Source organism: Conger conger, chromosome 16, assembly GCF_963514075.1.
Source record: "Conger conger chromosome 16, fConCon1.1, whole genome shotgun sequence".
NCBI classification, from domain to species: domain Eukaryota; kingdom Metazoa; phylum Chordata; class Actinopteri; order Anguilliformes; family Congridae; genus Conger; species Conger conger.
In genome coordinates this window covers 35,296,236-35,440,414 of record NC_083775.1, presented here as the reverse complement: position 1 = coordinate 35,440,414, position 144,179 = coordinate 35,296,236, and the positions used below count along the sequence as shown (strand labels likewise).

At 43.1% G+C, this 144,179-nt stretch overlaps 3 protein-coding genes across 5 annotated transcripts; 1 reads left to right on the top strand and 2 right to left on the bottom strand.

The window, feature by feature from the left end:
• The first annotated feature begins 53,973 nt into the window (after positions 1-53,973).
• On the top strand, positions 53,974-61,675 carry nme3 (NME/NM23 nucleoside diphosphate kinase 3). Of its 2 annotated transcripts, none has more exons than XM_061224370.1 (5): positions 53,974-54,105; positions 56,213-56,343; positions 56,638-56,739; positions 57,016-57,128; positions 57,529-61,675. In XM_061224370.1, exons 1-5 carry the CDS (start codon positions 54,060-54,062, stop codon positions 57,644-57,646), a joined length of 510 nt encoding a protein of 169 aa, XP_061080354.1. In that variant the 5' UTR covers positions 53,974-54,059; the 3' UTR covers positions 57,647-61,675. The 2 variants fall into 2 exon arrangements, with proteins under 2 accessions (XP_061080354.1, XP_061080353.1); XM_061224369.1 differs by lacking the exon at positions 53,974-54,105 and adding an exon at positions 54,728-54,919.
• A 1,053-nt stretch (positions 61,676-62,728) lies between these two features.
• LOC133114494 (C-Jun-amino-terminal kinase-interacting protein 3-like) lies at positions 62,729-117,326 on the bottom strand. The gene is made up of 34 exons (XM_061223955.1): positions 116,386-117,326; positions 112,176-112,296; positions 108,752-108,822; positions 107,867-107,958; positions 107,201-107,224; positions 103,588-103,642; positions 101,168-101,399; positions 98,753-98,846; positions 97,439-97,557; positions 96,993-97,004; positions 92,442-92,459; positions 90,956-91,013; positions 90,040-90,192; positions 87,931-87,988; positions 86,311-86,459; positions 85,455-85,511; positions 84,866-85,036; positions 80,650-80,776; positions 78,874-78,925; positions 78,210-78,295; positions 77,592-77,759; positions 75,603-75,768; positions 74,003-74,191; positions 73,361-73,544; positions 72,685-72,807; positions 72,141-72,221; positions 71,588-71,655; positions 71,023-71,171; positions 70,712-70,883; positions 69,737-69,850; positions 68,987-69,025; positions 67,407-67,571; positions 65,951-66,097; positions 62,729-63,960 (listed from the first exon to the last, which is right to left on the bottom strand). Exons 1-34 carry the CDS (start codon positions 116,689-116,691, stop codon positions 63,839-63,841), a joined length of 3,942 nt encoding a protein of 1,313 aa, XP_061079939.1. The 5' UTR covers positions 116,692-117,326; the 3' UTR covers positions 62,729-63,838.
• A 4,006-nt stretch (positions 117,327-121,332) lies between these two features.
• Positions 121,333-126,757, bottom strand: LOC133114683 (jupiter microtubule associated homolog 2-like). 2 transcript variants are annotated; one of them, XR_009705569.1, is made up of 6 exons: positions 126,598-126,757; positions 125,149-125,297; positions 123,904-124,055; positions 123,681-123,717; positions 122,212-122,948; positions 121,333-122,038 (listed from the first exon to the last, which is right to left on the bottom strand). XR_009705569.1 is itself a non-coding variant. In XM_061224246.1 (5 exons), exons 1-5 carry the CDS (start codon positions 126,651-126,653, stop codon positions 122,731-122,733), a joined length of 612 nt encoding a protein of 203 aa, XP_061080230.1. In that variant the 5' UTR covers positions 126,654-126,757; the 3' UTR covers positions 121,333-122,730. The 2 variants fall into 2 exon arrangements, 1 of the variants encoding a protein (XP_061080230.1); XM_061224246.1 differs by having other exon boundaries at positions 121,333-122,948.
• Between the last annotated feature and the right edge of the window lie 17,422 nt (positions 126,758-144,179).

Sequence of the window (144,179 nt, the reverse complement as noted above, 5' to 3'; positions counted from 1 at the left end):
CGTACCTCGTTTTTTAAATTTGGCAAAAAGCTACAAACTTACAGGCAAAAATGTACCTCCATCTTTGACCCATTGGTGGCGCAAAAGCGCTCAAGGTGGAGTCCTGAGTCATATACCAAGTGCGATGTCAATACATCAAAGAGTTGCTGAAAAATGAGATCACTCCCTGTTTGGCGACTTCAGCGCTGATTTCAATTGCCAGTACTGAACAGATGATTTTCAAAATCAAAAATCCATCTGAGTACTACTGTGAGGCTTGGTCAGCCCATTATTTAGGTAAAATTTGGTGAAGATTGGAAAACAATTGTGGCCAGTCAGAAAATGTGAATCTTCTTCAGAAAATCCAATGTACCTGAAAATCCAATACAGCAGAAAATGACCTCAATAAGTGCCAGGAACTTCGCTTGATCCAAGGAATCCAACCGTACCTCGTTTTTTTAAATGGGGCTAATAGCTTCAAACTTACACGCAAAAATGTACCTCCATCTTTGACCCATTGGTGGCGCAAAAGCGCTCAAGGTGGAGTCCTGAGTCATATACCAAGTGCGATGTCAATAAATCAAAGAGTTGCTGAAAAATTAGATCACTCCCTGTTTGGCGACTTCATCGCTGATTTCCATTGCCAGTACTGAACAGATGATTTTCAAAATCAAAAATCCATCTGAGTACTACTGTGAGGCTTGGTCAGCCCATTATTTAGGTAAAATTTGGTGAAGATTGGAAAACAATTGTGGCCAGTCAGAAAATGTGAATCTTCTTCAGAAAATCCAATGTACCTGAAAATCCAATACAGCAGAAAATGACATCAATGAGTGCCTTGAACTTCGTTTGATCCAAGGAATCCAACCGTACCTCGTTTTTTAAATTGGGCAAATAGCTTCAAACTTACACGCAAAAATGTACCTCCATCTTTGACCCATTGGTGGCGCAAAAGCGCTCAAGGTGGAGTCCTGAGTCATATACCAAGTGTGATGTCAATACATCAAAGAGTTGCTGAAAAATGAGATCACTCCCTGTTTGACGACTTCAGCGCTGATTTCAATTGCCAGGACTGTACAGATGATTTTGAAAATCAAAAATCCATTTGAGTCCTACTGTGAGGCTTGGTTAGCCCATTGTTTAGGTCATATTTGCTGAAGATTGGAAAACAATTGTGGCCAGTCAGAAAATGTGAATCTTCTTCAGAAAATCCAATGTACCTGAAAATTCAATACAGCAGGAAATGACATCAATGAGTGCCTTGAACTTTGGTTGATGCAAGGAATCCAACCGTACCTCGTTTCTTAAATTGGTCAAATAGCTTCAGACTTACAGGCAAAAATGAACCTCCATCTTTGACCCATTGGTGGCGCAAAAGCGCTCAAGGTGGAGTCCTGAGTCATATACCAAGTGCGATGTCAATACATCAAAGAGTTGCTGAAAAATGAGATCACTCCCTGTTTGGCGACTTCAGCGCTGATTTCAATTGCCAGTACTGAAGAGATGATTTTGAAAATCAAAAATCCATCTGAGTACTACTGTGAGGCTTGGTCAACCCATTATTTTGGTCGAATTTGGTGAAGATTGGAAAACAATTGGGGCCAGTCAGAAAATGTGAATCTTCTTCAGAAAATCCAATGTACCTGAAAATCCAATACAGCAGAAAATGACATCAATGAGTGCCTTGAACTTCGCTTGATCCAAGGAATCCAACCGTACCTCGTTTTTTAAATTTGGCAAAAAGCTACAAACTTACAGGCAAAAATGTACCTCCATCTTTGACCCATTGGTGGCGCAAAAGCGCTCAAGGTGGAGTCCTGAGTCACATACCAAGTGCGATGTCAATACATCAAAGTGTTGCTGAAAAATGAGATCACTCCCTGTTTGGCGACTTCAGCGCTGATTTCAATTGCCAGTACTGAACAGATGATTTTGAAAATCAGAAATCCATCTGAGTACTACTGTGAGGCTTGGTCAGCCCATTATTTTGGTCAGATTTGGTGAAGATTGGAAAACAATTGTGGCCAGTAAGAAAATGTGAATCTTCTCCAGAAAATCCAATGTACCTGAAAATCCAATACAGCAGAAAATGACATCAATGAGTGCCTTGAACTTCACTTGATCCAAGGAATCCAACCGTACCTCGTTTCTTAAATTGGTCAAAAAGCTTCAAACTTACACGCAAAAATGTACCTCCATCTTTGACCCATTGGTGGCGCAAAAGCGCTCAATGTGGAGTCCTGAGTCATATACCAAGTGCGATGTCAATACATCAAAGAGTTGCTGAAAAATGAGATCACTCCCTGTTTGGCGACTTCAGCGCTGATTTCAATTGCCAGTACTGAACAGATGATTTTGAAAATCAGAAATCCATCTGAGTACTACTGTGAGGCTTGGTCAGCCCATTATTTTGGTCAGATTTGGTGAAGATTGGAAAACAATTGTGGCCAGTCAGAAAATGTGAATCTTCTTCAGAAAATCCAATGTACCTGAAAATCCAATACAGCAGAAAATGACATCAATGAGTGCCTTGAACTTCGCTTGATCCAAGGAATCCAACCGTACCTCGTTTTTTAAATTTGGTAAATAGCTTCAAACTTACCCGCAAAAATGTACCTCCATTTTTGACCCATTGGTGGCGCAAAAGCGCTCAAGGTGGAGTCCTGAGTCATATACCAAGTGCGATGTCAATACATCAAAGAGTTGCTGAAAAATGAGATCACTCCCTGTTTGGCGACTTCAGCGCTGATTTCAATTGCCAGTACTGAACAGATGATTTTGAAAATCAAAAATCCATCTGAGTACTACTGTGAGGCTTGGTCAGCCCATTATTTAGGTCAAATTTGGTGAAGATTGGAAAACAATTGTGGCCAGTCAGAAAATGTGAATCTTCTTCAGAAAATCCAATGTACCTGAAAATCCAATACAGCAGAAAATGACATCAATGAGTGCCTTGAACTTCGCTTGATCCAAGGAATCCAAACGTACCTTGTTTTTTAAATTGGGCAAATAGCTTCAAACTTACACGCAAAAATGTACCTCCATCTTTGACCCATTGGTGGCGCAAAAGCGCTCAAGGTGGAGTCCTGAGTCATATACCAAGTGTGATGTCAATACATCAAAGAGTTGCTGAAAAATGAGATCACTCCCTGTTTGGCGACTTCAGCGCTGATTTCAATTGCCAGTACTGAACAGATGATTTTGAAAATCAGAAATCCATCTGAGTACTACTGTGAGGCTTGGTCAGCCCATTATTTTGGTCAAATTTGGTGAAGATTGGAAACAATTGTGGCCAGTCAGAAAATGTGAATCTTCTCCAGAAAATCCAATGTACCTGAAAATCCAATACAGCAGAAAATGACATCAATGAGTGCCTTGAACTTCGCTTGATCCAAGGAATCCAACCGTACCTCGTTTTTTAAATTGGACAAATAGCTTCAAACTTACACGCAAAAATGTACCTCCATCTTTGACCCATTGGTGGCGCAAAAGCGCTCAAGGTGGAGTCCTGAGTCATATACCAAGTGCGATGTCAATACATCAAAGAGTTGCTGAAAAATGAGATCACTCCCTGTTTGGCGACTTCAGCGCTGATTTCAATTGCCAGTACTGAAGAGATGATTTTGAAAATCAAAAATCCATCTCAGTACTACTGTGAGGCTTGGTCAACCCATTATTTTGGTCGAATTTGGTGAAGATTGGAAAACAATTGTGGCCAGTCAGAAAATGTGAATCTTCTTCAGAAAATCCAATGTACCTGAAAATCCAATACAGCAGAAAATGACATCAATGAGTGCCTTGAACTTCGCTTGATCCAAGGAATCCAACCGTACCTCGTTTTTTAAATTTGGCAAAAAGCTACAAACTTACAGGCAAAAATGTACCTCCATCTTTGACCCATTGGTGGCGCAAAAGCGCTCAAGGTGGAGTCCTGAGTCATATACCAAGTGCGATGTCAATACATCAAAGAGTTGCTGAAAAATGAGATCACTCCCTGTTTGGCGACTTCAGCGCTGATTTCAATTGCCAGTACTGAACAGATGATTTTCAAAATCAAAAATCCATCTGAGTACTACTGTGAGGCTTGGTCAGCCCATTATTTAGGTAAAATTTGGTGAAGATTGGAAAACAATTGTGGCCAGTCAGAAAATGTGAATCTTCTTCAGAAAATCCAATGTACCTGCAAATCCAATACAGCAGAAAATGACATCAATGAGTGCCTTGAACTTCACTTGATCCAAGGAATCCAACCATACCTCGTTTCTTAAATTGGTCAAATAGCTTCAAACTTACACGCAAAAATGTACCTCCATCTTTGACCCATTGGTGGCGCAAAAGCGCTCAAGGTGGAGTCCTGAGTCCAGATACCAAGTGTGATGTCAATACATCAAAGTGTTGCTGAAAAATGAGATCACTCCCTGTTTGGCGACTTCAGCGCTGATTTCAATTGCCAGTACTGAAGAGATGATTTTGAAAATCAAAAATCCATCTCAGTACAACTGTGAGGCTTAGTCAGCCCATTATTTTGGTCATATTTGTTGAAGATTGGAAAACAATTGTGGTCAGTCAGAAAATGTGAATCTTCTTCAGAAAATCCAATGTACCTGAAAATCCAATACAGCAGAAAATGACATCAATGAGTGCCTTGAACTTCACTTGATCCAAGGAATCCAACCGTACCTCGTTTCTTAAATTGGTCAAATAGCTTCAAACTTACACGCAAAAATGTACCTCCATCTTTGACCCATTGGTGGCGCAAAAGCGCTCAAGGTGGAGTCCTGAGTCATATACCAAGTGCGATGTCAATACATCAAAGAGTTGCTGAAAAATGAGATCACTCCCTGTTTGGCGACTTCAGCGCTGATTTCAATTGCCAGTACTGAACAGATGATTTTGAAAATCAGAAATCCATCTGAGTACTACTGTGAGGCTTGGTCAGCCCATTATTTTGGTCAGATTTGGTGAAGATTGGAAAACAATTGTGGCCAGTCAGAAAATGTGAATCTTCTTCAGAAAATCCAATGTACCTGAAAATCCAATACAGCAGAAAATGACATCAATGAGTGCCTTGAACTTCGCTTGATCCAAGGAATCCAACCGTACCTCGTTTTTTAAATTTGGCAAATAGCTTCAAACTTACCCGCAAAAATGTACCTCCATTTTTGACCCATTGGTGGCGCAAAAGCGCTCAAGGTGGAGTCCTGAGTCATATACCAAGTGCGATGTCAATACATCAAAGAGTTGCTGAAAAATGAGATCACTCCCTGTTTGGCGACTTCAGCGCTGATTTCAATTGCCAGTACTGAACAGATGATTTTGAAAATCAGAAATCCATCTGAGTACTACTGTGAGGCTTGGTCAGCCCATTATTTTGGTCAAATTTGGTGAAGATTGGAAAACAATTGTGGCCAGTAAGAAAATGTGAATCTTCTCCAGAAAATCCAATGTACCTGAAAATCCAATACAGCAGAAAATGACATCAATGAGTGCCTTGAACTTCACTTGATCCAAGGAATCCAACCGTACCTCGTTTCTTAAATTGGTCAAATAGCTTCAAACTTACACGCAAAAATGTACCTCCATCTTTGACCCATTGGTGGCGCAAAAGCGCTCAAGGTGGAGTCCTGAGTCATATACCAAGTGTGATGTCAATACATCAAAGAGTTGCTGAAAAATGAGATCACTCCCTATTTGGCGACTTCAGCGCTGATTTCAATTGCCAGTACTGAACAGATGATTTTGAAAATCAGAAATCCATCTGAGTACTACTGTGAGGCTTGGTCAGCCCATTATTTTGGTCAAATTTGGTGAAGATTGGAAACAATTGTGGCCAGTCAGAAAATGTGAATCTTCTCCAGAAAATCCAATGTACCTGAAAATCCAATACAGCAGAAAATGACATCAATGAGTGCCTTGAACTTCGCTTGATCCAAGGAATCCAACCGTACCTCGTTTTTTAAATTGGACAAATAGCTTCAAACTTACACGCAAAAATGTACCTCCATCTTTGACCCATTGGTGGCGCAAAAGCGCTCAAGGTGGAGTCCTGAGTCATATACCAAGTGCGATGTCAATACATCAAAGAGTTGCTGAAAAATGAGATCACTCCCTGTTTGGCGACTTCAGCGCTGATTTCAATTGCCAGTACTGAAGAGATGATTTTGAAAATCAAAAATCCATCTCAGTACTACTGTGAGGCTTGGTCAACCCATTATTTTGGTCGAATTTGGTGAAGATTGGAAAACAATTGTGGCCAGTCAGAAAATGTGAATCTTCTTCAGAAAATCCAATGTACCTGAAAATCCAATACAGCAGAAAATGACATCAATGAGTGCCTTGAACTTCGCTTGATCCAAGGAATCCAACCGTACCTCGTTTTTTAAATTTGGCAAAAAGCTACAAACTTACAGGCAAAAATGTACCTCCATCTTTGACCCATTGGTGGCGCAAAAGCGCTCAAGGTGGAGTCCTGAGTCATATACCAAGTGCGATGTCAATACATCAAAGAGTTGCTGAAAAATGAGATCACTCCCTGTTTGGCGACTTCAGCGCTGATTTCAATTGCCAGTACTGAACAGATGATTTTCAAAATCAAAAATCCATCTGAGTACTACTGTGAGGCTTGGTCAGCCCATTATTTAGGTAAAATTTGGTGAAGATTGGAAAACAATTGTGGCCAGTCAGAAAATGTGAATCTTCTTCAGAAAATCCAATGTACCTGCAAATCCAATACAGCAGAAAATTACATCAATGAGTGCCTTGAACTTCACTTGATCCAAGGAATCCAACCATACCTCGTTTCTTAAATTGGTCAAATAGCTTCAAACTTACACGCAAAAATGTACCTCCATCTTTGACCCATTGGTGGCGCAAAAGCGCTCAAGGTGGAGTCCTGAGTCCAGATACCAAGTGTGATGTCAATACATCAAAGTGTTGCTGAAAAATGAGATCACTCCCTGTTTGGCGACTTCAGCGCTGATTTCAATTGCCAGTACTGAAGAGATGATTTTCAAAATCAAAAATCCATCTCAGTACAACTGTGAGGCTTGGTCAGCCCATTATTTTGGTCATATTTGTTGAAGATTGGAAAACAATTGTGGTCAGTCAGAAAATGTGAATCTTCTTCAGAAAATCCAATGTACCTGAAAATCCAATACAGCAGAAAATGACATTAATGAGTGCCTTGAACTTCACTTGATCCAAGGAATCCAACCGTACCTCGTTTCTTAAATTGGTCAAATAGCTTCAAACTTACACGCAAAAATGTACCTCCATCTTTGACCCATTGGTGGCGCAAAAGCGCTCAAGGTGGAGTCCTGAGTCATATACCAAGTGCGATGTCAATACATCAAAGAGTTGCTGAAAAATGAGATCACTCCCCGTTTGGCGACTTCAGCGCTGATTTCAATTGCCAGTACTGAACTGATGATTTTGAAAATCAGAAATCCATCTGAGTACTACTGTGAGGCTTGGTCAGCCCATTATTTTGGTCAGATTTGGTGAAGATTGGAAACAATTGTGGCCAGTCAGAAAATGTGAATCTTCTCCAGAAAATCCAATGTACCTGAAAATCCAATACAGCAGAAAATGACATCAATGAGTGCCTTGAACTTCGCTTGATCCAAGGAATCCAACCGTACCTCGTTTTTTAAATTGGACAAATAGCTTCAAACTTACACGCAAAAATGTACCTCCATCTTTGACCCATTGGTGGCGCAAAAGCGCTCAAGGTGGAGTCCTGAGTCATATACCAAGTGCGATGTCAATACATCAAAGAGTTGCTGAAAAATGAGATCACTCCCTGTTTGGCGACTTCAGCGCTGATTTCAATTGCCAGTACTGAAGAGATGATTTTGAAAATCAAAAATCCATCTCAGTACTACTGTGAGGCTTGGTCAACCCATTATTTTGGTCGAATTTGGTGAAGATTGGAAAACAATTGTGGCCAGTCAGAAAATGTGAATCTTCTTCAGAAAATCCAATGTACCTGAAAATCCAATACAGCAGAAAATGACATCAATGAGTGCCTTGAACTTCGCTTGATCCAAGGAATCCAACCGTACCTCGTTTTTTAAATTTGGCAAAAAGCTACAAACTTACAGGCAAAAATGTACCTCCATCTTTGACCCATTGGTGGCGCAAAAGCGCTCAAGGTGGAGTCCTGAGTCATATACCAAGTGCGATGTCAATACATCAAAGAGTTGCTGAAAAATGAGATCACTCCCTGTTTGGCGACTTCAGCGCTGATTTCAATTGCCAGTACTGAACAGATGATTTTCAAAATCAAAAATCCATCTGAGTACTACTGTGAGGCTTGGTCAGCCCATTATTTAGGTAAAATTTGGTGAAGATTGGAAAACAATTGTGGCCAGTCAGAAAATGTGAATCTTCTTCAGAAAATCCAATGTACCTGCAAATCCAATACAGCAGAAAATTACATCAATGAGTGCCTTGAACTTCACTTGATCCAAGGAATCCAACCATACCTCGTTTCTTAAATTGGTCAAATAGCTTCAAACTTACACGCAAAAATGTACCTCCATCTTTGACCCATTGGTGGCGCAAAAGCGCTCAAGGTGGAGTCCTGAGTCCAGATACCAAGTGTGATGTCAATACATCAAAGTGTTGCTGAAAAATGAGATCACTCCCTGTTTGGCGACTTCAGCGCTGATTTCAATTGCCAGTACTGAAGAGATGATTTTCAAAATCAAAAATCCATCTCAGTACAACTGTGAGGCTTGGTCAGCCCATTATTTTGGTCATATTTGTTGAAGATTGGAAAACAATTGTGGTCAGTCAGAAAATGTGAATCTTCTTCAGAAAATCCAATGTACCTGAAAATCCAATACAGCAGAAAATGACATCAATGAGTGCCTTGAACTTCACTTGATCCAAGGAATCCAAACGTACCTCGTTTCTTAAATTGGTCAAATAGCTTCAAACTTACACGCAAAAATGTACCTCCATCTTTGACCCATTGGTGGCGCAAAAGCGCTCAAGGTGGAGTCCTGAGTCATATACCAAGTGCGATGTCAATACATCAAAGAGTTGCTGAAAAATGAGATCACTCCCCGTTTGGCGACTTCAGCGCTGATTTCAATTGCCAGTACTGAACTGATGATTTTGAAAATCAGAAATCCATCTGAGTACTACTGTGAGGCTTGGTCAGCCCATTATTTTGGTCAGATTTGGTGAAGATTGGAAACAATTGTGGCCAGTCAGAAAATGTGAATCTTCTCCAGAAAATCCAATGTACCTGAAAATCCAATACAGCAGAAAATGACATCAATGAGTGCCTTGAACTTCGCTTGATCCAAGGAATCCAACCGTACCTCGTTTTTTAAATTTGGCAAATAGCTTCAAACTTACCCGCAAAAATGTACCTCCATTTTTGACCCATTGGTGGCGCAAAAGCGCTCAAGGTGGAGTCCTGAGTCATATACCAAGTGCGATGTCAATACATCAAAGAGTTGCTGAAAAATGAGATCACTCCCTGTTTGGCGACTTCAGCGCTGATTTCAATTGCCAGTACTGAACAGATGATTTTGAAAATCAAAAATCCATCTGAGTACTACTGTGAGGCTTGGTCAGCCCATTATTTAGGTCATATTTGCTGAAGATTGGAAAACAATTGTGGCCAGTCAGAAAATGTGAATCTTCTTCAGAAAATCCAATGTACCTGAAAATCCAATACAGCAGAAAATGACATCAATGAGTGCCTTGAACTTCGCTTGATCCAAGGAATCCAAACGTACCTCGTTTTTTAAATTGGGCAAATAGCTTCAAACTTACACGCAAAAATGTAACTCCATCTTTGACCCATTGGTGGCGCAAAAGCGCTCAAGGTGGAGTCCTGAGTCTTATACCAAGTGTGATGTCAATACATCAAAGAGTTGCTGAAAAATGAGATCACTCCCTGTTTGGCGACTTCAGCGCTGATTTCAATTGCCAGTACTGTACAGATGATTTTGAAAATCAAAAATCCATCTGAGTACTACTGTGAGGCTTGGTCAGCCCATTATTTTGGTCAAATTTGGTGAAGATTGGAAACAATTGTGGCCAGTCAGAAAATGTGAATCTTCTCCAGAAAATCCAATGTACCTGAAAATCCAATACAGCAGAAAATGACATCAATGAGTGCCTTGAACTTCGCTTGATCCAAGGAATCCAACCGTACCTCGTTTTTTAAATTGGACAAATAGCTTCAAACTTACACGCAAAAATGTACCTCCATCTTTGACCCATTGGTGGCGCAAAAGCGCTCAAGGTGGAGTCCTGAGTCATATACCAAGTGCGATGTCAATACATCAAAGAGTTGCTGAAAAATGAGATCACTCCCTGTTTGGCGACTTCAGCGCTGATTTCAATTGCCAGTACTGAAGAGATGATTTTGAAAATCAAAAATCCATCTCAGTACAACTGTGAGGCTTGGTCAGCCCATTATTTTGGTCATATTTGTTGAAGATTGGAAAACAATTGTGGTCAGTCAGAAAATGTGAATCTTCTTCAGAAAATCCAATGTACCTGAAAATCCAATACAGCAGAAAATGACATCAATGAGTGCCTTGAACTTCACTTGATCCAAGGAATCCAACCGTACCTCGTTTCTTAAATTGGTCAAATAGCTTCAAACTTACACACAAAAATGTACCTCCATCTTTGACCCATTGGTGGCGCAAAAGCGCTCAAGGTGGAGTCCTGAGTCATATACCAAGTGCGATGTCAATACATCAAAGAGTTGCTGAAAAATGAGATCACTCCCCGTTTGGCGACTTCAGCGCTGATTTCAATTGCCAGTACTGAACAGATGATTTTGAAAATCAGAAATCCATCTGAGTACTACTGTGAGGCTTGGTCAGCCCATTATTTTGGTCAGATTTGGTGAAGATTGGAAAACAATTGTGGCCAGTCAGAAAATGTGAATCTTCTTCAGAAAATCCAATGTACCTGAAAATCCAATACAGCAGAAAATGACATCAATGAGTGCCTTGAACTTCGCTTGATCCAAGGAATCCAACCGTACCTCGTTTTTTAAATTTGGCAAATAGCTTCAAACTTACCCGCAAAAATGTACCTCCATTTTTGACCCATTGGTGGCGCAAAAGCGCTCAAGGTGGAGTCCTGAGTCATATACCAAGTGCGATGTCAATACATCAAAGAGTTGCTGAAAAATGAGATCACTCCCTGTTTGGCGACTTCAGCGCTGATTTCAATTGCCAGTACTGAACAGATGATTTTGAAAATCAAAAATCCATCTGAGTACTACTGTGAGGCTTGGTCAGCCCATTATTTAGGTCATATTTGCTGAAGATTGGAAAACAATTGTGGCCAGTCAGAAAATGTGAATCTTCTTCAGAAAATCCAATGTACCTGAAAATCCAATACAGCAGAAAATGACATCAATGAGTGCCTTGAACTTCGCTTGATCCAAGGAATCCAAACGTACCTCGTTTTTTAAATTGGGCAAATAGCTTCAAACTTACACGCAAAAATGTACCTCCATCTTTGACCCATTGGTGGCGCAAAAGCGCTCAAGGTGGAGTCCTGAGTCATATACCAAGTGTGATGTCAATACATCAAAGAGTTGCTGAAAAATGAGATCACTCCCTGTTTGGCGACTTCAGCGCTGATTTCAATTGCCAGTACTGAAGAGATGATTTTGAAAATCAGAAATCCATCTGAGTACTACTGTGAGGCTTGGTCAGCCCATTATTTTGGTCAAATTTGGTGAAGATTGGAAACAATTGTGGCCAGTCAGAAAATGTGAATCTTCTCCAGAAAATCCAATGTACCTGAAAATCCAATACAGCAGAAAATGACATCAATGAGTGCCTTGAACTTCGCTTGATCCAAGGAATCCAACCGTACCTCGTTTTTTAAATTTGGCAAATAGCTTCAAACTTATCCGCAAAAATGTACCTCCATTTTTGACCCATTGGTGGCGCAAAAGCGCTCAAGGTGGAGTCCTGAGTCATATACCAAGTGCGATGTCAATACATCAAAGAGTTGCTGAAAAATGAGATCACTCCCTGTTTGGCGACTTCAGCGCTGATTTCAATTGCCAGTACTGAAGAGATGATTTTGAAAATCAAAAATCCATCTCAGTACTACTGTGAGGCTTGGTCAACCCATTATTTTGGTCGAATTTGGTGAAGATTGGAAAACAATTGTGGCCAGTCAGAAAATGTGAATCTTCTTCAGAAAATCCAATGTACCTGCAAATCCAATACAGCAGAAAATTACATCAATGAGTGCCTTGAACTTCACTTGATCCAAGGAATCCAACCATACCTCGTTTCTTAAATTGGTCAAATAGCTTCAAACTTACACGCAAAAATGTACCTCCATCTTTGACCCATTGGTGGCGCAAAAGCGCTCAAGGTGGAGTCCTGAGTCCAGATACCAAGTGTGATGTCAATACATCAAAGTGTTGCTGAAAAATGAGATCACTCCCTGTTTGGCGACTTCAGCGCTGATTTCAATTGCCAGTACTGAAGAGGTGATTTTGAAAATCAAAAATCCATCTCAGTACAACTGTGAGGCTTGGTCAGCCCATTATTTTGGTCATATTTGTTGAAGATTGGAAAACAATTGTGGTCAGTCAGAAAATGTGAATCTTCTTCAGAAAATCCAATGTACCTGAAAATCCAATACAGCAGAAAATGACATCAATGAGTGCCTTCAACTTCGGTTGATGCAAGGAATCCAACCGTACTTCGTTTCTTAAATTGGTCAAATAGCTTCAAACTTACAGGCAAAAATGTACCTCCATCTTTGACCCATTGGTGGCGCAAAAGCGCTCAAGGTGGAGTCCTGAGTCTTATACCAAGTGTGATGTCAATACATCAAAGAGTTGCTGAAAAATGAGATCACTCCCTGTTTGGCGACTTCAGCGCTGATTTCAATTGCCAGTACTGTACAGATGATTTTGAAAATCAAAAATCCATCTGAGTACTACTGTGAGGCTTGGTCAGCCCATTATTTTGGTCAAATTTGGTGAAGATTGGAAACAATTGTGGCCAGTCAGAAAATGTGAATCTTCTCCAGAAAATCCAATGTACCTGAAAATCCAATACAGCAGAAAATGACATCAATGAGTGCCTTCAACTTTGGTTGATGCAAGGAATCCAACCGTACTTCGTTTCTTAAATTGGACAAATAGCTTCAAACTTACACGCAAAAATGTACCTCCATCTTTGACCCATTGGTGGCGCAAAAGCGCTCAAGGTGGAGTCCTGAGTCATATACCAAGTGTGATGTCAATACATCAAAGAGTTGCTGAAAAATGAGATCACTCCCTGTTTGGCGACTTCAGCGCTGATTTCAATTGCCAGTACTGAAGAGATGATTTTGAAAATCAGAAATCCATCTGAGTACTACTGTGAGGCTTGGTCAGCCCATTATTTTGGTCAAATTTGGTGAAGATTGGAAACAATTGTGGCCAGTCAGAAAATGTGAATCTTCTCCAGAAAATCCAATGTACCTGAAAATCCAATACAGCAGAAAATGACATCAATGAGTGCCTTGAACTTCGCTTGATCCAAGGAATCCAACCGTACCTCGTTTTTTAAATTTGGCAAATAGCTTCAAACTTATCCGCAAAAATGTACCTCCATTTTTGACCCATTGGTGGCGCAAAAGTGCTCAAGGTGGAGTCCTGAGTCATATACCAAGTGCGATGTCAATACATCAAAGAGTTGCTGAAAAATGAGATCACTCCCTGTTTGGCGACTTCAGCGCTGATTTCAATTGCCAGTACTGAAGAGATGATTTTGAAAATCAAAAATCCATCTCAGTACTACTGTGAGGCTTGGTCAACCCATTATTTTGGTCGAATTTGGTGAAGATTGGAAAACAATTGTGGCCAGTCAGAAAATGTGAATCTTCTTCAGAAAATCCAATGTACCTGCAAATCCAATACAGCAGAAAATTACATCAATGAGTGCCTTGAACTTCACTTGATCCAAGGAATCCAACCATACCTCGTTTCTTAAATTGGTCAAATAGCTTCAAACTTACACGCAAAAATGTACCTCCATCTTTGACCCATTGGTGGCGCAAAAGCGCTCAAGGTGGAGTCCTGAGTCCAGATACCAAGTGTGATGTCAATACATCAAAGTGTTGCTGAAAAATGAGATCACTCCCTGTTTGGCGACTTCAGCGCTGATTTCAATTGCCAGTACTGAAGAGGTGATTTTGAAAATCAAAAATCCATCTCAGTACAACTGTGAGGCTTGGTCAGCCCATTATTTTGGTCATATTTGTTGAAGATTGGAAAACAATTGTGGTCAGTCAGAAAATGTGAATCTTCTTCAGAAAATCCAATGTACCTGAAAATCCAATACAGCAGAAAATGACATCAATGAGTGCCTTCAACTTCGGTTGATGCAAGGAATCCAACCGTACTTCGTTTCTTAAATTGGTCAAATAGCTTCAAACTTACAGGCAAAAATGTACCTCCATCTTTGACCCATTGGTGGCGCAAAAGCGCTCAAGGTGGAGTCCTGAGTCTTATACCAAGTGTGATGTCAATACATCAAAGAGTTGCTGAAAAATTAGATCACTCCCTGTTTGGCGACTTCAGCGCTGATTTCAATTGCCAGTACTGTACAGATGATTTTGAAAATCAAAAATCCATCTGAGTACTACTGTGAGGCTTGGTCAGCCCATTATTTTGGTCAAATTTGGTGAAGATTGGAAACAATTGTGGCCAGTCAGAAAATGTGAATCTTCTCCAGAAAATCCAATGTACCTGAAAATCCAATACAGCAGAAAATGACATCAATGAGTGCCTTGAACTTCGCTTGATCCAAGGAATCCAACCGTACCTCGTTTTTTAAATTTGGCAAATAGCTTCAAACTTATCCGCAAAAATGTACCTCCATTTTTGACCCATTGGTGGCGCAAAAGCGCTCAAGGTGGAGTCCTGAGTCATATACCAAGTGCGATGTCAATACATCAAAGAGTTGCTGAAAAATGAGATCACTCCCTGTTTGGCGACTTCAGCGCTGATTTCAATTGCCAGTACTGAAGAGATGATTTTGAAAATCAAAAATCCATCTCAGTACTACTGTGAGGCTTGGTCAACCCATTATTTTGGTCGAATTTGGTGAAGATTGGAAAACAATTGTGGCCAGTCAGAAAATGTGAATCTTCTTCAGAAAATCCAATGTACCTGCAAATCCAATACAGCAGAAAATTACATCAATGAGTGCCTTGAACTTCACTTGATCCAAGGAATCCAACCATACCTCGTTTCTTAAATTGGTCAAATAGCTTCAAACTTACACGCAAAAATGTACCTCCATCTTTGACCCATTGGTGGCGCAAAAGCGCTCAAGGTGGAGTCCTGAGTCCAGATACCAAGTGTGATGTCAATACATCAAAGTGTTGCTGAAAAATGAGATCACTCCCTGTTTGGCGACTTCAGCGCTGATTTCAATTGCCAGTACTGAAGAGGTGATTTTGAAAATCAAAAATCCATCTCAGTACAACTGTGAGGCTTGGTCAGCCCATTATTTTGGTCATATTTGTTGAAGATTGGAAAACAATTGTGGTCAGTCAGAAAATGTGAATCTTCTTCAGAAAATCCAATGTACCTGAAAATCCAATACAGCAGAAAATGACATCAATGAGTGCCTTCAACTTCGGTTGATGCAAGGAATCCAACCGTACTTCGTTTCTTAAATTGGTCAAATAGCTTCAAACTTACAGGCAAAAATGTACCTCCATTTTTGACCCATTGGTGGCGCAAAAGCGCTCAAGGTGGAGTCCTGAGTCATATACCAAGTGCGATGTCAATACATCAAAGAGTTGCTGAAAAATGAGATCACTCCCTGTTTGGCGACTTCAGCGCTGATTTCAATTGCCAGTACTGAAGAGATGATTTTGAAAATCAAAAATCCATCTCAGTACTACTGTGAGGCTTGGTCAACCCATTATTTTGGTCGAATTTGGTGAAGATTGGAAAACAATTGTGGCCAGTCAGAAAATGTGAATCTTCTTCAGAAAATCCAATGTACCTGCAAATCCAATACAGCAGAAAATTACATCAATGAGTGCCTTGAACTTCACTTGATCCAAGGAATCCAACCATACCTCGTTTCTTAAATTGGTCAAATAGCTTCAAACTTACACGCAAAAATGTACCTCCATCTTTGACCCATTGGTGGCGCAAAAGCGCTCAAGGTGGAGTCCTGAGTCCAGATACCAAGTGTGATGTCAATACATCAAAGTGTTGCTGAAAAATGAGATCACTCCCTGTTTGGCGACTTCAGCGCTGATTTCAATTGCCAGTACTGAAGAGGTGATTTTGAAAATCAAAAATCCATCTCAGTACAACTGTGAGGCTTGGTCAGCCCATTATTTTGGTCATATTTGTTGAAGATTGGAAAACAATTGTGGTCAGTCAGAAAATGTGAATCTTCTTCAGAAAATCCAATGTACCTGAAAATCCAATACAGCAGAAAATGACATCAATGAGTGCCTTCAACTTCGGTTGATGCAAGGAATCCAACCGTACTTCGTTTCTTAAATTGGTCAAATAGCTTCAAACTTACAGGCAAAAATGTACCTCCATCTTTGACCCATTGGTGGCGCAAAAGCGCTCAAGGTGGAGTCCTGAGTCTTATACCAAGTGTGATGTCAATACATCAAAGAGTTGCTGAAAAATGAGATCACTCCCTGTTTGGCGACTTCAGCGCTGATTTCAATTGCCAGTACTGTACAGATGATTTTGAAAATCAAAAATCCATCTGAGTACTACTGTGAGGCTTGGTCAGCCCATTATTTTGGTCAAATTTGGTGAAGATTGGAAACAATTGTGGCCAGTCAGAAAATGTGAATCTTCTCCAGAAAATCCAATGTACCTGAAAATCCAATACAGCAGAAAATGACATCAATGAGTGCCTTCAACTTCGGTTGATGCAAGGAATCCAACCGTACTTCGTTTCTTAAATTGGACAAATAGCTTCAAACTTACACGCAAAAATGTACCTCCATCTTTGACCCATTGGTGGCGCAAAAGCGCTCAAGGTGGAGTCCTGAGTCATATACCAAGTGTGATGTCAATACATCAAACAGTTGCTGAAAAATGAGATCACTCCCTGTTTGGCGACTTCAGCGCTGATTTCAATTGCCAGTACTGAAGAGATGATTTTGAAAATCAGAAATCCATCTGAGTACTACTGTGAGGCTTGGTCAGCCCATTATTTTGGTCAAATTTGGTGAAGATTGGAAACAATTGTGGCCAGTCAGAAAATGTGAATCTTCTCCAGAAAATCCAATGTACCTGAAAATCCAATACAGCAGAAAATGACATCAATGAGTGCCTTGAACTTCGCTTGATCCAAGGAATCCAACCGTACCTCGTTTTTTAAATTTGGCAAATAGCTTCAAACTTATCCGCAAAAATGTACCTCCATTTTTGACCCATTGGTGGCGCAAAAGTGCTCAAGGTGGAGTCCTGAGTCATATACCAAGTGCGATGTCAATACATCAAAGAGTTGCTGAAAAATGAGATCACTCCCTGTTTGGCGACTTCAGCGCTGATTTCAATTGCCAGTACTGAAGAGATGATTTTGAAAATCAAAAATCCATCTCAGTACTACTGTGAGGCTTGGTCAACCCATTATTTTGGTCGAATTTGGTGAAGATTGGAAAACAATTGTGGCCAGTCAGAAAATGTGAATCTTCTTCAGAAAATCCAATGTACCTGCAAATCCAATACAGCAGAAAATTACATCAATGAGTACCTTGAACTTCACTTGATCCAAGGAATCCAACCATACCTCGTTTCTTAAATTGGTCAAATAGCTTCAAACTTACACGCAAAAATGTACCTCCATCTTTGACCCATTGGTGGCGCAAAAGCGCTCAAGGTGGAGTCCTGAGTCCAGATACCAAGTGTGATGTCAATACATCAAAGTGTTGCTGAAAAATGAGATCACTCCCTGTTTGGCGACTTCAGCGCTGATTTCAATTGCCAGTACTGAAGAGATGATTTTGAAAATCAAAAATCCATCTGAGTACAACTGTGAGGCTTGGTCAGCCCATTATTTTGGTCATATTTGTTGAAGATTGGAAAACAATTGTGGTCAGTCAGAAAATGTGAATCTTCTTCAGAAAATCCAATGTACCTGAAAATCCAATACAGCAGAAAATGACATCAATGAGTGCCTTCAACTTCGGTTGATGCAAGGAATCCAACCGTACTTCGTTTCTTAAATTGGTCAAATAGCTTCAAACTTACAGGCAAAAATGTACCTCCATCTTTGACCCATTGGTGGCGCAAAAGCGCTCAAGGTGGAGTCCTGAGTCTTATACCAAGTGTGATGTCAATACATCAAAGAGTTGCTGAAAAATGAGATCACTCCCTGTTTGGCGACTTCAGCGCTGATTTCAATTGCCAGTACTGTACAGATGATTTTGAAAATCAAAAATCCATCTGAGTACTACTGTGAGGCTTGGTCAGCCCATTATTTTGGTCAAATTTGGTGAAGATTGGAAACAATTGTGGCCAGTCAGAAAATGTGAATCTTCTCCAGAAAATCCAATGTACCTGAAAATCCAATACAGCAGAAAATGACATCAATGAGTGCCTTGAACTTCGCTTGATCCAAGGAATCCAACCGTACCTCGTTTTTTAAATTGGACAAATAGCTTCAAACTTACACGCAAAAATGTACCTCCATCTTTGACCCATTGGTGGCGCAAAAGCGCTCAAGGTGGAGTCCTGAGTCATATACCAAGTGCGATGTCAATACATCAAAGAGTTGCTGAAAAATGAGATCACTCCCTGTTTGGCGACTTCAGCGCTGATTTCAATTGCCAGTACTGAAGAGATGATTTTGAAAATCAAAAATCCATCTCAGTACTACTGTGAGGCTTGGTCAACCCATTATTTTGGTCGAATTTGGTGAAGATTGGAAAACAATTGGGGCCAGTCAGAAAATGTGAATCTTCTTCAGAAAATCCAATGTACCTGAAAATCCAATACAGCAGAAAATGACATCAATGAGTGCCTTCAACTTCGGTTGATGCAAGGAATCCAACCGTACTTCGTTTCTTAAATTGGTCAAATAGCTTCAAAATTACAGGCAAAAATGTACCTCCATCTTTGACCCATTGGTGGCGCAAAAGCGCTCAAGGTGGAGTCCTGAGTCATATACCAAGTGTGATGTCAATACATCAAAGAGTTGCTGAAAAATGAGATCACTCCCTGTTTGGCGACTTCAGCGCTGATTTCAATTGCCAGTACTGAACAGATGATTTTGAAAATCAGAAATCCATCTGAGTACTACTGTGAGGCTTGGTCAGCCCATTATTTTGGTCAGATTTGGTGAAGATTGGAAAACAATTGTGGCCAGTCAGAAAATGTGAATCTTCTTCAGAAAATCCAATGTACCTGAAAATCCAATACAGCAGAAAATGACATCAATGAGTGCCTTGAACTTCGCTTGATCCAAGGAATCCAACCGTACCTCGTTTTTTAAATTTGGTAAATAGCTTCAAACTTACCCGCAAAAATGTACCTCCATTTTTGACCCATTGGTGGCGCAAAAGCGCTCAAGGTGGAGTCCTGAGTCATATACCAAGTGCGATGTCAATACATCAAAGAGTTGCTGAAAAATGAGATCACTCCCTGTTTGGCGACTTCAGCGCTGATTTCAATTGCCAGTACTGAACAGATGATTTTGAAAATCAAAAATCCATCTGAGTACTACTGTGAGGCTTGGTCAGCCCATTATTTAGGTCATATTTGCTGAAGATTGGAAAACAATTGTGGCCAGTCAGAAAATGTGAATCTTCTTCAGAAAATCCAATGTACCTGAAAATCCAATACAGCAGAAAATGACATCAATGAGTGCCTTGAACTTCGCTTGATCCAAGGAATCCAAACGTACCTTGTTTTTTAAATTGGGCAAATAGCTTCAAACTTACACGCAAAAATGTACCTCCATCTTTGACCCATTGGTGGCGCAAAAGCGCTCAAGGTGGAGTCCTGAGTCATATACCAAGTGTGATGTCAATACATCAAAGAGTTGCTGAAAAATGAGATCACTCCCTGTTTGGCGACTTCAGCGCTGATTTCAATTGCCAGTACTGAACAGATGATTTTGAAAATCAGAAATCCATCTGAGTACTACTGTGAGGCTTGGTCAGCCCATTATTTTGGTCAAATTTGGTGAAGATTGGAAACAATTGTGGCCAGTCAGAAAATGTGAATCTTCTCCAGAAAATCCAATGTACCTGAAAATCCAATACAGCAGAAAATGACATCAATGAGTGCCTTGAACTTCGCTTGATCCAAGGAATCCAACCGTACCTCGTTTTTTAAATTTGGCAAATAGCTTCAAACTTACCCGCAAAAATGTACCTCCATCTTTGACCCATTGGTGGCGCAAAAGCGCTCAAGGTGGAGTCCTGAGTCATATACCAAGTGTGATGTCAATACATCAAAGAGTTGCTGAAAAATGAGATCACTCCCTGTTTGGCGACTTCAGCGCTGATTTCAATTGCCAGTACTGAAGAGATGATTTTGAAAATCAGAAATCCATCTGAGTACTACTGTGAGGCTTGGTCAGCCCATTATTTTGGTCAAATTTGGTGAAGATTGGAAACAATTGTGGCCAGTCAGAAAATGTGAATCTTCTCCAGAAAATCCAATGTACCTGAAAATCCAATACAGCAGAAAATGACATCAATGAGTGCCTTGAACTTCGCTTGATCCAAGGAATCCAACCGTACCTCGTTTTTTAAATTTGGCAAATAGCTTCAAACTTACAGGCAAAAATGTACCTCCATCTTTGACCCATTGGTGGCGCAAAAGCGCTCAAGGTGGAGTCCTGAGTCTTATACCAAGTGTGATGTCAATACATCAAAGAGTTGCTGAAAAATGAGATCACTCCCTGTTTGGCGACTTCAGCGCTGATTTCAATTGCCAGTACTGTACAGATGATTTTGAAAATCAAAAATCCATCTCAGTACTACTGTGAGGCTTGGTCAGCCCATTATTTTGGTCAAATTTGGTGAAGATTGGAAACAATTGTGGCCAGTCAGAAAATGTGAATCTTCTCCAGAAAATCCAATGTACCTGAAAATCCAATACAGCAGAAAATGACATCAATGAGTGCCTTGAACTTCGCTTGATCCAAGGAATCCAACCGTACCTCGTTTTTTAAATTGGACAAATAGCTTCAAACTAACACGCAAAAATGTACCTCCATCTTTGACCCATTGGTGGCGCAAAAGCGCTCAAGGTGGAGTCCTGAGTCATATACCAAGTGCGATGTCAATACATCAAAGAGTTGCTGAAAAATGAGATCACTCCCTGTTTGGCGACTTCAGCGCTGATTTCAATTGCCAGTACTGAAGAGATGATTTTGAAAATCAAAAATCCATCTCAGTACTACTGTGAGGCTTGGTCAACCCATTATTTTGGTCGAATTTGGTGAAGATTGGAAAACAATTGGGGCCAGTCAGAAAATGTGAATCTTCTTCAGAAAATCCAATGTACCTGAAAATCCAATACAGCAGAAAATGACATCAATGAGTGCCTTCAACTTCGGTTGATGCAAGGAATCCAACCGTACTTCGTTTCTTAAATTGGTCAAATAGCTTCAAAATTACAGGCAAAAACGTACCTCCATCTTTGACCCATTGGTGGCGCAAAAGCGCTCAAGGTGGAGTCCTGAGTCTTATACCAAGTGTGATGTCAATACATCAAAGAGTTGCTGAAAAATGAGATCACTCCCTGTTTGGCGACTTCAGCGCTGATTTCAATTGCCAGGACTGTACAGATGATTTTGAAAATCAAAAATCCATCTGAGTACTACTGTGAGGCTTGGTCAGCCCATTATTTTGGTCAGATTTGGTGAAGATTGGAAAACAATTGTGGCCAGTAAGAAAATGTGAATCTTCTCCAGAAAATCCAATGTACCTGAAAATCCAATACAGCAGAAAATGACATCAATGAGTGCCTTGAACTTCACTTGATCCAAGGAATCCAACCGTACCTCGTTTCTTAAATTGGTCAAATAGCTTCAAACTTACACGCAAAAATGTACCTCCATCTTTGACCCATTGGTGGCGCAAAAGCGCTCAAGGTGGAGTCCTGAGTCATATACCAAGTGTGATGTCAATACATCAAAGAGTTGCTGAAAAATGAGATCACTCCCTGTTTGGCGACTTCAGCGCTGATTTCAATTGCCAGTACTGAACAGATGATTTTCAAAATCTAAAATCCATCTGAGTACTACTGTGAGGCTTGGTCAGCCCATTATTTTGGTCAGATTTGGTGAAGATTGGAAAACAATTGTGGCCAGTCAGAAAATGTGAATCTTCTTCAGAAAATCCAATGTACCTGAAAATCCAATACAGCAGAAAATGACATCAATGAGTGCCTTGAACTTCGCTTGATCCAAGGAATCCAAACGTACCTTGTTTTTTAAATTGGGAAATAGCTTCAAACTTACACGCAAAAATGTACCTCCATTTTTGACCCATTGGTGGCGCAAAAGCACTCAAGGTGGAGTCCTGAGTCATATACCAAGTGCGATGTCAATACATCAAAGAGTTGCTGAAAAATGAGATCACTCCCTGTTTGGCGACTTCAGCGCTGATTTCAATTGCCAGTACTGAACAGATGATTTTGAAAATCAGAAATCCATCTGAGTACTACTGTGAGGCTTGGTCAGCCCATTATTTAGGTCATATTTGCTGAAGATTGGAAAACAATTGTGGCCAGTCAGAAAATGTGAATCTTCTTCAGAAAATCCAATGTACCTGAAAATCCAATACAGCAGAAAATGACATCAATGAGTGCCTTGAACTTCGCTTGATCCAAGGAATCCAAACGTACCTTGTTTTTTAAATTGGGAAATAGCTTCAAACTTACACGCAAAAATGTACCTCCATCTTTGACCCATTGGTGGCGCAAAAGCGCTCAAGGTGGAGTCCTGAGTCATATACCAAGTGTGATGTCAATACATCAAAGAGTTGCTGAAAAATGAGATCACTCCCTGTTTGGCGACTTCAGCGCTGATTTCAATTGCCAGTACTGAACAGATGATTTTGAAAATCAGAAATCCATCTGAGTACTACTGTGAAGCTTGGTCAGCCCATTATTTTGGTCAAATTTGGTGAAGATTGGAAACAATTGTGGCCAGTCAGAAAATGTGAATCTTCCCCAGAAAATCCAATGTACCTGAAAATCCAATACAGCAGAAAATGACATCAATGAGTGCCTTGAACTTCGCTTGATCCAAGGAATCCAACCGTACCTCGTTTTTTAAATTGGACAAATAGCTTCAAACTTACACGCAAAAATGTACCTCCATCTTTGACCCATTGGTGGCGCAAAAGCGCTCAAGGTGGAGTCCTGAGTCATATACCAAGTGCGATGTCAATACATCAAAGAGTTGCTGAAAAATGAGATCACTCCCTGTTTGGCGACTTCAGCGCTGATTTCAATTGCCAGTACTGAAGAGATGATTTTGAAAATCAAAAATCCATCTCAGTATTACTGTGAGGCTTGGTCAACCCATTATTTTGGTCGAATTTGGTGAAGATTGGAAAACAATTGGGGCCAGTCAGAAAATGTGAATCTTCTTCAGAAAATCCAATGTACCTGAAAATCCAATACAGCAGAAAATGACATCAATGAGTGCCTTGAACTTCGCTTTATCCAAGGAATCCAACCGTACCTCGTTTTTTAAATTTGGCAAAAAGCTACAAACTTACAGGCAAAAATGTACCTCCATCTTTGACCCATTGGTGGCGCAAAAGCGCTCAAGGTGGAGTCCTGAGTCTTATACCAAGTGTGATGTCAATACATCAAAGAGTTGCTGAAAAATGAGATCACTCCCTGTTTGGCGACTTCAGCGCTGATTTCAATTGCCAGGACTGAACAGATGATTTTGAAAATCAAAAATCCATCTGAGTACTACTGTGAGGCTTGGTCAGCCCATTATTTTGGTCAGATTTGGTGAAGATTGGAAAACAATTGTGGCCAGTCAGAAAATGTGAATCTTCTCCAGAAAATCCAATGTACCTGAAAATCCAATACAGCAGAAAATGACATCAATGAGTGCCTTGAACTTCACTTGATCCAAGGAATCCAATCGTACCTCGTTTCTTAAATTGGTCAAATAGCTTCAAACTTACACGCAAAAATGTACCTCCATCTTTGACCCATTGGTGGCGCAAAAGCGCTCAAGGTGGAGTCCTGAGTCATATACCAAGTGCGATGTCAATACATCAAAGAGTTGCTGAAAAATGAGATCACTCCCCGTTTGGCGACTTCAGCGCTGATTTCAATTGCCAGTACTGAAGTGATGATTTTGAAAATCAGAAATCCATCTGAGTACTACTGTGAGGCTTGGTCAGCCCATTATTTTGGGCAAATTTGGTGAACATTGGAAACAATTGTGGCCAGTCAGAAAATGTGAATCTTCTCCAGAAAATCCAATGTACCTGAAAATCCAATACAGCAGAAAATGACATCAATGAGTGCCTTGAACTTCGCTTGATCCAAGGAATCCAACCGTACCTCGTTTTTTAAATTTGGCAAATAGCTTCAAACTTACCCGCAAAAATGTACCTCCATTTTTGACCCATTGGTGGCGCAAAAGCGCTCAAGGTGGAGTCCTGAGTCATATACCAAGTGCGATGTCAATACATCAAAGAGTTGCTGAAAAATGAGATCACTCCCTGTTTGGCGACTTCAGCGCTGATTTCAATTGCCAGTACTGAACAGATGATTTTGAAAATCAGAAATCCATCTGAGTACTACTGTGAGGCTTGGTCAGCCCATTATTTTGGTCAAATTTGGTGAAGATTGGAAACAATTGTGGCCAGTCAGAAAATGTGAATCTTCTCCAGAAAATCCAATGTACCTGAAAATCCAATAGAGCAGAAAATGACATCAATGAGTGCCTTGAACTTCGTTTGATCCAAGGAATCCAACCGTACCTCGTTTTTTAAATTGGGCAAATAGCTTCAAACTTACACGCAAAAATGTACCTCCATCTTTGACCCATTGGTGGCGCAAAAGCGCTCAAGGTGGAGTCCTGAGACATATACCAAGTGTGATGTCAATAAATCAAAGAGTTGCTGAAAAATGAGATCACTCCCTGTTTGGCGACTTCAGCGCTGATTTCAATTGCCAGGACTGTACAGATGATTTTGAAAATCAAAAATCCATCTGAGTACTACTGTGAGGCTTGGTCAGCCCATTATTTTGGTCAGATTTGGTGAAGATTGGAAAACAATTGTGGCCAGTCAGAAAATGTGAATCTTCTTCAGAAAATCCAATGTACCTGAAAATCCAATACAGCAGAAAATGACATCAATGAGTGCCTTGAACTTCACTTGATCCAAGGAATCCAACCGTACCTCGTTTCTTAAATTGGTCAAATAGCTTCAAACTTACACGCAAAAATGTACCTCCATCTTTGACCCATTGGTGGCGCAAAAGCGCTCAAGGTGGAGTCCTGAGTCATATACCAAGTGCGATGTCAATACATGAAAGAGTTGCTGAAAAATGAGATCACTCCCTGTTTGGCGACTCCATCGCTGATTTCAATTGCCAGTACTGAAGAGATGATTTTCAAAATCAAAAATCCATCTGAGTACTACTGTGAGGCTTGGTCAGCCCATTATTTAGGTAAAATTTGGTGAAGATTGGAAAACAATTGTGGCCAGTCAGAAAATGTGAATCTTCTTCAGAAAATCCAATGTACCTGCAAATCCAATACAGCAGAAAATTACATCAATGAGTGCCTTGAACTTCGCTTGATCCAAGGAATCCAACCGTACCTCGTTTTTTAAATTGGGCAAATAGCTTCAAACTTACACGCAAAAATGTACCTCCATCTTTGACCCATTGGTGGCGCAAAAGCGCTCAAGGTGGAGTCCTGAGTCATATACCAAGTGTGATGTCAATACATCAAAGAGTTGCTGAAAAATGAGATCACTCCCTGTTTGGCGACTTCAGCGCTGATTTCAATTGCCAGGAATGTACAGATGATTTTCAAAATAAAAAATCCATCTGAGTACTACTGTGAGGCTTGGTCAGCCCATTATTTAGGTAAAATTTGGTGAAGATTGGAAAACAATTGTGGCCAGTCAGAAAATGTGAATCTTATTCAGAAAATCCAATGTACCTGCAAATCCAAAACAGCAGAAAATGACATCAATGAGCGCCTTGAACTTCGCTTGATCCAAGGAATCCAACCGTACCTCGTTTTTTAAATTGGGAAAATAGCTTCAAACTTACACGCAAAAATGTACCTCCATCTTTGACCCATTGGTGGCGCAAAAGCGCTCAAGGTGGAGTCCTGAGTCATATACCAAGTGTGATGTCAATACATCAAAGAGTTGCTGAAAAATGAGATCACTCCCTGTTTGGCGACTTCAGCGCTGATTTCAATTGCCAGTACTGAACAGATGATTTTGAAAATCAGAAATCCATCTGAGTACTACTGTGAGGCTTGGTCAGCCCATTATTTAGGTCATATTTGGTGAAGATTGGAAAACAATTGTGGCCAGTCAGAAAATGTGAATCTTCTTCAGAAAATCCAATGTACCTGAAAATCCAATACAGCAGAAAATGACATCAATGAGTGCCTTGAACTTCGCTTGATCCAAGGAATCCAAACGTACCTCGTTTTTTAAATTTGGCAAATAGCTTCAAACTTACACGCAAAAATGTACCTCCATCTTTGACCCATTGGTGGCGCAAAAGCGCTCAAGGTGGAGTCCTGAGACATATACCAAGTGTGATGTCAATAAATCAAAGAGTTGCTGAAAAATGAGATCACTCCCTGTTTGGCGACTCCAGCGCTGATTTCAATTGCCAGGACTGTACAGATGATTTTGAAAATCAAAAATCCATCTGAGTACTACTGTGAGGCTTGGTCAGCCCATTATTTTGGTCAAATTTGGTGAAGATTGGAAACAATTGTGGCCAGTCAGAAAATGTGAATCTTCTCCAGAAAATCCAATGAACCTGAAAATCCAATACAGCAGAAAATGACATCAATGAGTGCCTTGAACTTCGTTTGATCCAAGGAATCCAACCTTACCTCGTTTTTTAAATTGGGCAAATAGCTTCAAACTTACACGCAAAAATGTACCTCCATCTTTGACCCATTGGTGGCGCAAAAGCGCTCAAGGTGGAGTCCTGAGACATATACCAAGTGTGATGTCAATAAATCAAAGAGTTGCTGAAAAATGAGATCACTCCCTGTTTGGCGACTCCAGCGCTGATTTCAATTGCCAGGACTGTACAGATGATTTTGAAAATCAAAAATCCATCTGAGTACTACTGTGAGGCTTGGTCAGCCCATTATTTTGGTCAGATTTGGTGAAGATTGGAAAACAATTGTGGCCAGTCAGAAAATGTGAATCTTCTTCAGAAAATCCAATGTACCTGAAAATGCAATACAGCAGAAAATGACATCAATGAGTGCCTTGAACTTCACTTGATCCAAGGAATCCAACCGTACCTCGTTTCTTAAATTGGTCAAATAGCTTCAAACTTACACGCAAAAATGTACCTCCATCTTTGACCCATTGGTGGCGCAAAAGCGCTCAAGGTGGAGTCCTGAGTCATATACCAAGTGCGATGTCAATACATGAAAGAGTTGCTGAAAAATGAGATCAATCCCTGTTTGGCGACTTCATCGCTGATTTCAATTGCCAGTACTGAACAGATGATTTTCAAAATCAAAAATCCATCTGAGTACTACTGTGAGGCTTGGTCAGCCCATTATTTAGGTAAAATTTGGTGAAGATTGGAAAACAATTGTGGCCAGTCAGAAAATGTGAATCTTCTTCAGAAAATCCAATGTACCTGAAAATCCAATACAGCAGAAAATTACATCAATGAGTGCCTTGAACTTCGTTTGATCCAAGGAATCCAACCGTACCTCGTTTTTTAAATTGGGAAAATAGCTTCAAACTTACACGCAAAAATGTACCTCCATCTTTGACCCATTGGTGGCGCAAAAGCGCTCAAGTTGGAGTCCTGAGTCATATACCAAGTGTGATGTCAATACATCAAAGAGTTGCTGAAAAATGAGATCACTCCCTGTTTGGCGACTTCAGCGCTGATTTCAATTGCCAGGAATGTACAGATGATTTTCAAAATAAAAAATCCATCTGAGTACTACTGTGAGGCTTGGTCAGCCCATTATTTAGGTAAAATTTGGTGAAGATTGGAAAACAATTGTGGCCAGTCAGAAAATGTGAATCTTATTCAGAAAATCCAATGTACCTGCAAATCCAAAACAGCAGAAAATGACATCAATGAGCGCCTTGAACTTCGCTTGATCCAAGGAATCCAACCGTACCTCGTTTTTTAAATTGGGCAAATAGCTTCAAACTTACACGCAAAAATGTACCTCCATCTTTGACCCATTGGTGGCGCAAAAGTGCTCAAGGTGGAGTCCTGAGTCATATACCAAGTGTGATGTCAATACATCAAAGAGTTGCTGAAAATGAGATCACTCCCTGTTTGGCGACTTCAGCGCTGATTTCAATTGCCAGTACTGAACAGATGATTTTGAAAATCCGAAATCCATCTGAGTACTACTGTGAGGCTTGGTCAGCCCATTATTTTGGTCAAATTTGGTGAACATTGGAAACAATTGTGGCCAGTCAGAAAATGTGAATCTTCTCCAGAAAATCCAATGTACCTGAAAATCCAATACAGCAGAAAATGACATCAATGAGTGCCTTGAACTTCGCTTGATCCAAGGAATCCAACCGTACCTCGTTTTTTAAATTAGGCAAATAGCTTCAAACTTACACGCAAAAATGTACCTCCATCTTTGACCCATTGGTGGCGCAAAAGCGCTCAAGGTGGAGTCCTAAGTCATATACCAAGTGTGATGTCAATACATCAAAGAGTTGCTGAAAAATGAGATCACTCCCTGTTTGGCGACTTCAGCGCTGATTTCAATTGCCAGTACTGAACAGATGATTTTCAAAATCAGAAATCCATCTGAGTACTACTGTGAGGCTTGGTCAGCCCATTATTTAGGTCAAATTTGGTGAAGATTGGAAACAATTGTGGCCAGTCAGAAAATGTGAATCTTCTCCAGAAAATCCAATGTACCTGAAAATCCAATACAGCAGAAAATGACATCAATGAGTGCCTTGAACTTCGCTTGATCCAAGGAATCCAACCGTACCTCGTTTTTTAAATTGGACAAATAGCTTCAAACTTACACGCAAAAATGTACCTCCATCTTTGACCCATTGGTGGCACAAAAGCGCTCAAGGTGGAGTCCTGAGTCCATATACCAAGTGTGATGTCAATACATCAAAGAGTTGCTGAAAAATGAGATCACTCCCTGTTTGGCGACTTCAGCGCTGATTTCAATTGCCAATACTGAACAGATGATTTTGAAAATCAAAAATCCATCTGAGTACTACTGTGAGGCTTGGTCAGCCCATTATTTAGGTAAAATTTGGTGAAGATTGGAAACAATTGTGGCCAGTCAGAAAATGTGAATCTTCTCCAGAAAATCCAATGTACCTGAAAATCCAATACAGCAGAAAATGACATCAATGAGTGCCTTGAACTTCGCTTGATCCAAGGAATCCAACCGTACCTCGTTTTTTAAATTTGGCAAATAGCTTCAAACTTACACACAAAAATGTATCTCCATTTTTGACCCATTGGTGGCGCAAAAGCGCTCAAGGTGGAGTCCTGAGTCATATACCAAGTGCGATGTCAATACATCAAAGAGTTGCTGAAAAATGAGATCACTCCCTGTTTGGCGACTTCAGCGCTGATTTCAATTGCCAGTACTGAACAGATGATTTTGAAAATCAAAAATCCATCTGAGTACTACTGTGAGGCTTGGTCAGCCCATTATTTTGGGCAAATTTGGTGAACATTGGAAACAATTGTGGCCAGTCAGAAAATGTGAATCTTCTCCAGAAAATCCAATGTACCTGAAAATCCAATACAGCAGAAAATGACATCAATGAGTGCCTTGAACTTCGCTTGATCCAAGGAATCCAACCGTACCTCGTTTTTTAAATTTGGCAAATAGCTTCAAACTTACCCGCAAAAATGTACCTCCATTTTTGACCCATTGGTGGCGCAAAAGCGCTCAAGGTGGAGTCCTGAGTCATATACCAAGTGCGATGTCAATACATCAAAGAGTTGCTGAAAAATGAGATCACTCCCTGTTTGGCGACTTCAGCGCTGATTTCAATTGCCAGTACTGAAGAGATGATTTTGAAAATCAGAAATCCATCTGAGTACTACTGTGAGGCTTGGTCAGCCCATTATTTTGGTCAAATTTGGTGAAGATTGGAAACAATTGTGGCCAGTCAGAAAATGTGAATCTTCTCCAGAAAATCCAATGTACCTGAAAATCCAATACAGCAGAAAATGACATCAATGAGTGCCTTGAACTTCGCTTGATCCAAGGAATCCAACCGTACCTCGTTTTTTAAATTGGGCAAATAGCTTCAAACTTACACACAAAAATGTATCTCCATTTTTGACCCATTGGTGGCGCAAAAGCGCTCAAGGTGGAGTCCTGAGTCATATACCAAGTGCGATGTCAATACATCAAAGAGTTGCTGAAAAATGAGATCACTCCCTGTTTGGCGACTTCAGCGCTGATTTCAATTGCCAGTACTGAACAGATGATTTTGAAAATCAAAAATCCATCTGAGTACTACTGTGAGGCTTGGTCAGCCCATTATTTTGGGCAAATTTGGTGAACATTGGAAACAATTGTGGCCAGTCAGAAAATGTGAATCTTCTCCAGAAAATCCAATGTACCTGAAAATCCAATACAGCAGAAAATGACATCAATGAGTGCCTTGAACTTCACTTGATCCAAGGAATCCAACCGTACCTCGTTTCTTAAATTGGTCAAATAGCTTCAAACTTACACGCAAAAATGTACCTCCATCTTTGACCCATTGGTGGCGCAAAAGCGCTCAAGGTGGAGTCCTGAGTCATATACCAAGTGCGATGTCAATACATCAAAGAGTTGCTGAAAAATGAGATCACTCCCTGTTTGGCGACTTCATCGCTGATTTCAATTGCCAGTACTGAAGAGATGATTTTGAAAATCAGAAATCCATCTGAGTACTACTGTGAGGCTTGGTCAGCCCATTATTTTGGTCAAATTTGGTGAAGATTGGAAACAATTGTGGCCAGTCAGAAAATGTGAATCTTCTCCAGAAAATCCAATGTACCTGCAAATCCAATACAGCAGAAAATGACATCAATGAGTGCCTTGAACTTCGTTTGATCCAAGGAATCCAACCGTACCTCGTTTTTTAAATTGGGCAAATAGCTTCAAACTTACACGCAAAAATGTACCTCCATCTTTGACCCATTGGTGGCGCAAAAGCGCTCAAGGTGGAGTCCTGAGACATATACCAAGTGTGATGTCAATAAATCAAAGAGTTGCTGAAAAATGAGATCACTCCCTGTTTGGCGACTTCAGCGCTGATTTCAATTGACAGGACTGTACAGATGATTTTGAAAATCAAAAATCCATCTGAGTACTACTGTGAGGCTTGGTCAGCCCATTATTTTGGTCAGATTTGGTGAAGATTGGAAAACAATTGTGGCCAGTCAGAAAATGTGAATCTTCTTCAGAAAATCCAATGTACCTGAAAATCCAATACAGCAGAAAATGACATCAATGAGTGCCTTGAACTTCACTTGATCCAAGGAATCCAACCGTACCTCGTTTCTTAAATTGGTCAAATAGCTTCAAACTTACACGCAAAAATGTACCTCCATCTTTGACCCATTGGTGGCGCAAAAGCGCTCAAGGTGGAGTCCTGAGTCATATACCAAGTGCGATGTCAATACATGAAAGAGTTGCTGAAAAATGAGATCACTCCCTGTTTGGCGACTTCATCGCTGATTTCAATTGCCAGTACTGAAGAGATGATTTTCAAAATCAAAAATCCATCTGAGTACTACTGTGAGGCTTGGTCAGCCCATTATTTAGGTAAAATTTGGTGAAGATTGGAAAACAATTGTGGCCAGTCAGAAAATGTGAATCTTCTTCAGAAAATCCAATGTACCTGCAAATCCAATACAGCAGAAAATTACATCAATGAGTGCCTTGAACTTCGCTTGATCCAAGGAATCCAACCGTACCTCGTTTTTTAAATTGGGCAAATAGCTTCAAACTTACACGCAAAAATGTACCTCCATCTTTGACCGATTGGTGGCGCAAAAGCGCTCAAGGTGGAGTCCTGAGTCATATACCAAGTGTGATGTCAATACATCAAAGAGTTGCTGAAAAATGAGATCACTCCCTGTTTGGCGACTTCAGCGCTGATTTCAATTGCCAGGAATGTACAGATGATTTTCAAAATAAAAAATCCATCTGAGTACTACTGTGAGGCTTGGTCAGCCCATTATTTAGGTAAAATTTGGTGAAGATTGGAAAACAATTGTGGCCAGTCAGAAAATGTGAATCTTATTCAGAAAATCCAATGTACCTGCAAATCCAAAACAGCAGAAAATGACATCAATGAGCGCCTTGAACTTCGCTTGATCCAAGGAATCCAACCGTACCTCGTTTTTTAAATTGGGAAAATAGCTTCAAACTTACACGCAAAAATGTACCTCCATCTTTGACCCATTGGTGGCGCAAAAGCGCTCAAGGTGGAGTCCTGAGTCATATACCAAGTGTGATGTCAATACATCAAAGAGTTGCTGAAAAATGAGATCACTCCCTGTTTGGCGACTTCAGCGCTGATTTCAATTGCCAATACTGAACAGATGATTTTGAAAATCAGAAATCCATCTGAGTACTACTGTGAGGCTTGGTCAGCCCATTATTTAGGTCATATTTGGTGAAGATTGGAAAACAATTGTGGCCAGTCAGAAAATGTGAATCTTCTCCAGAAAATCCAATGTACCTGAAAATCCAATACAGCAGAAAATGACATCAATGAGTGCCTTGAACTTCGCTTGATCCAAGGAATCCAACCGTACCTCGTTTTTTAAATTTGGCAAATAGCTTCAAACTTACACACAAAAATGTATCTCCATTTTTGACCCATTGGTGGCGCAAAAGCGCTCAAGGTGGAGTCCTGAGTCATATACCAAGTGCGATGTCAATACATCAAAGAGTTGCTGAAAAATGAGATCACTCCCTGTTTGGCGACTTCAGCGCTGATTTCAATTGCCAGGAATGTACAGATGATTTTCAAAATAAAAAATCCATCTGAGTACTACTGTGAGGCTTGGTCAGCCCATTATTTAGGTAAAATTTGGTGAAGATTGGAAAACAATTGTGGCCAGTCAGAAAATGTGAATCTTATTCAGAAAATCCAATGTACCTGCAAATCCAAAACAGCAGAAAATGACATCAATGAGCGCCTTGAACTTCGCTTGATCCAAGGAATCCAACCGTACCTCGTTTTTTAAATTGGGCAAATAGCTTCAAACTTACACGCAAAAATGTACCTCCATCTTTGACCCATTGGTGGCGCAAAAGTGCTCAAGGTGGAGTCCTGAGTCATATACCAAGTGTGATGTCAATACATCAAAGAGTTGCTGAAAATGAGATCACTCCCTGTTTGGCGACTTCAGCGCTGATTTCAATTGCCAGTACTGAACAGATGATTTTGAAAATCCGAAATCCATCTGAGTACTACTGTGAGGCTTGGTCAGCCCATTATTTTGGTCAAATTTGGTGAACATTGGAAACAATTGTGGCCAGTCAGAAAATGTGAATCTTCTCCAGAAAATCCAATGTACCTGAAAATCCAATACAGCAGAAAATGACATCAATGAGTGCCTTGAACTTCGCTTGATCCAAGGAATCCAACCGTACCTCGTTTTTTAAATTGGGCAAATAGCTTCAAACTTACACGCAAAAATGTACCTCCATCTTTGACCCATTGGTGGCGCAAAAGCGCTCAAGGTGGAGTCCTAAGTCATATACCAAGTGTGATGTCAATACATCAAAGAGTTGCTGAAAAATGAGATCACTCCCTGTTTGGCGACTTCAGCGCTGATTTCAATTGCCAGTACTGAACAGATGATTTTGAAAATCAGAAATCCATCTGAGTACTACTGTGAGGCTTGGTCAGCCCATTATTTAGGTCAAATTTGGTGAAGATTGGAAACAATTGTGGCCAGTCAGAAAATGTGAATCTTCTCCAGAAAATCCAATGTACCTGAAAATCCAATACAGCAGAAAATGACATCAATGAGTGCCTTAAACTTCACTTGATCCAAGGAATCCAACAGTACCTCATTTTTTAAATTGGGCAAATAGCTTCAAACTTACACGTAAAAATGTACCTCCTACTTTGACCCATTGGTGGCACAAAAGCGCTCAAGGTGGAGTCCTGAGTCCATATACCAAGTGTGATGTCAATACATCAAAGAGTTGCTGAAAAATGAGATCACTCCCTGTTTGGCGACTTCAGCGCTGATTTCAATTGCCAATACTGAACAGATGATTTTGAAAATCAAAAATCCATCTGAGTACTACTGTGAGGCTTGGTCAGCCCATTATTTAGGTCAAATTTGGTGAAGATTGGAAACAATTGTGGCCAGTCAGAAAATGTGAATCTTCTCCAGAAAATCCAATGTACCTGAAAATCCAATACAGCAGAAAATGACATCAATGAGTGCCTTGAACTTCGCTTGATCCAAGGAATCCAACCGTACCTCGTTTTTTAAATTTGGCAAATAGCTTCAAACTTACACACAAAAATGTATCTCCATTTTTGACCCATTGGTGGCGCAAAAGCGCTCAAGGTGGAGTCCTGAGTCATATACCAAGTGCGATGTCAATACATCAAAGAGTTGCTGAAAAATGAGATCACTCCCTGTTTGGCGACTTCAGCGCTGATTTCAATTGCCAGTACTGAACAGATGATTTTGAAAATCAAAAATCCATCTGAGAACTACTGTGACGCTTGGTCAGCCCATTATTTAGGTCATATTTGCTGAAGATTGGAAAACAATTGTGGCCAGTCAGAAAATGTGAATCTTCTCCAGAAAATCCAATGTACCTGCAAATCCAATACAGCAGAAAATGACATCAATGACTGCCTTGAACTTCACTTGATCCAAGGAATCCAACAGTACCTCATTTTTTAAATTGGGCAAATAGCTTCAAACTTACACGTAAAAATGTACCTCCTACTTTGACCCATTGGTGGCACAAAAGCGCTCAAGGTGGAGTCCTGAGTCCATATACCAAGTGTGATGTCAATACATCAAAGAGTTGCTGAAAAATGAGATCACTCCCTGTTTGGCGACTTCAGCGCTGATTTCAATTGCCAGTACTGAACAGATGATTTTGAAAATCAGAAATCCATCTGAGTACTACTGTGAGGCTTGGTCAGCCCATTATTTTGGTCAAATTTGGTGAAGATTGGAAACAATTGTGGCCAGTCAGAAAATGTGAATCTTCTCCAGAAAATCCAATGTACCTGAAAATCCAATACAGCAGAAAATGACATCAATGAGTGCCTTGAACTTCGCTTGATCCAAGGAATCCAACCGTACCTCGTTTTTTAAATTGGGCAAATAGCTTCAAACTTACACACAAAAATGTACCTCCATTTTTGACCCATTGGTGGCGCAAAAGCGCTCAAGGTGGAGTCCTGAGTCATATACCAAGTGCGATGTCAATACATCAAACAGTTGCTGAAAAATGAGATCACTCCCTGTTTGGCGAAGTCAGCGCTGATTTCATTAGCCAGTACTGAACAGATGATTTTGAAAATCTAAAATCCATCTGAGTACTACTGTGAGGCTTGGTCAGGCCATTATCTTGGTCATATTTGGTGAAGATTGGAAAACAATTGTGGCCAGTCAGAAAATGAGAATCTTCTTCAGAAAATCCAATGTACCTGAAAATCCAATACAGCAGAAAATGACATCAATGAGTGCCTTGAACTTCACTTGATCCAAGGAATCCAACCGTTCCTCGTTTCTTAAATTGGGCCAATAGCTTGCCAGTACTGAACAGATGATTTTGAAAATCAAAAATCCATCTGAGTACTACTGTGAGGCTTGGTCAGCCCATTATCTTGGTCATATTTGCTGAAGATTGGAAAACAATTGTGGCCAGTCAGAAAATGTGAATCTTCTTCAGAAAATCCAATGTACCTGCAAATCCAATACAGCAGAAAATGACATCAATGAGTGCCTTGAACTTCACTTGATCCAAGGAATCCAACAGCACCTCGTTTTTTAAATTGGGCAAATAGCTTCAAACTTACACGTAAAAATGTACCTCCTACTTTGACCCATTGGTGGCACAAAAGCGCTCAAGGTGGAGTCCTGAGTCCATATACCAAGTGTGATGTCAATACATCAAAGTGTTGCTGAAAAATGAGATCACTCCCTGTTTGGCGACTTCAGCGCTGATTTCATTGGCCAGTACTGAACAGATGATTTTGAAAATCAAAAATCCATCTGAGTACTACTGTGAGGCTTGGTCAGCCCATTATTTTGGTCATATTTGCTGAAGATTGGAAAACAATTGTGGCCAGTCAGAAAATGTGAATCTTCTTCAGAAAATCCAATGTACCTGAAAATCCAATACAGCAGAAAATGACATCAATGAGTGCCTGGAACTTCGCTTGATCCAAGGAATCCAACCGTACCTCGTTTTTTAAATTGGGCAAATAGCTTCAAACTTACATGCAAAAATGTACCTCCATCTTTGACCCATTGGTGGCGCAAAAGCGCTCAAGGTGGAGTCCTGAGTCATATACCAAGTGTGATGTCAATACATCAAAGAGTTGCTGAAAAATGAGCTCACTCCCTGTTTGGCGACTTCAGCGCTGATTTCAATTGCCAGTACTGAACAGATGATTTTGAAAATCAGAAATCCATCTGAGTACTACTGTGAGGCTTGATCAGCCCATTATTTAGGTCATATTTGCTGAAGATTGGAAAACAATTGTGGCCAGTCAGAAAATGTGAATCTTCTTCAGAAAATCCAATGTACCTGCAAATCCAATACAGCAGAAAATGACATCAATGAGTGCCTTGAACTTCACTTGATCCAAGGAATCCAACAGCACCTCGTTTGTTAAATTGGGCAAATAGCTTCAAACTTACACGTAAAAATGTACCTCCTACTTTGACCCATTGGTGGCACAAAAGCGCTCAAGGTGGAGTCCTGAGTCCATATACCAAGTGTGATGTCAATACATCAAAGTGTTGCTGAAAAATGAGATCACTCCCTGTTTGGCGACTTCAGCGCTGATTTCATTGGCCAGTACTGAACAGATGATTTTGAAAATCAAAAATCCATCTGAGTACTACTGTGAGGCTTGGTCAGCCCATTATTTTGGTCATATTTGGTGAAGATTGGAAAACAATTGTGGCCAGTCAGAAAATGTGAATCTTCTTCAGAAAATCCAATGTACCTGAAAATCCAATACAGCAGAAAATGACATCAATGAGTGCCTGGAACTTCGCTTGATCCAAGGAATCCAACCGTACCTCGTTTTTTAAATTGGGCAAATAGCTTCAAACTTACATGCAAAAATGTACCTCCATCTTTGACCCATTGGTGGCGCAAAAGCGCTCAAGGTGGAGTCCTGAGTCATATACCAAGTGTGATGTCAATACATCAAAGAGTTGCTGAAAAATGAGCTCACTCCCTGTTTGGCGACTTCAGCGCTGATTTCAATTGCCAGTACTGAACAGATGATTTTGAAAATCAGAAATCCATCTGAGTACTACTGTGAGGCTTGGTCAGCCCATTATTTAGGTCATATTTGCTGAAGATTGGAAAACAATTGTGGCCAGTCAGAAAATGTGAATCTTCTTCAGAAAATCCAATGTACCTGCAAATCCAATACAGCAGAAAATGACATCAATGAGTGCCTTGAACTTCACTTGATCCAAGGAATCCAACAGCACCTCGTTTGTTAAATTGGGCAAATAGCTTCAAACTTACACGTAAAAATGTACCTCCTACTTTGACCCATTGGTGGCACAAAAGCGCTCAAGGTGGAGTCCTGAGTCCATATACCAAGTGTGATGTCAATACATCAAAGTGTTGCTGAAAAATGAGATCACTCCCTGTTTGGCGACTTCAGCGCTGATTTCATTGGCCAGTACTGAACAGATGATTTTGAAAATCAAAAATCCATCTGAGTACTACTGTGAGGCTTGGTCAGCCCATTATTTTGGTCATATTTGGTGAAGATTGGAAAACAATTGTGGCCAGTAAGAAAATGTGAATCTTCTTCAGAAAATCCAATGTACCTGAAAATCCAATACAGCAGAAAATGACATCAATGAGTGCCTTGAACTTCACTTGATCCAAGGAATCCAACCGTTCCTCGTTTCTTAAATTGGGCCAATTGCTTGCCAGTACTGAACAGATGATTTTGAAAATCAAAAATCCATCTGAGTACTACTGTGAGGCTTGGTCACCCCATTATTTTGGTCATATTTGCTGAAGATTGGAAAACAATTGTGGCCAGTCAGAAAATGTGAATCTTCTTCAGAAAATCCAATGTACCTGCAAATCCAATACAGCAGAAAATGACATCAATGAGTGCCTTGAACTTCACTTGATCCAAGGAATCCAAAAGTACCTCATTTTTTAAATTGGGCAAATAGCTTCAAACTTACACGTAAAAATGTACCTCCTACTTTGACCCATTGGTGGCACAAAAGCGCTCAAGGTGGAGTCCTGAGTCCATATACCAAGTGTGATGTCAATACATCAAAGAGTTGCTGAAAAATGAGATCACTCCCTGTTTGGCGACTTCAGCGCTGATTTCAATTGCCAGTACTGAACAGATGATTTTGAAAATCAGAAATCCATCTGAGTACTACTGTGAGGCTTGGTCAGCCCATTATTTAGGTCAAATTTGGTGAAGATTGGAAAACAATTGTGGCCAGTCAGAAAATGTGAATCTTCTCCAGAAAATCCAATGTACCTGAAAATCCAATACAGCAGAAAATGACATCAATGAGTGCCTTGAACTTCGCTTGATCCAAGGAATCCAACCGTACCTCGTTTTTTAAATTGGGCAAATAGCTTCAAACTTACACGCGAAAATGTACCTCCATCTTTGACCCATTGGTGGGGCAAAAGCGCTCAAGGTGGAGTCCTGAGTCATATACCAAGTGTGATGTCAATACATCAAAGAGTTGCTGAAAAATGAGCTCAGTCCCTGTTTGGCGACTTCAGCGCTGATTTCAATTGCCAGTACTGAACAGATGATTTTCAAAATCAAAAATCCATCTGAGTACTACTGTGAGGCTTGGTCAGCCCATTATTTAGGTCATATTTGCTGAAGATTGGAAAACAATTGTGACCAGTCAGAAAATCTGAATCTTCTTCAGAAAATCCAATGTACCTGCAAATCCAATACAGCAGAAAATGACATCAATGAGTGCCTTGAACTTCACTTGATCCAAGGAATCCAACAGTACCTCATTTTTTAAATTGGGCAAATAGCTTCAAACTTACATGTAAAAATGTACCTCCTACTTTGACCCATTGGTGGCACAAAGGCGCTCAACGTGGAGTCCTGAGTCATATACCAAGTGCGATGTCAATACATCAAAGAGTTGCTGAAAAATGAGATCACTCCCTGTTTGGCGACGTCAGCGCTGACTTCATTGGCCAGTACTGAACAGATGATTTTGAAAATCTAAAATCCATCTGAGTACTACTGTGAGGCTTGGTCAGCCCATTATTTTGGTCATATTTGGTGAAGACTGGAAAACAATTGTGTGCAGTCAGAAAATGTGAATCTTCTTCAGAAAATCCAACGTACCTGAAAATCCAATACAGCAGAAAATGACATCAATGAGTGCCTTGAACTTCACTTGATCCAAGGAATCCAACCGTTCCTCGTTTCTTAAATTGGGCAAATAGCTTCAAAGTTACATGCAAAAATGTACCTCCATGTTTGACCCATTGGTGGCGCAAAAGCGCTCAAGGTGGAGTCCTGAGTCATATACCAAGTGTGATGTCAATACATCAAAGAGTTGCTGAAAAATGAGATCACTCCCTGTTTGGCGACTTCAGCGCTGATTTCAATTGCCAGTACTGAACAGATGATTTTCAAAATCAAAAATCCATCTGAGTACTACTGTGAGGCTTGGTCAGCCCATTATTTTGGTCATATTTGCTGAAGATTGGAAAACAATTGTGGCCAGTCAGAAAATGTGAATCTTCTTCAGAAAATCCAATGTACCTGCAAATCCAATACAGCAGAAAATGACATCAATGAGTGCCTTGAACTTCACTTGATCCAAGGAATCCAACAGTACCTCATTTTTTAAATTGGGCAAATAGCTTCAAACTTACACGTAAAAATGTACCTCCTACTTTGACCCATTGGTGGCGCAAAAGCGCTCAAGGTGGAGTCCTGAGTCCATATACCAAGTGTGATGTCAATACATCAAAGTGTTGCTGAAAAATGAGATCACTCCCTGTTTGGCGACTTCAGCGCTGATTTCATTGGCCAGTACTGAACAGATGATTTTGAAAATCAAAAATCCATCTGAGTACTACTGTGAGGCTTGGTCAGCCCATTATTTTGGTCATATTTGGTGAAGATTGGAAAACAATTGTGGCCAGTCAGAAAATGTGAATCTTCTTCAGAAAATCCAATGTACCTGAAAATCCAATACAGCAGAAAATGACATCACTGAGTGCCTTGAACTTCACTTGATCCAAGGCATCCAACCGTTCCTCGTTTCTTAAATTGGGCCAATAGCTTGCCAGTACTGAACAGATGATTTTCAAAATCAAAAATCCATCTGAGTACTACTGTGAGGCTTGGTCAGCCCATTATTTTGGTCATATTTGCTGAAGATTGGAAAACAATTGTGGCCAGTCAGAAAATGTGAATCTTCTTCAGAAAATCCAATGTACCTGCAAATCCAATACAGCAGAAAATGACATCAATGAGGGCCTTGAACTTCACTTGATCCAAGGAATCCAACCGTTCCTCGTTTCTTAAATTGGGCAAATAGCTTCAAAGTTACATGCAAAAATGTACCTCCATGTTTGACCCATTGGTGGCGCAAAAGCGCTCAAGGTGGAGTCCTGAGTCATATACCAAGTGTGATGTCAATACATCAAAGAGTTGCTGAAAAATGAGATCACTCCCTGTTTGGCGACTTCAGCGCTGATTTCAATTGCCAGTACTGAACAGATGATTTTGAAAATCAGAAATCCATCTGAGTACTACTGTGAGGCTTGGTCAGCCCATTATTTAGGTCAAATTTGGTGAAGATTGGAAACAATTGTGGCCAGTCAGAAAATGTGAATCTTCTCCAGAAAATCCAATGTACCTGAAAATCCAATACAGCAGAAAATGACATCAATGAGTGCCTTGAACTTCGCTTGATCCAAGGAATCCAACCGTACCTCGTTTTTTAAATTGGGCAAATAGCTTCAAAGTTACATGCAAAAATGTACCTCCATCTTTGACCCATTGGTGGCGCAAAAGCGCTCAAGGTGGAGTCCTGAGTCATATACCAAGTGTGATGTCAATACATCAAAGAGTTGCTGAAAAATTAGATCACTCCCTGTTTGGCGACTTCAGCGCTGATTTCAATTGCCAGTACTGAACAGATGATTTTCAAAATCAAAAATCCATCTGAGTACGACTGTGAGGCTTGGTCAGCCCATTATTTTGGTCATATTTGCTGAAGATTGGAAAACAATTGTGACCAGTCAGAAAATGTGAATCTTCTTCAGAAAATCCAATGTACCTGCAAATCCAATACAGCAGAAAATGACATCAATGAGTGCCTTGAACTTCACTTGATGCAAGGAATCCAACAGGACCTCATTTTTTAAATTGGGCAAATAGCTTCAAACTTACACGTAAAAATGTACCTCCTACTTTGACCCATTGGTGGCGCAAAAGCGCTCAAGGTGGAGTCCTGAGTCCATATACCAAGTGTGATGTCAATACATCAAAGAGTTGCTGAAAAATGAGATCACTCCCTGTTTGGCGACTTCAGCGCTGATTTCAATTGCCAGTACTGAACAGATGATTTTGAAAATCTAAAATCCATCTGAGTACTACTGTGAGGTTTGGTCAGCCCATTATTTTGGTCAAATTTGGTGAAGATTGGAAAACAATTGTGGCCAGTCAGAAAATGTGAATCTTCTCCAGAAAATCCAATGTACCTGAAAATCCAATACAGCAGAAAATGACATCAATGAGTGCCTTGAACTTCACTTGATCCAAGGCATCCAACCGTTCCTCGTTTCTTAAATTGGGCCAATAGCTTGCCAGTACTGAACAGATGATTTTGAAAATCAAAAATCCATCTGAGTACTACTGTGAGGCTTGGTCAGCCCATTATTTTGGTCATATTTGCTGAAGATTGGAAAACAATTGTGGCCAGTCAGAAAATGTGAATCTTCTTCAGAAAATCCAATGTACCTGCAAATCCAATACAGCAGAAAATGACATCAATGAGTGCCTTGAACTTCACTTGATCCAAGGAATCCAACAGTACCTCATTTTTTAAATTGGGCAAATAGCTTCAAACTTACACGCAAAAATGTACCTCCATCTTTGACCCATTGGTGGCACAAAAGCGCTCAAGGTGGAGTCCTGAGTCCATATACCAAGTGTGATGTCAATACATCAAAGTGTTGCTGAAAAATGAGATCACTCCCTGTTTGGCGACTTCAGCGCTGATTTCATTGGCCAGTACTGAACAGATGATTTTGAAAATCAAAAATCCATCTGAGTACTACTGTGAGGCTTGGTCAGCCCATTATTTTGGTCATATTTGGTGAAGATTGGAAAACAATTGTGGCCAGTCAGAAAATGTGAATCTTCTTCAGAAAATCCAATGTACCTGAAAATCCAATACAGCAGAAAATGACATCAATGAGTGCCTTGAATTTCACTTGATCCAAGGCATCCAACCGTTCCTCGTTTCTTAAATTGGGCCAATAGCTTGCCAGTACTGAACAGATGATTTTGAAAATCAAAAATCCATCTGAGTACTACTGTGAGGCTTGGTCAGCCCATTATTTTGGTCAAATTTGGTGAAGATTTGTTAACAATTGTGGCCAGTCAGAAAATGTGAATCTTCTCCAGAAAATCCAGTGTACCTGAAAATCCAATACAGCAGAAAATGACATCAATGAGTGCCTTGAACTTCGCTTGATCCAAGGAATCCAACCGTACCTCGTTTTTTAAATTGGGCAAATAGCTTCAAACTTACACGCAAAAATGTACCTCCATCTTTGACCCATTGGTGGCGCAAAAGCGCTCAAGGTGGAGTCCTGAGTCATATACCAAGTGTGATGTCAATACATCAAAGAGTTGCTGAAAAATGAGATCACTCCCTGTTTGGCAACTTCAGCGCTGATTTCAATTGCCAGTACTGAACAGATGATTTTGAAAATCAAAAATCCATCTGAGTACTACTGTGAGGCTTGGTCAGCCCATTATTTAGGTCAAATTTGGTGAAGATTGGAAACAATTGTGGCCAGTCAGAAAATGTGAATCTTCTCCAGAAAATCCAATGTACCTGAAAATCCAATACAGCAGAAAATGACATCAATGAGTGCCTTGAACTTCGCGTGATCCAAGGAATCCAACCGTACCTCGTTTTTTAAATTGGGCAAATAGCTTCAAACTTACACGCAAAAATGTACCTCCATCTTTGACCCATTGGTGGCGCAAAAGCGCTCAAGGTGGAGTCCTGAGTCATATACCAAGTGTGATGTCAATACATCAAAAAGTTGCTGAAAAATGAGCTCACTCCCTGTTTGGCGACTTCAGCGCTGATTTCAATTGCCAGTACTGAACAGATGATTTTCAAAATCAAAAATCCATCTGAGTACTACTGTGAGGCTTGGTCAGCCCATTATTTAGGTCATATTTGCTGAAGATTGGAAAACAATTGTGGCCAGTCAGAAAATGTGAATCTTCTTCAGAAAATCCAATGTACCTGAAAATCCAATACAGCAGAAAATGACATCAATGAGTGCCTTGAACTTCACTTGATCCAAGGAATCCAACAGTACCTCATTTTTTAAATTGGGCAAATAGCTTCAAACTTACACGTAAAAATGTACCTCCTACTTTGACCCATTGGTGGCACAAAAGCGCTCAAGGTGGAGTCCTGAGTCCATATGCTAAGTGTGATGTCAATATATCAAAGAGTTGCTGAAAAATGAGATCACTCCCTGTTTGGCGACTTCAGCGCTGATTTCATTGGCCAGTACTGAACAGATGATTTTGAAAATCAAAAATCCATCTGAGTACTACTGTGAGGCTTGGTCAGCCCATTATTTAGGTCATATTTGCTGAAGATTGGAAAACAATTGTGGCCAGTCAGAAAATGTGAATCTTCTTCAGAAAATCCAATGTCCCTGAAAATCCAATACAGCAGAAAATGACATCAATGAGTGCCTTGAACTTCACTTGATCCAAGGAATCCAACCGTACCTCGTTTTTTAAATTGGGCAAATAGCTTCAAACTTACACGCAATAATGAACCTCCATCTTTGACCCATTGGTGGCGCAAAAGTGCTCAAGGTGGAGTCCTGAGTCATATACCAAGTGCGATGTCAATACATCAGAGAGTTGCTGAAAAATGAGATCACTCCCTGTTTGGCGACTTCAGCGCTGATTTCAATTGCCAGTACTGAAGAGATGATTTTGAAAATCAAAAATCCATCTGAGTACTACTGTGAGGCTTGGTCAGCCCATTATTTTGGTCATATTTGGTAAAGATTGGAAAACAATTGTGGCCAGTCAGAAAATGTGAATCTTCTTCAGAAAATCCAATGTACCTGAAAATCCAATACAGCAGAAAATGACATCAATGAGTGCCTTGAACTTCGCTTGATCCAAGGAATCCAACCGTACCTCGTTTTTTAAATTTGGCAAATAGCTTCAAACTTACACGCAAAAATGTACCTCCATCTTTGACCCATTGGTGGCAAAAAAGCGCTCAGGGTGGAGTCCTGAGTCCATATACCAAGTGTGAAGTCAATACATCAAGGAGTTGCTGAAAAATGAGATCACTCCCTGTTTGGCGACGTCAGCGCTGATTTCATTGGCCAGTACTGAACAGATGATTTTGAAAATCTAAAATCCATCTGAGTACTACTGTGAGGCTTGGTCAGCCCATTATTTTGGTCAAATTTGGTGAAGATTGGAAAAAATTGTGGCCAGTCAGAAAATGTGAATCTTCTTCAGAAAATCCAATGTACCTGCAAATCCAATACAGCAGAAAATGACATCAATGAGTGCCTTGAACTTCGCTTGATCCAAGGAATCCAACCGTACCTCGTTTTTTAAATTGGGCAAATAGCTTCAAACTTACACGCAAAAATGTACTTCCATCTTTGACCCATTGGTGGCGCAAAAGCGCTCAAGGTGGAGTCCTGAGTCATATACCAAGTGTGATGTCAATACATCAAAGAGTTGCTGAAAAATGAGATCACTCCCTGTTTGGCGAAATTCAGCGCTGATTTCAATTGCCAGTACTGAACAGATGATTTTCAAAATCAAAAATCCATCTGAGTACTACTGTGAGGCTTGGTCAGCCCATTATTTTGGTCATATTTGCTGAAGATTGGAAAACAATTGTGGCCAGTCAGAAAATGTGAATCTTCTTTAGAAAATCCAATGTACCTGCAAATCCAATACAGCAGAAAATGACATCAATGAGTGCCTTGAACTTCGCTTGATCCAAGGAATCCAATCGTACCTCGTTTTTTAAATTTGGCAAATAGCTTCAAACTTACACGCAAAAATGTACCTCCATCTTTGACCCATTGGTGGCACAAAAGCGCTCAAGGTGGAGTCCTCAGTCATATACCAAGTGTGATGTCAATACATCAAAGAGTTGCTGAAAAATTAGATCACTCCCTGTTTGGCGACTTCAGCGCTGATTTCATTGGCCAGTACTGAACAGATGATTTTGAAAATCTAAAATCCATCTGAGTAGTACTGTGAGGCTTGGTCAGCCCATTATATTGGTCAAATTTGGTGAAGATTGGAAACAATTGTGGCCAGTCAGAAAATTTGAATCTTCTCCAGAAAATCCAATGTACCTGAAAATCCAATACAGCAGAAAATGACATCAATGAGTGCCTTGAACTTCGCTTGATCCAAGGAATCCAACCGTACCTCGTTTTTTAAATTGGGCAAATAGCTTCAAACTTACACGCAAAAATGTACCTCCATCTTTGACCCATTGGTGGCGCAAAAGCGCTCAAGGTGGAGTCCTGAGTCATATACCAAGTGTGATGTCAATACATCAAAGAGTTGCTGAAAAATGAGATCACTCCCTGTTTGGCGAAATTCAGCGCTGATTTCAATTGCCAGTACTGAACAGATGATTTTCAAAATCAAAAATCCATCTGAGTACTACTGTGAGGCTTGGTCAGCCCGTTATTTTGGTCATATTTGCTGAAGATTGGAAAACAATTGTGGCCAGTCAGAAAATGTGAATCTTCTTTAGAAAATCCAATGTACCTGCAAATCCAATACAGCAGAAAATGACATCAATGAGTGCCTTGAACTTCACTTGATCCAAGGAATCCAACAGTACCTCATTTTTTAAATTGGGCAAATAGCTTCAAACTTACACGTAAAAATGTACCTCCTACTTTTACCCATTGGTGGCACAAAAGCGCTCAAGGTAGAGTCCTGAGTCGATATACCAAGTGTGATGTCAATACATCAAAGAGTTGCTGAAAAATGAGATCACTCCCTGTTTGGCGACTTCAGCGCTGATTTCAATTGCCAGTACTGAACAGATGATTTTGAAAATCAAAAATCCATCTGAGTACTACTGTGAGGCATGGTCAGCCCATTATTTTGGTCAAATGTGGTGAAGATTGGAAACAATTGTGGCCAGTCAGAAAATGTGATTCTTCTTCAGAAAATCCAATGTCCCTGAAAATCCAATACAGCAGAAAATGACATCAATGAGTGCCTTGAACTTCGCTTGATCCAAGGAATCCAACCGTACCTCGTTTTTTAAATTGGGCAAATAGCTTCAAACTTACACGCAAAAATGTACCTCCATCTTTGACCCATTGGTGGCACAAAAGCGCTCAAGGTGGAGTCCTGAGTCATATACCAAGTGTGATGTCAATACATCAAAGAGTTGCTGAAAAATTAGATCACTCCCTGTTTGGCGACTTCAGCGCTGATTTCATTGGCCAGTACTGAACAGATGATTTTGAAAATCAAAAATCCATCTGAGTACTACTGTGAGGCTTGGTCAGCCCATTATTTTGGTCATAGTTGGTGAAGATTGGAAAACAATTGTGGCCAGTCAGAAAATGTGAATCTTCTCCAGAAAATCCAATGTACCTGAAAATCCAATACAGCAGAAAATGACATCAATGAGTGCCTTGAACTTCAATTGATCCAAGGAATCCAACAGTACCTCGTTTTTTAAATTTGGCAAATAGCTTCAAACTTACACGCAAAAATGTACCTCCATCCTTGACCCATTGGTGGCGCAAAAGCGCTCAAGGTGGAGTCCTGAGTCATATACCAAGTGTGATGTCAATACATCAAAGAGTTGCTGAAAAATGAGATCACTCCCTGTTTGGCGACTTCAGCGCTGATTTCAATTGCCAGTACTGAACAGATGATTTTCAAAATCAAAAATCCATCTGAGTACTACTGTGAGGCTTGGTCAGCCCATTATTTTGGTCATATTTGCTGAAGATTGGAAAACAATTGTGGCCAGTCAGAAAATGTGAATCTTCTTTAGAAAATCCAATGTACCTGCAAATCCAATACAGCAGAAAATGACATCAATGAGTGCCTTGAACTTCACTTGATCCAAGGAATCCAACAGTACCTCATTTTTTAAATTGGGCAAATAGCTTCAAACTTACACGTAAAAATGTACCTCCTACTTTTACCCATTGGTGGCACAAAAGCGCTCAAGGTAGAGTCCTGAGTCGATATACCAAGTGTGATGTCAATACATCAAAGAGTTGCTGAAAAATGAGATCACTCCCTGTTTGGCGACTTCAGCGCTGATTTCAATTGCCAGTACTGAACAGATGATTTTGAAAATCAGAAATCCATCTGAGTACTACTGTGAGGCTTGGTCAGCCCATTATTTAGGTCAAATTTGGTGAAGATTGGAAACAATTGTGGCCAGTCAGAAAATGTGAATCTTCTTCAGAAAATCCAATGTACCTGAAAATCCAATACAGCAGAAAATGACATCAATGAGTGCCTTGAACTTCGCTTGATCCAAGGAATCTAACCGTACCTCGTTTTTTAAATTGGGCAAATAGCTTCAAACTTACACGCAAAAATGTACCTCCATCTTTGACCCATTGGTGGCGCAAAAGCGCTCAAGGTGGAGTCCTGAGTCATATACCAAGTGCGATGTCAATACATCAAAGAGTTGCTGAAAAATGAGATCACTCCCTGTTTGGCGACTTCTGCGCTGATTTCATTGGCCAGTACTGAACAGATGATTTTCAAAATCAAAAATCCATCTGAGTACTACTGTGAGGCTTGGTCAGCCCATTATTTTGGTCAAATTTGGTGAAGATTGGAAACAATTGTGGCCAGTCAGAAAATGTGAATCTTCTTTAGAAAATCCAATGTACCTGCAAATCCAATACAGCAGAAAATGACATCAATGAGTGCCTTGAACTTCACTTGATCCAAGGAATCCAACAGTACCTCGTTTTTTAAATTGGGAAAATAGCTTCAAACTTACACGTAAAAATGTACCTCCTACTTTTACCCATTGGTGGCACAAAAGCGCTCAAGGTAGAGTCCTGAGTCGATATACCAAGTGTGATGTCAATACATCAAAGAGTTGCTGAAAAATGAGATCACTCCCTGTTTGGCGACTTCAGCGCTGATTTCAATTGCCAGTACTGAACAGATGATTTTGAAAATCAGAAATCCATCTGAGTACTACTGTGAGGCTTGGTCAGCCCATTATTTAGGTCAAATTTGGTGAAGATTGGAAACAATTGTGGCCAGTCAGAAAATGTGAATCTTCTTCAGAAAATCCAATGTACCTGAAAATCCAATACAGCAGAAAATGACATCAATGAGTGCCTTGAACTTCACTTGATCCAAGGAATCTAACCGTACCTCGTTTTTTAAATTGGGCAAATAGCTTCAAACTTACACGCAAAAATGTACCTCCATCTTTGACCCATTGGTGGCGCAAAAGCGCTCAAGGTGGAGTCCTGAGTCATATACCAAGTGCGATGTCAATACATCAAAGAGTTGCTGAAAAATGAGATCACTCCCTGTTTGGCGACTTCAGCGCTGATTTCAATTGCCAGTACTGAACAGATGATTTTCAAAATCAAAAATCCATCTGAGTACTACTGTGAGGCTTGGTCAGCCCATTATTTTGGTCATATTTGCTGAAGATTGGAAAACAATTGTGGCCAGTCAGAAAATGTGAATCTTCTTTAGAAAATCCAATGTACCTGCAAATCCAATACAGCAGAAAATGACATCAATGAGTGCCTTGAACTTCACTTGATCCAAGGAATCCAACAGTACCTCATTTTTTAAATTGGGCAAATAGCTTCAAACTTACACGTAAAAATGTACCTCCTACTTTGACCCATTGGTGGCGCAAAAGCGCTCAAGGTGGAGTCCTGAGTCATATACCAAGTGCGATGTCAATACATCAAAGAGTTGCTGAAAAATGAGATCACTCCCTGTTTGGCGACTTCAGCGCTGATTTCATTGGCCAGTACTGAACAGATGATTTTGAAAATCAAAAATCCATCTGAGTACTACTGTGAGGCTTGGTCAGCCCATTATTTTGGTCAAATTTGGTGAAGATTGGAAACAATTGTGGCCAGTCAGAAAATGTGATTCTTCTTCAGAAAATCCAATGTACCTGAAAATCCAATACAGCAGAAAATGACATCAATGAGTGCCTTGAACTTCGCTTGATCCAAGGAATCCAACCGTACCTCGTTTTTTAAATTGGGCAAATAGCTTCAAACTTACACGCAAAAATGTACCTCCATCTTTGACCCATTGGTGGCACAAAAGCGCTCAAGGTGGAGTCCTGAGTCATATACCAAGTGTGATGTCAATACATCAAAGAGTTGCTGAAAAATTAGATCACTCCCTGTTTGGCGATTTCAGCGCTGATTTCATTGGCCAGTACTGAACAGATGATTTTGAAAATCAAAAATCCATCTGAGTACTACTGTGAGGCTTGGTCAGCCCATTATTTTGGTCATATTTGGTGAAGATTGGAAAACAATTGTGGCCAGTCAGAAAATGTGAATCTTCTTCAGAAAATCCAATGTACCTGAAAATCCAATACAGCAGAAAATGACATCAATGAGTGCCTTGAACTTCACTTGATCCAAGGAATCCAACAGTACCTCGTTTTTTAAATTTGGCAAATAGCTTCAAACTTACAAGCAAAAATGTACCTCCATCTTTGACCCATTGGTGGCGCAAAAGCGCTCAAGGTGGAGTCCTGAGTCATATACCAAGTGCGATTTCAATACATCAAAGAGTTGCTGAAAAATGAGATCACTCCCTGTTTGGCGACTTCAGCGCTGATTTCATTGGCCAGTACTGAACAGATGATTTTGAAAATCAAAAATCCATCTGAGTACTACTGTGAGGCTTGGTCAGCCCATTATTTTGGTCATATTTGGTGAAGATTGGAAAACAATTGTGGCCAGTCAGAAAATGTGAATCTTCTTCAGAAAATCCAATGTACCTGAAAATCCAATACAGCAGAAAATGACATCAATGAGTGCCTTGAACTTCACTTGATCCAAGGAATCCAACAGTACCTCGTTTTTTAAATTCGGCAAATAGCTTCAAACTTACACGCAAAAATGTACCTCCATCTTTGACCCATTGGTGGCGCAAAAGCGCTCAAGGTGGAGTCCTGAGTCATATACCAAGTGCGATTTCAATACATCAAAGAGTTGCTGAAAAATGAGATCACTCCCTGTTTGGCGACTTTAGCGCTGATTTCAATTGCCAGTACTGAACAGATGATTTTCAAAATCAAAAATCCATCTGAGTACTACTGTGAGGCTTGGTCAGCCCATTATTTAGGTCATATTTGCTGAAGATTGGAAAACAATTGTGGCCAGTCAGAAAATGTGAATCTTCTTCAGAAAATCCAATGTCCCTGAAAATCCAATACAGCAGAAAATGACATCAATGAGTGCCTTGAACTTCACTTGATCCAAGGAATCCAACCGTACCTCGTTTTTTAAATTGGGCAAATAGCTTCAAACTTACACGCAATAATGTACCTCCATCTTTGACCCATTGGTGGCGCAAAAGTGCTCAAGGTGGAGTCCTGAGTCATATACCAAGTGCGATGTCAATACATCAGAGAGTTGCTGAAAAATGAGATCACTCCCTGTTTGGCGACTTCAGCGCTGATTTCAATTGCCAGTACTGAACAGATGATTTTGAAAATCAAAAATCCATCTGAGTACTACTGTGAGGCTTGGTCAGCCCATTATTTTGGTCAAATTTGCTGAAGAATGGAAAACAATTGTGGCCAGTCAGAAAATGTGAATCTTCTTCAGAAAATCCAATGTACCTGAAAATCCAATTTAGCAGAAAATGACATCAATAATTGCCTTGACCATAATAATAAGAAAAGGTAGAGACACAGTGTATGCCCACGCATCTTTGCTGCTTGGCCCCCAATTATATGTTTTTCATGAATATATTCACAATTTCTTTTAAATACTTCAGACCAGGCATATGACAGGATTGATTAAAAAATGAAGAGAACAGTTTTTCATTCAATCTGGAATCCAACACGGCTCCATTGCCCACCACCACTTACACTGATTACATTACATTAAGTGGCATTTAGCAAACGCTCTTATCCAGAGCGACGTACAACAAAGTGCTCACAAGAACAAACGCAAAAGTAGACCTGAGAGGACAGTACAGTTCTAGTCCTAGTGTAAACATACAGAAATTCAGAACCCTTAAAGAGTACAATCAACACTGATGCCTGTGCCACCTGCTAAATTATTATCCCTTTGTCTGTCACTAAACGAATCCACAACCATACATCCAACGGGTTTGATAACAATAGTTAATTAAAAAATAAAGTTATACAACATGACTTACCTGCTCAAGCAGTCTTCCAGGTGTTACCAGTCTTCCAGGTGTTACCAGTCTTCCAGGGGTTACCAGTCTTCCAGGTGTTACCAGTCTTCCAGGGGTTACCAGTCTTCCAGGTGTTACCAGTCTTCCAGGTGTTGTTTTTCTCCATCAAAAAGGATTGCCAGGTGTCATGTCACCACCATGTGAGAGATGTGAGGCGAATTAAAAGCACGACACAAATAAAACAGTTTAAATTTTCATCTCAAGTGAACAAAACTACATGCACTACATCAATTGTACTCATTTCAAATAAAATAAAATGCCATGTTTGTTGCTCTCCACAATGTAAGAGGAATAATATACTAGAAATCATGGAAAGACTAAAAGGTTAAAGAAGCTCAGTAAGCAGTTAAAAGAGCCCTTTCTGTTTCTTGGAGCTATTTTCTGTAAATGAGTGACATTGGCATTATGTAGCTACTACATATTCAGTCCCCTCCAAAAGTATTGGAATAGCAAGGTCAATTCCTTTTTTTTTTTTTGGTATACAGTGAAGACAATTGATTTTGAGGTCAAAAGACGTACATTACATTACATTAATGGCATTTATGTATATATCCAGGGCCTACATGAGACGGACAGGTGTTTCTTGCTGCTGAGATGTACCCTGTTAGATTGATTGGTTAAAAAATAAATAGTTCTGAACGTCTACTCTTGGTATTTGTCTTGGGTCTTGAAGACTGCATTTGTGTTGGAAGATATAAACCAACATGATGAGAGCTGTTTTTGGGAGAAAAGTAAGCCATTTTTGAAGCTTAGGAAAGAAGTAAAATCAATCACAGCTATTGCACAAGCATTGGGGATAGCTTTTACAGCAACTTTCAAGTGTCCTGAAAAAGAAAGAAACTGCTAGAGTATTGAGCAACAGACATCAAACAAGGAAAACAACAGCAGTGGATGACAGAAACATTGTGAGAGCTGTGAAGAAAAAACATTAGTGATATCCACAGGGCAGGAGAAGCTTGTTTTCAAAGCAAAGTAGAGCAGGCAATTATGGAGCCTCGCAAGTAGTTATCGAACAGAAAATCACTTTAAATCTTGTTATGGCAACTAGGCTACAGTCGTGCTTATACTTTTGAAAAACGTTGGCTAAAGCAAACGCAGCAATCTAATGCAAATATCATTTGATTTTTGTTCCTTATCAACATTACAAAGGCTACGTCTCACCTGTCTAGATGAATCCTCGTTGTGAGCCGCAAATGTTATAAACTGGCTGTTTAAATGATATGAATTCCTTTCACTGCTGTGACGTGATAATGTTATTTACGTTTGGTCGCGGGTGGAATATGGCCAGCCAATCATCACCGTAAAAATTATGAACAGTGGCTGTGACGTCACACATTGACCTTCCATGGCCTTGCGAAAAGCGCTCCCAACTTCCCACTGCAAAGCTATGGAGATGGTTGGCTAAATGTTTCGTAATTGTACATTGAGATGTGCTACCGTAAATTAAATTGTGAATGACAAATCAAATATTTTAACATAAATGTATTGAAACATAACTCAAATGAGTATGTGCACCATTACATACATGCGTTTTTGAAGTATGGTTCAACCGCTGAACCTACACCGACTTGTAACGGTAACATTTTTATTTTACAATATTTAGTTTTACACTCAATTGTGCAAACCGTGCGCTCGGTTTGCTATTTAGAACTGAGGGTAAGCTTCTCGTATTTCGTTTTTAAAAACTATTAGGCACATCAACTACGGAATGGCGTCTATTCCATTTCCCAGCCTACGTGTTTAATTTTGAAAATGCACATTACGGATCGGGCCATATAGCTACTGTCCTGCAGATGTTTCCACGTACCTAATACGCGCATGCGCTCCGGACAGAGACTTCCGTATTTGAGAGTTTCGAAGTCCCTCCCTAGCTACGCTTGCGTTAATGTGTATGTGGATCTGGTTCTGGTTCAGTTTACATCTCAGGGAAAATGATTTGTCTTGTCTTAACCATATTTGCAAACATCTTCCAGACAGGTAAGGGTAGTTTTTAATGCGATGATTTTACGTGTAAAATGTAATTGTTCATTTTCAAGAAAGAGAGAAAGCCAAGAGTAGCGCATCTTCTTGCCGGTATGTATGCCAAGTTAGGGCGAATAACCATTTTAGCTAGCTTGTAAATTTACTTACCGGAGGTAAATCAGTGGTTTTATAACGTTATCTAGCTAGCTAACGATTGAGGCTTTGCACAACCCACAACAAAGGCTGTACCGTGAAGACCACGTGTTTCAGAACTGTAATGAATCAGATTACAGCTAGACTTATTTGGGTAATGTATTAGAGCAAGATGGCTCTGCTAGTGTTGCAGAAGATGATCCCGAATAATACTGTCCTTGCTTATTTGAGGGTAAACTGGAGCGAGCCGATCTGTAGCTATAACTAACATTTCAGAGTAACTAATTTTATTAACGTGTACAAACAGCAGTTAGCACTGGCCTCAATGTAGGAAAAATCTTATGAACATGCGTAGCGTTACATCCACTTACACTGTAAAAAAACAACAGCTACATGTTAGCTACTTTATCATGCACACGAGTTATCTTAACTTTCAACTCGGAAGTGTCAAGTAACATTGCTACTTCGTCGAAAACGTCGACATCCTATTTATAGCTAAGTATTTGCTTGCATCCAGTCTTGTTGACTTAGAAGCCCTTCCATTATTGGTTTCTACGAATTCTCGTATACCAGGCTGCACGAGTAGTGGCACTTAACATGGGGCCAAAAAGGTCACTGCCTGACGAACAGGAGATTGAGAGGTCGGTCGCAAAACTCGCTAGAATTGAGGTGTGCGGTAAGTTGGACGATGCGAATAAGACGGTTACATTTATATATACACATGATGCGTGATACATAAGGGAACATGCATTTTATTGATCTTACACGTCGGTACAATGGGGACAATGTGTAATTTAATTTAGGCTTCTGCTCAAACAACTGGCAGACACTCTTAGACCTTTTCGAATTTAACGGGGCTTAAATCGGAACTGCAATGTTTTAAATTTAATAGTCAATGCAAGATATCACAGCCGTTAAAATGCAATAAACCTATATTATTAATATAATTAAATATAGTAAAATGCAAGTCAAAGCGCTCTGAAATTGCCCGAAATAGCCCTTAAGCTACAGCAGCTCGCTGCAGTCATTTTTGGCGGCTACTGATGACGTCAGAGGAATGTGTTCCTCTGCAGCTCCCACCTCGTGCCCTTTGTTTACATGCTGTCAGGCCACAGTGTGTCAGCTATGACAGTGTTCCTCAACTCCAGTCCTCAGGACCCACTTGCCAGAAGGTTTTTTTGTTTTAATCAGGAACTCCGTTTTAATGACTGAACTAATCAAACCACTAGAAATGCCCTTGATTGGTTAAATCAGGTGTGTGAGTCCCTGGTTACAACAAAAACCCTCCGGCAAGTGGGTCCCAAGGACTGGAGTTGAGAAACACTGAGCCATGACATCCGAAGGGCCAGCAAGCCAACCAGCCAGGAGGGTTTGGCATCTGTGTTTCCCTGCAGGATCCAATATGGCGGATCCTGATTGTGATTACTGTGGGACCGAGATGTGTTGCTGGCTTGCTGATAGTCAAATCTGCCCAAGAGTGTGTGACAGTGTGATGCATCCTGTTCTGTGCATGGGCCTCACGGACTAGTAAGCAGGCTTTTTTTCTGATGCTGATTTCCTGGTGTGTGATTTCCTGCCACTGTGGTTGGCTCCAGTGTAGGTCTCTCATACCCGTTTTCAATATGTGTTATTAGGAATACACAGCAATACTTTGATACGAATCAGGGACAGATTACGTCTCTCTCTCTCTCTCTCTCTCTCTCTCTCTCTCTCTCTCTCTCTCTCTCTCTCACACGCTTAGTGGAGGAGCCACATCAGCTTCCCTACTGCCCAGTCTCTGGCTCCAAATACAAAATGGCGGCCCCAGTAAACTTGACTTCCCAGGCTTCCAAGCGCTTTTCACGAGCCCAATGATAGTCAGTGGGTGACGTCACAGGCACTTAGCCCATATATTTCTATGAGCCGGACGCAATGTTACACGGCCGGTGGGAGGGTTGATCCGGTTGTTTCTCTGACCCCCCCCCGGCAGCCTGGACCGGGGTGAACGAGCGGACCTTCGTCGCGGTGAAGCCGGACGGGGTGCACCGGCGTCTGGTGGGCGAGATCATCCGCCGCTTCGAGCGAAAGGGCTTCCACCTGGTGGGGCTCAAACTGGTGCAGGTGAGGCCGTGTGCGCTGAAGGACAGCAACACACTTGCACTGGTGGCATTCGTCCTAAATCGGTATTAAAACAAAAGGTTGTCGCACACTATTATGCTCCCTGGTAATTTATTTCAATAACCAACATTTACATCCTGAAGAAGACGTTGTGAAATGTCGTTTTTTTTTTTTTTAAAACAATCATTTGGGAGCATAATAGAGCTCAAGCCGGTTTCTGCTGGAATTTTCCAGACATTTCTCGCATTCTGTGCCCTGTGTAGTGTGTAAAACGGTTCTCTGTTGTCGCGGCGACAGGCGTCGGAGAGTCTCCTGAAGGCGCATTACTGGGAGCTGAGGGACAAGCCCTTCTTCAACGGACTCATCCGCTACATGAGCTCTGGACCTGTCGTCGCCATGGTGAGACGTGCCTGCTGTCTTTCATAGAGTTAAATCCATATAAGAAGTCGGCGTACTAATTCCAATTTGTTGGGATGGTCAAAGAGCACCACTCCAAAAAACACCATATAAGATGACTCGGCAAGTGTCTTTGTGAAGGGAGGGACACACATACTGAAAACGGGTGTCAATAAATTCAGCAGCTTTTTGGATGAAACAAATATCTTTTTTCTAAGTAAATAAGAATATAATTAGACTTTTTGCATACGCTCTGGCCGTTGTGTGCGGTCTGTGCAGGTGTGGCAGGGTCTGGACGTGGTGAAGACTGCTCGCAGAATGCTGGGAGAGACCAACCCTGCAGACTCACTCCCAGGAACCATCCGAGGGGACTACTGCCTGGAAGTGGGCAGGTGTGTGTGTGTGTGTGTGTGTGTGTGTGTGTGTGTGTGGGTGTGTTTGATGCAAGAATATGAGGGTGTAGTGGTGACCAGTGTCACTTTCTGTGTTTGTGTCTGTGTGTGGACTGTGTGTGTACATGCATGTGTGTGTGTGTGTAGAAGTGACAGGTGTGTGTGCTTGTGTGCGAGTGAGAGGTTACCTGTGTGAATGTGACTGCGTGTGCGTATGTGTGTGTGTGTGTGTAGAGGTGACAGGTGTGTGTGCATGTGAGTCAGAGGGTAGAGGTGACCTGTGTGTGTGTGTGTGTGTGTGTGTGTGTGTGTGTATATATATATATATAGAGGTGACAGTGTGTGCGTGTGTGTATATGTGTGAGTGTAGAGGTGACCTGTGTGTGTTTCTCTGCTGTAGGAATGTGATCCATGGCAGTGACTCAGTGGAAAGTGCTCAGAGGGAGATCTCCCTCTGGTTCCAAAACCAGGAGCTCACGTGCTGGGAGGACAGCAGCCAGCACTGGATCTATGAGTGATGCAAGCACACGCACACACACACACGCACACACACACACGCACACACACGCACGTATGTACGCACACGCACACACACACACACACACGTACGTACGTACGCACACATTTAGGAACATAAGACCGCATAATAACAAATAGGTCATTTAGCTATTCTAGACTCACACATTTTTGGCAACTCTGCATAAAAATTACTAGTTTTTTTCCCACTTTTGGATTCCGTTTTGAGTCTTTTTGGACTACTTTATTAGAGTCTAAACCATTTGCATATTTAATTAATTCAGTAGTAATGTCCTTATCAAGATAATTAATGTAAGTATGGAAAACCACAGGTCACAACACAGATTCTTGTGGGACTCCACTTCCCACAATACCTTGCACAGACACGATCCTTCCGTACGCTTTGTGTTCAGCCCTGCAGTCAGTTTCAGATCCACTCTAAACTGCCTCGTAAATCTCTTTCATCAAATAGTTTTGTAAATCCAAATATCTAATATCACAAGCTTGATTTGAGTCTAGACACTTTGGAGCTTTCTACAGAAGTGCAAGAACATCGTTATTCGCGCGGCAACTTCTAACTTCACAAACGTATAGGGACACAAAGACTGGAGAGTCGTGGGAGATACGGTCCTCGAATCTGACACACTCCAGACACTGAAGATACGTCTGCCTTGCTTTTAGTAGCTCAGTTTTCTTAGCTTTGTAGGTGTTGGGGCTGTTCCTGGAGTAGGTTGGTATATGCCACACAGGGCAATTCCCACTGAACAGAGCCTGTATCCCTGCTGTATGCATACTTGTTCTAATAACTAATAACTAATATCCAAGCACACAATGACCAGAACTCGCCATTCAGCCTATTTTGGCTTGCCATTAACCTATCAGAAACGGAACACGGGGAAGCGGCCACTTCCACCAGAAGTGCCATTCCAAAGTTACTATCACTACCAGACATAATTTTCGATTAGTATTACTAAATAGCGAGAGAACAAGGAAATTGCTGCAAACTGTTTGTTGTGAGCGAGACAATGGCTGCTTCTAGGGAATGCAAACGCATTCCCCGGTCTTCCGGTTTCCATTTTTTGAAAGACAAATACAGACTACCGCCACCTGCTGGTGTGGAGAGTTATTACCTCTCACGCAGGCGCAGAACGTACGTGCAACTCGGCCGGCGGCGGACCATCGTTGCGGTGTGTTCGGCACAGCCAACATTAACGACGCGTATCGACGCGAGGCGATCTTTGTCGGCGCTCCGCAGCCGACCATCGGTTTGGTGTGTCTAGGCCTTTAGTCACTGTGGTCCGAACACCGCCGTATAAGCCTGCCCGGTTCATAGTCTCTCATTAGCAACAGCTTCCCCGCCACAATGTCACAGTGGAGAACTATTACCATGTCACTGTATGCTGAATTGAATCATGCATTTGACTAATAACCAAGTTTTTATGTCAACGGAAGGAATTATGCTTTACACACAAAAACCAAAGCTGATCTTGGAGTACTTTTTTAGTCATTAGTCATGAAAGTTGCACTGTTCGGAACATGGAGAGCTAACTTGGTTTTTGGAACACAGTGAGTTTACGTTACAAGCAGAAACACTAGGCGTTTTTCCAAGACCAGGATTGATGCAGTGCTAGATGCTGTTTAGATTTTAGGCAAACTAAGCAGTAGGTACAGTACACTTTAGTGGTAGGACAAGGCGAGCATTGCTGGGCTGAATGGCTTGTTCTCGTCATTGTTATGGAACACGATGTAGCTCACTGCCTCCAATGCATGACCTGATAGACTGCGGCACACAGGCAGCTCTCTGTAAGAAATACCAATATTCACACATAATTTACCTTCAGCTCATTTTCACGTCTGCCCCCTTTGTTTTGTTGAGAGAACTCAACCTGAAAAAAATAATTGTAAAAGTGTCTAGACCACGCCTTGCCTTAAAACAGATTAATAATGAAACCCTAAATGAAACTGGAAGTATAGGTGTTTTTTGGGATCTCTGGTTTGGCTTTGGCTCAGGGACTGGCATAAAGAACTGCAATAATCAAGCTGAGTGTCTGACGTAGGCCACTCTAACCGTAGGATGGAATCTCTCGATCTTATAATGGACTTTTTGCATCTATAGCACAATGTGACAACAATGAAAGACGGGATATTGTCGCGTAACAAACACGAAAGCGAAAGGCGATGCTCCTGTGCGTACCCAGCTTTAGGGCCGGTAAACACCCAGTGGGGGCGGGATCCAATTAGTGCTCAAACCCCTTATTAGGCAGCATTATAAGGCAGGAAGGAAGGCATCGAGTTTGAAAGTTTGCAAAAAAGTATGCCTTCTCAGGTGGCTTTGGCAGCATGCATGTATCATTCAGTATCCCGCAAGTCTTTGCGATTAACCTTCGACTTCCGTTAAATTAATGGCGGCTGAAAGCGGCGGTGCAAGTACACCGCAAGCTCGATATTTTGTTGTCGTCATATTTTTAAAAATACATTTTAATTACTTAACACAGGTTAAGCTTCTGTAGGCTTTCCATGAACTGGGCAGCTAAATTGCTTATAATTACGCATCATCACGTAATCATGTTACTTTGACTTTGTCAAAGCGGTAGTCTGCATGAGCTCCGCTGGCTTGTCTGCGCTCTCCTGAATTGAACAGAGCATGGTTGGTGAATACAGCCATTCCAAGGATATTCCATGTTTGGAGAGAGAGGGGTAAATAATGTCACTAATGAATAAAAAATATATATATTTAAAAAATAGGTGCTTGACATGCCCTGGAGCAATGCAAACCTTATACGTTATATGCACATGTACACATCTCGACACAAGTCTCCTCGCTCTTGGCTTTTTCGTTGCATGCTTCCTCCTGAAGGGGGCGAACAACCCAAAAAACTTTTTGCACTGGCCGCCAAGATGGTCCTTAGCACAGTTTACTCAAACTGACCTATACCGTAGAATGTACCAGAACCTCCATATTGATTCAGAATGTCATCATTCTCGGGTCAGAGTCTCTCCAATTTCCCCCAATTCTACACTGCAAAAAATGTCTGTCTTAACAAGTGTTTTTAGTTGTATAATAAGACTTAAGATCTTATTTTTATTTCTCAAGCAGAAAATAATAGCTTCTTTTAAATTGATGTTTGCTTGAAGTGAATTCTTCTCACCCCACTGGTCAAACTTTCTCACCTCATTGGCAGTTTTTTTGTCATTTAGCAAAAGAGTAATAGAAATGAGTTCAGGTCTAAATATAAGACTAAGATGCTTGTTAAGACTGACTTTTTTTTTTTTACAGTGTTTACTTGACACTACAGTACATCTTTACCACTCTTGTAGTATAAGATAACCATGCTAATACCTAGCACGAAAACATGGATAATCTTAAAAAGAGGTGGTTAACCAGCACAAGCCCTGAACATGCACTGCTACATTTTCAGAAAAAAGGTTGTAAAATAGGAGTATTTTTTATTTCTATGGAAATGTTTTTCTTGTTTGTATGCTTTGATAATGGTGTCTGTACTATGGTAGTGGTGCGACGCATCGGTTTGTCAAAGAGCGAATGCAAGAATTTCAAGTTTGAAATTCAATAGAGCAAAGTTACATGAATGTGAGTATGAACAGTTCATGCATTTTTAAAGGTTAAACCTGACAGAATTTTGTGATAAGACTAGTCTCATGCCTTCTCTGCCCAAATCTCCATAAACAGTTGTCAGTGCACCAGAACAATGTCATAATTTTAAGAAACTCGTCAGCTTAATATTGAATGTAATTCAGGGCAATCTTGGGCAGATAAAATAATGATATGTAATCTGTTATGCCTTCTCAAAACGAAAATCTATCATCACCCTTCCCTTCCATGTCTGAAGAGTGAATGTGTTTGAGTGAATGTATTTTATGTACAATGTAACCATATGCAATTTGTAAGCAATGGAGGGTAAAGTTACTTGAACACCTAATTTGCTGTGCTTTGTATTTCCTTGTGTGGAGGAACACTTGTTTCTTGTGACCAAATAATGTCCAAATTGAAATAAAGGTCCAAGTGAAGATTGCCTGTCGTTTCATTTTTGGATTATCTGAGAGAACTAAGCTTTTCGACATTTCCTGTGTACTTCCACATGACCTGAGCGATGTAAGCAACAAAACCAAAAAGAAAAAAAGCCTTTGGGTTTCATAGCACGAATATGTTTATTACATACATTTTCACATTTGATGGCTTAAATACATATCTGAGGATTGGAGGGGACGCTGATAATAAGGGAATGAATATCTTCACTGCAGATTTACAGATAAACCTTTCGAGGCCAGTAACAGGTTGGCAGCTGCTTTTCAATATACAGGGGAGTTTACATACAAAACAGCGCAATATTACAGGTGGGGTGGGGTTGGGTTGGGTTGGGTTGGGCCCTGAGCAGGCTCACACTGTACTAACACTAGCAGGATAGTGTATGGCGTGTGTGACCATCTGTTATGTGGCCGATCTGGAAAAAGATATACACGTAACGCTCCATTTTGAATATGTGCAGTTATTACATTAAAGGGGTTCATTGGTATAAGGGCATGGGCCGTGAATAGATTGTGTTAAACGTATGCGTGTGTTCTTGTCCTCTTCAAGTGTCTTTGTTTGATGAAGGCTCTTGCTGGATGTGGCCAGAAAGTGTGAGGATGCTGGTCTTTATTATCTGGTTTACTCTATGGGCATACTTTAGCAGACGGAGATGAAGCCCAGGCCCAGAGATTCTCCATACAAACCTCACTTTAGTCCAGGACTGGGCTTTTAATGAATGTCTGTGAAACCGACTCTGGCTCTTTGTGCTCTGTGATGAGTTCCCAACGGTGCGAAGACAACCGCTTGAAAGCAGGAAGTCTTGGTCCCATAAAAGTATGCGATTAAAAACAAAGATACACTTGCATCCGTTCGCACATATACTATATAAAGTGATGTGGGCGATGGGCCACAGCTCTCAGACGTGTTTGTTGTTGTAACGCAGGATTGCCAATTGGTGAGGGTTGCAGCACACCCCAAAAGGACATGCTAATATCCAGCACACTTTTTTTGTGACTAATTTTGTTTTGCTTTCAAATTATTCTGTGTCAAGTGGAGACTTTCCGACACAGACTGTGTTGAAAGTAACACAATGTGTTGTGTTAAATAGTCATGGAGGTGTGTTAAAAACATGACACATTACTTGTTTTTTTAACGCATCTGGGTGGGTGAGTGGGTAAAACATACAGCACGGTGTGAGAAGTGTATGCAACCTCAATCGGTTCTCGACGTTCTAACCGCAAAACCCCCTGAATGAACGACTGTTTTCTGTAACCCAGCACAAATGAAAATGTAGACGAAGATATGTCCAAGCGTGGAATTAAAACTTTATAAATGTGCGCGGTGTTGATTTAAATCTGATGTGAAAATGGTTGACCCAGTCCTCTCACAACCTACCAGTGGGGCATATCAAATGTTAGGATTTACCATGTTATGTTCAATTTAGGTGTTTATATATTTTAAAATTTTTATATATTCATTCATATTGTTTCAAAACTTCTTCTTTCAAAATTTGTCGTCTGCCTTCCACAATACTTCCATTTCAAACATCGCCCTCCGAACACTAAATTTTTTTACAGAATGCTTTCCAGCATCACTTATATATTCATCCACTGTCTTTTACATCCGTTCTTTGAAAAATACCCAACCGGTTTCCCAATAAAGCATTGTGTTCAGAGGTAGGGCATGTTTTACTCAGAACTCGCATTACCCTGCTGAAAAAAACAGCTCAAGCTAGGTTTTGAAACGGCTGGCAGCTGGTTGAGCAGTTCATACCAGCTCCCGGCTTGACAGGGTTTGACCGGCTCAAGCTATCTTTTGAAACAGCTGGTAGCTGGTCATTTCAAGCTGGTCATAGCTGGAGGTTACACCAGGGTGTTCTTTAAGGGATTTGTTGTCCTAATATGATGACCTAATATGTGGTAGGGGCTTGCTAAGTAAATCAGCTTCATTTGTAAGTTGAGAGGGATGGACGGCTCTGAGATTCTGGGATAAGGAAATTGGCATATTCAGCTGTGTCTGTTGTTCTGTGTTTGTAGCTTGGGAGGCGGGGCATATTGGAGCAGGGAGTTTGATGAAGGGGTAGAGTAGGGCGAGATGTGCCTTTGCAGGGGGAGGGGGGAGGCTACAGAGGAGGTTAAATGGCAGGAGGGGGTCATCTTTTGCAGGGCTATTCGGGGACGTAGGACACCTGCCACACAATGATGTGGCTCCTCTCTGCTTTGGACAGGACCGGCTTGATCTGCGCGGCGTCGCCCGAGCCCTCCTCAGTCTCATCGTCCTCTCCGTCCCCTGAGAGAGGGAGGGAGACAGGGTGGGGAGGGACAGAGAGAGAGAGAGATAGGGAGGGGAGGGAGAAAGAAAGAGAGAGGGGGAGAGACAGGGAGGGGAGGGAGGGAGAAAGAGAGAGGGTGGGGAGAGAGGGAGAGAGAGGGGGAGAGACAGGGAGGGGAGAGAGGAAGAGAGAGAGGGAGAGAGACAGGGAGGGGAGAGAGAGGGAGAGAGAGAGGGAGGGAGGGGAGCGAGAGAGAGAGGGAGAGAGACAGGGAGGGGAGAAAGAGAGGGAGAGCGGAGGGAGAGGGGGAAAGAGGGAGGGAGAGGGAGGGGAGGGAGAGAGGGGGAAAGAGAGAGAGAGGGAGAAACCGTGGTAATCATTACCATAAAGCACAATACACAGGTGGTGTCTGTGTGAGTGAGCAAGTGATCATGTGTGCATACAATACCAGTCAAAAGTATTGTATGGGAATTGGGGGGTGGGACTAGATTCAGCTGTAAATTATGCTGATACAGTATAGAACACATTTGTTGGCTAAATGGCTTTAAGTCATCAAGGGTCCGAGGTATCAAACCAGCCTCAAACAACCGTGCTGCTACTAGATATAGAGTAGATACTTCAAGGGTTGTTTCTTCTGAACAATTCTTCCATTGAGTTCAACAGGAAAATTAGTCAGGAGAAATGTCCCTTTTAGTATCTACAGCATATCTGGCAGCAGCAGGATGGTTTGAGGCTCATCTGATACCTTGGACCCTTGATGACATAAAGCCATTTAGCCAACAAATGTGTTCCATATTGTATCAGCATAATTTACAGCCGAATCTAGTCCCACCCCCCAATTCCCATAGAGATCCATTCAAGAGTTTTAGTATCGTTTGTAGGACAACCTGAAAACAAGATATCCAGACATTAGGAAGTCATGCTATGCAATGGATATGCAACCAAATACAAAACATGACTATTTTATTTGACATTATGTTAAATTGTCTCAAACATTAAAATGGGGGCAAAAAAATGTGTGAGTGAGTGTGTGTGAGAGAGGGAGAGAGTGAGTGTGTGTGAACCTGTGTGAGAGAGTGAGTGTGTATGTGTGTAAGAGTGTGTGTGTGAGAGAGTGTGTGTGTGTGTGTGTGAGAGAGCGTGCGAGAGAGAGAGTGTGTGTGTGTGTGTGTGTGTGAGCGTGTGAGAGAGAGTGTGTGTGTGTGTGTGTGTGTGTAGGTGAGCGTGCGAGAGAGAGAGTGTGTGTGTGTGTGTGTGTGTGTGTGTGAGCATGTGAGAGAGAGAGAGAGTGTGTGTGTGTGTGTAGGTGAGCGTGTGAGAGAGAGAGTGTGTGTGTGAGAGAGAGGGAGTGTGTGTGTGTGTAGGTGAGCGTGGGAGAGAGAGAGAGAGTGTGTGTGTGTGTGCGTGTGAGAGAGCGTGCGAGAGAGAGTGTGTGTGTGTGAGCGTGTGAGAGAGAGAGTGTGTGTGTGTGTGTGTAGGTGAGCATGTGAGAGAGAGAGTGTGTGTGTGTGTGTGAGCATGTGAGAGAGAGTGTGTGTGTGAGAGAGAGAGTGTGTGTGTGTGAGCGTGTGAGAGAGAGAGAGTGTGTGTGTGTGTAGGTGAGCGTGTGAGAGAGAGAGTGTGTGTGTGTGAGCGTGTGAGAGAGAGAGTGTGTGTGTGTGTGTGTGTGTGAGCGTGAGAGAGAATGTGTGTGTGTGTGTGTGTGTGTGTGAGCGTGAGAGAGAGTGTGTGTGTGTGAGCGTGAGCGTGTGAGAGAGAGAGTGTGTGTGTGTGTGTGTGTGTGTGAGCGTGTGTGAGAGAGAGTGTGTGTGTGTAGGTGAGTGTGTGTGTGTGTGTGTGAGCGTGAGAGAGAGAGTGTGTGTGTGTGTGTGTGTGTGTGTGTGTGTGAGCGTGTGAGAGAGAGAGTGTGTGTGAGCATGTGTATAGGTGAGTGAGTATGTGTGTGTGTGTGTGTGTGTGTGTGAGAGTGTGAGAGAGAGAGGGTGTGTGTGTGACTGCTCAGTGTACCTATGCGGAAGTCGATGTAGCCCTCCCCTCCACTCAGCACCAGCACGTTGTTGACAGTCTGGGCTTCAGCCTCAGGGGGCGCTGTGGAGCCGGCATTCTCTGAGGGGCTGTCCAGCACGCTGCCGTTCAGGGTGGCCAACACATTGCCTGAGAGAAACAGGGCCACTCTGGTTATAACGGGCAATTACACATAATAATAACAATAATAATAACAATAATAATAATAATAATAATAATAATCAGTTATATGTATATTCTATCAGCTCCTTTAGAGGTTGTTGTTGGATTTTTCTAGCTTCAGTCTGGGGATCTCAGTGTTGCATGTTCTCCCCGTGTTCATGTGGGTTTCCACTAGGTATTCCAGTTTCCTTCCACACTCCTTAGACATGCAGGTTATGTTAATTGGCGACTCTAAATTGCCCACGGGTACGAGTTAATGAAAAGTGCCTAAAAACGTACAAATGCTTGTTGCTGGGACAGTACACTATAGGTACATAAAATTGTACTCCTAGCCAGCAATATGTCATTAATTTGTACTTTTTTTGTTTACTCATTTGTACCCAAAGAGAAAATGACTGTACTTTCAGGGTACATTTGGGAAAAATGTACCTCCACTGTCACTTTACTATTTATTTCTGAGAGTGTACCCTAATCCTTTGTACTTTCTCATGTTTGTTTTTTGGCAATTGCGGCAGAACCAGCGCTCCTGACTAATTTCGGTGGACCTTCATCAGGCTAACCTGGCACGGAGACAAAGAACTTGTACCCTAATCCTTCGTACTTTCTCATGTTTGTTTTTTGGGAATTGCGGCAGAACCAGCGCTCCTGACTAATTTCGGTGGACCTTCATCAGGCTAACCTGGCATGGAGACAAAGAACTTGTACCCTAATCCTTTGTACTTTCTCATGTTTGTTTTTTGGCAATTGCGGCAGAACCAGCGCTCCTGACTAATTTCGGTGGACCTTCATCAGGCTAACCTGGCACGGAGACAAAGAACTTGTACCCTAATCCTTTGTACTTTCTCATGTTTGTTTTTTGGCAATTGCGGCAGAACCAGCCCTCCTGACTAATTTCGGTGGACCCTCATCAGGCTAACCTGGCACGGAGACAAAGAACTTGTACCCTAATCCTTTGTACTTTCTCATGTTTGTTTTTTGGCAATTGCGGCAGAACCAGCGCTCCTGACTAATTTCGGTGGACCTTCGTCAGGCTAACCTGGCACGGAGACGAAGAACTTGTACCCTAATCCTTTGTACTTTCTCATGTTTGTTTTTTGGCAATTGCGGCAGAACCAGCGCTCCTGACTAATTTCGGTGGACCTTCATCAGGCTAACCTGGCACGGAGACAAAGAACTTGTACCCTAATCTTTTGTACTTTCTCATGTTTGTTTTTTTTGGCAATTGCGGCAGAACCAGCGCTCCTGACTAATTTCGGTGGACCTTCGTCAGGCTAACCTGGCACGGAGACGAAGAACTTGACGGCGTCGCGGTGCCCGTGGAAGCAGAGCTGGGCCTGGGCCATGGAGCAGTACGGGATGAAGCTCCCGCTGGTCTTCTCCGCGCTGTCGCTGGCGTACACGTGGATCACGCCCCCCGACGAGGTCGGGGACACCTTATTGGCTGAGGATGGAGAAGGGCAGCGGTGAGTGACAGGGGGATTGCCTGAACCCTGCGGAGAGGGGCCTGGCCGAGGCTACAGGAAGAGCCAAGATGGCGGAGATTTCCGCAAAGCACGTCAACGGGAAAGATGGAAGGATTCTCCTGATAAGTGTGTGTGGGAGTTTACTGAGCTTTTCCGGATATTTGGATCCTATGAAATACTCTCAAAAAGTGCAAAACCTGCCTTCTGCTCCTCTTGGTTAGCTCAATTGCCCCAGGCAAGATAAATCAAAGCAAAAGTATTTAAATCCAAAACAATTACATATTTGACTGGTCATGTTTGTCTGGGAAAGAGAACTAAAAAAATAGAAGAAAACTAAATGCACCTTCAGGTGGAAGATGGCCAACTACCAGGTTTCACAGGGTTGGGGCCAATTCTGTTTCCATTCAGTCAATTCAGGAAGTGATTCAGTTCATCAATCGAAAATAGGACATAATGCTGGATGGGGATTTCTCCATTCATGAACTGAATTTCAATTCATTTTCTCACCTGAAATTGATTAGTCCCCAACCAAACAAATTTACCTACGGGTACAAATAAAGTAACTTGAACTTGAACTTGAACCATGATATTTGTTCAACTTGCAAGTGCGGAAGGCAAAAGGCAAGTGCAATATATGGGGGGGCAAATGAGGAAAAACCCACCATCGATTTTTCAGACGTACATGCAGATGGATACAGCTGACTGTGGCAATCCCACTCCAGAGCTACTGCACTACCAACCAACACAGGTGCACTGAGGCACCAACAATATGCAGAGGAGGCTTGCAGATGATACTGCAGGATGACTGCTTTCACGTCTTTACCACAAGCACTTAAATACAGTCCTAGGCCACGAGAAAGGGCTCAGGCCTGCCCCTAACACCACAATACTCGGCAGCAGAAAACACAACAAGGATAGTTTGGACATACAGTGTGACAAAGAGCAGGGGTCATCAACTCCACTGCAAAAAAAAATGACTCAACAAGTGTTTTAGTCTTGTATCACAACTTAATTATCTTTTTTTTCTTTCTCGCAAGTATTTTTTAAGTCGATACAAGACCAAAATACTTGTCATTTTTTGGTTTTTGCAGCATCTGGCCCTCGAATCCAAATCCAGCCCTGGTTTCCTTTTCTCCCAGGTCATTAGAGCGACTGATCGGCCACACCGTCTTCACACCCGACTCCCAGGTAAAGGGAGGGTGGGAAAGCCAGCAGTTCCGAGGACCGTGAGTTGGTGATCCCTGACGTGTAACAGACGGTCTACTCGAGTAACGGGCTCTCTGGCTGGCGGTATGAATATGCAGAATGTGACACAGGAGGAGGACAGAAGAGCGAAGCTGAGCGCTGAGGATGACTATGACGGGAGGCTGAGGAAGGACGAACTCGCACTTACCCCTCAAGCCCAGGAGCTGTCCTCGATGTAGGACTACGGCTAAGGAAGAGGGGAGGGGGAGATGGAGAGGGGGTGGTGGAGGAGATGGAGGGGGAGAGATGGAGAGGGGGGTAGGTGAGAGGAGAGGGAGAGATGGAGAGGATGGTGGGTGAGAGGGGAGGGAGAGGGAGAGATGGAGAGGATGGTGGGTGAGAGGGGAGGGAGAGGGAGAGGATGGTGGGTGAGAGGAGAGGGAGAGATGGAGAGGTGGTGGTGGAGGAGAGGTGAGAGAGAGATGGAGAGGGGGGTAGGTGAGAGGAGAGGAGGAGATGGAGAGGCGGTGGAGGAGAGGAGAGGGAGAGATGGAGAGGCAGTGGAGGAGAGGAGAGGGAGAGATGGAGAGGCAGTGGTGGAGGAGAGGAGAGGGAGAGATGGAGAGGGGGTGGTGGAGGAGAGGGAGAGATGGAGAGGGTGGTGGGTGAGAGGAGAGGGAGAGACAGAAAAAGACAGGACAGCAGGGTGAGAGGGATAGAGAGGGATAGAGAGGGAAAGCACAGACCAGACAGAAGGAAGCAAAGCGGAGGGAAAGAAAAGAGATCCGTTAAAGGGAACGACGGTTAGACAGAAATCAAAACAGCTGAGGTGCGGGACTGAGCTGGCCGGAGACGGCGGCTCCTTCGTAGCGCCTCCTCCCGTACGGAGGCGCAGAAAGAGGAGTCGCGCGGGGCGTCCGGACGTGCGCACACCGACCGGCCTCTCGCTCTGACTCACTCTCTGTCAGCGGGATGGAGATGACCACGCCGTTCCCTGTCCCCACCCACAGGCGGTTCCCTCCAATCAGGAGCGCTGTGATGCGCACAAATGAGAAGCCCAGCTTGCCGGTACCTGCCAATCAAAACATAGACACAAGAATTCAGCTGCTGTCAGATGATTGTTTACAGCCACCCAAACGTCACACCACAAACAGCACTCTTGTACAGGAATTTGCTCTAACTGTTGTAATCATGGACTCACATGCACTCAGTGAGCATTTTATCACATATTTTATTTTGTAGACTTCTACCGCTGTAGCCTATCCACTTAGAGTTATGATGCGTTGTGTGTTCAGAGATGCCCTTCTGCATACCACTGTTGTAATGTGTGGTTATTTGCATTACTGTCACCTTCCTGTCAGCTTTGACCAGTCTGGCCATTCTCCTCTGATGTCTCTCATTAACAATCAGTTTCTGTCTGCAGAACTGCTGCTCACTGAATTATTTTTGTTTGCACCATTCTTTACGAACTCTAGAGACTAGTGTGTATGAAAATGCCAGGACATCAGCAGTTTCTGAGATGCTCAAACCACCAAAAAGCTTGGAATTTTCAGGGTTTCAGAACAGTACTGTTTTACTATTTGTGATGGTAAAATGCCCATGAGCATTGGCTTTTGGTCCGGCTCTCGTGGAGCGGCATAATTGGCTCGCTCCAGGGAGGGACTTGACAGGGTTAGCGGATCGTCGCACACAACAGCACCCTGGGCGCCTTGGAATCACAGTCATGAGCATGAGACGAGACGGCTTGAAGAAGGCGTGTCACTCTCCTTCGGGCCGCCGAGGGACGGGGTGTGGGTGGTGTATCCCCCAGCTAACACTAATTGGATTAGATCGGGTACAATTTGCCACCAAATTGGGAGAAAAAGGGAAAAATAGTTTTTTATTTTTTATTTCTTTAAAGGAAACTGTGTGACGGGGAGGCGGAGCGTCGCACCGAGCATCTTGCTGACGTAGGGCTCGATGTCCACGTCCTGCAGGTGCTGGTGGGTGAGGGCGTGGTACAGGCGCAGCGTGGAGTCCAAACGGATCGACACCCACACGCCGTCGCCGATCCACGCCAGCTGCCGGACCTGGCTCTCCTTCCGGGGGTGCGCGTCGAACGATTTCTGAAAGAGAGCCGTATTCACGGCACGCGTCAAATACGTCCCGCTTCTCTGAGAGGAAGCGCCACGCGGCGGCTCATCGGCCGTAAGGAAAGGACGCTAACGTTAGCGCCACGCCCGCGGCGTCGCCGTGGTAACTCGCCTCGATCTGCATGGTCTTGGGCTGGATGACGTGCACCTTGTTCTTGTAGCCGCACCACACCTTGTCGTGCACCACCGCCATGCAGCGGATGGAGTGGTGGGGCCGCCCCAGGTCCATCAGGTGGTAGTTACTCAAGTCCCACTGCCCATCTGCGCACACACACACACACAGACAGTGACTTTAGCACTTACTGGGTCTTAATAAGTGCAATTATTTGTAAATATTTATGGATGAAAGCATCTGATCTGGTAAAAGCAGATGATACATCTGTCTGCTCAGAGCTCACTCTGTTTGAGTTGAGCCCAGTGAAGTTCAGAGCTCACTCTGTGTTTGAGTTGAGCCCAGTGAAGTTCAGAGCTCACTCTGTGTTTGAGTTGAGCCCAGTGAAGTTCAGAGCTCACTCTGTTTGAGTTGAGCCCAGTGAAGTTCAGAGCTCACTCTGTGTTTGAGTTGAGCCCAGTGAAGTTCAGAGCTCACTCTGTGTTTGAGTTGAGCCCAGTGAAGTTCAGCTCACTCTGTGTTTCAGTTGAACCCAGTGGAGCTCAGTTCATTTTATGTTTTGTACCTTCAGATCTGTGAAAGATGGCCAATGTGCCATCTGCCAGGGCCACCAGAACTCTCCCTTTCACATGCCTGTAATTCAGACACATGCAGTCACAGACAAAACAAACCAGAGCTTCACACAGAAATTACACCCTCACAACATCAACAGGGTCCCACATACCGACTCAATTCACGTAGCTAATTTATTAAAGTAAATCATTAACATAGATGGCTGTACATTACAGTATATATGAAATGAAAGACACTTTGTTTACAAATTACAAAGCTATAGAGGGGAGAGTGAGACCTGGTTCACACTCTTAATTAAATGAAATGAGTAAATTTTATGACATAACTAAGGTCTTGAAAATGCTTGTATTATTCACGGCATATTATTTATATGTTTATATTCTCCTTATGCCTGTGTATGTCACATATTTTAATATTTAACATTTTCAATAATGAAGAGCAGCAGCTTCCTAGCTATTCTGCTTATATACCTATACCTATACGTACATATACCTATACGTACTAAACTAAATAAACTAGCAAACTGACACCGCAAGCTTACTTACACGAGGCTGAGCACTGAGTCCTTCAGTTTGATTGAATGCAGACATTTCCTCCAGTTGGAGACGGCAGAGTGGACATACAGCCTGAGAAAGCAGCACAGGGTCACAATCAGCCAATGAGAGGCTCACCCAGAGCATACACTAACAGCTTGGCCAATCAGAGGCTGACCCTGATCTCAGACTTAAACAGCTCCGTCAGTCAGGGGGTGTACGAATGGGGAGATGGCGGAGGTAGAGGTGTGTAGATGAGCAGATGGTGGAGGTATAGGAGTACAGATGAGCAGAGGGTGGAGTCATACAGATGGGTAAAAGGCAGAGATGTATAGATGGGTAGAGGGTGGAGGTGTATAGATGAGTAGAGGGTGGAGTTATACAGATGGGTAAAAGGCAGAGATGTATCGATGGGTAGAGGGTGGAGGTGTATAGATGAGTAGAGGGTGGAGGTATACAGATGGGTAAAAGGCAGAGATGTAGCGATGGGTAGAAGGTAGAGGTGTATTGATGGGTAGAAGGTAGAGGTGAAGGTGTTTTGGTGTCAGGGACACACCAGCCGTTCTGGGCTCCCAGCCACATGGTGGGGGCTGTGCTGCTTGGGGCTCCAGACTCTTCCCCCCTGTCTTCTGTTTCCTGGGCTGTGGGATTCGCCTCCTCCTTCGACTGTCCGGCCTCCCTGTGGTGGAGGACGAGGTGTAAAGTCAGGCTATTATTTTGGGGAGGACATGTGGGGTGGTTTTAGTCTGGGCACCCTTTACATGACTGAAGTCATAGGTCAATGATGCAATTCTTTTGGATTCAAATACATTCCTGTGCTTGATTGATCATGCCTGGTGCCTGGAGTCAACCAAGAGGACCAGAAGGCAGGCTTGTACTTTTGGGGGTATTTGATAGGTTCCAATACACCAGACAAGCCCACCCTGCTGAAAAAAAAGAGCTGAAGCTAGGTTTTGAAACAGCTGGTAGCTGGTTGACCACTTTAGAGCAGCTCCCAGCTCAACCTGGTTTGACCAGCTTAAGCTATGTTTTGAAAAAGCTGGTAGCTGGTTGACCAGCTCATACCCAGCCAGATCAGCTAATGACCAACTTGACCAGCTCAATTTTCCAGCTGTTCAAGCTGGCATAGCTGGATTTCTCACCAAGGCAGAGTGTAGAAAAGTATTTGAATCCTAAACAGTTAGGATAGGTCTGCGTGACTCATTCAGGACAGACGCGAGCGTGGTTCCTACCTGTCCGCAGGTGCGCCCGGGGGGAGGTGCTGGGGGTCGGTGAAGACGTGCTCGGTGAAGGGCCTGGGGGGGGCCGACACCTCCTCCTTGCAGGGCGCCGGCTCAGACACCTCGGTGGCTTCCGTGGCCTCCTCGGCCGACTGGGACACATTGAGCTTCCCGCTCAGGAGAGGGGCCACGTGACCTGGAGCCGGCACACGCCGTCACACGCTTAGCTCGCTTTACTTCATAAGAACCCCCCGCCATTGCACACGCGTCGCCATGGTAATTTTTAACCCTCCTGTGACAATTTTATGACCTCTTATGTTTGGGGTTTGTAAGTCGGAAAAAAGGCATATTTCCCGAAATGTTGGTGTATTCCTTTAAAGGTGATGCTACGCGATGCGACTTTTTGGGCAACAGTTGCTGCCAACGTTGCCAGCCACTACTTACTTTGATAATTAGAGGGGAAGGGCAACATCATTTTTTATCCAGACGGTAACTTGCAATGGGCAGCTTCCGGGAATCATTCTATCACTATCCTGATATTGGGTCATGTGATCACCCAGTCTCAAATATACTATTTTCAATAATGGCTGCCGTTCTGCGGCGTGATGAGAAGGAGCTTGCGGTGATACGATCAGTCTTAAGAGCAGGACGTACCCTGGGTCCTGTCCCCCACCGGCGTGTCCGTCCTGGAGGAGCAGTTGCTGCGGACCACACTGCAGTTGGTGGCGCAGCCCACGAGCGTGATGCCGGCCAGCATGCCCTCCACCCCGCCGCTGTCCTCCGATCCTCCTTCTCCCTGCTCCAGGAATATCTCCCCCGCCGGGTAGTCGCTCTCGCTGGCCGCTGGGACGAAAGAGAGAAACGGGCACACCCGTCAGCTACCAGAACAATGAACCCAATTGCCAGACCACAGAGGTTAAAGTTAAAGTCTTTATTAACTCCACAGCAGGTCAGACAGGCAGGAATGGTGTAGATTAGGCAGTTTGTAAACGATAGTCCAGGCAAAGGTTTGGTTTCTGGGCAAATGGTAACAACACAGGTAATCAGAGAATGGTTGATGTCACAGGCAGATGGTTGAAAACAAACAGTCCAAACAGGCGAAGTAACAAAAACCAAAACCAGAAGCACTAACCAATAAATCAAAGGGAGTCCAAAAACGGCGGTTCAAATCAGAACAGAAAGGTAATCCAAAAGTCGTACTCGAAACAGGTCGAAACACAAGAGATCAGACTGAAATAATTAAAGCACATGATAATCTGGCAATGAGTAGAACAAACAAAGATACACAGATAATGAGACGGAAATACAATCAGGTGTACAAAACAATCAGGGAGTGACAGAACTGGCAGACAGTCTACGGTGAGCACACCTGACAACATCACAATTCATGTTTGCATATGGCTTGGAAACACTTTGAGCTGCATTTATGAACGGTGCCATGTAGATAAAGCTATTATTATTGGTAGTAGTATTATAATTATTATGGAAGATTCTCAATCTTCAACTTATACAGTTTACCATCTAATTTCCATGTACTGAGGAAAGGGTTTGAATGTTCTCCACTGAGAAGCACCCCAAGCCTTGTGTGTGTGTGTGTGTGTGTGTGTGTGTGTGTGTGTCTGGTTACAGCCAGAAGAGAGGAATGGAAGTAATTGGTTCTCAAAGGCCCTGTTCACAATAGCATTTTGTGGATCAATAGCAAGACTTGCTCCTGTATGTACAGTGCTGTCAGTAGGTTAGTAATAGTGCGATATTTGTTCAAATGCGAGAAGGGTGCATGGACATGGACTTTCAATTTGTGTTGGTTCTGCCAAGGGAAGCCTGAGAAGATGTGTTTCCACGTCTGATTCAGCAGTGAATGCAGCAACATCGAATGCAGATTATTTTAACAGTACTCAACATCGCTTCTTTAACAGTACTCAACATCACTTCCTTTAACAGTACCCAACATAATTTCCTTTAACAGCACTCAACAGCGTTCTCTATGTTGGTTTCAGAGTGAAAGGAAGTCAGGGTGTGTTGCGCATCTGCTCCTGATTGTCAACTGCCATTCCCCTCCATACTCGCACAAACAAGCTCATTTGCATAGGAACAAGTCAACAAGTCAAGCTGCTCCCCTTACCAATACACATCGCTCTCGTTCATAGCCATGCTAATCGTGAACTTAACCCTATTAAGGAATAAAATGCGAAGAGAGAGAGCCGTGTTTGGCTGGAGCGTGAGCGGGCCCAAGCGCAGTGGGGGAGGAGCTGACCTGGCACGCCGGAGATGCAAAGCACGTGGGCATTGCAGACGTTGAACTGATCCACCAGCGAGCCGGGCTGGTTGGCGTCGATGATGACCACCTTGCTGGCGGAGTAGGTGCTGGTGAGGATCCACACCCGGCTGCTCATGGAGTCCAGCTCCTGCAGCTCCTTCCGCTGCGGAGGAGAGGGAGCCACAGAGAGCACTCAGGTCAGATCCCGCTCACACAGGTCAGATCCCGTTGATACAGGTCAGATCCCACTCACACAGGTCAGATCCCACTCACACAGGTCAGATCCCACTCACACAGGTCTGATCCCGCTGATACAGGTCAGATCCCGCTGATACAGGTCAGATCCCACTCACACAGATCTGATCCCGCTGATACAGGTCAGATCCCACTCACACAGGTCAGATCCCACTCACACAGGCCTGATCCTGCTGATACAGGTCAGATCCTGCTGATACAGGTCAGATCCCACTCACACAGGTCAGATCCCACTCACACAGGTCAGATCCTGCTGATACAGGTCATATCCCGCTGATACAGGTCAGGTCCCACTCAGAAAGGTCAGATCCTGCTGATACAGGTCAGATCCCACTCACACAGGTCATATCCCGCTGATACAGGTCAGGTCCCACTCAGAAAGGTCAGATCCTGCTGATACAGGTCAGATCCCACTCACACAGGTCAGATCCCGCTGATACAGGTCAGATCCCGCTGATACAGGTCAGATCCCACTCACACAGGTAAGATCCTACTGATACAGGTTAGATCCAACTGATAAAGTTACAGGTAAGATCCTACTGATACAGATTCTTACTGAATCAGAAACCATTGCAAATACGGCTTCTTGGTTTGCAAACTTTCTTAATGGCTACAATACGTTTTATTTACAAAAGAACAGTAGGCAACAATGCAAGATACTGTGGCAAGCAGCAGCAGCTAACGGTTTGAAGCCACGTCAATTGCAGATGTAGCAGATGGGTAGAGGTGGATCCACAGGTCCCTCATTTATACGATTTATGCCCCAGATGTCTCGCAGTCATGGGACTTGTAGTTCTCATTTGTCCCAGAGTGACATATACACAGAGAGTGATGGGACTTGTAGTTTTCATATGATCTAGAGTGACATATACACAAAGAGTTGTGGGACTTGTAGTTCTAATATGATCTACAGTGACATATACACAGTTGTAGGAGTTGTGTGGTGGGAACTACAGTCTTAGGCACCCTAGACTTTATTATATATATGTTTATTTTTTGTGTGTATTAGAATAAAAGAACACATTTGAGATTTCCAAATATTCATTTTCCAAAAAATTTATTTTGTATTTAATTTTAAAAAGTAACATAGTACTGTAAGCAACTGACTACTTTTTACATAAAAACTTGATCAAGGCTGTCTGAGATCAAAAGCTAGGAGCCTACCAAAGTCTGCAGAAGAACTGTGCCAAGTTCTCCAACATGCTTGGAACAACCTCCCTGCTGATTGTCTTATAGAACTGCAGGACAGCGTTGGCTATCTCAGAGAAGTGATGGTTTAGCACCGAAGGGTGGTCACAAAAAATATTGACTTGATTCAGTTCTTAACTATTCTGCCAAATTACTAAAATGTAATGTGAAACGTATAGTACGTTTATTTAGGACCTTTCATTGAATTGTTTTTGAAAGAATCTTATCTGTACAGAATGTGATAGTATGTGACTACATTACATTACATTTTACATTATTGGCATTTGGCAGACGCTCTTATCCAGAGCGACGTACAGTTGATTAGACTAAGCAGGAGACAATCCTCCCCTGGAGCAATGCAGGGTTAAGGGCCTTGCTCAAGGGCCGAACGGCTGTGCGGATCTTATTGTGGCTATACTGGGATTCGATCCACCGACCTTTGGGGTCCCAGTCATGTGCCTTAACCACTACGCTACAGGACGCCCTGTGGCTACAGGCGCCTAAGACTTCCACACAGCGCTGTACTTCTTGAAGTTCTATTACCTTCTTCTTCTCAGGGGAGCTGTGATTAGAGCTCTTACTCTCCTCTCCATCCTCCTCTCCAGTCAGAGGGTCCGTGCCATTGGACGAGGTCTTTGCCACATCGCTGGACGGGTTGTCCTGTGTGGCCGTCTTCCACCCGGTCAGGTCCACCCCTGCCGCACACCACAGCTGGACACAGACAGGTCGGGAGACTCAGCATTCAAACTGAATCCTTCAACTGTCACAAAGCTCATCCCAGAGTGACCTGTAACCCTGTACATTTATCGCAGAGATAACATTTTGGGTTGTCATCTTGCATGCAGTTCAGTCCAGAGGGTGAGAATTTAATGACCATTTAATCAGGAGCATAAGCATAATGTTTATATCCCATGACATACTAAACCTCAGGCTGATTTCATTGAAACGTAATATGCTAAGCATTTGAACTCGACCTTGTTGTTTAACATGCAGTATTCAGTATATTAATTTGGTGAGCAATTAATTAAAATGTTCACCAAAGATAATAGTTTTCCTTTGAGGAAGTGACAAATGTCTATTTAAAATTAGAAACCTACCCTATGGTGTTCAAATAAAATTGTCAGGTAAAATAATCGCAATAAAACCAGCTCCTCTCTTTACCTTCCTGTTTGGGTCCTTCTCCACCAGGGGGCGACAATAAACAGGAACGGGGACGTTCTTCATGCGGTTATCCTCCTTGTCATTGGGACCGATCTGTGGGGCGGACACAGTTGTTGGGCACACAGACAAAGACATGACACACCACAGCGCACATTCACAGCAGGGCAGACAGACGTCTCAGAGAAGGCTTTCATCCTTAGCTCTGACTACAAACACCAACCCAAACAAATCTCCCAGACCTTTAAGGCTGCCTTCCACCTCAGCAGAACCTGTAACCAAGAATTTATTATGTCATGCCTGGATTTTTTTGTTGTTTTTTTCTTGCTGGGCAGATTGAGACAGACAGAGATGTTTAGCCATATTCAGAAGGAGACATCAGAGACTGGTTCAAGACAGAGGAAGACATGAATTAGTCAAAGTCGTGGGTTGAGGGCTCTAACCAGCAGGCTAGACGGTGCTTAGGCAGTTATTTCAAACACGGGGGTGGGGAGGTAGGCTGTACAGCGGCCAAGGACAGGACAGGACAGGACAGGAGAGGAGAGGGCAGGAGGGGGCTGGTCGGCGCGGGTCCATGCGAACAGGCCCTAAGAGTGTTACACGGGTGTTAGCGACACGCTAGGCTAGGCCGCAGTGGCGCATGCTGGGGCTCTGTCGGTCTCACTTGCCTGGTGCTTCTTCACGGACCCGTCCTGCGCATGCTCCAGCAGAGAGCCTCCCTGCAGGAGACTACAGTTAGAGTGCCCCGCCACACGGGACGGAGCGGGCGCCCGTTACCCGGCAACACCTCCGCAGCCCCCCCGGGGGGTAGCAGGGTAGACTTTCTCAAAAAATAGAAAAGCATGTGACTTTGACCACCTTAAAGAGCAGGCTGAAGACACGCCTTTTCAGGCTGCACCTTTCCCCTCCCCTCCCTACCTCCCTGTAATTTCCAACTAACCGTGTACGCTGTCTATTGTAATTAGCATACTTATGTATACTATTCTTAGTTTTACAGTTGTATTATAAATAAACTGTTATCTGATTAATTTACAAGAGTTCAAGTTTTTATCTATGTGGTCACTTCTAGCACTTGGAACTGCACTGTTGGAACATGAGGCTTTCAGCGCACTTGTCCCTGGTTGTGAGTATGCACTTTGTTGTGCTCTGGATAAGATTCTGCCAAATGCCTATGACGTGTACTGTAATGTCATGTAAAAGCCTGAAGGGCGGGACGCAAGAGGAACACTGCAAGCAAGAGGGAAGGTGGAACCAGTCCAACCAGTCAGAACAGAACTTCATTTGAAAGACATCCCTTATTCACTCAGGAGTATAGTCCATAGGATTACCTTTGACCGAAAAGTCTGTTTATAAGAATCACATGTGCAGGCAAATGTAACGTTTTAAATGGAAAAACTAATCTGAAGTGCACAGAAATGGCACGTTTACAGTGCAGTCCATAAGTATTCGGACAGTGGTACAATTTCTGTTCTTCTGGCTAAAAAGCGTTTTACTTTTTGTCCGTTAAAATGGAGGGACTGTGTATAACAATGGATGTAATTCTTACATGGATCACTGAAAAATACACAGAAATTAAAGGTGACAGTTTGTGCATTAACCTAATGTTCATTGTTGTATTTCAAATGCAATGTGCTGGAGAACAGAGCCAAAAGAACAGAAATTGAACCACTGTCCAAATACTTACGGACAGCACTGTATAAATATGATTAATGAGCCACTTTCACAGCAGGTCCTTTTTCTCATTTTCATTTTTTTATCAGCATCTTGACTGATCTTCGTACACGTTGTCATGTGCCATTTCTAGATATTTTTTAAGTTAAAAAATATCCTTTGGACCATTTGGAAATGAAATAGATGCCTCCTTTTGTCTATTTGTGTGGAAAAGAATGGTTCTCATCAGATTTCAGAATTCATCTCAATAGTATTCCTTTTGGATGGTGGCAAAGAAAACCAATTGATGCCTTTCTTCTGCCATTAGACAAAAGCAGGAGAAAAACATTGTTCGTGAAATAGAGTGATTCCTTTGCTCCAGAGATCAGGAACTCACGGTCCTCGAGGGCCAAGAACAGCTGTATTTCCACCCTCCCCTTACCTGGGAGTCTGGTGTGAAGACAGCGTGGCCAATCAGGAGCACCAATTACCCAGGAGAAAAAAAAAACCAAGGCAGGATTTGGATTTGAGCGCCCGAGTCTATGATGCCTGCCCTTGTGTGTTATATGCTGACTACAAATCCCAGCATGCCTTGCTCAATGACACAGCTTTCCCGCTGGCAGATGGGCTTCAATCAGTGTCATCGTCAGGTGTTATTTTTGCAGGACGAGAGCCAAAGACCTGAGTAATTGAGTGATTATCGAGCTGTTTTGAAAGCCGCTTGAAGAGGCAGCGGCCTTCACACAAGTGTGGGCGGCGGCCGGCCGCGGCACAGGGGACAGGAGGGGGGTACCTGTTTGAAGCGCGGCGGTATGCTCCAGCCGCAGGCCTGCATCAGCCCGTCCTCCCGGCGCACGTGCTCGCGGACCTGCCGGTACTGCTCCCGCCGCTGCTCCCGCCGCACGGACAGCGCGCCTTCGCTGGGGAGAGACGCAGAACCTTACTGGCCCCGCCGACCGGTGGGAGCAGGAGCGTCAGGCCAGTCTTAGTATAACACTGAGTGCAGAAATGAGGAGGAATAGGAGGGGGACCAGCCGCAATGCAACACTGAGTACAAACATCAGCAGGAAGAGCCTTTAGCTCAACACTGATTACAGAAATCAGGAGGAAGATGAGCCTTTAGCTCAACACTGAGTACAGGAATTTGGAGGAAGAGCCTTTAGCTCAACACGGAGTACAGAAATCAGGAGGAAGAGCCTTTAGCTCAACACTAAGTACAGGAATCAGGAGGAAGATGAGCCTTTAGCTCATCACTGAATACAGGAATCAGGAGGAAGATGAGCATTTAGCTCATCACTGAGTAAAGAAATCAGCAGGAAGAGCCTTTAGCTCAACACTGAGTACAGAAATCAGGAGCAAGATGAGCCTTTAGCTCAACACTAAGTACAGGAAACAGGAGGAAGATCCTTTTGCTCAACACTGAGTACAGGAATCAGGAGGAAGATGAGCCTTTAGCTCATCACTGAGTACAGAAATCAGGAGTGAGAGCCTTTAGCTCATCACAGAGTACAGAAATCAGGAGGAAGAGCCTTTAGTTCAACACTAAGTACAGGAATCAGGAGGAAGATCCTTTAGCTCAACACTAAATACAGGAATCAGGAGGAAGAGCCTTTAGCTCATCACAGAGTACAGAAATCAGGAGGAAGAGCCTTTAGCTCATCACTACGTAAAGAAATCAGGAGGAAGAGCCTTTAGCTGAACAGTGAGTACAGAAATCAGGAGGAAGATGAGCCTTTAGCTCATCACTGAGTACAGAAATCAGGAGGGAGAGCCTTTAGCTCATCACAGAGTACAGAAATCAGGAGGAAGAGCCTTTAGCTCAACACTAAGTACAGGAATCAGGAGGAAGATCCTTTTGATCAGCACTTAGTACAGGAATCAGGAGGAAGGTGAGTCTTTAGCTCATCACTGAGTACAGAAATCAGGAGGAAGAGCCTTTAGCTCAATACTGAGTACAGAAATCAGGAGGAAGATGAGCCTTTTGCTCAACACTGAGTACAGGAAACAGGAGGAATAGCCGTTAGCTAATCGCTGAGTACAGAAATCAGGAGGAAGAGCCTTTAGCTCATCACAGAGTACAGAAATCAGGAGGAAGAGCCTTTAGCTCATCACTACGTAAAGAAATCAGGAGGAAGAGCCTTTAGCTCATCACTACATACAGAAATCAGGAGGAAGATCATTTTGCTCAACACTGAGTACAGGAATCAGGAGGAAGATGAGCCTTTAGCTCATCACTGAGTACAGAAATCAGCAGGAAGAGCCTTTAGCTCAACACTGAGTACAGAAATCAAGAGGAAGAGCCTTTAGCTCAACACTGAGTACAGAAATCAGGAGGGAGAACCTTTAGCTCATCACAGAGTACAGGAATCAGGAGGAAGAGCCTTTAGCTCAACACTAAGTACAGGAATCAGGAGGAAGAGCCTTTTGATCAGCACTTAGTACAGAAATCAGGAGGAAGGTGAGCCTTTAGCTCATCACTGAGTACAGAAATCAGGAGGAAGAGCCTTTAGCTCAATACTGAGTACAGAAATCAGGAGGAAGATGAGCCTTTTGCTCAACACTGAGTACAGGAAACAGGAGGAAGGGCCGTTAGCTAATCACTGAGTACAGAAATCAGGAGGAAGAGTCTTTAGCTCATCACAGAGTACAGAAATCAGGAGGAAGAGCCTTTAGCTCATCACTACGTACAGAAATCAGGAGGAAGATCATTTTGCTCAACACTGAGTACAGGAATCAGGAGGAAGATGAGCCTTTAGCTCATCACTGAGTACAGAAATCAGCGGGAAGAGCCTTTAGCTCAACACTGAATACAGAAATCAGGAGCAAGATGGGCCTTTAGCTCATCAATGAGTACAGAAATCAGGAGGAAGAGCCTTTAGCTCAACACTGAGTACAGAAATCAGGAGGAAGAGCCTTTAGCTCATCACAGAGTACAGAAATCAGGAGGAAGAGCCTTTAGCTCAACACTAAGTACAGGAATCAGGAGGAAGATGAGCTTTTAGCTCATCACTGAGTACACAAATCAGCAGGAAGAGCCTTTAGCTCAACATTAAGTACAGGAATCAGGAGGAAGAGCCTTTAGCTCATCACAGAGTACAGAAATCAAGAGGAAGAGCCTTTAGCTCAACACTAAGTACAGAAATCAGGAGGAAGATCCTTTAGCTCAACACTAAGTACAGAAATCAGGAGGAAGATCCTTTAGCTCAACACTGAGTACAGGAATCAGGAGGAAGAGCCGTTAGCTCATCACTGAGTACAGAAATCAGGAGCAAGATGAGCCTTTAGCTCATCGCTGAGTACAGAAATCAGGAGGAAGAGCCTTTAGCTCATGACTGAGTACGGAAATCAGGAAGAAGATGAGCCTTTAGCTCAACACTGAGTACAGGAATCAGGAAGAAGAGCCTTTAGCTCAACACTGAGTACAGAAATCAGGAGCAAGATGAGCCTTTAGCTCATCGCTGAGTACAGAAATCAGGAGGAAGAGCCTTTAGCTCATGACTGAGTACGGAAATCAGGAGGAAGATGAGCCTTTAGCTCAACACTGAGTACAGGAATCAGGAGGAAGAGCCTTTAGCTCAACACTGAGTACAGAAATCAGGAGGAGGAGCCTTTAGCTCATCACTGAGTATAGAAATCAGGAGGAAGAGCCTTTAGCTCAACACTGAGTACAGAAATCAGCAGGAAGAGCCTTTAGCTCAACACTGAGTACAGAAGGCTGTAGCCTATCAGACAAGCATCCTTCTCAGAGAGTACAGGAGTCCGCTCCCGCTCTGTTTAGTGTCACTTCCCTGCTTGGATAACAGCGGCTGGGGGATTCTTAATTAACTGCTTAATGGCTTTGGAGCACTTTGCTCTTATGAAAGGAAATGAATGATCCCATGCAGAAGAGTCCTATTTCTGGCCTGAATCATGTTGGTAACCATTTCAGCAAAGCGTTCATGTCACTTGCTGCTCTTTGAGGCTCCATGGCAACCACGGGGCAACAGTGTCACGGGGCAACAGTGCCACTTCCCGACCAGGCTGGCGGCAATCACCACGGTAACACGGTAAACAGAGGTGGTGAGTCCGCTTTTTTACTCCCAAAGGGCTGATCATTGTGACTAAATATAAAAAACCACATAGCCCTGCGGTACTGTACATTCACCATTACACACAACAAGCCATTCACCATTATTATTACAGTACCCAGCAAGCACTGCAAGCCAATCACAATTATTACTACAGTACCCAGCAAGCACTGCAAGCCATTCACCACTGCTACTTCAGTACCCAGCAAGCACAACAAGGGTCACATGATATCCTAAACTACTGCCATTTTAACTAGGATTAGCCTTTATCATAAGAGCAACAGAGAAGCCCACGCAATATTCAGAGCAGACTTAGTTGAGCCATTATATTCATTTTCGAGAGTTTAACCCCTATAAAATACTTCCAGCCTATTTCTGTTGGTACTACACTCTGCTAGCTGGCACATCTCCTTCCAACGGATTCACAGTCGAATATGCATATGAACACACATCCAGCTGTGTAAAAATAGACTTGAGACAGAATCAGACTTGAAACTGATATGATTACAACAGGAAATGGGACTTCAGAAAGCACTGAAGCCCACCCGGGAACCGTGTACTCATAAATCACACAGATTAACGATAACTGCCATCTTAGCATTGTTGCCAGCCAGCATCTTTTACAATTCTACAATTACGTTCATACAAATTATTTTGGTTTTGCAAGACCTGAAACTTGATTCTCAAAACACGTTGTAAATAGGCCTTAAATACGTTGTAAATACAGGTAAGTGGATAATTTTGCAGAGCAAAACTTTTTAAAGATCAGTTATTGACTTGGGAGAATACATAATTTTTCACTCCCCAAAAAAAAGCTAATTGGCTAATTGGGTTAATACCACTACGGTGGACATGTAGCACGTATGTCGCCCATATTGTGGGGGGGGGGGGGGCTTGTGGGATAAACGGACAGAGGCAGGGCAGAAAGGGCGGGGCACTCACTCCTCGGGGAAGAACTCCAGCTTGCCGTTGGACGCAGAGATCTGGCACATGGTGTAGCTGCGCCGCTGTGAGAAGCCTGCGGGCGACGGGGACTTGTAGTGGATGTTGACGCTGGTGTAGGGGCGCTTGACGGGCGGGGGGCTGGCCGACGCGCTGAAGAGCCGGGCGAAACTGCGGGAGGAACAGAAGCGCCTCAGTGCTGTTCGACGCTCGCCCGGTCTTCAGCAAACCAGCTAAAACAAACACCTCAATACCCTGCTAAGGAAAACAGCTCAAGCTCGGTTGAGAAACAGCTGATTGACTTGTTCAGACCAGCACCCAGCTTGACATGGTTTGACCAGCTCAAGCTAGGTTTTGAAACAGCTCCGACAAGCTACTAGCACTAGCTGGTTGACCAGCTCATACCCAGCTAGACCAGCGTTATGACCGGCTTGACCAGCTCAATTTTCCAGCTGGTCAAGTAGACATAGCTGGATTTTAGGGTAGGGTATGCAGAGAAATGCTCACTCCAACTTAGCCAAGCACAGCTCCCATGAAAGAGCCAATTAAATAGGTACAAACTACTTTACACGGAAATGGAAAAACTCACAACTGCCAGATGGTGGATTTCTTCTTCTCCTGTAGTTGGGGGTTTTCCCTGGAAGCCCTGAGTGAAAACACCAACAGCTCTGTTAGCGTCAGTAGCCCTCCAATAGCTGCAAGAGCACTCATTAAGCAGCAGTGCCTACGTACAGAGGCTCTGGCAAAGGCAGGTAATGGGCCTTATTTGTCACAGTAGTCAGTAAAATATGAGAATTTATTCTGTATGGAAAAAAAAATCAGGGGAAAATGTTTGGTATGGCAAACCTGTCTAAAACCTTCCTACTCAATACTCAAATAAACCTTGCCAAATAAACCACTAAATAAAACAGAAACCACTAAATAAAACAGAAATTACTAAACTGGGCTGTAAATTCAATCTTTTATCGACTTTCTGAAGAAATATTAAAATACAATTTTAGCTGACGTTTAAAATATATGCTAAAAGGCTTCTATAGGAAACTAGCAAGAGCAGCCCACAACCCATGCTTATTTGTGTCAGCCATCAAACATATTAGCGGCGGTTCCTGACGGCGGCCCTGCAGACTGATTGGGCAGACCTGTAGGACCTGACGCCGGCCCTGCAGACTGATTGGGCAGACCTGTAGGACCTGACGCCGGCCCTGCAGACTGATTGGGCAGACCTGCAGACTGATTGGGCAGACCTGTAGGACCTGACGCCGGCCCTGCAGACTGATTGGGCAGACCTGTAGGACCTGACGCCGGCCCTGCAGACTGATTGGGCAGACCTGCAGACTGATTGGGCAGACCTGTAGGACCTGACGCCGGCCCTGCAGACTGATTGGGCAGACCTGCAGACTGATTGGGCAGACCTGTAGGACCCGGGCGGAGGACCCGCTCCTCACCGGATCATCTCGGTCCACCGCACGGCCTCCTGCAGCTCCATCAGCCGCTCTTTGTACTGGTTTCGCTCCATCAGCACGCGCGCCATCTCCACCCGGGTGAAGCGCCTCCGCTGCGTTATCGGGACGTCATCCTGGAGCGGCGACGAGTACTGCCGGCGACAAGAGACACAATGGTTACAGCGCGCTAACACCGGCTAGCGCTGGTTACAGCCCAGCGCGCTAACACCGGCTAGCGCTGGTTACAGCCCAGTGCGCTAACACCGGCTAGCGCTGGTTACGCCCAGCGCGCTAACACCGGCTAGCACTGGTTACAGCCCAGCGCGCTAACACCGGCTAGCACTGGTTACAGCCCAGCGCGCTAACACCAGCTAGCGCTGGTTACAGCCCAGTGCGCTAACACCGGCTAGCACTGGTTACAGCCCAGCTTTAACACTGGCTAGCACTGGTTACAGCCCAGCATGCTAACACCAGCTAACACTGCTTACAGCCCAGCGCGCTAACACCGGCTAGCGCTGGTTACAGCCCAGTGCGCTAACACCGGCTAGAACTGGTTACAGCCCAGCTTTAACACTGGCTAGCACTGGTTACAGCCCAGCGCGCTAACACCGGCTAGCGCTGGTTACAGCCCAGCGCGCTAACACCGGCTAGAACTGGTTACAGCCCAGCTTTAACACTGGCTAGCACTGGTTACAGCCCAGCACGCTAACACCAGCTAACACTGCTTACAGCCCAGCGTGCTAACACCGGATAGCGCCGGTTACAGCCCAGTGCGCTAACACCGGCTGGCGCTGGTTACAGCCCAGCTTTAACACTGGCTAGCACTGGTTACAGCCCAGCACGCTAACACCAGCTAACACTCCTTACAGCCCAGCGCGCTAACACCGGCTAGAACTGGTTACAGCCCAGCTTTAACACTGGCTAGCACTGGTTACAGCCCAGCTTTAACACTGGCTAGCACTGGTTACAGCCCAGCACACTAACACCAGCTAACACTGCTTACAGCCCAGTGTGCTAACACCGGATAGCGCCGGTTACAGCCCAGCGCGCTAACACCGGCTAGCGCTGGTTACAGCCCAGCGCGCTAACACCGGCTAACACTGCTTACAACCCAGCACACTGACACTGGCTAGGGCCGGTTACTCCACAGAGCACTGACACAGGCTAGCGCTAGTTACTCCACAGCACACTGACACAGGCTAGCACTGGTTACTCCGCAGCACACTGACACAGGCTAGAGCTGGTTACTCCATAGCACACTGACACAGGCTAGAGCTGGTTACTCCACAGCACACTGACACAGGCTAGAGCTGGTTACTCCATAGCACACTGACACAGGCTAGCGCTGGTTACAGCCCAGCACACTGACACAGGCTAGCGCCGGCATAATAGCTACATGCATAACAAGATACTGTAGCTTGCTGAATTAAATGAAATCTGTTATAATAGTACATGAGTTTTATCAATAAAATCCAAATACAGAGCTTGTGTCTAAGGCATGGTAGATTATATTTACATGATGACGATAATGATGATGATGATGATCGTAATTATTATTATTATTATTATTATTATTATTATTATTGTTGTGGTTGTGCCTCTGCATGTGTTTCTCTCACTCACATCCTCGCCACCTTCCTCCCTGACATCCAGAGAAGCTCCCAGGGCCTCCGCCTTCAGTCTGCAGGGTGGGGAGGAAGAGTCACATTCAGCAGACATTATACAGCCTCTTTAAATCCATTTGCCATGGCTAATAGAGGGGGATTAGATTTGAGGTTTTTAATATCGTCAAAAACAAAGGAACTAGTACCGTGTTTTCAGGTTCCGTCAGTAGAGCGTAGGGGGGAAATTCTCAAAAAGTAAGTGCCACACGAATACCTGGAGGCATCAATTTCCCCTGAAAGTATCTCTTTACACCCGGGATCAGTAATTCACAGCCCTCAAGGACCAAGAAATGCCGGTTTTCCACCCTCCCTTCCCTCCCTTTACCTTGGAGTCAGGTGGGAAGACAGTCTGGCCAATCAGTAGCACTAATTACATTACTCGGGAGAATAGGAAACCAAAGCAGGATTTTGGCTTGAGGGCCAGATTTGATGATCCCTGTTTTTCAGACTGCTGTTCAATGTGTGGCACAGCCTGCCAGGTAAAGCTATAGAGACAGAGACCCTCGGGGCATCATGAGGGGCATTAATCTGGAATCGACCATAGGTAAATGGTGAGTTCTGGATACTCTGTAGTGTGTAGGTAAATGGTGAGTTCTGGATACTCTGTAGTGAGTAGGTAAATGGTGAGTTCTGGATACTCTGTAGTGTGTAGGTAAATGGTGAGTTCTGGATACTCTGTAGTGTGTAGGTAAGTGGTGAGAGATGGATACTCTGTAGTGTGTAGGTAAATGGTGAATTCTGGATACTCTGTAGTGTGTAGGTAAGTGGTGAGAGATGGATACTCTGTAGTGTGTAGGTAAATGGTGAGTTCTGGATACTCTGTAGTGAGTAGGTAAATGGTGAGTTCTAGATACTCTGTAGTGAGTAGGTAAATGGTGAGAGATGGATACTCTGTAGTGTGTAGGCAAATGGTGAATTCTGGATACTCTGTAGTGTGTAGGTAAGTGGTGAGAGATGGATACTCTGTAGTGTGTAGGTAAACGGTGGGTTCTGGATACTCTGTAGTGTGTAGGTAAATGGTGAGTTCTGGATACTCTGTAGTGAGTAGGTAAATGGTGAGTTCTGGACACTCTGTAGTGTGTAGGTAAATGGTGAGAGATGGATACTCTGTAGTGTGTAGGCAAATGGTGAATTCTGGATACTCTGTAGTGTGTAGGTAAGTGGTGAGAGATGGATACTCTGTAGTGTGTAGGTAAATGGTGAGTTCTGGATACTCTGTAGTGTGTAGGTAAATGGTGAGAGATGGATACTCTGTAGTGTGTAGGCAAATGGTGAATTCTGGATACTCTGTAGTGTGTAGGTAAATGGTGAGTTCTAGATACTCTGTAGTGTGTAGGTAAATGGTGATAGATACTCTGTAGTGTGTGGGTAAATGGTGAGTTCTGGATACTCTGTAGTGTGTGGGTAAATGGTGAGTTCTGGATACTCTGTAGTGTGTGGGTAAATGGTGAGTTCTGGATACTCTGTAGTGTGTGGGTAAATGGTGAGTTATGGATACTCTGTAGTGTGTAGGCAAATGGTGAATTCTGGATACTCTGTAGTGTGTAGGTAAATGGTGAGTTCTAGATACTCTGTAGTGTGTAGGTAAATGGTGATAGATACTCTGTAGTGTGTGGGTAAATGGTGAGTTCTGGATACTCTGTAGTGTGTGGGTAAATGGTGAGTTCTGGATACTCTGTAGTGTGTGGGTAAATGGTGAGTTCTGGATACTCTGTAGTGTGTGGGTAAATGGTGAGTTCTGGATACTCTGTAGTGTGTGGGTAAATGGTGAGTTATGGATACTCTGTAGTGTGTGGGTAAATGGTGAGACATGGATCACAAGTGCTAGATACTCTCTTGGGTGTAGGTAAAGTGTTGAATACTCTATACTTTATAGGTAAATGGTGAGACTGTAGTGTGTGGGTAAATGGTGAGATTGTAGTGTGTAGGTAAATGGTGAGATTGTAGTGTGTAGGTAAATGGTGAGACTGTAGTGTGTGGGTAAATGGTGAGACTGTAGTGTGTAGGTAAATTGTATGGACGGTTCTCCTCATGAGGTACTTTGGCGGTTTACTGTTTTCTGCCTCACCTTTTCAGCTCCTCTTCGAGGTCCTTGACCTTTGTGTCCACCTTGTTTTTGGTCTGCTTCACCGTCTCCAACTCTTCGTTCAGGAATTTCATCTCACTCGACAGCTTGTCCACTTCCGCTATCAGGTCATTCTTTACAACATTCAGGGCATTTCTGTGAAAACAATTGAAAAATGAAGATGAAGATTCTCTGCACTGCCAGACATAAACTGGCCTTTTGATGCAGACTGGCTCCCAAATGTCCAGATTACACTCCCATCCCCAAAGCTACAGCACTCCCGCCTTTTATAGTAATTCAGCAGCTATAATGTTGATGATTTTGTTTCAATTGCTTGAAGTTATTTGTTAGCCTTCTTAATGATGTCTTGTCTTATTATTTATACGTATTTAGAATTCCTCATTTTGTTCCTGATCAGCATAGTACCACAGTTAGCTTGCCCTAGTGCTTTAGTGATGTTGTATCTTTGCTTTCCGGTCTGGGAATTTTGTTTGCTTGGTCTGGCACTCATTTTAAGAAGATGACTGCACTTCTGTTTCCCCTATTGTACACTGTAAGTAGCTCTGGACAAGAGCATCTGCTAAGTGAATGTACTATAAGGACTGAGAATATCAATGTATATTGATGCTGTTCTCACACAATAACGCTGGACACTGTTCCCTTCTGTAAAATTCAGCTATGCCAGCTTGGCCAAATTGATCAAGCTGGTCATAAGCTGGTCTAGCTGGGTATGAGCTGGTCAACCAGCTAGTGCTGGTAGTTTGTAAGGTTTTTCAAAAGATAGCTTGAGCTGATCAAACCATCTAAAGCTGGGAGCTGGTCTGAACTGGTCAACCAGCTACCAGCTTGATCTGTGTTTTCAGCAAGGCTGCTAATGTCCATTGCTCTCTGCTCACAGATGACTGCTAATTGCTCTTACTTGGTCTCCAGAAGTTGTTTGTTTTCTGTCAGGAGGTTTTCTACTTCCTTGCCCATTCCTGCAAGAGAATGCACATTGGCAATGAGATAGACAGTACCGAGAGACCATGGAATAAATCCACATTCACAAACAAACCTGAAATATGCAACAACACACACACAAACACACGCACACACAGAAAGAGCAGAAAGCAACCACGGGAAGCCAAATGAGACTCGTACAAATATTAATGTGCAAAAGAGACGGATCTGAAACAAGGTGACAGAAACAATCCAGACTCTTCTCTTCTGTATGATTAATGGAGGTGAATGGAGCAGTGATGGATGGGCTGAGCAGAGCTAACCAAAGCTTGTCACACTGCTGTGATTCATTTCAACTGATGAAACAGTTAACATCCCGACTGATGAATGGTTCGTCGCCGCATTAGGTCAGAGATGAAGGACTAGTCTGCGTCTACTCTGTGTGCCAGGAATCTCATTATCTGTGATCAGTCTGCACTTCCAAGGATTATGAAAGTGTTTCTGTGAAAATGCAAGGTCTTAGAACAGAATTATTCCACTTATGTCCATTTCAATAAGGCAGTCGTACAGTATCACCATCTCATCACATGTCATTCATCTATCATATGGTTTCTGCAAAAGAGAAACTATTACATTCTCCCTGATGGTTCTTTGAGACTCGGGTACAGTTTCTAGCCTCTCTTATTTTATCTTTTAACTAACTGCATACCTGTACAAGACTGACGTGACGCTAGCCAAACATTAACATGCACTCTAATTTCTTTGTGGGTGACTCATATTGCTACTACAAAAATAAGGTGGGTTGAATCAACATTTTCCCTTAGATTTGACTAATAAATTCCGTAGATTTGACTAATAACATTCCTTTTCATTATGTTTATGGTTATGTGTTTTTGTGAAGGTATAAATTAAAGGCTGCATGTATTTTTCATGAGGCAATGCCAATATGTTATTTCCTATTCTGTACTGATAACCATATTCTTCAGGTTTTATATTTGCTTAATATGTGATGTCACAACTGTAGCCTCTCCAGCAGTGTCTGAAAAATACATTCAATAAAAAAAAACACTTTTCCTCCAACAAATGTAATAAGCAGCATCGCAATATCCCCATCATCCTCTCCCAGGCGACATGTAATTGGAATGAATAGTGAGACAACAGCCAAAATATTTCCAGACACAAACCCCAGAAGAATTGGGGAGGTATTTAAGATGCAAGGCACACAAACTCATGGACACTTCCAATCACGAGAGAATGAGGTAATAAAGCATCACCCGATGACCTCAGAGATGACCGAATGAAAATAAACTGTAATCGTCTCCGCTTGAGCTAAGACCCCAAAGAACAGCTAGCAGCACAGAGATGTGTCATCAGACCAGGGGAAGGGTTGCCACGTTGTGGTGAGGGCCTACACAACACAGGGAGCAGGGAACAGTGAAATGAGGAACAAGGCCCAGGTGCCTTACCGAAAAAATCATCGCGCCCTGAATGTGAAATCCAGCAGGGGGCAGGAGCGCACATACAGCGGGGACAGGGAGGCGCGAGAAAGAAAACAAGAGAAGAAACAGAAGCCAATCAGCAATTTTCCGAAGACTTTGGGATGAAGAAGGGGATGGGTTAACGAGTGTGTTCACGAGGCTCTGAAGCAACGGTCTGTCCTTATGTGGGTTTCCCGAACATAGTCGTCAGGACTTAACAACGAGCTTCTTTGCCAAGCACATTCCTGCCAAGGCTTCAGCAGTTGATAAATGAACACATTACTTGTTTTTAGCCAATCAACGCTGAAGAATGGCACGCTCAAAATTAAACTATAACCATTTTGATTCCAAACGTCTTTTTTAACTAAATATAACACTAAATAAAAAACGAATGTTATTACAAAAGATTCCAAACCGAGTAATTATGGAAATGTCCTATATTGGGTCACGACATACGACACGGATATTTTATGAGGTTTACTTTCAGAGAAGTGCCGTGTACCGGATAGTGCTGCCGGCAGCCTACCACCGCCTCTTTGCTTTTCTTGTGTGTTCTGCTCAATGTGGCACCCTCTAATGAAGTGGAGCTTGCATTGTTGGGGAAGTACAGCTACATTGATTACCCTGAGCTGTTCCAAGAGAAGTACAGGGCTTCTCTTACTACTGGCCAAAGCCTAATTCCCAGAGTACTCTGGTATTGTGATACCACATTGTAATGATCAAATATAGGGCTACATAACAAAGGTTATGAATGTAACCACGGTTATGTGAGCTGATTTGATCACTCCAGTCCTCCTGTCGGTGATCTACGGCGCCTCGGAAAGGATGGAGGACGTTGGATGAGGCTTGACTGCCACTGCTGCAGGCTGATATTTATAGCGGGGTGGACTTCTCTGAAATGAATTACCCCGGAACATATCCTGGCGTGCGGAGGGATATCATCTTGGAGTGATCCAATTAGCTCACATAACCGTGATTACATTCGCAACCTTTGTTTTTTGCCGTAAAACAAGCGATGTAGACCAAGGGAAGTCGTTACGAATGTGTTTGGGAAAACCCACGCTATTTTAATAGTGATCGTCAGAGGCATTTATCGAGGCTCTTTGCATTGAGAGGCTTTCGCGAAACTCACTGCTGAATTTTATTGGCTAAAGCCACATTTTAAATTGAGTATTTCATTTAAACTGTCAGTCTTACCTTTGTCTTTATGAATGTGGCCGGGATTATTTCACTTGTAGGTTATTCTGCGTTTTTATTTTATGTGAAAATCATATTTCTGTGGATTGAACTAGATCTTAGTTGAAACAGACTTTATGTCATTGTTTTCATGATGTAATTCTTGGTTGTGCCTTGCTTTTTATGTTGTCTTTGAGCGCTAAGCCTCAGGCTACATACCTGTAGGCCTATGTGATGGGTTGATTTGTTAACGTCTCTGGTCTTTATGATTTTGAACATGTTATTACACAGTTTTGTCCTTTTATTTTTATATTTAATATTTAATAAATGGTGTTTGAAACAAAAAGATTTGTTAACAAATAAAGATACATTTTGAAGTGGTAGAAGCGAGTTAAGGAAATCAGATACATGATCCATCCTGAACTGTCCACTGGAAATGGATGCAGGCCACATCAGATAAACCAATAAAATATATTTTAAACTCAATATTTTGCTCTGGCTTATGTCGGTAGCTTTGTAATGTCATACTGCAGATAACTGGAATCGAAAAAATCAGCCGCTGCAGTCACACTGGTCAGGCAGTGAAACCAAGCCAAAAAGCTCGACTGACATGTTCAATTGCAAAAACCCTATGCAGCAAAGTTACAGGGCAGCAAAGTTACAGGGTAGCAAAGTTACAGGGCAGCAAAGTTACAGGGTAGCAAAGTTACAGGGTAGCTATCTTCAGCCAAACATGTTAGTGATGATGGAATGAACACACGTTAGCCACTGCTAGCACAGCACCAGTGTCACGTTTCCACGTCTCTTTCCTACATTCCTACATTGTTATTTCCTGATTTCCCTGTCTTGTATTCATGTGTTCTCCAGTTCCATGTTCCGTTTAGTGTTTTCTTATCTTGTACCGTGCCTTCCTGTTTGTGTTCTGTGTTCCTAGCCTCTGTTTTTCCCTGTTCCTGAAACCCTGCCAGCCCTTATACCCTTCCGGTTCCGGATTCCTGTTACCTGCCTGCTCCTCTGCCCTACCCCAGATTCGACCCTCGCTCGCCCTGCACCTCACTATCTACCCCACACCCTGTTCTCTGCCCGATCCTCCTGACTGCCTGCAGCCCTCCTGCTCTCCTGCTCCATGTGGATTGACTACCTGGCTTCGACCTCCGCCTGTCCTGTGACTTCACCCTGCCTGATCTTCTGTACCCTGTTTGCTTGGACTCTGACCCGTTGCCTGTACTTGACTATGAAACTGCCTTTCCTGTATTGTCCTGTCTGCCATGCTTTGATCACTTTCTGTGTATTCTGATTAAAGCCTGCCGTTTACTACATCCCTGAGCCTGCAAGTGGTTCCGACCGGTTCTCCCGCTAACATACCAGTCTGCTCCATCCTGCCTGAAAGCATGGCCCAAATCTGTAACATAGGCACGCTTACTCACAAACGCATCCATGTATTATTATCAGACATTTCAAGTCTTCCAGAATTTCCGGGAGTCTTTTCTTGCTGTAAAAAACAGCTCAAGCTACATTTTGAAACAGCTGGTAGATGGTCGACCAGTTCAGACCAGCTTAAAATGGATACATACTTAAAATGGTTTGACCAGCTCAAGCTACATTTTGAAACAGCTGGTAACTAGTCGACCAGTTCAGACCAGTTCCATACTTAAAATGGTTTGACCAGCTCAAGCTAGGTTTTGAGGCAGATGTTAGCTGGTAATTTTGTGCTGGTCAAGGTGGATTTAACACCAGATTTGGATTTCAGCATGAGCTGCCTGCCCAGGAGATGGACCAATCACCCAGTCTCCAGGGGGACCCAGCTGCTACAGAGAGCCAGCTATGGTCCATAAATTAATTTAGTCAGAACGTTACCGAACACTTGCCAGCCACTGGCTTAACGGTTAGCCACCAAGGCTAACGTTGCAAACGTAGCTCAATCACCACTGTAGCACGAGCCAATCCATACACGTCTCCTCTTACGCTCCTCACGGTGAGACCAAATGTCTCTCCTTGTGCTCTACATGGGTCATGGTTCATGGCTTTCTGAAAATCTGCACTTTAAGCACATACGTTGACTGCTTACTTACACAGATAAAATTGAGGAGTACAGGAAAAAAATCTTTGTCCCAAGACTTATGGCGCTCACTGTATATATAGATTTAAAAACTATATTAACTATCTAGCTAATTCAGTAAATCATACAGAAAAATGTATGATCATGCATAAATGCAAAAATGAACAACCATGTGGAGCGTCTAGTCTCTTGTGCCTTATTTGCACTAGGATATTGCTGTATTCAGCCAGTTGAAAGTTAGGAAAATGTTCGTACATGTTGCCATGCATGTTAGCCATCTGCAATGCATGTTACCCATCTGTTTTTCATGAAGACAAGTGTTCTCATTATCTTTCCAGATTTTTCTTATTTTGCATTCGACCAGGCTCCTTCTCTAAACGCTACATGCTGAATTTGCACCTGAAATCGAAAGTTGCATCGTCAAATTCAACCGCAGGCTCTATAATTCATATAATTCACGACCTGGACAGATGGCATGGAAAAAGAATCCTTACAGTGAAAAATCACCCTATTCGTGTCGCACAGGACTAATATTATCAGATGACCTTTGTGTTTTGCGAAATATATGGTAGGTATATATTTGTGGTGACATTTTTACTATACATGGACATGGCAGATTTGCGCGGGTTTAAAGATGACAGAGGACATCTGTGATTCTTACAAAACACACGAGGACCCCAGGTAACAATAGACTAGTGCGAATAAGGCTTTATACTCTTTTATATTTCCAGTGTGACCAGACTATCATATTCAGAAGATCCTGATCCTGACTTCACTTGGAGCAAAGATTGTTTTAAGTTTTTTTTAAACACGGTTCTTCAGTTGTTTGACTTTACCCATCAGATCACTAGCTTAGTGTGTTGCTTAGCAACTTTTCTCAGGTCATCCGACCTGAAGATCAGAGATTTTCTCATCTCCTCCAACTGTTCCTCAACGGCATTACTGACTTTCCTTGGTGGCATTTTCGTTTCATTTTCATTTCTTTGTTTCATTTAGTTTTGCTTTGTTTTTGTCATGAAAAGAACAGCAGCTAGCTCGCCAGCTAATTTAACCAAAGAAAGGACTACAACAGAGACACCTCAGAGCCTCCATGCAGCTACGTTTTCTAAGTGACTTAAATGACTTGAATTTCCGTAAACTAAAGGAAATGTTGGATGGGAGGAAAGGCATAGCTGTGCGCAGCTGTGATTGGACAGAAGCTTGGCGAGGCGTGGCAGAGCGTGGGGATCAGGCAGGGCGTCGCACGCGTATGCCAAAATAACGGTGGTGAGAAACACCGGCGAATGGCGTGACCAGATACACACCTGAGAACTCCCCTAGAGGCGCGTCCGGCCGTAAGGCATACAGGAAGAGAGAGGAAGCACAGAGAGAGGGTCAGACACAGCTCCGAAAGGAATAAAATAAACCACCACCTTCAGAGGAAAAGACAAACAAATCGAAACACAAAGATAGGAGTGAAGCAACTGTAGAGACTGAAGCACGGATACTGAAGGGTTTGCCGGTGACTAATAAAAGCACTCATCTGTTTGGGTTTCCAAATATAACGCGTTTTAGCTATTGTGAAGATAGACGGGTAGACTTCAACTGATCAGAACTAGTTGGGAGAACCCTGAAAACTACAGTTCCCGTAATCTCCCTCTTATCACCTCTCCGCCGCTAGGTGCTGCCAGACATGAAGAATACACTGAGGAAATCAACAAATCTGCAATACACATGCCTTATTACCCCCAAAATCCAGCCCCCACCCTACCGAGTAACTCAGCCCCAGCATCCACGTCTCCGATGATATCTGACTTGGCATCCTTGATTTCATGGTACAAAGAGTCGGTGTTGATGCCAAATGCTTCATTGATGATTCCATGGGATGGGCTGGGCAGAAGGAAAAAAGAATCAGCGACCAATAACATTACATTACATTACATTGAAAGCATTTGGCAGATGCTCTTATCCAGAGCGACGTACAGTTGCTTAGACTAAGCAGGAGACAACCCTCCCCTGGAGCAATGTAGGGTTAAGGGCCTTGCTCAAGGGCCCAACGGCTGTGCGGATTGTGGCTACACCAGGGATTGAACCACCAACCTTGCGGGGCCCAGTCATGCACCTTAACCACTACGTTACAGGCCACCCATAAGAGTGCAAGACTGCACAAGGACCAGAAAAGGCCAGAACATTCATCTCATGAACAATAAAAAGAGAACAATACAAAGGCAATACAATGCAAAAAAAAGACCAGGGTGGTTCTGAAACACAAATTGGCTAATAAAAATACCTCACTGAAAAGCAACTTTCTACTGTACATTGTATATAATGGAGACACAAAATAAAACTGTTTGTGTGTGTATGTGGGTGTGTTGGTGTGTTTGTATGTGTTTGGGTATGTGTGTGTGGTTTAGAAATTGTAGCTAGCCTTACACATTTATTTTGACTGATGAACAATTTATGGTGATTGTTAGCATAAGCACTTGCCCAGACAATGTTGCAGTAAATTAAGCTGCAGTATAGAGTAAACGGACAAGCCATTAATTATTCTGATGGTATGAATGTATTGCATTACTTTATTGTTGACAAATTGAATATGTTCTTTCCAGGACATTTTTTACAACAACCAAAACGCCAAGAAATTGTGTGGATGAAACCAGAATTTTGTCAATACCACCATCAAAATTTTTAGCGCTCGTTCAATAAAGGTACATTTTTAACATTTAAAGATATTTTTCTGGAACCAATCATTCAATGTGAAAATCTGCCTCATTAATTACAAAGTTGAATTTCTGACAGAGGAACAAACATTTTCAAACAATAACCAATTAAAAACTGATTTGATTTCCCTCAATTAATGGGCTCCAAATCAGGTCGCTTCCCATGTTTGCAACCATGTGCAATGTTAGTATGAGAAGTAATTACGCACAATCTCGCTCTATTGATTATGTTTGTTTAGAGTACGGATTAGCCAAGCTGAGGCACTGGAAGGGTGTGCAGGAGAAGTCCCATGAGGGAATCCTGTACACGGAAAGCTTTTAGACTTGGTAAATGGGGTGCACGGGGATCAGGCAGGCTGAGGTACCTGTTTCCCCCGCCGTAGACACGCGGGTCCATGTACATGTCTGCCTCCGGGGTGATGTCTGGGATCTCAGACCACTCGTCACTGCTGCCCATCCCTGCGCACAGCAACGACAGGTCAGATCCCTTACACACGCTGCACTGCAGGGCAACACATTCTCATCAGGTCAGATCCCTTACACACGCTGCACTGCAGGGCAACACATTCTCATCAGGTCAGATCCCTTACACACGCTGCACTGCAGGGCAACACATTCTCATCAGGTCAGATCCCTTACACACGCTGCACTGCAGGGCAACACATTCTCATCAGGTCAGATCCCTTACACACGCTGCACTGCAGGGCAACACATTCTCATCAGGTCAGATCCCTTACACACTCTGTACTGCAGGGCAACACATTCTCATCAGGTCAGATCCCTTACACACGCTGCACTGCAGGGCAACACATTCTCATCAGGTCAGATCCCTTACACACGCTGCACTGCAGGGCAACACATTCTCATCAGGTCAGATCCCTTACACACGCTGCACTGCAGGGCAACACATTCTCATCAGGTCAGATCCCTTACACACGCTGCACTGCAGGGCAATACATTCTCATCTCTCACTGAACTGGCACAGAGCACAAGAGAGCATGCTAATGGTACAGCTGGGGTTTATATATGGGTGTCCTTTAGGGGTTATATATTGCATGTACAGGGGTGTCCTTTAGAGGATATAGACGGCATGTATAAGGGTGTTCTTTAGGGAATATATCCAACAGATATAGGGGTATTGTTCAGGGGATATAGACTGCATGTATTGGTGTGTTCTTTTGAGGATATAGACTGCATGTATTGGTGTGTTCTTTAGGGGATATAGACATCGTGTATAGAGGTGTTCTTTCGGGGATATAGACGGCATGTATAGAAGTGTTCTTTAGGGGATATAGACTGCATGTATAGAGGTGTTCTTTAGGGGATATAGACTGCATGTATAGAGGTGCTCTTTCAAAGATAAACTGCATGTATCGGGGTGTTCTTTAGGGGTTTTGACTGCATGTATAGAGATGTGCTTTAGGGGATATAGATGGCATGTATAGAGGTGTTCTTTAGGGGATACAGATGGCATGTATAGAGGTGTTCTTTAGGGGATACAGACTGCATGTATATGTAATGTTTCTGTATTTGTTCGGTATGTTTTCATGTTTATTCTTGTTTATTATTCATTCCCCATAGTACCTGGTTTATGTTTTCCCATTACAGTTCTCGATTGTCCTCCCCTGTTATGTCTACGTCTGAATGTTTATCAGTCTAGTCACTCCCCTGTCTGCGTGCCCCACTATTCAGGGGTTACGGTAGTTTTTCGGGGTTCAACATTTTTTCTAAAACTCGGGATTCTTACTTCCTGCTTTTTCTTGATAGTTAAATGTTGTAAAGCACGATTCTTACTAACTACTACTAATCTAGGTTTTGTACAGTACTAATCCGATTAATACACTTACTGTCTGTCTAACTAACTAACTAACAATCACTTTTATTGGGTAGTTTAGAAATATTCATGAAACTAACTCACTAACGCTATCTCTTAGTATTTCTGCACTGTTCTATAACTCCGCCTCCCTATGCTATCCCTGATTACTCGTTTAGTTTCAGCGAAGTGTTCGCACCTGTCTCTAACTATCACTACGTCTTCTAACTATGCAAATGTCTACTCCCTAATCCGGAGCCGTATGTTTTACATGTTTTGTTTCGTGCATCCAGTCCGCGTTTTCGTCTCCCTCCCGTTATTATGTTATTACCCTATTGTGTTTCCCCACCTGTTGTCCATTTGTTTAGCCCACCTTTTCCTCTGCCCCACCTAGATTGTCACCTTCCCTCTTGTATTTAAACCTCAGTCTCAGTATGCTTCGTTGTCAGAACGTTGATCTTGATAAGTGCCGATTGTTTGTAAGCCTTGTTATAGAGATTCTTGAAAGACACCCCTTTGCCTTGACTTCGACTTTGCTTTTGCCCTGCTGTACCTTCGCCCTGTGATTTTCTGGATTTTGACCTCTCGCTTGTTTTTTCGACTATTCTTTTGCTTTTCGTTTTTGGCTGTGTTTTGGATCTCTTGGCTTGTGACTACTGACATTAAAACTACTCTTTTGGATTATCCTGTGGTCTGCGTCTGGGTTCCCTGGACCGTACATAACAGTATAGATGTGTTCTTTAGGGGATACAGATGGCATGTATGGGGTGCTCTTTCGAGGATATACTGCATGTATAGGTATGTTCTTTAGGGGATACAGACTGCATGTATAGAGCTGTTCTTTAGGGGATATAGACTGCATTTATAGGGGTGTTCTTTAGGGAATGTATCCAACATGTATAAGGGTGTTCTTTAGGGGATATAGACTGCACGTGTATACAGCAGGGCGTCCTCTCTGATGGCTCACCGATGCTGACATTCCTTGTTTCCTGGGAGACCTGCACCTCCATGTTCCTGCTCAGGCGTTTGGTGGCGTTCTTCCTCCTGTTCCCGCGGCGGGCGGGGTCAGACTCGGCCACGGGCCGGAAGGCCTCGTTGAGGGGCGTGACGGAGGCCGAGGGCACCGAGGAGGTGGGCGTGGTCCCCACGCTGCTGGGCGTGACCGCGGCGGAGGACGGCCCCGATTCGGACTCGTCCTCCTGCGCAGGAGAGAGGGGAGGGAATCTGAGCTCGTCTCATTACATCACATTATTGGCAGACGCTCTTATCCAGAGCGACGTACAGTCGATTAGACTAAGCAGGAGACAATCCTCCCCTGGAGCAACGCAGGGTTAAGGGCCTTGCTCAGGGGCCCAACGGCTGTGCGGATCTTATTGTGGCTAGATCGGGATTAGAACCACCGACCTTGCGTGTCCCAGTCATTTACCTTAACCACTACGCTACAGGCCGCCCCTTAGGGAAAGGCACCACAGCGGGGTCTGCTGCTGGCTGGAGCTACAGAGTCATTACTGAGTCAGCCATCTTGTGCAACAAGGTCAAGTTGCTCCGATGTCACTAGGATACAGTTTTCCGTTCCTTCTGCAGGCTACTCTCTGATTGGCCGCTGTTCTAGTCACACAGATAATTCTGGTAATTCTGCGGTGGAAAATCTCAAATTAAATAACTCTGAGCTTCTCACTGGAATGTTATTGTGAGTTTTGTGATGAAAATGAACCAGATTGCCAATGATCACTACAGGACTGAGAATCATGAATAATTAAATAGTATCATAGCAATAAACAAAATTAAAGTCAAATTAAGCAGCAAATTAAAAGTCTTTTATTAAACATAATGAAAGCAGGCCAAAGACCAAAAAAAAGACACAACATGACGGCAGACTGATGGTCTTATTTTAATATATCAGTGGCAAAATTTAAATAATTAGCCTTCGCTTCTGTAATTACATACATCATGGTAAACACTGGGGCTAAGTCTGCATTACAAACTGTAGCAATATGAGATAGGACAGGCACCAAAATAATGTTGCTTCTTTCTTAAGATGAAACCCTTCCTCTTAAGATTTATGTGATTGCATGTTTTGGAGGAACCCTAGCCATATGCTAACCACTGGTGCTAATTGTGCATTATAACTCACTCTAAACCCTAGCTATATGCTAACCACTGGTGCTAATTGTGCATTACAAGTCACTCTGAACCTTAGCCATATGCTAACTGCTGGTGCTAAATGTGCATTATAACTCACTCTGAACCCTAGCCATATGCTAACCGCTGGTGCTAAATGTGCATTAGAAGACTGAAGAGTAGGCAGCAGCATGCTAAACGCTGGCAAGGGTGACCAAATCCCTGCATATTTCTGCATATTGTTTATGTCTTAGTCTGACAGTCATGATTTGTCCTATATTTCCATTGTACCATATTTCAATGGGTTTTCGGACAGCATCTGTCGTTATTGCAGGTTGTTGTTGGATTAAGTACACAGCCCTCCAGGGAATCTAAGCGTGTATTGTGGAGGAGTGCTGACGTGATGACATCACTACCAAAACGTTCAACAATTCCGGAGATCAAATTGAAATGTATAGATTTTTTTTCTCCTCAGATTAATATATTTTTCCCCCTTGGACACAGCAGCATGAGCTGCTCACAAACGGGAGGGACGCAGTCTCGCAGACACAACCAGCGCTGTGCGTACAACCCTGTCTGGAGTGGCTAGGGAGCAGGAGGAGGGAGTGGCTCAGCTTCAGTCAATAAACCGGTGAGAATATGAGGAGGAAAATAACACTATGCTCTCTGGAGAACTCATACGCAGTACGTCACTTCAGAGGAACACAATGCAAGTCACAGGAGGGTCACAGGCACTTCACAAACAAAACGGTTCCTGCGCCTCCAAACAGAAAGCATCGCGTGTTTTTCCGCACTTATCCTTTGTCGAACCAGAGTGTTTATAATATGATGTGATATTTAATGAATGAGGCTTGACTGCCTAAGTAGTCTCTGTCCCAGGCTGCAGCCCGGAATCTGCCTGGCTGATGCAAGCAGGCATTTCTTAGGTCAGGAAACTGACTGGATTTTTTGCAGCTTAGAGTCGGAACCATCTGAAAAATAATTTTAAACTGGACAAATTAATTTTAATTGTGGACTTTAAATATGCCCATGCTTTTACCCCTTGCTCTACTTTTACTGATAATCCCTCTTTGATGTCTGTACATTTTGTCAACTGCCTTGTTGGGTAGCTTTGCGTTTCATGTCAGGTCCCCCTTGCAAAAGAGATATCGATCTCAATGGGGTTTTCCTAGTTAAATAAAAATGTTAAATAAAACATGATTTCCACAACGGGAGGGATTCAGTCTGCCGGTGGCCACCCAAGCCCCGCCCAGCCATACCGCTTACCATCCCATCCGTGTTGGGGAAGAAACTCAGTGATGGAGGGCGATCAGTCTTACTGCTGAGAAAGAGAGAGAGAGGGGGGGGAGAGAGGGAGAGATAGAGAGGGAGAGAGAGATAGAGAGGGAGAGAGAGAGAGAGAGGGAGAGATAGAGAGGGAGAGAGAGATAGAGAGAGAGAGAGGGGGGGAGAGAGAGAGAGGGAGAGAGAGAGAGAGGGGAGAGATAGAGAGGGAGCGAGAGAGAGGGAGAGAGAGAAAGATAGAGAGAGGGGGGAGAGAGAGAGGGAGAGAGAGCGATAGAGAGAGGGGGAGAGAGAGAGGGAGAGAGAGAGGGAGAGAGAGATAGAGAGCGAGAGAGAGAGGGAGAGAGAGAGAGAGAGGGAGAGATAGAGAGGGAGAGAGAGATAGAGAGCGAGAGAGAGGGAGAGAGAGAGAGAGGGAGAGATAGAGAGGGAGAGAGAGATAGAGAGAGAGAGGGGGGGAGAGAGAGAGAGGGAGAGAGAGAGAGAGGGGAGAGATAGAGAGGGAGAGAGAGAGAGGGAGAGAGAGAAAGATAGAGAGAGAGGGGGAGAGAGAGAGGGAGAGAGAGGGGGAGAGAGAGAGGGAGAGAGAGAGGGAGAGAGGGAGAGAGGGAGGGAGGGAGAGAGAGAAACATGTCAGACAGAATACTTTAAATCAGTAAAGGAAGTCACAATGTTTCACTGGACAGGGGGGGCTTGAGAGAGAGAGAGAGAGAGAGAGAGAGAAAGAGAAAGAGAAAGAGAGAATGTCAGACAGAATGCTACAATATTTATGATCAGTAAAGGAAGACATAGCGTTTCACTGAGATTGGGAAAGTCATCAAAGCAGGACGGAGAGAACTGCAAACCGCTTGACGATACCTGGCTGCCACAGACCGGCACCAGGACCAGGACAACGCTAACATGAGCAGATGTGTATTAAAACACCCAGCCAAGTAATGACAATGACTTCCTGCTCATCAGCACACGGCATCAGAAAGCTTGAGACAGAACAGCGATCGCAGTAGCGATGAAGACCATATAAATAGAGCGCTGTGTCAGGTGAGATCCCATAGGGCCCCTTCCTACACTCCCCAGGTAGGAACCGCAAGATACCTCCAATATCAGCGCCATCCTGTTCCAGCTCTAAAGCCATCCTAAACCCATCCTCCATTTACACATGCACCAATGCACAGACACACACAACTAATGCCTGAGCATTATTATTACACAGAGCCAAATTATTACTATTATTATTATTATTATTATGAGTAGCCATACCAATATTGATGTGAGCTCCATATTTCTTTCTTGATTTGCCTCTGTACTTCACAATTTCACTATGTGGAAATGACAGTAGTTTTTATATATAGTCCCCCCTATTCCCAGGTGTTTCTATTCAGGTGTGTTCAATTGTGCCTTTAACCTTGGCAAAATCAACTCCCAGGAACATCATAAAGAGAGCACCAGTGAGCTCAGTAATAGCAAAGGGCCTGGTTAACTGGTTAATCAAGGAAGACCACCACAGTTGATGACCGTATAATTCTCACCATAATGAAGAAAAGGCCCACATGCCTCTCTGACAGATCCAAAATAGTCTTCAAGAGGCAGTCGTAGTCCACTGAAGACCTCACAAACAGATCTACAGAGGCTACGCTGCAAGATGCAAATAACAGGTTACAGTTTGCTATGGAGTACCTAAAAGAGCCTACAGAGTTCTGGAAAAAGGTATTGTGGACAAATGAGAACAAGATTCACTTCTATCAGAGTGATGGCAAAAGCAAAGCGTGGAGACCAAAAGTTAATTCCCTAAATTCAAAGATATTGCATCTGAGAAATACTGTATGGTGATGGGGGTGTTATGGTTTGGGCATGTATGGCTGCCACAGGTACTGGCTCACAAGATATTACTGATCTAACTGCTTATAGTAATAGCAGAATCAATCCTGAAGTTTACAAAAGCTTCTTATCTGCTCAAGTTCAAGCAAATGCCTCCAAAAGTATTGGACAGTGCTTCATCCTACAGCAAGACAATAATTCCAAAAACCTAAGGCAACTGGCCCCAGAAACAAGCTGAATTGGCTGCAGTACAGGCCTGGCGGAGCACCTATAAAGTTCACAGACTCCAAACAGTCATTGCATGCAAAGGATAAGCCAGAAAGTATTAAACATGACCACTTTCATGTAAACAACATGAATATGTCCCAAAAATATGGCCCTGAAATGGGGGGGGGGGGGGGGGGGCTATGTATTAAAAGAACTGCAATTTCTCCAAGGTGAAATGTTAAGTAAATATACCAGTAAATAAAAGCTGAGAATGTGCACTTTAACCATGTGTGATTGTTTGATTACAACTCTAAAATTGTGGAGTACAGAGCTCACTGTATGCCTTTTGGAAAATGGTTTTCAATATGACCTGTCATAGCCACACATGGACACAGACAAAGCCACTATCTACAGGACACAATAGGCCACTACCTAGCTAGACCGCTGGCAGACTGTGGCGTGTCGGAACCCCCGCTATCCGGCAGGCAGCAGGTAATGTTGGTTGGTAAAGGTTAGTTAATTCAGTTAACAAAGTCTAGAAAGCATATTTCCATTTACTGCCTTTGTGAACAAATGAGCCAGAATGGCGGCGACTGAGCCATCCAAAACGTTGCGACATTATCACAACACGAATGCAAAAGTGTCAAACATAATATAGAAACACACTGCATTTTAGAAAAATGCCAACAGAAGTGTACACTTATGAACAAAATACAGGTGGCACCAGACCATGTACCAGACCAGTTGGTAAAATCTAAGTATTTTTAGACTATAGACTGCAAACCGATTTTAATCTGGGTGAGTGAGCTGTGCATAGAGGTTATGGTACAGCTGAGGGTACAGATGGGGATAGAGGTTATGGTACAGCTGAGGGTACAGATGGGGATAGAGGTTATGATATAGCAGAGGGTACAGGTGGGGATAGAGGTTATTATATAGCAGAGGGTACAGGTGGGGATAGAGGTTATGATATAGCAGAGGGTACAGGTGGGGATAGAGGTTATGATATAGCAGAGGGTACAGGTGGGGATAGAGGTTATTATATAGCAGAGGGTACATGTGGGGATAGAGGTTATGCTATAGCAGAGGGTACAGGTGGGGATAGAGGTTATTATATAGCAGAGGGTACAGGTGGGGATAGAGGTTATGATATAGCAGAGGGTACAGGTTGGGACAGAGGTTATTATATAGCAGAGGGTACATGTGGGGATAGAGGTTATGCTATAGCAGAGGGTACAGGTGGGGATAGAGGTTATTATATAGCAGAGGGTACAGGTGGGGATAGAGGTTATGATATAGCAGAGGGTACAGGTTGGGATAGAGGTTATGATATAGCAGAGGGTACAGGTTGGGATAGAGGTTATGGTATAGCAGAGGGTACATGTGGGGATAGAGGTTATTATATAGCAGAGGGTACATGTGGGGATACAGGTTATGATATAGCAGAGGGTACAGGTTGGGACAGAGGTTATGATATAGCAGAGGGTACAGGTGGGGATAGAGGTTATGATATAGCAGAGGGTACAGGTGGGGATAGAGGTTATGATATAGCAGAGGGTACAGGTGAATTTACCTTTTCCTCCAGCCATGGCGTTGACTGAAGCAAAACATAGAACAGAAAAAAACACAAAGAAACACAAGTTAGAGACAGCCATAAGGCCACTGCGCACACACACACACACACATGCATACACATGCACACAGTACACACAGACTCTGTAAGAACTGCAGACTGACCAAGGGAGAAACGTCAGAAAGCAGCACTGCACACGTGTGCATCTGCTTATCTCCACCCATAAGTGTTCAGCCTTTCCACAACAAGGTTAGAGGCTAAAGGCATCACTACACTACCCATTTTTCATAATAAACTGAATATTTGTAAAGGCATTGTCTCATTTTTGTATTCATTTAGAACATCAGACCATGACGTACATTGTTACATGACCTCTCCACCATGAAATATACTGCAATGTGAATTTGAATCATATAAACTGAAATATAAAAAATAAAAATACAAATGAAAATTCTCGACTATTTCTATTTAAACGTTTTTCAAGAAAATACACAGAAGTCAGACTGAATATGAATTTCTCTGAAATCTCTGGCACAAACAAATGTGTGAAAAACATGGTTCTGTCTGCCTGTGCCATTCACTCTGCTATCAGCACACACACTGCTTGCCTCTCCACACCCACAACAAAACAAGAACATCTCATCATCAAATCAGCAGCTCTCTCACCTTCGTCCACACCCAGTGGCCTCTGGTTGGCTGTTGCTGCCGGCCTGTTGTATCTTGGACCTTTCAATGTGTTCCATGTAAGTCTGAATCATCTGAGGAGACAAAAAATCAGCATCAGCATCAGCAGCAGTTTATCTGCACGTCTAAGCATTCAGTAACACTGTACCTAAAACACGCTGAAGCATCGCACTCGTGTTACTGAGCACCAACGCACTCATAACTCAACAGACCTAAAATGGCCGACAACCATACATAACTATGAGTCTAACCAAATCCCCGAGGGGGACTGTGCTGTCACAATGGCAAATTACCTATACTTAGAGCTCATGATCCGATGTAGCTGGGAATGCAAAGCCAAACAAATTTTTATTTTCTATAAGAAATCTGCCAATTAGAAAAAGTGAGGTTCCACAAACCATAAATTCCCTCTGAAAACACATTAGAAATGAGACTATGAAACAAGGTTATCCTGCAGAATTCACATGCAAATATTAGCATACTGAAAGAGAGTATGACAATGGAGTATGCTATTGCCCTGTGCTATTATCTGCTGAAAAAAACAGCTGAAGCTGGTAGCTAGTTGACCAAGTAGTTCAACCAGCTGCATACTCAACATGGCTTGACCAGCTCAGGCTATGTTTTCAAACAGCTGGTAGCTGGTATTTCAAGCTGGTCATAGCTGGATTTTTACACCACTATGCAAGAGAATGTGGCCTTTACATACCTTCTATTGCAGCTTATGCCATTGCGATTATCTGTTAGCATACCTGGGTGGCTGTAAGTACTTTGTGTACTTGTGTGGAGCGGTTGTTAGCTGTTAGCATACCTGGGTGGCTGTAATTACTCTGTGTACTTGTGTGGAGTGGCTGTTAGCAGTTAGCATACCTCTGTGTGCCGCTGATGAAGAGCATTGTATTCTTTCTTCATTTCAGACTCTCGCTCCTCCAGTCTGGATACTGCAAAGGGGGAAAAAGGGTTAACAACTCACCCCTCTCCCCTGTCACCCTGAAAACTTCAACACGCACTTAGCCAAATGAGGTTTCCTTTTCCTGTCAGCCACTGTCGCTAGTGTGAATAAATGAAGTCATCCTGAACATGGTCCCAGGATACACCCATCAAACACAAGCCACCCAAGTGAACGATTGCCTTGCAATATATTCTATTATTATCTGTGCAATAGTATTTTCTGCATGTTATGACTTGGGCCCCCGGTTTGTCACCCCTTCTTCTCTCGCACTGTACTTCAGTCCTCCCCCAGCTAGAGGTCACAATAGCCTCTTTATCAAGCTCCTTCTCAAACAAGTAATCCAATTTGCACTACCTCAATCTAAGTTGATAATGTAATTGCCACACATAAAGCACAAATTATGATTCCCAGCAATGTTTACAAATGAGAGTAAGATTTGATTGCTCTACTATCTCTACGACCATAGGTATGCAGTATGTCGTACAGTGGCATGGCAGGTATACACAAAAAAGTAAATAAATAAAATGAAAAAATTTAAATAATGACACAACTAAGTAACTAACTAATCGCGCTCTTCACTCAAGACTATAAGCAGAGTCAGGTGTCATATAGCCGGGCTAAAACAAAAACCTGCAGACACACCAGCCCATTTCAGATAAGACTGAAAGCCCCTGCTTCAAAGGTACAATAGGTAGTGGTCAAGAGAGGAATTGCAGCAACAAACACCTTCAAACCACAACACTGTTTATCCCACCCCTTCTCTGTGAACGAGCTGAAGTTGAAATACCAGTTGAAATGGCAATTAACCAATGAGCTTGAATTATTGTACAGCTATAGATGGTTTTTTTGGTCGGCCCATCAACTGCATATTTTGAAACCTGAATTTAAGGAATATAAACACAGGCAAAGGGTGAGTCAACATGTCAGTGTGCCTTTTTCAATGATAGGAAGGGATTTACAATGGTCTAGGAACAATATTTTAACACAAAAACCTTACCTATTGTACCTTTAAATGGATGTTTTTTTTCTGTTTACTGCAGTGATACTCAATCCTTTTCCAGCCAAAGAGTCTGCTGGGTTTTATTTATTCTTTGGCACAGCGACTGATTCAGATCCAAGAAACCAGGGACACGTTCAATCGGAAAACGTTTTGCTACGTTTTTGCTACGTTTTGCTACAGTTTCCGGGTTGAACAATGTGTTTCCTTCCAACGGTGTGCAACATTTTGCAACAGGTATGTTGAGGATTTTCAACGCACCACCGTTTCTGTGTAAATAAACATTTTGTCGGGGCTGAACGTGAGCCAGGTAACCAGAGTGAAAGGAGTGAGGACCACGGGCTCAAAGATATTCGTTTCACAGCATTTAAAATTCCATCTGTGTTCACTTTCCTTCCTGACTCTCCCCATAGATCAACTAATTGTTTTAATAAATTTCTCTATTAGGAACTCAGTTGTACAATTAGTCACTCGACTGTGCCGTTGGAGTGCTGATGGGGACCCATGGAGGATAACCATAGAAATACAAGTTTAAATCCCTGCAGATCACATGGTCGAGACTAACAGGTGTGCCTAGTAAACCAGCTAACCCAAAAAATGGCTGTGATGAAAGATGATGGTCATAATGAGGTCAGAAGATACAGAAGTCAAACACCCACACACATAAGCTTCATGTTTCGGAGCTTTTCATATTATCCTGGAGTTTTCGGTTTGTGTTTACTGATCCAAGTAAAACAATTGCAATTTTGGTAGAAGTATGCATATTTTAGGATCAACCCGCTGGTGTTTGTAAAACGATTTCCCACATGACATGATGAAGGTTTTTGCATAATTATCAGATGACATTGCTAAATGTTAACACAGAGGGCTGACCGTAGGAGGGGGAGGGGGGATTGGGCCCTGGGGGCAGGGTTAGGGACTTCGACCTACGTTACTACTCATTGCAAATGTTTTGTGGGCATTTTAGATACAAAAACCAGGAAGAGAACATAGACACGTATGCGCCTTTAATGACTATATGGTGTGAGACATGGTTGTCATTGTAGGTATTTCTGTGGGAAACCCTGAAAAGTGTCAGACTCTGGCACATTGATTTATTTATGTTTGCATGAATGCCAATATGAATTCATTTTTTTGTGAACCCAGGACCTCCTTGCTGATGGTACCCACTGCACCATCCGTGCCGCCCTTCAGCAAATCAGCAAAATGATATTTTGAGCCTTTTATGGGTAGTGTTGTTTCACTGGCCTTCCGTTGCTTCTCAGCCCTTTAAGAAACATGCCCTGTAACATCCCTCCATTTGCTTCTGCAATCCCTTTCTAGATCCCCATAGAAAGGGAAAACAGAATTACTGATACAGCTTACATTAATTATTCATGTAATAACTTAATGTCAACAAACCTCCTGGAGAGATCCTAGAGTATAGAGATGCTGAATATTCACAGTTTATTTTAATTGAGAACAGAAATGCAGTAACTGACAAATCCAATAATTTGCTTGCAAGATTCAGCCAGCGTTATTTCAGCCATTTTTTTGCAAAACATTTGTAAATCTTTTTAGTTGAGGTCTGTATGTTCCTCCAAGGACATATTAGTACAGTTTGTTGCTCAGGCATAGCAAGTAGTTTCTCCTGGTGAGCAGCTGGTAGCTGGTCATTTCACGCTGGTCCTAGCTGGATGTTACAGCAGGGAAATGATTTACAGTGAGCACTAAAATGCCTGCTGACTCCAATCTCTGTTTAGGTTCGCAAGTGATGTCCTAGAGAGGTGCTGATTTGTATAGGCTGGTGCACTGTTGATGTGTGGGTCACTGGTACCGTGCCATTGCAGGGAAGGCGCAGAGCACTCTTACCGCCCAAGGTACTTTCCTACGGCAAACAGCCAGCAGGTACACCAGCACGTTCAGCTCAGCTAACTACAGATGATACTGTACTACCCTTTAATACAATGATGATACACCTGTAGCGTAGTGGTTAAGGTACATGACTGGGACACTCAAGGTCGGTAGTTCGAATCCCAGTGTATCCCACAATAAGATCCACACAGCCGTTGGGCCCTTGAGCAAGGCCCTTAACCCTGCATTGCTCCAGGGGAGGATTGCCCCCTGCTTAGTCTAATCAACTGTACGTCACTCTGGATAAGAGCGTCTGCCAAATGCCATTAATGTAATGTAACATAACAATGACTACCTCTTTGCAGGCAGTTCAATGTGTATTTGTATCACATCTATCTATAGCTATGTTAGCTATGTTAGCTATGTTAGTTTGGTAGTCTGCCACCATTAGTTCACTAGTTCTGAAAGTCCTTGCCTCCCATTCGCCACTGAGGAAAGGAGGGCGCTCTTACCCTGGTCAGTATAGTTCTTGGTCTTCAGCTCCAGCTGTTTTCCCTGCAGCTCCAGATTCTCAACATGAGTCTGCAGATCCTTCTTCTCTGCCTCCAGCACATCCTCAAATTCGATAAACTTCTGCAGAGACACAAGCAAGGCCACCCCGGTCACGACAGCAAAATTACCGCTCACGACAGAAGGGTTACACCTCGATCCAGAAACATCCGTGTACATACAGTAGCAGTAGAGATCAGAAATGGGATGAGATGGCAGAAATCATAATAATTTTCCACTGTGATTTCACTGTGAGAGCATAGTTGAATTTGGGTATTTGGTATTCTTAGATAAGTACCATCACAGTTATCTTGGTTAAATCCAAATTCTAAAAATGGGACAAAAGCAAAGAACAAAGAATAGCTCATTGGTAACCTGCAATGGCTCTAACTGCTATGAACACCCTCCCAATATTTGTGTTCAATGGCACAGACCTGAAGTCCTCCTGAACAACAACAATAAAAAACAGAAGCTTTTCTGGATGTACGTATTCAATGCAAACGTGACTAGCAGTTTGGATGATACAATTCCTTCTAAAATATAACTTTTTTTCAACAACAACCCACCAAGAACAGAATATACAGTGCCCTCCATAATATTTTAGACAAAGACCATTATGTCTTGAGTGGCCTCTGAATTGCCACAATTTTGGATTTGGAATCACACAATTCATATTTTATTAAAAGGTATTTCTATACATTTTGGTTTCACCATGTAGGAATTACAGCTAAAGCACACCACCTCATCTGTGAAACACGGTGGTGGGGGTGTTATGGCCTGGGCACGTATGGCTGCCGAAGGTACTGGCTCACTTATCTTCATTGCTGAATGACTGCTGATGGTAGCAGCAAAATTAATTATGAAGTGTATCAAAACATCCTATCTGCAAGCGAATGCCTCAAAACTCATTGGCCAATTCTCCAGCAAGAAAATTATCCCAAACATACTGCTAATGCAACAAAGGAGTTTTTCAAAGCTAAAAAATGATCAATTCTTGAGCGGCCAAGTCAAATACCGAATCTGAACCCAATTGAGCATGCCTTTCACATGCTGAAGAGAAAATTTAAGAGGACTAGCCCCGAAAACAAGTATGAGCTAAAGATGACTTTAGCAGACTTCAAGCAGTCACTACATGCATTTCCATTACACTGCTGTGTTCCAAACATTATGGTGCTCTGAAATTGCGGGATTATGTAAAAACACTGCTGTAATGTCTTCATGGTGAAACCAAAATAAATAAAAATGCCCTTTATTAAAACATGACAATGTACTCTCAAATTGTGGAGTATTGAGGCAAATAAATAAATGATGGGTCTTTCTCCCAAACATTTATACTCCATCAAGAAAAAAGAACATACATGTTCAGGGACAGCCCATAGCCTAGTGGCTAAGTTGCTAAAAGTGGCTGAACAACATTGATTGTCCTTGAATCGTTTTATAGTCCTTTTCCATTTTGGCTAAGGGACTAAATAAATGGGGAATTATTGTAATCCTGCAACTCCCTGTGCCATCTTAGTATCAGCCTGAGGTTTGCAATGGCTGCAGAATAATCCAGAAGGCAGGTTCACACACCAAACTCTCCTCTAAACTTAAACTGACTTTTCCTGCACTTAAATGTCTTATCATGAATACTGTATCTTTTGTATTCCAAGAACAGATTGGGCTCATGTATTTCTGAGTGTTCTGTATTTGAGTTCGGTTTGAAATCTGTGGCACAAAAAAAATGTGACACAGACAAGCTTGACAAACACAATTCAACAACAATTCCAGAATACACTGGGGTATGTTGACTGTATTAGCAACAAGACAAAAAACCTAAATAATATTCCCGGACTAAATTGAATGCCTATGTGGATGTAGAATAAATGACAAAATATATTTTAAAAATACTGTGAAAATGAGAAGCTGAAAGAAAAAACATGTAATATGATACCATGCAGCCAGTAGTGTGCACTCTTGGGATATGTGCAGAGCATCTGTTGTTTTGGATAGCTTCTCCTCAGACGGTTCTTATGAATGTGCCTGGGTGCTTTTTATCGAACCAAAATGCTCTCATGACCAAGGGGTCCAATTACAAGCCGTGGTTGTCTTAGTGCAGTATTGATTGCCCATGAATACCTCCCTCCCCCCCCCCCCCCCCCCCCCCGCTCCCCCAACCACACCTCTACCTCATCATATGCTGCTTGCTATTCCAAGTATTCATTTTCAAAATAAAAACAAAATAAAACAATGCTTGTCCTCCAACTTAAATTCTATGTCTCCTATATGAGCACAATTTACAATTAATTTCCAGCAAAACCCCATGAGGGTTCATTCATTTTAATACATTTACTTCATTGTGAAACCAACCAACAAACCAAAACAATCTGACCCAGAAACGCACATTAATTCTGTAAAAATCCTATAAATCCTACTAGATTACAGACTGCACAATCAGAAAACCTTGGGATGTAAAAGTGTGAATGGAGGTAAATGGGGGAGGCAGTAAAATGACATAATGACATTGCAATATAAATAAGAGCTGCAGGACACTGGCGGTGACTTAGACTAAGAGCTCAGAAGCCTGTAAATCACAGGACAAGAACATGGTGGCAGCGGAAAGCACAATACTGTCCTGTCCCCTTTCAGTCTATGTCACCAAACAGTCTCTATCACCCTTCAGTCTCTATCACCCTTCTGACTATGTCACCTTTCAGTCTATGTCACCCTTCAGACTATGTCACCCTTCAGGCTCTATCACCCTTCAGACTATGTCACCAAACAGTCTCTATCACCCTTCAGTCTATGTCACCCTTCCGACTATGTCACCTTTCCGTCTATGTCACCGTTCAGACTATGTCACCCTTCAGTCTCTATCACCCTTCAGTCTATGTCACCAAACAGTCTCTATCACACTCCAGTCTATGTCACCAAACAGTCTCTATCACCCTTCTGACTATGTCACCTTTCAGTCTATGTCACCCTTCAGACTATGTCACCCTTCAGGCTCTATCACCCTTCAGACTATGTCACCAAACAGCCTCTATCACCCTTCAGTCTATGTCACCAAACAGTCTCTATCACCCTTCAGTCTATGTCACCTTTCAGTCTATGTCACCCCTCAGTCTATATCACCCTTCAGACTATGTCACCCCTCAGTCTATATCACCCTTCAGACTATGTCACCAGTCTCTATCACCCTTCAGTCTATATCACCCTTCAGTCTACGTCACCTTTCAGACTATGTCACCCCTGAGTCTATATCACCCTTCAGACTATGTCACCCCTCAGTCTATATCACCCTTCAGACTATGTCACCTTTCAGTCTATGTCACCCTTCAGACTATGTCACCCCTCAGTCTATATCACCCTTCAGACTATGTCACCCCTCAGTCTATATCACCCTTCAGACTATCATCTTTCAGTCTATGTCACCTTTCAGACTATGCCACCCTTCAGACTATGTCATATAGGGTAAGAGCGTCATATCCTCACAAGCAGAGATTCGCTCTGCCTTGCCAAAGGCAACATTACTGTGCAATATTCCCTTGGGCAAATCTTTTTACTAGCCTCAAATGGCATCTGGCCAGAGAGGGAGATTACAGTTGGTTAGTGATGCTCTTATCATTTTTGTTGGGAGGGGCATAGTGCAGGGATGAGTACACCACTGTAACTTTGTGTGTGTGTGTGTGTGTGTGTGTGTGTGTGTGTGTGTGTGTGTGTGTGTGTGTGTGTGTGTGTGTGTGTGTGGACAGGCAGGAGAGGGCTTAATAAAGAGACTGCACTCCATTGCAACACAACAAACCTTCTGCATTACAGTTAAGCTGACCCACATGTTTTAGACACTAGCAGATGCCCAATTCAGAAGAGTGAGTTTGATTCAACATTTTCATTCTTGACCCACACGACACTATATGAGATCACATGGGCGACTGAACTTTCTCCACATAATAGGACAGCCATTATGAACATGTATTATGACAGGTATAAACGTACAATTATATCTTGTTAAAGACAAACAAAAGGGAAATATTCTGTGAAATACAATCCGGTGATTAGCCTATGTAACACAATTTTTGCGCATATAAGGGTATTACAGCCAAACCACGTTCATCCACATGCTATTCTAAATATCAGGGGCAACAGTTTTGTTTATTAATTGATTCATGAATAAAAATATCACAAGAACCGCACCTCCTCTGCCTGTTTGCGCAGCGCCTTCTCGCGCTCGTATTGGGTGATCAGCTGCTCGTTGTCTTCCTTGAGCAGTTCCAGCTCCACCTCGTGCTCCTGGTTCTCCGTAAGCACCGAGTCCAAATTCTCCAGCACGTTCACAACCAGAGGCATCAGCTCCTTAACCACCTCCTCGTCGTAGCTGCGAATCAAGCGCTCGAACTCCCGGTAGATGCTGTTGGCCAGGCCCGACACACGCTCCGACATCACGGAGACGGAGCCGTAGTCGTCCTGATACACCACCTCGTCAATCGGTAGCTCCATCATGCTGGCAACGGCGCGAGGCTTCAGCCGTCCAATGCAGCAGTCTTTGCGTAGAGTTAAAGGTTTCTCCCACGTAGGATAAAATGGGAATTAAATTAGACTATACTATTATGGTATTTTTGTATCCAATCCAGTCGCTATTTCGTGATTTTAGAAATACTTCTTTAGAAATCTTGGCATCGTAGTCTCTCAATAATTATTTAGATAATAGCAGTTCATAGGTTATATAAGTTGTGCCACGATTTTTCTTTTATTATCACCTTGTATCCCTGGACCAAGGCGGTGTAGATGTCATTTATTTTCCGTTCCTCTGGACACCCACTGCAACGAATCGTCCCCCCTCTCCAGAGCCTGAGCTTTGCAAAATGCTCTCTAGATGCACTCCGTAGGGGGTTTACGCCCGATAACAGCATCTGTGTCCATGTGAAACCGGTTCCGTTTGTTCCGACCCATCTTTAAATAGAAAATACTCACACCGTGACAAGTAAAGGCCCGCAACAATGCACCTGCCGCTCAACAGCAGCAGCAATGGACTCCATCCATTGCAAGATAATTGTCCTCGAAAACAATATAAACACAGAAAAATAAAGCGAATTGCTGAGCTATCCTTCTCCCTCCTCCACGTCAGCCGGCCCGTTAAATAATCTGTGTTTTGGTTTAGGTAATGATCCTTCACTGCGTGTTGGGAAGGGGCACGAGACGCCGTTCGTGTAACGCTGTCGGGACCCTCCCAGGTTAGATGATGGTGCCAGCTGACCGCCTGGGAGTGACGTCACTGCTTCTGCAGTGAGCAATCTGAAGTCTCGTCTCAGCATCAATGTTCGCGTGCGTTAGCGTTGTGCTGTATGTTTCGTCCTGATCCACAGACGCAGCCTTGGGTTATATTTTTATGTTATGAAAAACCTGGGCAGTTTATTGAGTTTATTTGAATAACGTTTTAAATGTTTATGATGTTCACGTGTATGAGCCTAACACCATTGATTCATGACAAGCACTGTTTTTTTCTAACGACAGCCAAAAAACTACAGTGGTTTTGAATGAACAAATCCAGGAAATTATAGCCCTGTTATATCATGCAAAATATTGTAATCTATCATTAGGGACAAGATTAATTCATTTAAAAAGCATTAGCAATATAAGAGAACAACTTATTTTCCTCGTCATCCCAAGCAGTTAGGGTTTCGGGGAAACCACGCTTGCTGCTGTTTCCCGGAAAAGATAAAACACTTGAAAGAAGACGTTGGAGTGGTTGGTATTCCTTGATTTTACCTCTGAGACCCAAAGGTTTAAATATTTTAATGACTTTTTACATAATACAAGTGCCTTGGATGACAAAAAAGCATGTTGCTGTGAAAGTATTTTCAAAATATATATTTTATTTATATTTTTAATTGAATGTCCTTTATATCAAGAGAAATGTACTGTATGGAACCAAAATTGAATGTCCTTGTTTGAGGATGCAGGGCTTCAGGAGGTTAAAGCTTGTGATACAATACATTTACATTTACATTTTAGTCATTTGGCAGACGCTTTTAATCCAAAGCGACTAAGCCATATTGTCCTCCTGTCTGGACTGTCCATATTAAATGTTTTCAATTAACACAGTGTGCTGGTTTAAGTCATACTGATCTATCATACGTATGACTTGAACCAATGTGGGGGGATTAATGTGGGGCCCTCTCCTATTCAGTCAACATATATATGATTATTGATCTTCTATCTGTCTGTGACAAATGTATGACGACAATACAAATTTGTACATACTGTACAATTTATGAGCAAATCTCTAACCGGCTCTAACTAATATCATGGGAAGACTAGCAGAGTTGTTTGATAATTCCTGTGTTCGTTTAAATGTTGGGAAAGCAGTGGCAATGTACACTCAGTGAGCACTTTATCAATTGTTTTACAATAGAAAAACTGACCCCTGTAAAACTGCTGTTTTCTCTCACCACTTCCCTCTCTGCAGCTTGTATGGGTGTGCTGTCTGTAACCTCTGGGATGGCTCAGGGTACAAATGTCTTTCAGCTGCCCTCTAGTGGACAGATGTAAATTTAAATGTAGTCAAGGCCAAAGAGGAAGGCAACACATATTGGGCCAGTTTCACAGACACAGATTAAGCTTCGTCCTGGACTAAATTGTGCTTTGTATAGATAGATCATTACATTTTAACAAGACACTCAAAGCACTCACAGTGATGAGGGGAAAACTTGCCTCAACCAACACCAATGTGTAGCAGCCAAACATTGTTCTCATATATTGACTACATATGAAAAGTGCTGTGATTACCACATAGTGAAACCAAAATTGGCGGCACGGGTGGTGCAGTGGGTAGCACTCCCGCCTCACAGCAAGGAGGTCCTGGGTTGGAATCCCGGTCGACCGGGGCCTCTCTGTGTGGAGTTTGCATGTTCTCCCCGTGTCTGCGTGGGTTTCCTCCGGGTACTCCGGTTTCCTCCCACAGTCCAAAGACATGTAGGTTAGGCTGATTGGAGAGTCTAAATTTCCCATGGGTATGAGTGTGTGAGTGAATGGTGTGTGTGCCCTGCGATGGACTGGCGACCTGTCCAGGGTGTATTCCTGCCTTTCCCCCAATGTATGCTGGGATAGGCTCCAGCCCCCCTGCAACCCTGTTCAGGATAAGCGGGTTAAGATAATGGATGGATGGATGAAACCAAAATGTATAATAATACCCTTTAATAACAGCTAAGTCTGCAATTTAACCATGTGTGAATTCTTCCATTACAAACAGAAAATAAAATATTAAATTAAAAAAAGACAAGGTGCTTCCAAACCTTTGAACGGTAGTGTACGTCACTCTGGAAAATGACTATAATTTACATTTACATTTTAGCCAGTGGGCATATGCTTTTAATCCAAAACGAATTACAAATGCATAGGTTCTTCCACAGATTAAAAGCATCCAAACTACATAACTATAATGTAATGTAATGAAAAGACACAAGTGGACAATGCCTGTAAAGCAGGCCTAAGCACAGTTGCAATCTCACAGTCACCACCTAAGCACCTAATTTTGAGCCCAGAAAAACCCTAAAGTGCAATATATGACCACCATTCAAGACAATTTAATAGGAGAAATCACTTTATATTTTTGGTCATTTGTTTATGGTTACTGTCATTCCCCTCCGTTTCTCACCAATTATTTTCCATTTCCTTTGGATATGTTTAATGGAAAACAAAATGGAGTCTGACAGGGCACGAGAGGAAGGCCATACAGCTTTAAAGCATGGCATTACTCTAACCTAGTGGCTAAGGTACATGACTGGGACCAGCTGCACATTCATGCTGCATACTGGGGCGACATGGCCCAGGCACTAAGAGCAGTCGTCTGGCAGTCCAAGGGTTGCCGGTTTGATCCCCTGCCCGGGCTGTGTCGAAGTGTCCCTGAGCAAGACACCTAACCCCCAAATGCTTCTGACAAGCTGGTCGGTGCCTTGCATGGCAGCCAATCGCTGTCGGTGTGTGTATGAATGTGTATGAATGGGTGAATGAGAAGCATCAATTGAACAGCGCTTTGGATAAATGCGCTATATAAATGCCAACCGTGCTGTGAATCACCCATTCTACCACATGCCAAAGGTGTTCTATTGGATTCAGATCCAGTGACTGGGAAGGCAACTGAAGAACATTGAACTCATTGTCATTGTTCATAAAATCAGTTTGAGACAAATTTGCTTTGTGACATGGTGCATTATCATGCTGGAGGTAGCCATTAGAAAATGGGTACATTGTGGCCATGTAGGGATGCACATGGCCAGCAACAATACTCAAATAGGCTGTGGCATTCAAGCGATGACTGATTGGCATTAATGAGCCCAAAGTGTGCCAAGAAAACATTCCCCACACCATTACACCACCTCCACCAGCCTGGACTGTTCACATAAGGCAGGTTGGGTCCATGGATTCATGCTGTTGGTGCCAAATTCCAACCCTACCCTCTGTATGACGCAGCAGAAATTGAGATACATCAGATCAGGTACAAGTTTTTCCTGTCTTCAACTTCAACTTCACAAGAGTCTGTGCCGACTGCAGCCTCAGCTTTATTCTTGGCTGACAAGAACTGGAACCGGACATGGTCTTCTGCTGTTGTAGCCCATCCACCTCTAGGATTGGTGTGTTGTGCATTCTGAGATGCTTTTCTGCTCATCACAATTGTGGTTATTTGAGTTACCGTAGCCTTTCTGTCAGCTGGAACCAGTCTGGCCATTCTCTGTCGACCACTCTCATCAACAAGACGTTTTCGTCGGCAGAACTGAATGTTTTTCGTTTTTCGCACTATTCTGAGAGAACTCGAGATGGTCGTGCGTGAAATCCCAGGAGATAAGTAGTTACAGAAATACTCAACGCAAATCATGCAACGGTCGAAATCACTGAAATCAAAATTTTTTCCCATTCTGATGGTTGATGTCAACATTAACTGAAGCTCCTGACCAGTATCATGATTTTACACACTGCACACACAATTGGCTGATTAGATAATAAGTTCCTAATAAAGTGCTCAGTGAGTGGATATTGGACATTTAAAACAAACAATATTGCACATACAAGAACATAAACTGTACAGCGCTTTGGATAAAGGTGCTATATAAACGCCAACCATAAATCATAGACCAACACACAGGATCATCAAAATACAACGGTTTTAATTTTATTACACAGGTCTTCCCTATGCGCTGCACTGTAGTGAACTCCCGCTAGACATGCTAACATGGAAAGAAAGCCCACAGAGGAAGGCTGGCACGGGCTGATGGCAGACACTTGGGGAATGATAGTGGGAACACTCTGGGAATGATAGTGGGAACACTCGGGGAATGATAGTGGGAGGAGACGGGCGAGGAACCGCCCCCTTCGCTCCGGGTACATTTCAGACGGCGCTCGCATTCGCCCTGCTGTTTTAATTTAAAACATAAAACGCCTCTCCAGCATTTAAATACCACATTCTCGCACAGAACAAGCGATGGACATAATAAAAACACAATACCCGCATCGACAATCACTTACTTCTGTATATAAAATGAGATGCAAAAAAAAAAACAAAGCACTATATTATAGTGGGTTTTAGACTGATTTCGCTACTATCCCTGAAATATACATTGTTTCGTAAGAAGAGAACAAGGCAGAGAAATGCTCAGACGACACCACAGAAATCATGAGATGAAGAGGCATCATACAAAATGAGATACTGCTGGCACAATGCAGTCCTTACACATTCTTCAGCATTGTGTGAACAAGAGGTGCAAATCTGAAGATGGAGGCACTCGGCCATGATTAGTCTGGAGGAGAGAACCTACAGTCCAGCACAGAGGTCACCAACCCTGGTCCTGGAGAGCTACTGGGTCTGCTGGTTTTTGTTTTCACCTTAAAATCAGCACCCTGTCGAGTCCCGGGTAACCAGGTGAGGTGAGTTAGCCGTGTAATCGTCTGCTCTAATTGATTAATGAAGTGCAGAGTAACAGCGAAAACCAGCAGAGCCAGTAGCTCTCCAGGACCAGGGTTGGAGACCTCTGGTCTAGCATCAGCGCCACAATGCTCTACCGCGGAGGAGCGAACGTACCGCGCGTGTTCACTGAAGCCGGCCGTGAGCCCGCTCAGACTTCCAACGTCACGTCGATGCGAGAAGCAAGCCGCTCACTGGTTTTTGTGCAGCCGGGCGCAAAATGCTCAGCCTAAGCCTCGATCACAGTTATAGGTCGCAGACGTACGTACGTGATTAATACCTTTTCCCGTTGTGCTTTCCAGAATAGTTTTCTAGAATTGAATTCTTTCGCGAGAATAAAACTCAAGACCGGGAATGTTACGCGCACATAGGTTTTGAGCCGGAAAAGAACCTCGGATTGGTATGAATATCGAAGATCCCTTTTTTTTTTGCACAACGAAGCATAACCGTGCTATGACGATACCGTTTTGTCAATTTGACAGAGCTTCCTTTGTCTACAGACGGAGAGGGAGGACGGGGGCAGTGGTAGAAAGGTCAAAAGTCGGAGCCGTTGAGAGAGAGAGCCGGTAAGGGCCGGAGCGCCGTCAGTAGAAGACCACGCTCGACTTTCCTCCGGGGGGCTGGATGACCTTGTTGTGGGACCGAGGCCGGGGCCCCAGTCGGGGCTCGTGGTCCTCCACGCTGGGTCCGTGGGACGGGGAGTACGCCTCCTGCTTGGGAGGGGGAGTAGAGACGCCCCCGTCGGCTGCCGGAGGGGTGGAAGTGGTCTCCTTCTCGGGGCTTGCAACCTTCGGCTCCGGAGCTGACAGTAAGACAGAACGAGAGAAGTCACTTTTTTTATACACACCTCTCTCCCTAACTGTGTGTGTGTGTGTGTGTGTGCATCAGTGGCATACCGTGGGGTATAGAACCAAGCCTTCGTACCTTTAAACACATCATTACTCTCAACCCCGTTTCCATTTACATTTTCGGGATTATCAATCAAGCAATTAACTTAACCAACATCAACCAATACCAATGCGGTTTGATTTTCCTTGTGTGCTAGCGTCTGCCGTCGTGTCATGAAATTGTGTCGCATTTAAATCTACGCAGTGACAGCCAGTGTACTTGAAAAATAGGGACATAAAGTATCACCAGCAATCCATTCAGCATGTGTGTGTGTGTGTGTGTGTGTGTGTGTCCATTCAGCCCTCTCTCAACCGTCTCATGCATCTTGCTTGATTAAGGTTACGTTCCATTGAAAACTTCCAGATAATTTCAGAGGTACATACTTCAATTATCATGAAGTGTGGACATGGAAAGATAAATTCTGACAAAATATGTAAATCAGCTCATTTGTATGCTTTATTAAAGATGTTGGAAATTACAGATTCAAACATTTTTGTAGCAGTCTATAATTCGATATCAAGTAAGATATCGTCATACTTCTTTCAGAATCTAAATAAGACATGTTTGAAGATTGTATTGAGCCATTTTCCTAGAAATTTCAGGATCTAATAATGAGATTTGAGATACCCCGTCAGTGACCACTCACCTTCAGGTCTTGGCGTACCGTGAATACCGATGTTGTCCTGTGAAGAACCAGTTGACAATTAGAAACCACCATTTAAAAAACATTTTTAAAATAATTTGTATAATTTTTTGGAATATACTACACTTCAAGGTGTGTTTGTTTTCTGCACGTCTTTAAAAACTCGTAAGTTATTCCAGACACTGAGTGCATGCCGACGCTCTCTGGCAGAGCGGGGGGCCAGTACCTTCGGTTTATTGGGGTGACTGCGGGGTGCCGGCAGATCGCTTTCTCCGTCTCCGAAAATGTTGCTGCTCACCCCGGCGGAGGGAGCGGCTTTCTGCTGGACGCCGGGGGCCTGTGAGGGGGCCGCACCAAAGACCACGCTGCTCTTGCCCCCTGGAGGGAGAGGACAGGCCGTCCGGCGTGAGACGGGACACGCCGGCCCTGTTCATATCCCCGCCGGAGACCGAGCGGCTGAACGCTCAATAACCGCAGCCCCAACAGCTCGAGAGCTACGCGAGGCATTATACAAATCTAGCAGCTCTGCAGGAATCAGCAGGTCAGAACGACATCGATCCAAGGCAGCCTGTGATACAGTTCAGTAAAGAGCTGAGAGTGAAAGTTTGAGGGGAATATTCAACGTCGCTTGTAAGCCCCAGGGTACATTCCAACATCAAGACTGGAATTTCAGTTTTGATGCAGGCCGCAACCAATAGAGGCTAAGTCTCTTCTCTACCGCCCCCAGTAAAACAGCGAACACATTCAAGTCCAACTGAACACATTTACAGACTTACCCCCTTCTTTTTTTTACATGATATGGGTGTTTGATAACTTTGCATTATGTGTCAACTCAGGTTTAGTCTGAAAATCTGAAACCATTCAGAGCGACAAAGAGAGGAAATCAGGAAAGGGGCAAATACTTTTTCACAGCAATATGCTTCCATCAACCTCTCTAACATCACAATGGCACCACCATCAGCGGGCCAATTCAAGACGCAAGTTGGCTGTGTCGAAAATCGCTCCCTCGCCATCCCCTAAAATCTGATTTCAGAAACTAACAAATCATAATTTTGCACCATCATTGATAGGCGTGGCATCACACAAATACAATGGTCTGGAAACCATCCAACTTGACAGCAGTTTGTCATTTATGTTTGAGGTAAGCCTAATGTCGTCTGACATCAAGTGGTTTGCTACAGTAACCAACTCCACCCGTAAAACCAGCTCCCAAGTAAACGTTAGTTAATTAATTCATGTTACCTTGTTCGCTGGCTACTTCTTAGTACCTAGGCCAAGTAGTTGTAACTGTTAGCCAGTTAAATCTAAATCAGACTTGTAGGGGAGGTGTACAACTGGCACAGAGGAGACCCTTAACAAATTGCTTTTTTGCAACACTGCAGTTTGGTGGCATTGCGTTTCAGGAACTCCACAGATCTACGCGGCTTAAGGAGGCAAAGTCTGGTGCGCTAATCTGGCGGAAGGCTCTTACCCGGCGGATTGCTCCTCTTGGGGCTCTCCTGCGGCTGCTCAGGAGGAGAGAATATGGTGGAGCTCATTTTGTGAGGTCGCCTCGCCGGCGAAACATCCTCGCACTGACCAAACAAGTCGCTGGAGGCCCCTCCGGGGGGTCGGAGCCCCCTGAAAACATGGGTCACCAAAAAACCTCTCCGTTAACACTGAAGAACATCAAATTCACAATGTTATGAATGCAGGATTATTGAAGAAAATATTAACCTCAATATCATTTACGGTCATGGTGAGTTATCAAGTGGACCTGATATAGTGATAGGTGCACTAAGGAGAAACTGTCTCCTATCCCTGGTCAGGAGGGGGGTCGGTTGGAGCCTATCCCAGCATGCAGTGGACAAGAGGTTGAAATAAACCCCGCACACCATTCACTCACACTTTCACACCTACGGGAATTTTACGGTCTCCAATCAGTCTATTGTAAATCTTTTGATTGCGGGAGGAAACCGGAGTATACGAGAACATGGAAAACTCGGCTGGCGTTCGAACTCGGTGCCTTCTTTCTGTGAAGCGACAGAGGTATAATAATAATAATAATAATAATAATAATAATATCGCGCATTTAGCTGTCCATATATAATGTGCGGACACCCGAAAAAGGGGCGGATATTAATCGTTCGAATCCACCGGGGGAGGTAGGGTGGCGCTTGCACTCTTATCTAAACGGTTTGCAGTTTGTCTGCCAAGTCACAACAGCTCTCTTGGGTCATCAAAAACCGACAGCAAAATAATGCACACTCATGCATGTAGCCACCTTGCTAGTGTGCAAACGAATAGTGGCCGCGGGAGCCGACGTTGAAATTAGCAATTCCATTTCAGCCTTATCCTAGCTCCCTGCAGTGCGAAAAATCACCCTCATCTGCAAACGCATTGAACTGTGAGCAAACGTCATCACTGTAGAGTTAAAGAGTTGACACTAGCGGTAGCCCGGCTGCTCTCCTCTGCTCGTGTCATAGGCGGTGGCCCCGTTTAGGATTTTACAGAGAGAACCTGACGCAAATTGCAGCTAATACAGCATTAGCCACCCTTGACCGGTGTTTACTGTGAGCTTTGAAATGACTGTAATGCGTTTGAACAAACTAACGTTATCCCAGTCAATACAACTTTGGGACTTCACACCTTTACAAGCAACCCAACCAGACAGTACACACTAACTCATAATCAGCTACTGTAGCTAGCTAGTAACGTTAGACTAAACTCCATGACGCGGTAACTGTAATTTTAATGTTTTTCGCTAGCAAATTGAAAAATGAACACTTAACGTTACGTACATCAAACATTTCCTCTTTGATCTATCACTAGTTAGCTAGCTATCTAGCTGACGTTAGGAAAAACTTTTAAGCCTCCGTGTCTATAAAAAGACACCATTACTGATCTTAATGCATGTGGCGTAGCTACCTAAGTAACTTACCGAGAGCTCGGTTTGCCATCATTTTCCAGTCCCTGGAACATATTTGTTGAAGTCATGGTTAGATATTCTTGTATGACACGTCCGAGGGAGGCCACAGCAAAAATCACTCACGATGTAAGTGTCCTACGACGACAACGAGAGTGGGACGACACTACTTGGATAAAACTCAAAAGCCCCGCCCATTGGGCAGGAACTTGGTTTAAAATAATCCATGGTGAGTTCTAAATGGTGAAGTAGAGCGTCAATCACACCTTTGTCAAAAGTCATTGGATGCCTTCGCACTTTGCGGAGATGGTGACTGAATAACGTCTCATCAGCAGCAGAGCAGACGGAAATGTGTGTCTTCCGCAGAACTCATGGTCTTCCTTCATATTTCGTACCATTCCATGTTTAACTCCAGATATTCCAGTGAAAGTGCCCTATCCGTTTTCTGGAAGTTGCTTTATGACCATTTTTACGTCAGTTGCATGAGAGGCAGACAGTATCTTTCAGTTTATGTAAAGTAATGAAATCTATCAACTAAAGTTTTCCTAAGTAAACAAGTCAAGTTACACAAAACACACCCTTTGCACTCCGACACGAGACAAATTGGTTGGCAGGCAGATGTAAGATGCACGCGAAGAAAAGTCAAATGTTTTCAATAGTTTTTGTGTGTTCACGCGTAATTGGAATTGGTCTCCTCTGTGCTCAGTCTCTGACTCCAGATTTTATGACATGACGACGCCGGTAAACTTAAGTTTCAAAACGATTTTCAGAAGTACATGGCGAGTCAGTAGGTGACGTAATAGCCACTCTGCCCATATTGTTCTACAGTCTATGGACCGAACTAGCTACAGTGAAACGAATTCAGATAATATAAACGGGCAGTTTATCACGTTTACGGCTCACAACTAGGATGCATGTAGACAGGTGAGATGAAAATTAAGCGAATAATGTACAATTACTTTAGCATCAGATTGCTGTAGCATTCTATTTAGGAATGTGCCTACTTTAAGCCAACGTCTTTTGCCCGACTGGAGTTTACCACATCAAGTAGTGATGTAGTGTATTTGAAATGAGTCGTGCTTTTAATTCACCTCACATCTCTCACATGGTGGTGATATGACATCTGGCAATCCTTTTTGATGGAGAAAAACAACCCCTGGAAGACTGGTAACACCTGGAAGACTGGTAACACCTGGAAGACTGGTAAGGCCAAAGATTCGGACTCACTAGCAGTGGGTCTCAGAGAGAGTAAGAGAGAGTATAGAGGTAAGCTTGGGCAGGTCATTTTTTGTGTCTTTATTTTTGAAGGACCTATAATAGCATTTTTATTTTACTTTATTGACTTCCCACGCATACCATGGTTCCACGTGTGACTTTGGCCATGTCTGAGTCATATGCCTGCCTGGTCTGATATATTTTTACAAAATTGTGAATATGCTCATTGTTACTGTTGAACAGGTGAAATTGATCCAGGGATTTATAAAGCAATATAGAAATAATAGCAGATAATTATTACTGTGGAAAAAATGTCTTGTTTTTGCCATTGCTGTGTGGGCGTATAAAGCTGGGTATTTGAAACTGGGTAACAGGAGGAAATACCAACCTTCATACCCTCTGGCCTCCATGAATGGAAATACCTGCTGTTTTGTTAAGTAACAACAATAGGTCTCAAATAATCTTTTTACAGCATTGTTTTTGAATTACAAGAAAACATGCCTATGTACAATGGATTGTCTTAAAGGTGCGATAGGTAAGGTTTTTGTGTTAAAACATTGTCACAAGACCATTGGGGCGACATGGCTCAGGCAGTAAGAGCAGTCGTCTGGCAGTTGGAGGGTTGCCGGTTCAGTCAAAATGTCCCTGAGCAAGACACCTAACCCCTAAATGCTCCTGACGAGCTGGTCGGCGTCTTGCATGGCAGCCAATCGCTGTCGGTGTGTGAGTGTGTGTATGAATGGGTGAATGAGAAGCATCAATTGTACAGCGCTTTGGATAAAGGCGCTATATAAATGCCAACCATTTACCATTTACCAAGGTCTCACTGACATGTTGACTCACCCTCTGCCTGTGTTTATAGTCCTTAAATTCGGTTTTCAAAATATACACTTGACGCACTGACACTGTACAGCTGTACAATAATTCAAGCTCAGTGGTTGAAAATGTATTCTAATTGCCGCAGCCAATGGTGTGGGGGTTTAACATCAGCGTGTTCACAGAGAAGGGAGAGGGATAAACAGTGTTGTGGTTTGTTGCTCAATTCCTCTCGTGGGGAAATATTTCCTCTCTCAATTCCGCCCCTCCTATCCTATTCTATTCTATTCTATTCTCAGACAACTGTGGAGTGGACTGTAACCTCATATTCATTGTTACATTTCAAATCCAATGCTTAATTTGTGAGCCAAAAAGAATGGGAATTGTACCACTGTCCAAATACTTACGGGCTGCACTGTAAATGCTCAACACTTGTGTCAGTTAGGAAGTTAGAGCCATGAGAGGAGCGGCAACAGAGTTATTGTTCCTAATGAAGTGTGTGTAGAAATTGGCAGAACCCAGGAATCGCTGCAGCTCCTTGCGGTTGGTTGGAGGGGGCCAACTGACGTCAGCCACAAAACCAACTGACAACAGCCACAAAACCACCTGACAACAGCCACAAAACCAACTGACAACAGCCACAAAACCACCTGACAACAGCCACAAAACCACCTGACAACAGCCAAAAAACCACCTGACAACAGCCACAAAACCAACTGACAACAGCCACAAAATCACCTGACAACAGCCACAAAACCAACTGACGACAGCCACAAAACCACCTGACAACAGCCAAAAAACCACCTGACAACAGCCACAAAACCAACTGACAACAGCCACAAAACCAACTGACAACAGCCACAAAACCAACTGGGAGAAGGCAGAGGAGATCAGCGGGATGGACGTCCCCTAGGGGGGGTAGTGCCAGGAAGCAAGTCTATAGCGCAGTCATTGGAGGCAGGGAGGAGGCCTTGCTGAGGACTTGACCAACGTCGTGGTAGACGGCCAGAGCAGAGGACAGGTCAGGAAGCGTTTCTTCGGTCACTGTTGCAGGTGTGGACTGACCGGAGTACGCTGGAGGCATGACACATGGTAGCCAGGGCTCCAGCTCAAAACAGTAGCATTTTCAATACGCTTCGACAAAAACTGTCCTTTAGATTTTATGGCTAAAAAGGTTGACCTTTTACAACAAATGTCTAAATAGTGGACTTACTCTGGGGGACTTCCAAGGAATCTCTTCTCTCTCTAGCCTTTTGAGTATTCTTGAGTTAATATTTATGAGGAAGACAGTGAAAACACCTTTGGCTCCACAATAGAGGGCATTTCCATCATCGTGACCCCATTTTATATCAGTGATCATCTAAATACATCCTCAAAATATTGTATTATTATTCAGTATGCTTATGAATAAGGAGCAAGCCTGCTTTTGAAAACAACAATATCATGTGAAATTGTGTAATGTGTTTGACTTGTTGATGGGAGTTGGGTATTTGACAAATGTTACGCCGGGGGGAACAGAAGAACCAAAAGCAGGCAGGGGTGCAGAAAAAAATGGCAGGTTTAATGCAAAAGCAGGGGCAGACAGAGCGGAGTCAAAAAACAAGCCAAGGTCAAAAACCAGGGGGTCAGTCCAACAAGGCAGAGGTACAAATGTACAAAACAAGCGAAGAAGAGTCCAGGGAAGCAGGCAGGGGTCAAAACTGGAAATCCGCAAGGGCAAGGGCACAAGGCACAAGGCAGCTAGAACTGGGGGAAGGAATAAAGGGCTTGGGACTCAAAACAGGACAAGACGAACTAGCAGCGTGCAGCTGAAAAGGACAGGTATAAATACACACTACGCTTAACTGGATGAGGAGCTACTTGTGTAATAGAACACAAATGGTTTTCTTTAATGGAAGTTTTTCAAACAAAAAGATGGTACAGTGTGGTGTTCCCCAAGGAAGTTGCTTGGGTCCATTGCTCTACGCTATATTTACCAATGATATGCCACTTGTTCTGAGTAAAGCCAATTTAGTTATGTTTGCCGATGACTCCACAGTACATATGTCATCAAACAGTGTGGATGAGTTAAATGCTCTTTTAGAAAATGAAATTAATTTGTTTTTTGACTGGATAACCAATAACAAGCTAGTTCTGAATATACCTAAGACTAAATCCATTGTTTTTGGCTCAAGCCATGCATTAAGGCAAGATAGCAAATTATGTATTAACATCAAGGGCACTACTATAGAACAGGTCACTGAGGCTAAACTTCTGGGGAGAGATTTGGCGGAGAACCGGAGAGATGCAAGGCGTTCCTGCTCCAGTGCGACTTTGTGTTCAGGCAGCAACCTCAGACCTACAACAGCGATGACCGCCGGATCGGCTACGTGATGGGATTACTTAAGGGGAGAGCCTTGGACTGGGCGACAGCTGTGTGGTCCGGGGGTTCATTCCCTCCCCGGTACCCGGAGGTCGCCGAGGAGATCCGCAAGGTTTTCCAGCATGCATCCAGTGACCAAGAGCCATCCCAACGTCTGATCGCCCTTCAGCAAGGCAGGAAAACTGTGGCGGACCATTCTATCGAGTTCCGTACTCTCGCGGCAGCCACCAGCTGGAATGATGCAGCGTTGGCTAAACTGTTCCTGGCCAACCTGAGTGAAACTCTCCAGGACGAGTTGGCGCGACTGGAACCTATTACTCAGTTCGACCCACTCGTCCGTGCCACCATCCGTTTGGACAACTGTTCCAGACAACGCCGGACTGAGAGACTGGTTCCACCCAGCCAGCCGTACCCCAGGTGAGTTCCAAGTTCCCAACCTGAGGAGAATCAAACCGAAGGACTCAAACCCATGGACCTGTCCCGTGCCGGTATGAAGATCTCAACCGAGGAACGGGCACGTCGGAGAGCTACCGGTTCCTGTTTCTATTGTGGGAGGCTGGGACACACCCAGGTTCAGTGCATCTTCCGGTCCAAGAGATCTGTCGAAGTAAGAGCGCTCGACAGACATGAAGGGTCTACCAGGAACGACCATCGTCCCTCACTTTCTGCTATGTTGATTCTCCCCGACAGAACTATCCAGGTTAATGCGTTGGTGGATTCCGGAGCTGACGCCAACCTCATCGGCGAAAGAATGGCCATGGAACTGGACATCCCCACCCTCCCACTACCCCATCCCGAGAATGCTCGGTCTTTGGATGGAAAGACCTTTTGCCGCATGACGCACATCACCAAACCCATCCAACTGATCATTTCGGGGAACCATCATGAAATGATTCAGTTCCGCGTCATCCGGTCTCCTAATGATCAGCTCATCTCCAGAGACACAACCCCACCATTGACTGGAGTTCATGCCAGATTCAAGCCTGGAGTCATGAGTGTCACCTATCCTGTCTTCGATCCGCTCCTGCACCAGCAGAGGGTGCACCCAACCCACCACAAACCCCCAAGCCCTCCCTGGAGAAGGTGCCCACCCCTTACCATGACCTTAGCACGGTCTTCTCCAAGACACAGGCACAGACGCTTCCCCCTCATCGACCCTACGACTGCGCCATCGAGCTGCTACCCGGTTCCACACCCCCCTCAAGCTGTCTATACAATGTCTCCAGACCTGAAAGGGAGTCCATGGAGAAATACATCCGGGACTGCCTAGCCAATGGACTGATTCGCCCATCCTCCTCACCTGTGGGCGCCGGATTCTTCTTTGTACAAAAGAAGGATGGCTCCTTGCATCCCTGCATTGACTACAGAGAGCTAAACAACATTACGGTAAAGAACAAATACCCTCTGCCCTTGATGGACTCCTCATCCCCTACATGATGCCACCATTTTCACCAAGTTGGACCTACGCAATGCCTACCACCTGGTTTGTATCCGAGAGGGTGATGAGTGGAAGACCGCCTTCAATACCTCCCTCGGACACTTTGAGTACCTGGTCATGCCATTCGGCCTCACCAATGCACCTGCCGTTTTCCAGGCACTAGGGAATGATGTTCTTCGGGACTTACTGGGCCGCTACGTATTTGTTTACCTGGACGGCATCCTTATCTACTCCACCAATGCCAAGGAACATGAAACACACGTCAGGCAAGTTCTCCAGAGACTGTTGGAGAACAAACTGTTCATTAAGGCGGAGAAGTGTGTCTTCCACACAGACACGGTCGAGTTCCTGGGCTTCATCCTGGAGAAGGGACAGATCAGGGCGGATCCCAAGAAGATTCAGGCGGTCACTGACTGGCCTACGCCTTCCACTAGGAAACAACTTCAACGCTTCTTGGGATTCGCCAACTTTTACCGCAGATTCATTAGATCCTACAGTCAAGTGGTCTCCCCCCTCACCAAGCTCACGTCTACTGCCATGCCTTTCCGTTGGGGTCCCGAAGCGGAGGGGGCATTCGTCAAGATTAAGAGACTCTTCTCCTCCGCTCCTATCCTGGTGCACCCCAATCCCACTCGCCAGTTTGTGCTGGAGACTGACGCTTCCAACACTGGGGTGGGAGCCGTGCTTTCGCAAGTTTCTTCCTCTGACAATCGGCTGCACCCTAGCGCCTTCCTCTCCAAGAAGCTCTCACCAGCAGAGAGGAATTACGACGTGGGGAACCGAGAACTTCTAGCAGTCAAATTGGCTCTGGAGGAGTGGAGGCACTGGCTGGAGGGATCTGAGAAGCCTTTTATCGTCTGGACCGACCATAAGAACTTGGCATACCTCCAGACGGCCAAGAGACTGAACTCACGCCAAGCTAGATGGGCGCTGTTCTTCGGAAGGTTCAACTTTACCCTCACGTACCGCCCGGGGTCTAAGAATGTCAAACCAGATGCCCTGTCCCGACAATTCGACACCTCTCCTGAGCATGAGGCGCCTGAGAACATCCTCCCGGGTTCCTGCATCGTTGCTTCCGTAACCTGGAAGATTGAGGCGGTGATCCAGAGGGTTCTACGGGAGGAACCCGATCCCAGGTCCAACCCAGGAACACGTCTCTACGTCCCATCTGCTGCCCGGACACCGGTGATTCAATGGGCTCACTCGTCCCTCTTGTCTTGCCATCCCGGCTTTACCCGCACCTTGGCAGTGCTTAAACGAAAGTTTTGGTGGAGCTCCATGATCCCTGACACCAGGCGCTTCATCAAGGCTTGCACTACCTGCGCCAGAAGCAAGGCCTCCCACCAGGCCCCTGCTGGTCTACTCCAACCGCTGCCCATACCCGGCCGACCCTGGAGCCACATTGGGGTGGACTTTGTTACCGGACTTCCCCCTTCCAAAGGTAACACCACCATCCTCACCGTGGTGGATTGTTTTAGCAAGGCAGCCCACTTCATCCCCCTACCTGGATTACCCACCTCCCAAGAGACCGCGGACGTACTGATAAAGGAAGTGTTCCGCATCCACGGAATCCCCTCAGACATTGTATCCAACCGGGGCCCACAATTCATTTCCCAAGTGTGGAAAGCTTTCTGCCTGGCCCTCGGTGCCACGGCCAGCCTCTCATCCGGCTATCACCCCCAGTCCAATGGGCAAACCGAGAGGGCTAACCAGGATTTGGGAGCCGCACTCCGTTGTGTCTCAAACCAGAATCCGGCTTCATGGAGCAAGATGCTCACCTGGGTGGAGTATGCGCACAACACCCTGCCCTGCACCGCTACCGGAAAATCTCCCTTCGAGATCTCTCTTGGCTACCAACCTCCACTGTTTCCTGACCAGGAAGCCGAGATCGCCGTTCCCTCCCTCGCCATCCACATGAAGCGCTGTGCTAAAATCTGGAGGGATGCCAAGGCCGCGCTTTTACGCACGGCAGACCGTAATCGGCCCTTCGCGGATCGACACCGCACACCAGCTCCAGCCTACAAACCAGGTGACTCCGTTTGGCTGTCCACTAAGGACATTCCCCTCCAAGCCACCTGTCACTAACTGCAACCCCGCTTCATTGGTCCCTTGAAGATCCACAGCATTATTAATCCATCCTCTGTTAAACTGTCACTTCCTGCTTCACTTAAAATTCACCCCACATTCCATGTTTCATGTATCAAGCCTGTATCCTCTCACCCCATTTGTCCCCCCGATCCCCCACCCCCTCCCCCCCGCATCATTGATAACCACCCTGCTTTCACTGTGAAAAAGCTTTTGAACATTCGTAAGAGGGGCCGTGGTGTGCAATATCTGGTTGACTGGGAGGGCTATGGCCCTGAGGAGCGTTCCTGGGTAGCTCCCAGTCTCATCCTAGATAAGACATTGATCAAGGACTTCCATCGTGACCACCCTGACAAATTCAAAGGACCGCCAGGAGTCGGTCGTTAAAGGGGGGGTCCTGTCACGTTTCAGGTCTGTCTCGCCATGTTTTATGTTTATTCATTTTGTCTTAGTCTTGTATTGTCTCATCATGTATTATGTTAGTATAGGTTCGTCATGTTGTTTAGTTTATTTCTTGTTACGATTTATTTTCTCGTCATGTCTAGTTATGTTTTGTTACGATTATATTACCTTGTTATGTTGAATGGTTATCGTCTTAGTTTCGTTTTGTGTTATGTTTTGATTTATGTTTATTGTCACGTAGACTGGTTACTGTTTAAACATACACTTTTACATGTCTTTCCGCAAACCTTGCGTTCCGCCTTTTCTCTCTCTCTCTTTCTGTCATTCACTCCCTAATTGTTTCCATTTGTCTATTTACTAAAACTACTAACGCTAGATCAGGATTGGGTAGAAACTAACAAACTAATCGTGTTCATGTTACCTTACGTTTCTCGTGCATGTCATTTACTAATTTACTAATGCTAGGGCAGGATAGGTTTATTACTAACGATTACTAATCACCTTGTTAAACTTGTCATCCATCACACCTGTTTTCCATTTCCTTGCTACACTCTAACTAATTGTCTACACCTGTCTACACCTGCATTTATATCCCAGTCGCGCTACTGTTCACTGCAAAATTGTCTGCCTCTTGAACTCCAAAGCAACTCTTGAGCATTACTATTATTGATTACACGTTACGATCCACGCCTGATTACCGACTATTGTTTACTGATTTCTGTTTTGTTGACCTTCATTTGTTTTTGACCACGTCCTCGCGTACCGTCTTTGTACTTTTGCCTCGCTGATTGTTTTATGGTTTCGACTTCCGCATCGCCCTCGACTACGACTCTGCCTGCCGTCCGCCTGTACTTCAGCCCCGCTGACAGCTCTCCTGCTACCGGACCTCCCTGCACGTTTACCGACTACGAGTTTGCCTCTTCCCTCGGCACCGTGCTTTTTGTTTGTTTATCGTCTGTTTGGCTGGATCTACGTGTATGGACTTTGCTTGTTGTGACTACGCTCCTGGGATTCGTCCCAAATAAAGCCCTGATGGGACTTTATTCCATTAAAGTCGTGCATTTTGTCGTGCATTTTGGGTCCAACCCCCACGCACCCGTCTCATGGGGGTTATTCTTGATGGGCATCTATCGTGGCATAAACACATAGATAAGATAGTTGGTAAAATGGGGAGAGGAATATCTATGTTAAGAAGATGCACCTCTTTCCTGATTCCAAGCACCACTCTGCAGGTCATACAGGCCTTGGTATTGTCTCATCTTGACTACTGTCCTGCAATCTGGTCCAATGCAGCAAACAAAGAGCTGCACAAGCTCCAGTTAGTGCAGAATAGAGCAGCACGTCTCGCCCTCAGCTGTTCAATGAGAGAAAGTGTCAATAAAATGCTGCAGATCTTTCCTGGCTGAAGGTGGAAGACAGATTGACATGCAGTCTCCTGGTCTTGTTCAGAAATATTTGTGTTTTAAAACAACCCTATTGCCTGTACTCAAAAATAACATTTTCTAAGGACAGACATGATCATGAAACAAGACAAGCGAGAATGGGTCATGTTACAATGCCTCAACCTAGAACCAATGCAATGAAAAAAACGGGTATGTATAGAGCTATCTCCCTTTGGAATAAGTTGCCAACAAGGAAAGTAAGTTTTAAAAAGAAACTAAAGAGGTTATTCTTGGGTACAGGCCTGCAAAATAAATTGATAAATGGTTTTATTTAAATGTGTTTGAAATGTTCTGTTATACTGTAAAGGTGTTTTGTGTTTGTTTTTGGGGGTGTGGGGGGGGGGGGGTAAGATGATTACTGTAATGTATTAATGTATGCTTATAAGTGAAAGCATGAGTATACTTTTATGTTTTTAAGGTGGACCCCAGGAAGAGGGATCCCAATAAACCAACCAAACCAACAGGGGAATGAGACAAACCCTAGGGGGTTCGATAAAAGCATAGGTATATATTTTATTTTTCCAATTACGAAGGGTTCGGTGAATGCACGGATGAAGCTTGCAGGGTTCAGTACCTCCAATAAGGTTAAGAACCACAGAACGAATTAATTGAATCAATTTGCAAGTAATACACTGCTTCTTCATATTAAATAACACATTCTATGTATCTGTTAAAAAGTCTGTTTTAATCACACAACTGCTGTTCATAATTGAAAATCGGGGAATTAAACACAATGTGAAGAAGCTGTGTGTTTTTCTCCAATTAGTGAAATCAGTCTCACGCTTGTTAATCAATGAAAATGAAGGAAAGCAGCTTGAGTTAAATTAGTAGTTTAAAGAAAAGTTTTGAGCTCACGAGATGCCACGGGTGGAGGGTATAGGAAAATGGCTGAAAGGGTGAAAATGATAAGGTGGTCTTGGTCTCAGAAAACAACATATATAGAGGTATTGTTGGGTAAGTACAAGCATTTTTTGGTGTCTTTACAATTGAAATACATCTTTTTGTTCCAATGTTACCATGGTTCCGAAATACCATGGTTCACCGTGTAATGTCCCCTGGAAGGGTACACATTGTTACTGTTGATCCAAGGATTTTTAAAGCAAATGTCAAAATACTAATATTTTCCATAGGGGGGTGGAAGGTTCCCTAGGATTGGGACATTTTCTTTTGGCAATATGGCTATAATATGGTGTCGAGGGCTGTGTGTTCAATCCATGAAATATGAAATATGCTGCAAATCTGATTGAGCAAAAGGCAAAAAGAATACAGTATATGCACTATATAAGAAATGTAGCCCCATTTTTGGTTTATATTTACCATGATCTGTGGCTTTCCACCTACAGTGTCCATCCTTTCATTACTTCCGGGTCAAATTTACCCCAACATTGGATCAGGGACGTACATTTCTAGGGGGGGGGGGGGTGTAGGATGGGAACTCAATGAAAATGTGTTCTTTTATGTCACAGAAAATAAGCCAAGGCTATGGAGTTTCAGGTTAAGAAAATCATTTATAATATTTTTCTTTTTACAAAAATGTTAAATTGGTCATTTTGACCCGAATATCACGAGGGTTAATATGGTAACTCATGTAATGATAATTGTGCTTGCAGAAAATGTGCAACTATTGGTTAACCCTATTAACGCTGCCCCCTTGTGGTTGAGTAGTCAAAGTACAAAATCATTGTTGCGTTCACATTTCAATATATGAACTAAAATATTCAATTCTGAAGTTGCGTGAGAATTTTTTTTTTTTCTTGGCTCACTTTTATTGCGCGTCCAGCCAACATATTTCTGGTTTGGTAGAAATATACGTTTGGATTGTAAATTATTCAATACATACTTATGGAACCTTAAGCACCCTATACTTTATTATATATATATATATATATATATATATATATATATATATATATATATATATATATATAATGTGTGTGTGTTTATTGTTTTGTGTGAGTTAGTATAAAAGAACACTTTTGAGATTTCCAAATATTCATTTTCCAAAAGATTACATTTTACAGAGACATTTTTGTATTTAATTTTAAAAAAGTAACAATTACTGAAGGCAATTGACTACTTTTTACATTAAAACTTTATCAAGGCTGTCTGAGATCAGAAGCAAGGAGCCAATCAAAGTCTGCTGAAGAACTGTGGCAAGTTCTCCAACATGCTTGGAACAACCTCCCTGCTGATTGTCTTATAGAACTGCAGGACAGCGTTGGCTATCTCACAGAAGTGATTCAAACAGGTGAGAGTCAAAATAGAACGGTATATGTATGATTATTAGTAATGAGGTCTAATATGGTTTGATGAGGTAACAACGGTCATGATTATTGTGCTTGTGGAAAATGCGCAAAACTATTGGTTGATTGGTTTATACTTAGGGCGGCACGGATGGTGCAGTGGGTAGCACTGCCGCCTCACAGCAAGGAGGTCCTGGGTTCGAATCCCCGTCGGCCGGGGCCTCTCTGTGCAGAGTTTGCATGTTCTCCCCGTGTCTGCGTGGGTTTCCTCCAGGTACTCTGGTTTCCTCCCACAGTAAGTAAACACATATGGTATGTTAAGTAAAATTCAAAGGTGTAAGAATTAAAGAGACACCCTAGATATTGGTATGTCTCGTGGTGGTGGGCAAGGAGAGCCATGTCTGTTTCTGTATATAGTAACAAATTCTTCTCTGACATTGCATTTGCATTAATACAGTCAGCAATGACAGGTGATATCTATTATTGTGTCACTATCTGAAAAAATCTTGCTTTTGCTACTGGTTAATTGTTTTAGTTAGAACCTTCCTTGAATAATTAAATTACCTCAGTTATATGGGGGGTCTGATGCTATAACTACCTTCATTGGTGAGTTCAGAAATGACACTTGACCATTTTGTCTCTTTATCTGTAATGTTTTCCCATGGACTAATTTATGACTGATGAGTGTTGGTGAATAGAGCTGGGCATTTGAGGCTGGGGAATAGGTGGAAATATCAACCTTCATGTGCTCTCTTTAAGTAAACTTTTTTTCCAGCACATTTTTGAATAATAAGAAAAGATACATGATAGGCCTGTGTACAATGGATTTGGTTCCTAGAATTTAAACAAAAAACAATGAGATCTGTCTTTGCAATGTGGGGTGAAAATGGAAAAGAACATGCTCAATGCATGGCATGTAATAACAGAGCTCTGAAAGAGGCATGGGTTAGAAAAACACTTTTTGGAGATCTCACAAACCTTTTGTATTATCTTGCAAAACGTAACTTGCTCTGGCCAGATATGCTGAACTGGCTTCAGGGCTGCCTCCTGTACAGTGAGCACAGAAGCTAGTTAGCTCAGTTTTCCACCCTAGTTCTGGTTTCTTCTTTTTCTTGTTTTGTTTACTGGAGACTACTCGGAATCCAAAAACCTGGCTTTAGTGGCTCATATTTCATGTATCCATGCTGGTTACTTGTTTAACTGGCTGCAATCAGGATCCAAACACCATGCAGAACTCAATGCCCAGAATTTAATTGTGTTACGTAAACATGAAACGTCCAGTCATTTAATGCTTATAAATTCTGCTGAATTATAAAAGGTTTTGTTTAACGGCATTACTGCCACCTGCTGAATGTACTCAATCACGTCTTCACAATTATTCACATAATTTCACATCTGTTATTAGCTTTTCTTTCTCACCTCTCGCGTTACATTCCCCAAAGATCGAAAGCGCCCCCTGTTGACCCTCCGGAGCTGAGCTGGAATGAACTAGACCAGTGCTTCTCAACCTTTTAAACCCGCAGTATACATGACAGCCTGTCTACCTGTTATCAATGTGACTCCCACACTGATTATTGGTCTCAACCTGTTTGCATTCATTTTCCTTGATTAACGAGTGAGCCAACGATCTGATTGATCAACTGCCAAGCAACGCAGCTTCTTCAGATTGTGTTACAGAGATTAAATGATACATTCAACTCAGAAAAGTCCAATTTAATCACCAAGTACACTTAACAGAAAACATACAACAGTCTGTAACTACCTCCTTAGCTTTCGGCATGGCCAGCAATAACAAAACTTGCGCTTGAACATTGTTTAAACTAACTACTGAAAACAGGTTGAGACCAATACTCAGTTTTCCACCCTACCAATTTTCAGCTCACCAACCGTCACTATACCATTACTTGGTATTAATATATGCCAAGAAAACATTCCCCGCATCGTTATACCATCACCACCAACCTGCATTGCTGACATAAGGCAGGATGTGAGGATTCATGCTGTTTATGCCAAATTCTGACCCTTCAATCTGCATCAAGAAATGAAGTTTATCCAAACTAGGCAACATCTTCCATCTTCCATTTTGGTGATAACATGCCTACTAAAGCCTCGTCTTTCTGCTCTTAGCTGCCAGGAGTGTAACCTGTGAGGTCTTCTGCTGCTGTAGCCCATCTGCCTCAAGATCCAACATGTTGACTGTTCAGGGATGCCCTTCTGCACAACATTGTGACCTTTTTGTTATCTTGAACAAATCTGCATATTTGCTATAAACTATAGAGACCATATAGTGCGCGAAAATCCCAAGAGGGCAGCTACTAATGAGATGCTGGAACTACCGCATCTGGCACCAAAAATGATACCACAGTACAGTCACTGAGATCATGCATCGTACCCATTGTAATGTTTGGTTGAACAAAAAAAGTGACACCTCTTCACCATGTCAGCATGCTGTGTATATTGAGTCGCAGCCACACAATCCACTGTTTGGAGGAGCAGGCTACTTGAGTTACCTAATAAAGTAGCAGGTGAGTGTAGTTTGCCTGTTGTAAAAGGCCATATCATTTCATTACTCTGGTTGCTGAAATGCTGCCCTGGGGCTACCACTCTTTCCATCAGTGCTCCTCAGGTTTCCCAGCAGCCCACCGCTGTCTTGCAGCCGATTCCCTCAGCGATGCCATCCCCAGGGCCTGGTGTTCGCCCAGGACATGACAGGGCCACTGCTGGACTGTCAGTCACAGACTGCTCTAAAGGATTACTAGTATTTGTAGTGTGTGCCTTTGTGCAGATGTTTGATCATATGTATACAGGTGCGCGTGTGTGTGTGTGTGTGTGTGTGTGTGTGACTCCAGACTCCACCTGCCCCACATATGCCACGCCTGCATCCCTACCACCCTACCACACACTCTCGAAAGACTCGAAATATCCTCTAAAGATCCTCTCCTCTTTGATCAAGCCCTCCTGAAGAGCTGATTGGTCTGCTTCCTCCAAATTCAGATCTGGGGGAGCACCTTCACGTGCGTTGATCTTCAACTGTAATCGCAACTCCTCGTTTTCCAGGAAGTGTATTCCTTGAGGCATTAGAAATGAGTAAATTATTGCTTTCGGGAGGATATCAATAACTTGCATACATACAATACTCAAATCTGGCCATGGAGGCTGGTAGTACTGCTGGTTAATTCCTCGGCCTGAAACAGGGACTTAAGGAGAGAACACGCCTAGCCAGTGGACGTCCAATAGTCAACTGACAATGCCAGACCTTAGAATTATAAGGTTCTAACTGAAATTTTACAAAAATGAGTTTGTGTCACATGTATGTAGTTTATATAGACACTAAATGGTATACGTGTATACGTGTTTTATACCAAAATTCTATTTAAAACTGAAAAAATAAAAAGGTTGTATCTGCTTGAAGCCTGTTTCACTTCGGTATCTTTGAAGCTCGATATCTCAAAACCACTCAGAACATAAATAGAACCTTATAAATCCAAGGTCACACCAACACTGGTCAGAAGTGATCTGTCAAAGCTCTGTGACAGTGTTCACAATGCCCCATGATCGTTGCCTCCTCATTTCATCCATTTGCATTCTTTGCCTCAGCAAGTCGTCATTTAGCCTATAGCACAGGTATTGCATTCTGGCAAGAGTCCTAACTCTTTTCAATCTCCTTCTCTGGAAACGGATCATATAAGTACAGTATAAGGGCTGTTGAGATGGTCTGTACAACAGCTCAACTGACTCAGAAAGCCTCAATTTGTACACAATTTTACACACATACAGTACTGTGCAAAAGTCGTAGGCACCTGCATAACATTCTGTACAGATAAGATTCTTTCAAAAATAATTCAATGAAAGTTCCTAAATAAACGTACTATACATTTTACACTACATTTTAGTAATTTGGCAGAATAGTTAAAAACTGAATCAAATCAATATTTTTTGTGACCATCCTTTGGCGTTAAAACTGCATCTCTTCTCTGAGATGACCAGTGCTGTCCTGCAGTTCTATGAGACAATCCACAGGTTGTTCCAAGCATGTTGGAGAACTTGCCACAGTTCTTCTGCAGACTTCGTTTGGCTCCTTGCTTCTGATCTCAGACAGCCTTGATCAAGTTTTTATGTAAAAAGTAATCAATTGCTTACAGTAATAGGTTACTTTTAAAAATTAAATACAAAAATGTCTCTGTAAAATGACATCTTATACAGTACTGTATAATTTCACATTGTGCATATGTCTAAATAGAGGACCAACTGAATATTTCTGAGGAAGACTGTGAAAACACCTTTGACTCCACAATATAGGGCATTTTCAGTGACCCCATTTTATATAGGGTGAGCATCTAAATACATTCTCAAAATGTTTTATTAGTCAGTAAGCCTATAAATAAGGAAACTGCCTGCTTTTGAATAATAAATAGCAAGTGAAATTGTGGAATGTTGATGGGGGCTGGGTATTTGACAAAAACTTCAATCAATGGACCTCAATGAACATATTAGTATACAAGATGATATTACTGTCATTATTGTACTTATTTTTTATGATCTTCTCGACCTGTTGCTGTCTGTGGGGAGTGCAAGGAGAGGGAGGTTGAGACAGAGAGGTAGGGGGAGGGTGACAGGCTGGGGGAAGTGCAAACACAATCTATTTATACAGCCAAATGTTTACTGATGCAGTTCAGGTGAATGGCCTGAAGTAACTCCAGGCCACAATGGCAGTGCCCTTTCCACCAGTGAATCAGGTCTACAACCTCTCAGTGACAAGTGCAGTTCTGCAACTAATATCCAATTATAATTGTTATTTACAGTGCAGTCTATATTTGGACAGTGGTACAATTTCTGTTATTTTGGCTCTGTACTCCAGCTTTGAAATGAAACAATGAATTTGAGGTTAAAGTGTAGGCTGTCACCCATAATGTGGGAATTGCATCCCTTCTTATACATCGTCCCTCCATTTAGGGGACCAAAAGTAATTGGATGGTTGGCTTCTCAACTGCTTCTGAATTCTCATGCGTATTCAATCGCTTCCTTAGTGCAGAGCCATGGGCTAAACAATAAGCTTTCCAAAATAGACTGTTTGAAACATCATTAAGAAGAAAGTGCACTTGTGGGCTATTTATTACTATTATATTACTACTTTACTACTGCTGGAATGATGCCCATGTTCATAATGCACAAAACACACCTTGCACAGCTTCTATCAATATGCATATATCTAGGTGACAATTGAGTCAGTCTCAGATGCAGTCTCACTAAAAACGGACAAAAAACTGAAGTATATTGTTATTTTACTGGGGATCTGTCTCATGAGATGATGCGCACCTGTGATATGTAAAAATGGCAATTTCCCTAACAAATCCTTTAGCAGACATCATACAGCAGACATCATGCTACATGTCCTGTAGGTTGCCCCTGCTAAAATGGTTCCTAAAGGTGGCGTACACTGGACCACAAATTGCTTAATTCTAACTAGCAATAATTCTTGCTTCATACCACAGGCATTCTTTCATGCCTTGTGGTGCAACATACAATAAAAGATTATATATTTTTTTCACAGAATACAACTTGCTTGTCTAGTTTATACACTCACTGAGGAACAT

Excerpts from the sequence above, each read along its gene's own strand:
- LOC133114683 (XM_061224246.1), bottom strand. The coding sequence starts at position 126,653 with ATGACTTCAACAAATATGTTCCAGGGACTGGAAAATGATGGCAAACCG. Across the intron at positions 124,056-125,148 it reads CAAGAGGAGCAATCCGCCGG|GGGGCAAGAGCAGCGTGGTC; the intron begins GTAAGAGCCTTC and ends CTCTCCCTCCAG. Across the intron at positions 123,718-123,903 it reads GTCACCCCAATAAACCGAAG|GACAACATCGGTATTCACGG; the intron begins GTACTGGCCCCC and ends GGTTCTTCACAG.
- LOC133114494 (XM_061223955.1), bottom strand. The coding sequence starts at position 116,691 with ATGATGGAGCTACCGATTGACGAGGTGGTGTATCAGGACGACTACGGC. Across the intron at positions 86,460-87,930 it reads GGGAGGAAGGTGGCGAGGAT|TACTCGTCGCCGCTCCAGGA; the intron begins GTGAGTGAGAGA and ends TGTCGCCGGCAG. Across the intron at positions 71,172-71,587 it reads CATCTTTCACAGATCTGAAG|ATGGGCAGTGGGACTTGAGT; the intron begins GTACAAAACATA and ends GTGTGTGCGCAG.
- nme3 (XM_061224369.1), top strand. The coding sequence starts at position 54,841 with ATGGGGCCAAAAAGGTCACTGCCTGACGAACAGGAGATTGAGAGGTCG. Across the intron at positions 56,344-56,637 it reads TGGGGCTCAAACTGGTGCAG|GCGTCGGAGAGTCTCCTGAA; the intron begins GTGAGGCCGTGT and ends TCGCGGCGACAG. Across the intron at positions 56,740-57,015 it reads CTGGACCTGTCGTCGCCATG|GTGTGGCAGGGTCTGGACGT; the intron begins GTGAGACGTGCC and ends CGGTCTGTGCAG.